Genomic DNA, 121893 nt, shown 5'->3' with positions numbered 1-121893 from the left:
CCTTCCAAACTTATTTATTTATTCTTATCAATCAAATGTGTACTGCTACCACTAACCAAACCGTCATACATACCAACCACCAATGCTTACCTATTTTGGTGTCAATTTCCGATTCTCTCTTTTTATTATGATTAAATAGTTTCTTTGTGTCCATTTTTATTTCTAATTTTTATAGGCATTAGCAAATTGAAATTGTTAAATGACAAGTTAAGTAATGATTTCATTATCAAATTAGATGGAGATGAAGGCAGTGACAATGAAAAAATTTTTTAAAAAAATTTAAGGATAGGAAGTAGAATATGGACTAAATAAATATTATACTGTTGTGGTTCTTATGAAAAAAAATGTTCTTGATAAATTTATAATTGCATTTTGTTTTTATTTTTATTTGTAATTATTAATGATGTTATTCCTATAGAGAGAATTTGATTGATTTTAAACTTTGTGCGGATGGAGTATATTGGAAGTTGATATTAGTAGTGATGACTTAAACTGTTTTGTATTTGAAAAGTGACAACCATGGATTGAATTTTAAGAATATTGAAAAATATTGTTGTGTATTAAACAAATTTTGATATTGTAGGTAAACTTTTGAATATCTGGTGTGGCGTTTGTAGTTTATACAATGGTATGCATAGAAAATTTTTAGATAAAAAAGGAACATTAGAACAAAAGTAAGTATTGAGTATTGACTTAATGGTGATTTGGATGTTGATGGGGGATAGGCAATGGTGATAACAAATAAGGATAAATGAAATAGAGACAATGAACTATTGTTTTCCCTTTTAACTTTGTTGTGAATTATAACCCAAGGCATTAGAGGATTTTTGAGAAAATTCTAGCCTTTTGGGCCTAGAATGTTACCTAAACAATGAAAATAGGGGAGGTAGCTGTAAGTTTTATAACTTGAGGGAAATTTTCTGCAATTATCAAAAACCTCAGGGGGGTATGTGAATTTATCCCGACTAAACCCCTCACTCGTATAGTCGTATACCCTTCTCCAAGTTCTCTCCATAAACCCTCTTCTATTAAGTATTCCTTCTTTTCCCTCAGCCTTCGTCTTCTCCAAAAACCCTTCTTTTCTGCACCGTCTACAGCAGGTAATTCCACCATTTATTTACTCCGTTTCTAACATTTACCTCGATTGTTGGGTATAATATACTGCTTCTATTAGGAACTATCGGAGACTTAAATGATTTTCTATGTTGGGGTTCTTGCAAAAATGAGAAAAGGGTGAAAAGTTTTGATTTTTCTGTTGTTTTCTGCGGCTGTATGCTTTTATTCTGTTATCGTGATTTGAGGTTGTTCTCCTGTCAATTTTTATGATTTTTACTGAATAATGGCTATAGTGTATTTGCAGATGGGCTCATTTTCTTGTGATTTTGCTTTAGAAAAAAATCATAAGTTGTGGGCTCATGTTCTTTTATCTTGTTAAAGTTATTTTTGGTGAATTTTTGGAGGCTCATTGTAATTCCTAGTTTGTATGAACTCCTTTTTATGCTGAAGCAGAGGTGCTGGTTCTCCTGGGAGTTAGATAAATTTTTTTGTTCATGGGTTGTGCTCGAATAATTCTGTAACATGAGAAACATAGTCGACAAAATTGGTATAGTACATTTGTGCCGGAGTTAATTAAGCTATTCTGTGTGTTCGGCTTATTTAATCTTTTACTGACTAAGAGTTGTGAGCATGGTTTAGGGAAAATGCAATCTTCTCATCTTTGTTGTCAATTAGATTTGGGTTTTAGGGCGGCCTTGTCACAGTCCTTGGGCTATATGAGCTGTGGTTTTATGATTCTCTACTTCTCTATGTAGTTTATTGCCACTGCTCTGTTATTGGATGCTGGTAAGCTAATTGTCATTTCCTGATTTGATGTAAAAAGATACTGCTTTATGAGTTGTGAATCGGTTCTTGATCATGAAAATGGTAGTAGATAAGTTTAGTATCATTTGTACAGCTGAAATCCATCCGAGAATGATCAATTTGTAATGCTTTAATAATCATTTTCCATGGTTCTGCTCGGTCTGGATATCATTGATGATTTCTTAAATTGCTTGTTGTCAGAATTTGCAAAGATGAATTTCAACAACATGAAGGTCCCCAAGGTTCCTGGTGGTGGTGCGGCTTCTGCCTTGATTAAGTTGGGACTTGTTGCTGGGCTTGGCGTGTATGGAGTTGCTAACAGTCTCTACAATGTTGAGGGAGGGCATAGGGCCATTGTCTTCAATCGTGTAGTTGGTGTTAAGGATAAGGTTGGGCTGATGTGATGTTTTTTATTCCATTTCAATGCTTTAGTGCATTTTGTGTAGTTACTTATTCACTATTCATATCAATCTCATTTGGATGGAGTCTGGCTTATCTTGTAAATGTTGTATAGATCTAGTGTAATATATAATCCTCCTTATTACTGTACAAATTTTCTCCTCCTCCTATATATAATCCATTAATTCCTTCCCCTACCCCCCACTCCCCCCAATGCTGGGTTATCTGCTTATTACACAATGGTAGGAGGATGAGTTTGCTGTATCATTAATTTGCAATATAACTGAAGCAGTTTAGAACTGCACATGGCATACTTTTGTATCCTGTTCTGGAAATGATAAGGAATTCTATTCCTAGGTATAGCTATTGGTAATTACTCTGCAAAGCTAGGTACTTGGTATGTTTGTGCAACATTCATGTAGCAGCCTTTTCAGATATTTCTGAAAAGAATGTTATTGTCATTGACAGTTCTCATTGATTAAATGTGTGATCTTTTGTATGCTGAATCAAGCATCGCTGAAGGGTAGCTTAGACTTGTTCTTGAACATTGAATTTCTTTTTGCCACATGTTTGTGTGAAATTCACAGTTGAAGACTATGATATCCTTTGTAACATATGGGTGTAGTATTGCTATATGTAATGCTACTATTTCCTTTATGAATAATGTATGTTGTATGGTATTGCCATCAGTGTCTTGATCAAATGGTTTTTAGACTGCAGTCTCTCTTGAGTGGCAGTAAAACTTGCCAATTCTGTATATTTCTGCCTATCTGGATTATGGTTTCATGGGATTCAAAGGAGTTAAAGCTTGTTGTGGTTCCTTATGAGCTTATTGCTTTACCCTTGAAGTGATACGTTAACTTGGGCTCATGTTTGTCTGTGAATGTTCCGGACAATGAAGAACAAAATTCTTCTCGTACTAAGTGTTTCAGTAAATGGATGTGTCCATGTTGATGAAAACATAAAGTTGGGTACTGTAGCCTGTCAATTTGTTCTTCAGAGCTTTTATTAATGTTATAACAGGCGAGAATTTTTGGGTGATCCAAATGCTGTTATTAATCTTCCGCAATAATGTGGTGTATATGCTAGGATACTGTATAAGTTCATTTAAACATCTGTTTTGAGAAGAGGATCAGTGATGGTTTATTGTATAAAAAGGTGTGGAGCAATTGGCTTAAGTTATTGAGAGAAATTCATATTATGGGTGCTCTTTGCTTCGATAAGTGTATGTTCAAAATGCGTAAAGGATTCGGTGATGAGCTTTTGTTGATAATAACTCTATTATACATTAAATTGCCCTAATTTGACTACTGAGATCCTCAACCGGTTCTGTGTTGTACAGATTGAAAATTGATTTGAGAGTGGCAGCTGGGCGGTCTAATGGCAGATACTTTGGTGCCTTTGAGTATGGTTTAGTAGGTTTTCTCGATCCTTGTAGCACTAATCACTAATTTGAAGTGCTAAAGGACAAAAATGGGGGGCGCTTTGTAGGTGTCAGGCTAACATACATAGCCTCTTGGGTTTTTTGTTATATGATATAGCACTATGGCATATGCTGACTTCTCTAAACATCTGCTCATGCTATGTCAATAAGGGGGCATTAAATTTACCAGTGGGGAGCATAATATTTATTGTGTGCAGCAATGGATCTCTTTAGCTCCATTTTATGTCTGTGCTATTTCTGGTGTGGTTTGAATGGTCTATTGTAGCTTTTCATTTGTGTCTCAAGCTTCATCTGTACCTTCTAGGTATGAATTCATGTTTATATGTGCTGATATGCTGCTTTTTTACTTTTTATGTGCAGGTCTATCCTGAAGGCACACATTTGATGATCCCATGGTTTGAGAGGCCAACCATCTATGATGTTCGTGCGCGACCTAATTTAGTTGAGAGTACATCAGGTAGCCGTGACCTGCAAATGGTAAGTCCTCACCTACTACATGTATGTGCATGTTTCTCAAGCAAAAGAAGAGCATAATGTGGTTGTAAACTGCCCGATTGTATAACTTGTAACATTTTGGTGAATACTTGGATCAACTGTCCATGGCTTTTGAGACCAAGCTGTGATGCTATATTGCTTCTATCCCTATCTTGAATGGGCAGTATAGAGATCCTTGTTTTTTCCTTCAAGCTCTTGGAAAGATTTGGGTATTATTAGAAGATACATTTATATTGAATACAAGTGCAGTACATAGAACTTGATTTTGTCAATGCCAAATGCTGCAATTTGAGATCATTTTGGATAGCTGAATGCTGTTGGATGGATCAGATCATGTATTAGGACTTTTGATTTGTATTCAGTTTCTTTTCTATGTTTATTTGTTCATTGCCTAAATTTGAGTTTGTTGTGAGTTAAGTCAGCATTGGTGGATAGTTTTTTCCAGTACCTTTTTTTTGGCGTGGAAAACCAAGTCCAACCAGTTGAGAACAGTATTGGCCAAAACCAAATGGTTGAAATAATTCTTTGGGAGTTTCACATACAGTTAGCACCTAAAGTTGGAGTTTTTGCAGTCTATGCTGTCTGTTCTCGGGCTCTTTATTGAATTTCGTTGGAGCATATTGTGGTTTTGCTGAAAAATCTTGGATTTTGTTGTACAGGTGAAAATTGGTCTTCGAGTGCTCACTCGTCCAGAGGCAGATCAGTTGCCTACTATTTATCGAACCCTTGGTGAGAATTTTAACGAAAGAGTCCTACCTTCTATAATTCATGAAACATTGAAAGCTGTGGTTGCCCAATACAATGCTAGCCAGCTCATCACCCAGAGAGAGGTACATAGTTGGGTCTCATCTGTTTAAATGCGTGACATTTGCCAGATTTGGTGTCTGGCTAGTTACAGAACAACTTTAAAGCTTCCATAGATCCAAATGTTTCCTTCTGAGTTTTTGCTCTAGTTTAGCACACTGATTTATCATGTCAATGTGTATTATTTGATAAGCATTTTTTTTTTCGGGTACCACCGCACTTGCATGCAAGGAGACTAGGAGTCATCTAAAATTTTGAGCTCAAATTTAGTTTCGTAAATTCCATAGGCTGTCAGTAGGGAGATACGGAAAGTTTTGACAGAAAGAGCAGCCCAGTTCAACATTGCTCTGGATGATGTGTCGATCACAAGCCTGACTTTTGGGAAAGAATTCACAGCTGCAATTGAAGCTAAACAGGTTGCTGCACAAGAAGCCGAGAGGGCCAAGTTTGTTGTGGAAAAGGCTGAGCAAGACAAGCGAAGCGCAATTATCAGAGCACAGGTAAGCGGTGCTTTGGCTTCTTTTTCTTGTTTCTCTCTTTTGGGAGGTGGGTGTTGGGGAGATTGTTTAGTATCAATATACACATTCATTGGCCTTATGTTAGTATCAATATACACATTTATTGGCCTTGTGTTAAAACAAATACATGCCCATTGTTAAAGTTGCTGAAGAACATTATCATTCTTTTGACTTCCAGGGTGAGGCTAAGAGTGCTCAGCTGATCGGTGAAGCAATCTCAAACAATCCAGCCTTCATCTCACTGAGGAGAATTGAAGCAGCAAGAGAAATTGCAAGCATCCTCTCTCATTCTAACAACAAGGTCTATCTGAGCTCAGACGATCTCTTGCTAAATCTGCACGACATGAAGTTGAGCACAGGGAAGAAGTAACCCTTAAAATTTAACGTGTTTTGGGATCCAATTTAGATCGAAGCACCCATTCTGAAATTATGTGAAAGACAGCAGGGTTTTCACTGTGACATATGAGTGGTACCTACTCTTCTTGAAACCTTCAGAATTGGTAAATCATTTAAAGTTTGAGTAGTTACTTGCGGTGGTAGAGACAAAAGGGAACTCTTTTGAGATGATGTGAAGTGAGCAAGTCAATTTCAGTAGTTTGCTATACATTTTGCAAATCTTCCTTCCCTTTTTTTTTGGCTTGAATTGCTTCTGTCAAAAGCATTTGACCAAAATAAAAGAAAACTATGTCCATTTCTCCCCTGAGAGTTGATGCAAGTTGTCTCTTGAATCGTTCTTTCTTGCGAGCCAAGTCACTTGGTCCCTGCTAAACTGAGAAAGATCCATTTCTCCTGTTGGTCCTCCGCACTTTTCTCTTGAGCAAGTGTTTGTTTACGTGTGTGTGTGTGTGTGTTTGGGCGGTGGCTGGCTGGGGTAGGATGCCCGAGTATACGTGTTTGGACGGTGGCTGGCTGGGACAGGAAGCCCGAGTATGTGGCGGAATTTGCATGCCTTTCATCATACGGTGCTGATGATCAATCAGAACTTTTTCCGACCTTACAACGAACGCTGTCTCCATGAAGGATAAACATGCGCGCATGTTAAATGTTTTCCAATCTCGGGAGCGTGGACCGCCCAAGTCCACATTTTTCTTTTCATTTTTGCCTTCTGAGGAAACAGCGCATGGCCTTTGACTGTGTACTTGCGGTGTCTAGGAATATCATTGGGTCGGATTTTATTCAGTACATTTACAAAAATAACTTAGATCGATTGAATGTGGATGCCGATGAAGTTTGGAAAATAAATAAAAGTAGTTGATAATAGTTTTTTCTTTGAATCCATCATATTATAAATTCAACTTCTTGGATGTTAATTTTATTATTTGAAAATAAAAATTAGATGATATTTATATTATTTTTGAATTCTATATATTTTTAAAATATTTTACTTTAGTTCTTCACTATATGTTAAAAAAGAATACTCATTAGATATTTAAATTCATCAGAGTTCGAGTCTGGATTTACTTATTCAGACTCATAAAGGTTTGGGTCTAATAAAATTTGATGGATTTGAATTTGAATCAAATGAATCAAATTTAAACTTTAAAGCATCAAATTCAAATCCTACCCACTGACATGTCAACAAATGTCGTCTGGTCCAAGGGATAGGAACTAGATATTTTATTTCATTTAGCTGTTTCAAGCTTTGAATTGAACTGAAGGCAAAAGTAAAGAGATGGACAGACCCCTTTCCAACAATTATTCTGGTTTTACTTTTGATTATTTTTCAAGAAAAATGAAAATCGTAAGTTTAGGGATAAAAATGCGTATGTTTTTCTGTGAATTGCTACTGATGCAAAGGCAAAGATTGGACCAGAGGCCTGAATGATTGCTCCCTTGACCTCATGTGAATGAGACAAATGCCAATAATTTGAACTGCTCAATTATAGAATTTGCATAACATTTACCTTTTCGAGCCATCCCTAGGAGAAAATTATTTTTTCTTTTTATCCTGTTCTCAAGGGTGATGTTAATTCGACTGTTTGAATTTTACTTCTACAGCCATTATTGAATTAAATGCCAAAATTGTCCTTCCACATATAAATGCAATTTGGATTCTAAAAGGGATAATTTCATCATCATTTTAACAAGAATTGTCATCAAAATAAAAATTTAAATATCGTTTGCCTTTTCTCGAGTACATCATTTCACTACTCAAAAGAAAAGGCAGAAAAAAGAGAATATTATCCACCAATACACAATTTTAAGTGCAAATAACTTGTTTGCATTTTTCTGGATTTTTTGTAGAAAAATTACTATAACAATTTGATACATGTGAGGTAAAAAGGTAATTAAAAAATGTGTTCACGGAAACGTAGCAATTTCTCTTTACTGTCCAAACAAGGAAAGTTTTTGGGACGAATGTACAACCACATTCAACATCTGCACTAAGATCATTAAGCCTCTAATGAAAAAGATGATAATAGGCAGAAACGTGGTTAAGGTTATTAATTACGTGGTTAATCATACACCATAAATATGTCTTGAGGAAGCTCCCTCAGTTTTAAAGAAAAGGAAAATAATTTAAGGAAAAAAAATCTCCTCGAGCGATCGACGAGGGATAATAATAGGTTATTACCCAAAAAAAAAAGGAGGTCCGTCGGTGGTGGTTTTAGCGTGTAGCGAGCAAATATCCAAAGTCAAAGTCACTATTGGAATCTGTGGTTGAAGGCCTGGACCCTTGAGGTCCATGATTAGTTATGGTCCTCCATTGCATTGTAGGTCAAGCCTGTCGTGGATTTTTTTTTTAATTTTCTCTTTGTCTTTTTGAAAGGTGTCCTGGATTTATTTTCCTCCTGTTTTTCCTCGGCCGCACTTTCTACAGGATGTGACACAAATCAAAATTAATTTTCCAACAAAAAAGCCATTTTTAGTTTTCTTTAGAGGCTCTCCTCTTCCCCCACTCCTCTTAATATTTTATTTGTGTATTTGTAGGTAATAAAGACTCTTCTAAAATTTTCAGTGAGAATATTGTCTTCTCCAAAAAAAAAAAAAAGAAATTTCAATTTCCTAATGAGAAATTTCTTTTCTTGTAGAGTTTTTCTAGCGAGAGTTTTTTTCTCCCTTAATGAGAATTTGTATCACGCATCACCATCCTTTTCCACAGAGAGTCACCTTGGGAAAGGAAAAATTTTCAAAGCAATTGTTTATAGTATGAGATGAGAAATTTTTGAGAAAAGATAATTGAAGGGATTTGTATTTTATTTTTTGTTAATTAAATACTCGTCGAGAATCGTATGTTCCAACTTTTTATCTTGATTTGATGGTAACCCTAAACATTTTGGTTTTCAATAATTCACTCTTTTCGAAGACCGAAACAAAATTAAGCATGAAAATCGTGAATCAAACATCAATTACTAATTTTGTCTATATCTACTCCCCAAAAATCAACATTCCAGAAATATTCATCAAATCACAGTTACATAGGTTCAGACATTTTCCACTGATTTCCACTAAACAACAAAACAAATAGATTGAACATCACTAACATATTTTGTGGTACACAAATCTCAGCTGACTGAGGCTGCTAAAGTTAGCACGAGAAACACGATGGGAAGTTAATGATTGTGGCTGCTTTCGTTTGATACACCGGTCATAAATTTCTAGTCTTCTAGCAATTATGCTTAATAAAATTAAAACCCCTTTAATTTTGCAAGGGCCAACAAGGAGATTTCATGTCTATGTTCGTTTGCAGGTATAAATGATTAACCACTCAAGTTTCCCTCATAACATTTTTCTTGTCTACAAGTAATTTTTTTCATGTGTCACCGAATGGGACATTTGAGACAGATTACTCAAGAAGATGAAGAAATTGTAATCCCCTATCTTTTTTTTTATTCTATTCATTTAAAAAAATTATTGTTGGTTAAGCATGAAGATTGAATAAGATTTTTTTATTATATTGCATGAAGATTCAATAAGATTTTTTTTTTAAGCATGAAGATTTTTTTTATTCTATTGTATTTTCTTGAATTTTTTGTAAAAAAATTACTGTAGCGATTTGATGTATATGAGAAAAAAAATAATAGAAAAATGTGATCGCGGAAACGATACAAATTTTCAATGAAAAATGGCCGTCCAAACCGGGTAGCTCTAAACAAGCACCTATGACCTAACAAGCTAGTTTGTTAAAGGTTCTAGAAACATTGCATTATTATTTACCAACAAACGATTACAGGCTATTAAAACATTTTTGTTAGAAAAATGTAGCACTAAGAACAGGAAAAATCTGCTAAGGACTTTACGATCCACTTTAATCAATTGGTATCGCAGACTCCGTGAGAAAGTTGAAGCTTTCATTAGATGTGATTGACAAGAAAGATTTGCCATTATTAACATTATGGATTTCTCTATTCCATGGATTAACCCTCAAATCTTCCACGCAATTGTGTATTTGACATGACATAAAATAGATTTTACATTGAGCATGATGCAAAAAAAAAAAAAAAAAAAAAACCATCGAGATAAGAACAAATAATCAATAAGATAAAAAAAAATCCCACTTAAAAAAAAACCAATAAGAAAAATTAGATGAAAGAAAAGATTTCAGCTACTTTTGGTTTACCCTTATCATTCAGCATGAATTTAGCATCTGGACATCCCCTTTTCAGCAGTTTTTGGAGAAAATGTACAATTTTATATAACAAGTCGTGTTTAGTTTTAAACATGCTTACAACAAATTAATTCCATATGGCATGGCTTTGAAAAATTTTGAATGAACCCTAATCAATATACTTAAGCAAAAATTAGTGGAAAAATAAATTTTTTTAGTGTTGAAAATAGTAGTGAGTTTGTTTGGATAGAGAGAATTTGGTTTGCAAAATTTATTCTCACAAATCCCAATCACCTTTTTATCTCACATACATCACATCATAAAAAGTGCTACAGTAACTGGATCAAATGAATCATCCAAATAAATTCTTATCCAAACAAACTCAGTGTGTTTTCAGAATTGTTAAATAGTACTAAAAATTAAAAAAATAAAAACTTCAAAAAATGAAAATTCGTTACACTGTAATGATAAAGTTGATATTGTTCATAGTAAATTATCAATGGGTAAAGTTGGAAAATTTGGACATGCATTTCAATACTATCAAAAGAAACCTCAAGAAGGGGTATAATAGAAATGGAGTGGTGGGTTTGGCCGTTTGCGGAAAATGCCAAGTTAGCTATGAAAGAAACGAGACAACGCCGAATCTAATCTTAAATACTTTCACATCTAATAGACGGAGACATGAGCAAATTGACCTCAAACAAACGCGTCCTCCGGCAATCCTGTGGCTCAAAGCTCTTTGTTTTTTGTCACGCAGACGTCATTCTCCACGTGGAAGCGGAAAACACGCACACTATTACTTCTTCGGAATGACGTCATCACCAATGCCCGCCCCCGAAACTCTGCTGGGACCCGCCTTTACACTTATCGTGACGTCAGTTGTAGGGGTTGGTGACGTCTTCTTGATTCCAACGTTGTCCTTTAGCTGACGTCGTCATTGCGCACCGTCCGCGAGCGGCTCTTTTGTCTGCTCTCGTCCGTTTACATTACATCACCGCATGTGTCGTTTTCTTAATTTAATCAAAATTTTTGGGCCTTTTTGAAAAAAATTTTTGCTTAGTTCATATGGAAACAAACAGAGACTTGATGTGAGAGTTGCTCATGTGGAATGGAATTTTTTAATATTATGCGTGATTCTTGCTTGACTGTTATTTTATTGTTACACCATCAGATCAGAAGGAAAGAAAATGGTGAAGATGGTTGTTTATTTCCATAAGTAAGGTGAAAAAAATAATAATCTTACTTTATCATCTAATTTGCTCGGTTCAAAATCAGGTAAAATTTTAGTTACAATTTCAGTACTTTATTTACATTCAAAAAAATTAGATATGAAAATCAAATTAATCTCATTCAATATACAGCCAACGAGACTTACATAATAGTCTGCGGGGAAGATTTCAGTCTAATGGTTAATATTGAAATTTCAAAAATTAAAAATTATAAGTGATTCGATTCAATTCTCTTATTTCTCTTCTCTGCTTCTTAAACCTCATTCCCTAGTTTTTTTATAAAAAAAAAAAATTAAACAAGAGTATGCTAAGTTAAGCAGTTATATCGTGTTTGTACGCATGAATTGAATCGTTATTCTTGCTTTCACCTTATAGAAGTCACTTTATTTAAAATTTGTGGTTCACTTCTTTTCACTCCCTCTTTGTTTTTTAGTTTTCTTACAGGCAAATCATTGATATTTTTGCTTTTGAATGCAATTTGAAGAACAAATAAGAAACTTTGATATATATACAAGCATTGGACCACCAAAGGAACACAGTTGAGTGGAACCCTTGGACAATTGACCGCGGAACTTCTTATTACGTTATATTAGTAAAGATATATGAGAGCTGGAGACAGAGCATGGGTCAATTCTTAATCTACAGACAAGCATTGTAATTAACGTAGAAAGAAAGGAATAATTGCCAATAAAAATATCTGGTTGATGGGGTGGCTTTCTGAAATTGAGGAGATAATCTTTTGCCCACTTAAGCATGATGATTCATGCCTACTTATTAGGCTTCGTTTTCTTGTATTTGGTGACGAATGTGTGTCTGAAATCACGACTGCTTTAAGATTTTTCTATACCCAAGCAGTTCGGCCTTGGCCCGACTCCATTGCAATGTACAAATAAAGTCTACATTTAATACAAAATCCCATTTTAGATGAGGTGGTGAGGCTGAAATATCCTAATCAGTGGGACGTTGCTCATGGGATAACCAATGATGGATTGATACGCTAGACAAGGAAACATGTAAATTATACTAACCTTCCTATGCTTTCCTACAATTGCAATCACCTCCTATTTAACTTCTTAAAGTCGCAATCTTAATGCTTCTTACCAATTCCAGTTTCTCCATTTGGTAATACCTGCATACCTTTCAAACTGATGGTTTGAAAGTCGAAACAAGAAACACTTACAAAAAATTGACGAAAGTAGTCAGTTTAAGAGACTGATAATTTGACCGTATTATTGATAGAATTACACAATGTTTCAGCTAACCATAACTTTTGCAAGTACTAAGTACAATTTTCAATGAATCTCATAGAGTTCGAAATGGGATTTCACAGTTTTTTCTAAACGAAGTCATTACGCTGTATAATCTTCCATTATTTTGGATGTCAACATAAAATGTTTGCTAATATACTAATTAATGCCCTTCTTGTACCTTAATGGAAAGTGTAGCCCATGATCACTCGGAGTTAAAGTGATATGTAATGATAAACAAAAACGAGTCGATGAATGTTTACACGGTAAGACCTTAATAGTTCTTAGAACCTTAGGGATTCTTTCATAATTTCGGAAACCTTCAAGACCGTTTGTATAATTTACACAATAAAAGAAAAAAAAAAAAGAAAAAAAATTGCTTGTGAGATAATGAAACGTAAGCCACAACCTATGTAACGCGTAAGAAAGCGTAACTGCCGTTGACGTTGGACTCTTTCAAGTCACCTCCCCCCACCTCAGCACTCACATACCCCACCCCAGCCGAACCAACCACAAAGAAAGCACCCGTCCCCACTCCAGACACCCACCCAAGAGAAACTAAAAAACCAAACCCGATCCGATTCCGGGCATCTCCGTTTCCTGATGTATATATAAAGCAAGAACTTCCATGTATTCCTTGAACACAAGCATTCTCACAATCCTATACAGTACTGTCATAGATTTCTTCCAAAACACACACCACCGCACGCTCAGGTACACACACTACCGGGAAAAAGCCATGCAAGAAGCACTTCCATACAAAACATGGCTACCAATGCCAAGAAAAGAAAGCCCTTTAAGCCTTTCAATCGGTAAAGCCACCAGCAATGGAAATTCTGCTTCATCAGTTCATTATCTCAAGAGGTCGAAGGCGGAGTTGAAGGATACGATCAAAGAAAACGCTGTGATCGTGTTTGGGAAGCGCGGCTGTTGCATGAGCCATGTCGTTAAACGTTTGCTACAAGGCCTAGGTGTGAATCCTCCGGTGTACGAGGTTGATGACGAGGACGAGAATGAGGTGATCAGTGAGCTGGAGAGGATCAACGGCGGCGGCGGAGATAATAGAGATCGTGGCCGGGTGCAGTTTCCGGCGGTGTTTATCGGTGGTCAGTTGTTCGGAGGATTGGATCGGATTATGGCTACTCATATTACTGGGGAGCTGACCCCTATTTTGAAAAAGGCTGGGGCTTTGTGGCTTTAATTCGTGATGTTTTGATTGCTTGTAATTGATGTTTATTCATACTTTTAACAATTGTCCTCTCTCTTTCTTTTTCTTCAAATTCTGGCAAATTCCCACCTTTCTTCATCAATTGAATGGAGGAGATGGAAAGTTTAGATCAGCTTGACTTGGACCATATAGTTTGGAGATTTGATTACAGAAAATAGAAATTTTAATGGATTTTCTCTATCTTCATACTTTTGGGATATTGAGCAATACCAGTAATACAAAGCCTACCGAACTGGATTTGATTTGCTTTGAATATTCCGTAATTAAAAGGACTAATTTATAATACTAAATTTGCTTTGGGGATGCTTCATTAATTACTTGCAAATTGCTAACTTAGTGTGTGTTTTTGGTTTGGACATTTGACAAAGTGACAAGAGCACGGCGGCTTTCAATGTTGCCTAGTTACAACAAATCTCACTTGGAAAAGCTAATATTTGTGACTCGCCCGGAAAAACGTTGCGTGGACTGCAGCGTTCCCTCCAGTTTGGTGTGCCGGCTCGGTCCAAAGGGTTCGTGTAGGATATGTTTCGAGTTACCAAAAAAAAAGCTAATATTTGTTGATTATCAATTGATAAGTTTAATGCCTATATTTTGTTTTGATAGTGACTACATATGCTATTACCACTGCAATTGTGAAGGTTATTAATCCGTATTTAAGCATTGTTAATGACACTTTTATCTCTTTTGTAGTTTTTTGCAAAATCACATAAAAAAAATAGATTGATATTAAAAAAAAAAATACCGCGCCAATAACATTAACCTATTTATTTTCGTTTACTAATATTGTATTATGATATAAAAGTATAGGTAGGACAATCTTTGTTGATTTGATTGTAGCAAAAAGGAAATAATTTTCAATATAGAAAAATATAAAGCGCATCCACTCCACTAACCTTGTTCAATTAAATAATTTGTAGAAAAAAGAAGTAAACCGGCAACTCACAGGGCTGGTGGCCACTGGCCACGACCACCAGGAGAGCCATGTGGTTTTGCCGGTTTCTATTCTGCCGTATTATTTGCTGACATATTCACAAGATCATTTCATATCTATTGAGTTTTCTTGTCTGCATTATTTAGAGTCACGACTGCATTGTAGAACAGGCAATTGCCCTTTCAAGCCTATCACCTTCGAGTTCTAGAACCAGCCATGGTTCCTTCTCACAAAGCACCAAAATAACCAAGTAGATAATTTCAAAAAACGAAGGAGTCAAATCAAGCAATTTAACACATGTAAGGAACAACAAATTTAGTTTATCGTGACCCCGTCATCAAGAGAGGACTATTAGATTTCTCCTTGCTATCAAATTCAGGGTTTGAATTCTAGATGGAACGGTTGGAGGTAGGAAATGTATGAAATGAGATGGGAGAATTGGGAAAAACAAAAAAGAATAAGAAGAAGATTAGTTTCTCCTCTAAATGTTGATCTTAGAGCGGTAAAACTATGTAAAAAAACTATCATCATAATCTAGAACAGATGAAGGATCGCAATTCACCAATCATCTCCTCCCTAGTCCTTTTGGATAGGAGGTTATTGATTTATTTATTTTTCATTTGAAATATTGTCTACAGACACTTTTTTTCAATTATCTTTTCATTTTCTTAAATATATTTTTATCTTTATATATATTGCATCTCGATAAGTGCTAAATATTGAAATGATTTTTTTATTTTTGTTAAGTTGATAGACTTTTACAACGATAAGAAATCAGGCTTGACACCACTCAGCATCCAGAATTGGATGGATAACTAGTCTTAGGCTCAAAGAACTCCAATTTTCTTTCTACTTCAGGATTAAATTAGCATCCAAAATTGGATAGATAACTAGTCTTAGACTCAAAGAGCTCCAAATTTCTTTCTACTTCAGGATGATTGCGGGTGGAGGAATCAACTTTCAAGTCCACTAACAACAACACATTAAAAAGTTTCGGCTATCCGTTATTGTCTTTAATACGTATTTACAATCAATCTGGGGATAAAATGCCAATTGGACCCCCATTCCCTGGTGGAAAGAGAGAGATCAAAATGGGATGGGATAGGAGTTTCATATCCTATCTAGTTGTCCACGAAAAAAGACAGAGAGGAAAGAGAAAGCAAGAACAGATTATGATGCAATCTGACAAAACATCTGGGCTGAGGTAGGTCAAACATGTTATCCAAATAAATGCTAACTACTATGATGGCCTCAACTTATGAGTTGTGGGATGTATTTATTTGTTCACCATTGGCATCCATATCTCATCCAGATCCTGTGTCTATTGGCCAACTTGAAGACACCAAATCTTCAAAATCAAGCACATCATATTACTCAAACTTTCTTTGTGGACATATATTGACATCAAACAAATAGCAAACTGCTGTTGTTAAGTATCAATGACATGAAAGGTGTAATCAGCGCACAGAAAATTCACATATGAGATCGATCAAGAACCTCTTGATCTGCAAACAGCAAGCAAGCATTAGAGCTGGGGGAAAAAAAACAAAGAACCAATTTCATTTCTGGTTGTCAGCAGATGATATTCTACCAGGCAGAAAAAATTTCTGCACAAATACTATTGACCATGAGCCCAAAAGCAATGGGATATGAGGTGAGGAATTAGATGAAGTCATAAAATTGTCCTTTTCCTATTGGAGAGGTGCTATTATGTAGTCCCTCTACAAAAATAGTTGACACTGGTAACCATGAGCTATTGACACTGTTTATCAAGCAAATTTTGAATTGAATACCACACTAGACACACAGTTTTTACATCATTCTACAAACTAAATGCAACAAAGAAGTTTACAGGAAGCCAACTTTCTTTCCAAAAATGACTAGATTGTATCTAACCAGGAATCAAAGTCATCCAAAATTTTAGACTTGGAATGAGGTTGAGAGGCAGTGGGGGCTTCATTGGAAGCAGCCTTTACCTCATTTAATGGTGATACTGCTTTCGTATTTATGAGATGTGATGTATCTTTTAGTATGTCATCAAGACTATCATCAAGGGCGGCATCCATCCTTCCAGAGTAGGTCGCATCAGGCCCTTCCCTCACATGTTGCGCAGCCACTGAGACTGACTGAAAGGTTGAACCTTCTTCTTGACCCGATCTCTGACTGGACTCCCCCGCCATCCAACTGGAGTCGAAGAACTTTGTTTCGCCAAACGAGTCAAGAAGCATATCAAGCTCTGCTTCTGCTTTTGCAGCCTCAAATCTTGATGGTTTTTCAGAGCTGGAATCTATAGAAACACCTGAAGTCAACTTTACTGACGTGCTTCTACTGATTTCTTTGAGGTCATCTGCTCGGTGGTCTATAGAAGTTGGCACAGAAAACTGACTGACTCTGCTGGAGTTAGATGACATGTATTCTTGAGACAAAAGGATGTTCCTATTTTCTTTAGAGATAATACTGGAAGGTTGTCCAGCAAATTCGCTTTCTGTAGCTTCAGTACTACCTGTAGCCTGAAGCTCATCAGGATTTTTCTCATTGTTGGCATATAACTCGGTGCACTGCCACATATGATTTTTTGTAAGCAACAGAATGTACACTTTAAGTTAAAAAGATTTTGAAAAAAAAAAAACAGATAGAGGAAAGATCTCATGCTCATAGCAGCTGTACATTGAGTCAATAGTCAATTTTATCGTAGCATATATTTCAGAATTGCTTTTCTTCGGATAAATTTGATTGAGATGGGAATATTAACTTGTTTGTTACATGGAAACTGAAAACACTAAACACCAAAGCAATGTAAACCAAGATAATCAACCACAATAGCAAAAGCAGCAGATCTGCTAAGAAGTTAATAGTGGAAAGGTGCTTCTTAAAATATCCGAGGACCAAAGAATTTCCTCCAATACTTGAAGATAACTACCTTGTGCAGAAACAGAAAAAGAAAAGTTATTCCAATTAAGTTGGGATCAAATTGCTTTTCCAACAATCATCTTCATCTTGTTACTTAAATTGGGGGAAAAAAAGGCCATTTTTTCCTGTTCATTTCTACCAACCATTCTCTACTTTGTTATTTGACCTGAAACAAAAGCAATTTTTAACAATTTGCTGTGGTTTTAAGAAAAAAACACTTCAAGTTTAAGGGATGACCAGTAATAATATCTTCAATCAAATAAGTGAGAACGTTTTTTATGGAAGAATATGGTTAAAATGTAAATTACAACCAAAGATACACAAAGCATTGGCATTAATCTGTTATAAATGTAATGCACAAATAAGCTAATTCAACTAATATATCAGGGAAGTAAACAAGCCAACAACTTTTGGACACATAAAAGAACAATGTAGAAGCTTTTAAGAGCCCAGAAAGAAATGTGGAGGGAACCCTGGAAAGTGAGTTAAGAAGGAAGCAGAATCGAAAGTCCAGCAAACATGACCTAAATGGACAATAAGGAAATAACTGCACAAAGCAAATTACTGTCTCTGGCTATTAAATCTTTGCTATTAACTGATTTACTTCTTCATATGTTGAATTTCACCTTGGATGCTTTACATGATTTTCTTTGTGCTCAGTTTAACTGAGAAAGTGGATCAAAGTAGCAATACACGTACTATAATACTTACACCCCCTGCCTCTTCATGATGTTAAAGCATTTTCTTGTCCTCTTAGACATACCTGCAGACGTGTTAGTTTATGTGCACATGAGTCACTTACAGATTCTAAGCTTTTCCATTGATAGACCCTCCCTCACCAAGAAAAGAAGAAGAAGAAGAAAAGCACTCGTCATTTGTCCAACCCATTTATTTCCAGTTCCACTGATGAGACAGGATATAGCAACAAGAAGTAAACAAGCAGAAGAAAAGACTGTTGGATTGTATGCAAAATGCACTGAACTCATCTTTTCAAACTTTTATATTTACATATTAATCTGTTACCAAGGCTACCAACAAGAATATTCTTGGCAAATAAACTGACGAAGGAAGCAAAAAGAATTAAGTATACCATTTCCGGAGGCAATAGATCTGGTTCTATGAAAAGCCTTTCAGCTAAGTTTGCTTTTGAAAGTTGTTCTGCAAGAGAGTGCAGATTGAGCGAGAGAAATGATGCCTGCAAGCATGAGAAGGTAAAAGAACATAGAAATTAGGCATTATCTTTTAGCCCATGCAAATAATGAAATGAGTACTCTCAAAGGCAATCTTGTTCCAAATTCCTCTTTCCAAGAGCAACTTTGACCTCATTCCTCATTCCCCTCTCCCCTTATAAGTGCAATCTGGATCTTCTTTAAATAAGTAGCTTATGCAACCCCATGTTTTTCTATTAGCCAATTTGTCTATATAAGCCACTTTCATATGAAAAATTGATGCAATGACCATCTACTAAGATTAATGTAAATTAGTACCAAAAACGAAATAGTTAATAGAAGATAGATTTGGTGAAACTTAAAAACAATATGTGCTGATCAACTATACAAAAACTGATTAACCGGTGCTTGGAAACAGTCAGTATAACTGGAGGCAACTAGTTTCCATCTTCATTATATATGATTATTATGAAGCACGTGCTATCACCTGGTCAGCATAATACAACCATCCCATAACCTGGTTTACTTTCCATGACGATCCTTTGTCCTCGACCACAATTTATGATTCTATTTGAATTTCAAACGCTATCACCAGAATTAGTCCTGTGATTACTTAAGTACTGACTGAAGTATCTCCCCACCATGGCTAACACAACTTCAGAACTAACGTTGTACTTTTCCAAAGTTAAACAGGGGGAAAAAGGAACGAGTTTATTTAGAAATGACACCCAAAAGAGAATTTGCACATGATTGCCCTATAAGTGGGAGAGCAAACTTTCATATGCACAAGGTCTTTAGACATCAAATAAATATACAATGAGAACAAAGAAAAAAAATGCAACCAAAAAAAAAAAAGTTGCAATGGACTGGAACTAATACAGATAAAAAATTACCTCATGGCTACTAGTTCCCTTATCATCAAATGGGAAAACGTCATTTGATATCCTTGACAGTAGGTGTTCCCCTCTGACAGAAAGCAATGGACCTAATCCTTGATTGAATCCTAAGAAAGTTCAAAGTCAACACCACTCCTCTTAACCATGAAAACTATAATAGCTTGGAAATAGCTAAATAATCAAGTTAAAAAGTCATACAAATGAAATAAGCATATGCAGCTATACATACAAGCAGGCATATGCATACCTATACCTCATAGATACTATAAATCTGATGCCAAACTACCAACATTCATTATTGACAGGCATAGATAAACACCAAAATGCACCGTGGGCTGAAGATTGAACTAATGAATAAATTTTTCCCACATAATAAGTTTTATAAATGGACAAGTAAGTGGTGCAGGTGGTAAACTTATCAGCTCTATCTTTTCACACATACAAAATTCAGTTCTCCCAAAAATCTTTGTATAAACATCAATGACTACATGTTATGAGGTCACTTAATACTTATTCATGGGGCATGTCACTTGCTTCCAAGGAGATTAGATACGACTAGTAGCAGATTTGAGACAATTAGATAGTGGGCTCTGGGAAAATAATGCACAAAAGGCACTATTTACTGCAAGAAGAAAAAAAGACAAAACTTGAACTAAAGGAAATGTTGTTCCTAATTATGCCCCATGAAACACAGGTTGAAAAGGGAATTAAAAATTTTAACGTCCTGAAGTATAGAGATTTATCAACAACAAAGCTGCTACAGATCCTAAAGCTTCTACATTGCTGAAAGTTCAAGAGTGGTAAAATATAAGGCATTAAGCCTAAAAATACCAAAAAAAAAGAATCTTTATTATGAAACACAAAATTAGAGATATACGAGCATCACTATTAAAAAACAATGGGTAACAGAGTAATGATAAAAGAAGGGGAACATAAATAGTCCTCCAGCACCCCTCATGTCACTAAAACTTCAATTACATCATCAAACTGCCAAGTCATATACAAAACTGAAGATTCAGTTTGGTTTAAATGCGAGAGTTATTCAGTTGAAACAGTCAAATAAACCATATATGCCCTATATTCATTAGATGTCCTCAATGACCCTGATATAGAGCTCAAACAAAAAGGCTTAAATACCACCTTACATCCTACCTTCAGCATGCAAAATACGATTATGACAGTTTTGAGTACAAAGAAGTTCATGAAAAATCATACCCCCATAGCAACTAACCTTCTGAATGTTATGGATGTTAAATTAGTCAATAGCCCTTTAATGTTGAAATGCGCCAAAAAAAAAGGGAAAGGTAAGGAACATACCATCCAGAAAATCATCAAACAAGCTAAAGCTTTTGGAAGAAGAATTTGCTTGGGATTGAGCCTTGGCCTCAGAAATTAAGTAAGCATAGTCCGCGCCTTTACTTTTTGGGACAACGACATCAGATGCCTGACTGGTACTAACTTGCGGTGAGTCTTCAGAGCCGGAACCATATTCTTCTTCATACCGATCCCAATTTGTGGGGAGTGCTTTAGAGCTCTGAGACTGATAGGGTTTATCTCTTGCTTGTTTGTTGGTTGGCTTCTTACCACTGGAGGATGTAGCTGAGCTAGGAGTTGCTTTGGATGTAGGACTTGAGTGATGCTTCTTACTGTGATGTAATGAATGAGCCCTTTTAGATTTTGCCAAAGCTTTTGCATCCATGATTGAACTGAAATTTTAGTCAGTTGCCAACAATTCCTGCAGTACTAAATTGAAAAATCTGACTGAATCAGACTGCAAATTCAATGCACAAACCACAGAGACCAAAAGTCTCTTCTCTACCACTTTTTGAGAATCAGAATAGATGTCACTTGGTGACAAGACTATAGCAAGTATATATGCAGACAGAGTGAAGACATAATAATCATCATATAGTAAAAAATAAAAAGATAGGATAGAATTCCATGTCATTATCTTGTATCCAAATTGACAGTTCCAAGTGGACTAAAGCCACAGAAGCTACTATCTCAGTGTTCTTTTATGGTTCAGCTTACTCATCAGCCATCATCCTATCTCTTTTACTGATAAAAGTTCCGAAGTATGTATTTCGTATTTCTTCAAGGAAAGCTTTTCTGTTCAGTTGGACATCAATTTTTATGCCAGCACTAGTTCAAAAGGTCACAAGAAGCAATCCAAAGTATGCAAAAACAAATCATATCTCAAAAGCTCCATGAAGATAAACCCAAATATTGTTCGTTCGGAACACCAAAGTAACAGCATAAAAGTACTCGGACAGCAGTCATAATGCACATAATCACAGTTGCAAACAAATTATGTCTAATTTTCTCAACTACCTTGTGCATATCTTTGCTGGCCAACAAATGCATCCACATTTTCAAAAAAAATAAAAAAATAAAAAAAGTCTTGAAAGTAATCATACAAGGAAAACACAGACACGTCTCAGCCGTCCTCCAGTCGTGTAGTAGTCCAAGTACCAAACTTTCTCGGATTTCTTTCCCATCCATTTTATCCCACCATCAACTTAAATTCCCCAAATATGAAATAAAACTACGAAAATCAAGAGTCACGCTTCTCCAAACTACCCAAAACAGGTTTAAAAAATTTCCTAATGGCCCTCAAATCAGCGAACAAGGGGCTCGTTATTGGCTGCCCAGACATGCATTAATCCTAACTCCAACTAAAAAAGGGACAAACTACAATATATTTTCATCTGGGTTCAGCCCCATTTAATCCTATCACAAGATATAAACCATCAACAACTGTCAAAACTATCTTTTTCATCCAAGTACAATCGAAATTAGCACCAGAGTTAATATCTTCACTCGATATACAAAGTATTCGAGAAACAAATAGAAGGGGTAAAGAGATTAAGGTTTATACCTGGAATAAGCTTCAATAATCAATCAAAGGAACAAGTGTAATACATAAATCAAGAATCAGTTTTGTTCTCAAATCTTTCCCTGTTCTTCCTCAAGTTCTGTACTGCATAGTTCCTGACTGGAACAAGATTGGGCTGTGAGTTTGGATTTGGTGTTGGGTGTTTGGACTGGACCCTAACAGCGGTTTTGCCAAAAATAGATATCTGTATGGGCTTTCTCAAGGCCCAAACAGTGTGGTTTGTGCCAATGGAGGATTCGGTTGTCTAGCCTCATTTGTGTTCAATCCAAAAGGGCGTCTTCTGATCTATTCTAGGCTTGCAGCCTACTTCAAGGTAAATTCTGCATTTTAAAGTCAGTCGATTTTGTGAAAAATTGACGCTTTTCTACCATTTTCGAGACAAAATTAGCATGATTTTAGATCATATATGAGAGTATGCGTAAAAGCCTTACTTAAAGTACATTGTAAAAATTGTACCCATTTTTTGGATTTATATTCATTTTCGGAGAGTTAAAGATATGTATTACTAGCTTAGGGGGTAAACTGTGACGGAGCCAGGATTTTTTTCTTGTGGGGTCAAAATTTTTTCTCACCAAATTACCTGAATAGGTTACGTTCAAACATTTTCTTTTATTTAAATATATGACATCTTAAAATATCAAATATTAAATTTAATTATAAAGGTATGTCTATTTCATAAATATGTAACATAATCATAACTAAAATTAAGACAAGAAATAACCTTTGATTAAATAACTTCTAATATCACAACCATCTAAGTTGCACATTATGAGAAGATACTCTAATATGTCACTTGTGCAAAAACAAAATATAACTATACAATATAAATATGACTATTTTTAATTAAAAAAAGATAAAAGTTATGTTAGCATACCATGAAATTGCATCCTCTTTTATTAAAAGTAAATTGAGATTTACATTCTTTTATAGAACTAAATTCATATATAATTGAATCAATGCTAAATTTTTGAACAGCTTCCTTTTTTTATGTGCATTGTTAGACAATCATTCAAGAAATTATCTTTTATCTTGTTTTGGAGTTTTGTTTTGATTATCTTCATAATTGACAATGTTCATTCTATAGACTATAGAACGGAGCCAAGATTTTTTCCTTGGGAGGGGGGCCAAAATTTTTCTGAACAAAATTATCTTAATATGTTATATTCAAAATAATTTTCATCTATTTAAATATATGACATCTTAAAATATCAAATATTAATTTTAATTATAAATGTATGTCTATTTCATAAATATGCAGCATAGTCATAACAAAAATTAGGATAAGAAATAGCTTTTGATTAAATATCTTCTAGCATCACAAACTACCCAAATTGTACATTATGAGAAGATACTCCAATATGCCACTTGTGCAAAAACAAAAATATAACTATGCAATATAAATATAACTGTTTTTAATTAATAAAAGATAAAAGTTATGTTAGCATATCTTGAAATTTCAACCTCTTTTCTTAAAAGTAAACTGAGTTTTACGTTCTTTCATAGAACTAAATTCATATATAATTGAATCAGTGTTAAATTTTTGAACAACCTCCTTTTTTTTATGTACATTGTTAGATAATCATTCAAGAAATTATCGTTTATCTTGTTTTGGATCTTTATTTTGATTATATGCATAATTGAAAATGCCCGTTCTATAGTTGCAGTTGACATAGAAGGAGTGAGAACAAATATAATCAATCTGTCAACAATAGGATAAATCACTCAATTTCTTGTTTTCACCGAGCCTTTAAGTAATTATTTGTATATTTGCATATGGGTCAACAAGAGTATAGATCATTAATTTTAAATTTTTTATCAATTAGTCTAAGTTGTATATTTGCATATGGACCAATAAAGTAAATATTTTTGTTTTAGCCCATTGATAATTATGAATTGAGTCTTTTATTATAATATATCAAATTGGGTCAATTTACTATGGATTATCAAATTATATGTTTAATTTTTTGAATGTTAAATAATTAGCACAATAAAAAATAAAGAACTTTTTTTGAAGAAAAAATTAAATCAAAGGTGGCTAATTCATATACACACACAAATATATATATATATATATATATATATATATATATATATATGTATGTATATATAAACTCTCATAATATAAACTAAAATTATAAAAAATTAGGGGGGCCAACTTTGTCGTATACATATATTTACATATTATGAATTAAAATTTTCAAAACTTAGGGGGCCATGGCCCCCCTCAGTCCCCCCTTGGCTCTATCATTGGGGGTAAATGAGCTACTTTTACATTCAAGAAACTAATTATAGTTTGCAATAGTTGATGCGGCGGTGGCAAAGATAGGAGTTTTGTTCAAGCGGTGCAATAATTCTAATTTCAATTTACAATGCATGGTTTGTGAAATTTTGTGACAATTAGGTATTTGTTACAACTTTAATAGGCATGAACCAATATCTTCAATATTATAAAAATTATAAAAATAAAAAGTTGATACAACTTGTGATTTATAATGTGTGGCCGTTATCATGCCATGCAATAGAATAAAATCACGCAGCACTCAAAAGAATACATAAGGTTACAAGATGTACATTCTTTTATATATATATATATGTATATATACACACACAAGATTCACATAGTGATTACATGGCCAAATTTTCACAAGAATATTTGGTTCACTTCCAATTTTGTGGTTGGACGCATCAAAAAAGTTTAACATTAAGAAAACAGAATTTAGTAGAAGTAGTATAACACTCAAGGCTCTATCGTAGAAATGATGGAGAAAACTATAAATAATTTTAGCACTTTTGGGGTGCAATTGTGGATTTAAATGGCGGATTTTCAAAATTCAGGTGAACAAAAATGAAGTAATATTGAAAATTTAAAATTTCTTGAGTTATCAAAAAATTGAGGAGGTGCAATTGCAACCCCCTCAAACCCTCAAATAAAAGATGGCTCTGTCCCTCTCATGCGATGCCTGGCTACGATTAACGTCAGGGAAATTAAGTTAAAAAAGTACAGCAAAATTTCTGCTCTTTCCATTGAGCAAACATGTCGAGCAAATATCTTCGCCTAATTGTTTAATGTCACTAGTAACACAAACCTATTTGCACTTTAGGCCACCATCGAATAGTGCTGGCCATATATGGCTTAAAAAAATTCCAAAAAGCTCATATCTCAATCTTTGTTTTAATAGCTATTTCAGTGGCAAACCAAAGTGGGGAGTGTAAAGTGGACCTTACTTAATATTTGAACGTTGAAAACTCCCATCAGGGTTCCAAACTAATCTCAATTCCATTTTTCTTCCATCCATTTCCTCAATCAATCATTCGAATGACTAATGCCTATCATCTATTTTGAACCTAACTACCAATTAGATGTTTGGCAAGTGGAATTGATCCTGTATACTCGAATGCAATGATACGTTACTTTTAGGTTAGCAATTTCCATTGTTAATTTTCTCTGCATTTCTTAATCAATCACTATCTCTCTTTCACTCTCTCACGTATAAAGGTGATTCATAGACTACTAGGGAATCAATAGGGACCATCCAATCTATCTGGGAAGAGGCAAGTTAGGGAGGCGGTGTTTTTTTATTGACTTTGTTTTCTAAAGCCAAAAGGGAATCTTAATCTTCTTGTATATGGCATTACATTGCATGGGGGCATTGCTGAATAAGCTCATGGCATTATCATCTTCCTCCTAAATGTTCAAGAAAGATTTTGCTTCTTGCTTGGTTGCCGCACCCATGCGCACTGCCATTAGCACATCAAGAAAGAGTGCGGTCCAATTTCTTTCTTTCTTTCCTTTCTTTTTTTTTCCTGTTTTATAAAATATACTACTTCACAATCTTGATAAAGAAAGTGGTGAACTAGTGCCAAATTAATGAATTTGTGCATATTTGGTCATAGTAACCAATATTGATGTGCTCCATAATCGAAGGTCTTTCGAGGGCACGTACACAAGTTTTCATCTGAATAGTTAGTTAGTTTCCAGCACTCAAATTTGATCAAAAGATCTGCCTTTTTTGTTGAAATTATTTTACTTTACAGTCATGCTCAACCAATGACAGTGACACCATCATTCTAAACTAATTTTCAAACCAAATAATGTTTGGCCATTTTGACCAAGCTAACGAGGGAGGGAGGTCGAGAGCCTGGTTTACTATAGTGGTCAAGGTGAGAAAACTAGGAATCCATTATCGTCCCACTAGAGGACATGACCACGTACCTATTCACATCTCACCTCTATCAAACCTTTAATTCCAATAAAAGGTTTCAACTGATTCTTGAATCTGCCTTTTCTACTTTATTATAATGATCATACCACACTTTCAAGAGTTTAAAAAAGTCTTAAACCATTTCTAGCACTCCTTTCTACTGCAGCGGACGCGTATTGATTTAGCTGATAACAACTGATCATTTATTTACATAAAGTCGCGTGTTTGAATTTTATTGTCAATATAAGAGCTGTACTGATGTATAATATATATATTTATAAGTACTTCCACAAGTGTTTTGTGGTTCCAAAAAACTGTCTTGTCCAATGGTGATAAATGAAATCGAAATTGAACAAACTTTTTATTAAAAAAAGATAAAAAAAACCCCATAGGACTATGTGGCCAAGGTGACTAAAGCTGATCCTAACATTATTGAAATATTCAGCATGTAAGGAGCAAAAAAAATGAAAGAACGTGTACTGATCAGAATTATGACCCCGTTTGGAAGGTGAGTTTTTTGGGTGTTTGTCTAAAACTTTACTTTAGAAGTTGTAAGAAAAATTTTTAGGTTGAAAAACTTTTTTCTTTCTTTCTTTTTTCTTTCTTTCTTTTTTCTTTTCTTTCTTTTTCTTCTCCCTTCCCCTTCCCCCGGCACCTCTGCCCCTTCCTCCATCTCCCTCTCTGCCCCTCTTTTTCTCTCCCTTGGCACCTCTCCCTTCCCCCTCCCCCGGCACCTCTGCCCTCTTTCTCTCCCTCTCCCTCTCCTCTCCTCTCCCCCTCGCCCTCCAACGCCAGAGTTGTTGGAGCCATGGATTTTTTTTTTTTAGCTTTGTCTCTCCCCCTCTCCTCCCCTCCCCTAGCTACAATCTGGTCTCGCGACCAGATCGCAGCTAGCGGGAGGGGGAAGGTGGCAGGGGAGGGGGGAGGGAGGAAGAAAAAAAAGGAAAAAAAGAGACATATACCAATAGATCGGTCAAACGGGGAGGGGAGAGGAGGAGAGGGGGTGAGGGTGAGGGAGAGGGAGAGAAAAAAAAAAGAGGAAGGCCGGCAATAACAACCGAAATAGTGACCGGCGCCGGAAGTGGTGGTGGAGGTGGTGGCCGATGACGGAGGACGTGGTGGGGTGGGTGGGGGAGGAAAAAGAAGAAAAGTTGAAGTGAAAGTTTTTTGTGTATTATTTTAAAGTGTGTAGGTTAAAAACTTTGATAAGTTTTTTGGGGTTCCCATAGCAAAAGTTGTTAAAAAACTATTATACAAACTTGTTAAAAACTTGAGGTTCCAAACAGGCCGTACGTAGAATTATACAAAAACAGCCTTTATAAAATCATGTATAGAGACTCCTTTTTATAAAGTTAAGATAGCAAATTTCTTGTAGCAGCAATTAAGGGGCCAAACATTGAATCCTAGTCCGGGCAAGAAAAGAGGTTAGGCACTAGGTGGTGATAAATTTTGAGAAAGGAACTTCATCTTCTTAATTGATTTGACTAACAACAGCCTCTGCCTCCGAAAGGAGAAGAGGGGGGGGGGGTTGGAATAAAAAACTCTCTCCTTTACTTTTTTTTTTTTTTTTGAGGATTATCCTAGAAAAAGTGAGCACCATGAATGCTTTGATGTATTGTATAAAAATGAAACATGAAAACATGGCAGCCCCACATGCTTACAGAGCCATATGGACATGGAAGAAGAGTCTAATTATTGGAGTGTGGATTGATAATTTTCATGTTAACAGATGCAATTGCCTTATATGGTGATAATCCTGAAACCGGAAACGATTTGATTTCAACTACAGAGGAATACTATAGCAAAGTGCTAAAGTGCAGTTGATAGGGACGATGGTGGAACATAAGCAAGGCGTTTTAATAGATGCTACCAAATCTCTTCCGGTACCAAAGGGACTAGTACTAGATTTCTAGAACCAACCCATTCCTACTTCTCTGATAATTTGAGAATTAATCTTTTATACACTGACAGTGTATATATTTTTACCATAGATTTATGACATATAATCCGAATTTGAATTTGAAACTCAAATTTTGCATATGTGTCGTATATTTAACTGTGATAGTGTATACACCGTCAATATATATAAGATTTACTTTAATTTAAGAATGAGTTAATCATGTCTAAAATAAAAATTTTTTTAAGCAAAACTTCTTCTTGAGTAAATTAGCATTGAAGTCTTGTAATTGTTAAAAGGGTATCATTTAGTCGACAATTTATTGATCAGTTTAGTATGTACAAATGTTGCATGAAAATTATATTCAAGTAATAGTGGTTTAGCTTGAAGCTTATAAGTGGTTGAATCTTTTGCATCCTAGGCTCTTGCTTTGAAGTGTAGTTAAATTTTTTTTTCTAAAGGGAGTCATGTAATACGATGAAGGATAGGGAGTTAGACAAGATAACGGATCATATTGATTTGTTTAATAACACATTTGAGGGCCTAATACATGACTTTTTAAATGCTTTGTGGAGATTAAAGAACCTTTAGAAAAGGTTCAAGTGGCTTTAGAGTAATTTATCATCTTTTTTTAATTTGAGGAAAAAGAAGTTCAGAAATTAGACACTTATAATGCATCCTTAAAATGAAAATATTTCTTGGTCGTCGGTTCTAAAGGAGATCCCAGGAAAGCTAGTACTAGAACAAGCAGAGAAATTATACAGTAGAACAAATTTGTGTGTTTTTTTTTTCCTTCTTTTGTGGCAATATGAAAAGTGAAGATATAAGAACTAATACTCTTTAGGGTTTCCAAAAAGAAAGATACTCTACACTGTTCTACAGCTTTTCATGAACAGTTGCAAGTGGGCTCATTTAGGATTCCCAGATCCAAATCTAGAACTAACCATGGATCTCAAGCCTTGACTAAAGGTAAGACTATCCAATTCTACAAACTTTGCCAAATTCCCAGCCTCTGATAAAGGGCAAAAGAAGAAAAGAAAAGCAAAAATTGACAAGGATACAAGGAATTCAATTCCCTCAGCCGCAACTCAATCAAAACCATGTCCCATGCATGCAATAATTTGGCAAGTTTGATTCTTTGTCTTTGGAAGAGTTCCACATAATAAGTCAATAACATATCTCTACATTTTTTTTTACCATGGTTATGCTATAAGACATATATTCCATTCCAAATTCTTGGCTATAAAACCTATGGATCATGAGAATTAGCAAGTGCAACAAAATCCCACAAGAAATTTGGCTTGGTTTTCGAGGAATCAATCAGTTAATTAAAAACGTTTAGTTCTTGGAATGAGGAAATGCTCTTAAAACATCACTAGGATTAAGATTAGGAATAGGAATACACCCTTTTAAGTATAGAACTAATAAAAGAATTACTACCAGTTTCCACCAGCAACAAAGTAGAAGACAAAGAAAGAAACAAACATACCCTTGGTGACAACATTATACTTTTCCCAAACCCCTCTTCAAAATTTCAAATGCCCCGTATGTGCTACTTTCTAACTTTAGTCAAGTATGCTACAATATATTACTATATACTTAGTTAGCATGAAACCAAGAGATCCACACCCACACAAACACACACTGAGAGAGAGAGATTTGTAAGAGACAGGAATCTAATACTAATAGTAGTTGGAGGGGTAAGAAGAGCTGGACCTTGAAAGTTGAAGCCTTTGGGGAAGTGTTGGGGAGGGGAAGAATATTCTGGGGCCACCAAAGTGCAACAGCAAAACTCCAAAGTTTTTATGCTAAACAAAGTTAGAAAGCAAAAACATCATTAGATTATGATTAATGCTTTCCAGGAAAAGTCAGCCCACAAGGAGACGACCGCTCACATTACTAAAAATTCACTGCCTTTGTCAGTTTTCTGTCTGTAAATTAATTCCTTAAATATTACTCCTGATTGTGAGTACTATTTCTAGTATTACTGCTATTACAAAATACGTGGTGCTACGTACTGCTAAGAAGAAATGTTTGCCTTTCAATTTTACAATTCTTCTTAATCAGCATCCCAACTCAGCTACTTATTCGAGGCATAATACCTTGAACAGCATGTCACGTGCTGTTAAATCTTTGTTCACGATCCTAGAGATTTCGAAATTTAAATTATAGCTTTGGCCAAAAAAAAAAAAAAAAAAAAGCACTAGGATAAATGCATGGGTATCAATATCATACAGAAAATGAGCAACAATCATGGGATGATTGAGTTTTTCCCTTGAAAGACTTATGAAATCGTTATTGATGTAAAAAAAAAAAAAAAATAAAGAACTTTACATTTTCGTGAAATAGGTTACGTAAAACATCTTGTTACGTCTGTTTCAGTATTTGAGTTCGTATTTGCCATATTTCATAATCAAGTATTTAAGACCTTCTTCTATTAATCCACTTTTTGTAAGTCGATGTGAAAGATACATTGATAGATATTGATTTGGGAAAGATTTGAATCACCAAATTTTTTTGCTCTGCAACATTTGCAAAGTTTAGAAAGAAAGTACTAACTCCATACAATACTCTCGAAAATTATCACTAACTGTTGATGTTCTTTCAGTTACTTTACTTTCTTCATTTCATTTTCCCATGTAACTTTCTTCTGATCAAATAAAAGCCGATATGTTTTACTAACTCAAAAGAAAAAAAAAAAAAAAAGCAAATTTCAATACTGTAGTAACTCTAAACACGCATCCCTAGATTGCTTTAAGGAAAGGAAGAAAAGCAATAAAGTGGTACCGGAAGAATAAGTCTGAAAGATCATTATCTACCATTCAAGAAATCATCCAACAATCAAAGTCCTTCGTGTCCTACGTTACCATTGCATCTAACACGTATGCTCTTCCTTATGCCTTTGTAAAAAAGTTTTACTTTCCCTCTCGTTGAGAATATGTAATTAATAGTCAAGCGAATGTATAACATAAACAGATTATTTGAGATAATTTTTGATAAAAAAAATATTATAATACTTTTTTTGATGTGACGTATATATGAAATTTTACTAAAAGATTGAAAAGCGTATTTATAATAATACAATCAAATAAAGTTGTGAAAATAACAAGCTATCTATATAAACGTCTTCAAAGATCTACATTAGAATGTGCACATTTTGCAGTGTTCGGACGATATGTGGGACTGCAATGGTTTTAGTATCCTATGGACGATTATTCCCTTTTGTGAGAGATTTCTCGTCGTTTTCTTTGGATTTTTCTTGCAATTTGACAGTTGGGCACATGCATGGCTTTTATATGTCGCAAAGAATACAAAGAGAGACAGAGGGGTAATATATTTCTTTATGCCTTTGTAAAAAACAGTTTTACTATTCCATCTGGTTGAGAATATATCATATAGTCAAGTGAATATATAACAGAAAGGGAGAGAGAGAGAGAGAGAGAGGAAAAATGGGTAATTTATATGTTATTAAAGTGAAAAAAAAGGGTAGAATTTGTGAGGTCTTTCACTTTTCCTCAACTCTTATATTGAAATGATATAGGCCTTGTTTTTTTATTGTTTTAGATTTTACAAAATTAGATTATAAAAATGATTATAGAGAGTACGTAATTAGGATAAGTAAAAGCTGCTTTTTTATTGATTATAGATTTTAACTTTTTTTTATCATTAAAAAAATATATAATGAGAATACAAAAACAACTGAAAAACATCACAACAACTGATTATCCAAAATCAGAATTTATAATCAATTAACATAATCAACCGAAAAGTGACGTGCCCATATTATTGGACCAAGCCTTTTTCCTATCAATTGTATTAATAGGAGATCGAGCGTGTTGGTTGGTTGGTTGGTTATCTCACATCTTGAACTTATAATTACGAGCCAGCCAGTCCTGTGTTATTGCCATCTTGGATATCTAGTAAATTGATGTTCCGTCAGCTTATGAAATTGCTAGTAACAGAATAATATAGTGAAGTAGTTTTGCATTACTTTTTCCAATTCAATTATAAAATTTATTCACTAGAGGGCCAAAGAGTACATTGAATACATCAAAATGCAGGAAACAAATTTAAGACTTGGTACTCGTGCAAGTTAAAGATGGCAGGTTACAGTAACAAATATGTTCCCTCATTTTATTATATTAGCCAAAAATAAAATGCCAGCCCTTTTGAATTTAAGGGGAAAATTATATGCCAATGTAAATACAAGGTAAATTTAATGCTCCTCTAAAAAATCTATACCAATGCGGTGACAAAGAAAATTACAGATGTAGTGGTAAATATATATGTATATATTGACTATCACATAAAACTGGTTTAAATCATTAAGACAACAATAGGTATATGTGTTTCACAAATTAAAAAAAAAAAAAAAAAGAAGAAGAAGAAAACCAAAAACAATGGTTGTGTTTTATATTGATATGTGTGGTTTTTTGCAAATTATTATGCTCTTGCTTTATGGTGAAACAAGTATATCCAAGTGTTCTCATTGGAAGGAGAATAGTTAGATAATATTATTGTAAGAAACAAAAAGCAAACAATTATGGCATAATCATTCCAAGGAGAAAGGCTCCCAGTCTGCCTTTCTCCAGACCTCATCATATGTGTCATGATGTACCTATATATGAGTGCTGGATGTTATGTCAATTCTGATAAACCAACTCCCCTCCCTCAGAAAACAAGAAAAGAAAAGAGCAAAGAGAAACTCTCTTGCAGGCTCCAACTTTCACTTTTCACCGCCTCCCATGAAAGAATTGCGTTCTATTTGGACAGAAAGCAGTTAATAAAAGACTGCAACAACAAACCAGCCAGAGAAAGAAATCTTATCCCCCCCCCCCCCCCCACCACGCCCTAACCCCCGCCGCCCCCCTTCCTTTCTCCCTAATATAAGATTGCAAACTTAGGTACTACTTTTGTAGTACTCTCAATTCTCACCTCTTTCACACTTCTACTTATTCCCATCACTGGATGTCACAAACACATAAAAACACAGAGAATTCTTCATTTTTCAGCTTCTTTGGTTAAGGTTGACATCATAGCAAAAAGGTATGTGTCGTTCTGCTTCTTTTCACCGTGGCTGTGCCCATCTCTTCATCTCTTGCATATACATGAGCTTACTCACTTTGCTTAATTCTTGTGTAGATTGAATCAAGCTCTGCAAAAAGCAAAAGATTCTTCAGAAGATGACAGAGGAAGTAATCTCAAGTGGTTTCATCCAAACTCCAATCGGCGAAGCGAATCCTCCTCCTCTAAAGAAGAAGAGAAACCTTCCAGGAACACCAGGCAAAGAATTCTGCCTTTTTATATTCCTTTCCTTTTTACCTTCTTTTTCGGTGTCTAGCTAGCTTTCGTAACATAAAGGAATATTCATGGATATTCATTACTGATCTGATAATTTCTTGACCAAATTGATATATTTTCTGATTATCAACTTCTTCTTTTATGCAGATCCTGAAGCTGAAGTTATTGCCTTGTCTCCAAAGACTCTGATGGCCACCAACAGATTTTTATGTGAGATATGTGGAAAAGGTTTTCAGAGGGATCAAAACCTGCAACTTCATCGAAGAGGGCATAATTTGCCATGGAAACTTAAGCAAAGAACTAGTAAGGAAGTTCGAAAGCGAGTTTACGTATGCCCTGAAAAGTCCTGCGTCCACCACCACCCTTCTAGGGCACTTGGGGACTTAACCGGTATAAAGAAGCACTTTTGTAGAAAGCATGGGGAGAAGAAGTGGAAGTGTGAGAAATGCTCTAAACGGTATGCTGTGCAGTCAGATTGGAAAGCCCACTCAAAGACTTGTGGCACTAGGGAATACAAATGTGACTGCGGGACTATTTTTTCAAGGTAGTAGGAAAATTATTACTCAGACTATGCACTTTGAATATCATATATTGACTTTAATAGAGTCGAGACTCTAGAGTAGTAGTGCTTCATTAAAATGTTTCATGCAAAAGATGAACTATCAAATTCGAGAACCCCTAATAAAGAAGAAACTATGAGTTAGAATTTTTTTTGTTGATTAGTTAGAATGTTTATCTACAGATGGTGATGTGTTTGTCTTGGTGTTAGTTTGTAATTAGCAGTGTATGCATTTTCTCCCTTTCCACAACTCCTTTTCTCCTCTTGTATTTGGATATGTGGCCTTAGGACAAAATGAATGAGCCATGGGGTTGCATAGAAGACAAATAGTTGTTTTTTTAAGAAGGAAAAGGAAAGGGGAAACGAACGAACAATAAGGACAGGCATAATGCAACTCTAGTTCTAAAACAAGAAATAAATCCTTAAAAATTTTGTTCTTCTCATATATTCAAAAATTGAGGGTCATTTGAAGCTTTTTATTTCTTCTTTACTTTATGATCCAGTTCTAAAATGAGACTAGTATCTTCTTCTACTCTTTCACAGAATAATGTTGTATTTGAAGGTTCATAGCCTTGTCAATTATTGCATTTACCATGCCTATCACCATAGACCATATCCTAGCTACTTGTTAAGGAATTCCTTATTCTAACTTGTACTGTTGCACACCGATCTTCTTCCATTTGTTCATGCAAACTTTTTGTGCTAAGGTCTTCTGCTATCCTCAATCTCTGCTAATTTAGTTTTTATTCTCTTTGAACTAATGGATTGTTTTTGCACATATATGTTCAGGCGAGATAGCTTTATCACCCATAGGGCCTTCTGTGATGCCTTAGCGGAAGAAACAGCAAGGGTGACTGCAGCATCCAACGTTGTAGCAGCCAATAGCATCAATTATCATTTTGTGGGAGCATCACTAGGGCCTGGCATGGGGCAACATTTTGCTTCCATGTTCAAACCGATCTCAACCAACAACGAGACACCGGCGAATCCAATAAGACAAGGTCTTTCACTGTGGATGGGGGGCCATGGATTATCCCAAACTCAAGAATCAATCGGCAATAACAATCTTCAAGAAATCCATCATCAGCTTAATCCAGCTGTGAGTACATCAGGGCTAGTTTTCACCACTGATCCATTTGTTAGTGTTCCATGCTCTAATTCTCCACCAATAAATTATCCACTCAACTGGGATTTTGGAAATAAACCCTCCTCCAACAGTTCAGAAGAATTAACAAATAATATTTCATCTCTTCCTTTAAGCAATGTTGCTAAAGATGGTGGAAGTCAGGTCATTAGTGTACCATCTTTGTTCAGTACCCAACATCAATCTCATCAAACACATTCTACAGCAAACATGTCTGCCACAGCTTTACTGCAGAAAGCTGCCCAAATGGGAGCTACCACAACTGACCCTTCATTCCTTGGAAGCTTTGGATTGAAGTGCAATGATAGCCAAATTCAAGATGGGAACAGATATTGTAGTCCGTATGGTGGTACTGCAACTTCAGTAGCTACAGCTCTGCAGAGTTCAGTAACTGATCACCTCTCAACTTTAAATGAGTTGCAAATGTACCCCTCAAAGCGCCGCCACATACAGGTTGATCAAGATTCAACACCAACTACAGGAGGAGGTCAAACTAGGGATTTTCTTGGAGTTGGGATACAGTCCATTTGCCATCCATCATCCATCAATGGATGGATATGATGATGATCCTAATGATATGGGATTTTCGTAGAAATTAGTATCCGAAAAAGGGTTGTGAAAAGATGGTAATAAAGTGGGGTCCAAGTTTTCTTGGGGGGAGGGCCGGGGTTGTGAAGGGAAAGGATTTTAGAATTTGCAAAGCTTTGCAGAGGGGAAAAGGTTGCATTGAGTGGTTGATGAGAACCAAAAGGCGGTGAAAAGAAAAATATGTATATCCTTGAGGGGAGCTGGCTAGCTAGCCATGCACATTCTGTTGGATCCTCAAAGCTATTCTCTTTAAAATGGTGCCTATTATTTTCATAAAAGGGAGTTTGATTAGTGGGGACAAAGCAAAGCGGGCCTTTTCAGCTCCATTATTGCTATATGTTTAAAATCTGTTTCTTCTGGTTATTATCTTGTCAAGCTTAAATTGAAAAGATAACTATAGTGGCAAAAAAAGGTCTAATCAAGTTCTTGTAGGCCTAGCCTAACCGGGTTAAGATAAAATTTATGCAAATTTGTACATAATGACTATGGCTATGGACCTAGCATCAGTCATAGAGCTATTTACTTCTCTGACTTCGTCCTTAGTGGGTTGAGTATTCTTGATAAAAGATTATAAAACCTTTTCTTGCTATCCTTTTGGCTCATTACAACTTAAATTATTGGTGGATGAGATTTTAGCCATCTAAAAATTCTTTGACGACCCACAAGCCTTTTGTGTGTCTGTGAGTTTTATTATTATTATTATTATTTTATAAAAGTGACTTCTATTACTTGAAGTGCATAAAAAGTTTTACTTGCCACTTTTGTGGTACCAAATTAGTTACTGAGGTCCAGAAGAGAAAGACTAAAAGGCACAAATGAAAGGTAAAACTATTATCTAAAACAAATAAACTTGCAAGGTGAGAGTCATTTAACTTTTCAAATCTGTTCGTACGAACATCATGTGCTTGCACTAGATAGTCAAGGAATTCTCAAAATATTGAACTTAAAAATATTTTGTGTTCTTAAAAGTTTAAAGTACTTCATATTCTAGCTAGGATTTAGTTATATAGTTGAGTGGTTTCACTTTTTTAAAAATAAAGTTAGGACATTTTGCATGTCGTTCATGTGTATACTATCAACAAAAGAACATTTAGCAATTTACTAACGTCCAAGTGACCGAGTGAAACAAAGTTTGCTACTGAATACTGATGACTATGAAATAACCTTCTACCTTGCTCCGTTTGGATTGCATATTCCATGATTTTTCATGGAAAAATTACTGTAGCGATTTGATGTACGTGAGGGAAAGAGGTAATAGGAAAATATAATAACGGAAAATGACGCAATTTTTCGGCAGAAAATGACAATCCAAACTTTTTTTAAAAATTTTCCCTTAAACTAAAGCTTTGTATTACGTTCTTATATCAATTAAATTTCTTAATTCAATCTCATAAATTTACACTAATAGCAAAAGATACGTCAAACTAACATGCAATAGAAATAACAAAATGATCTCACATTTCTTTTCTCACAAAACTTTCCCAAAAGGAGGGGGCAATATTCTTCTCTGTCAATGTCTTTTCCCTCTTTAGTAAAAGTTATCACTTTTTCAAGACTTTTAACACAAAATTCTTCAACGTGCCAGCATGTAATTTTCACATTTGGAAGTATTTCTCAGTTACTATAGATCTACATAATTTTAGGAAAGTTCAACTCTTGGCAACATGCATTTATGACTTTTAAAAAATTGAAAAAAGAAAATCACAAACGACATTGGTGAATGTCTGTTATTATTGAAAATTTCGTAGGTAGATCTAAGCTATGATTTCACCAATGCCGAGGCTATAAATCTAAGGTATGATTTCACCAATGCCGATGCTATAAATCAAAAAAAGTGACGTGAGAAAATTTGTGCCTATTTTCATTCACAAGTAGGACTTTAGACCAGGTTTATGATAAGGGGTGCAATTGAGTCGAGTTGAGATCGAATAGTATATTATTCAAGTTTCACGCCACTTAGAAAACTTGGAATTTAACTTGAATTTGAGTTCGTCAAGTTCAATATTTTGTTTTGCATTAATTTGAGCTCAATCGAACTTAATCGAATCTAATCGAGTTTAGAAGATATAAAATGTATATTTTGTATAATTTTAAACAAGGAATAAAATAAATATTTCATACTAATAAATTAATACATATATATATATATATATTATAAAGTTTGATTGAACTTGATGAACTTTCGAGTTTCACATATTAAACTCAAACTCGATTTGTTAGGTAGTTCGAGTTGCTCAAACTCGAGCTTGAAGTCGATTAATGTGAGTTCGAACTCGAATTTTGACATAATAAGCTCACAAGGTACTCTATTAACTTTGTATTAAAAATTTCCGTTCTTGTGCAAGGTAGGGATAGAAATGAGTTAACAAAAAAATATATATATGTTGAGGTGTTTACTGAGAAACCATTCGATATATCGTGGCCCAACAGCATTCCAGTCCAACTAACCATATAATCTCCATGTTTCTCGACTAACCATCTTTCTCAACCCTGGCACGTTCAGGTCCAACCCATGAGTCCATTTGGTCCAATGCATAATATGAACGACAGCAACCCATCTGCTAACATATTAAAGCCACTCTTCTCTTCTCTTCGCCCAAAAAAAATCAACAGAAAATTCTAGAAAAATCGGAAAAAAAAAAGGATGAAGTTCACAGATTCCCCTGTTATCGATCTCCCGGTCCTCAATTCCCACCTCTCTTTCCACCAAGACAACGGCTCCATGCACGTCGGAACCTCCGTCTGGCCTTGCTCTTTAGTCCTCGTCAAATTCGCCGAGCGCTGGCACCCTTCAACGGCGGCGGCGGGGAACAACAACCCCTACGCCGACCTCCTAAACTTCACGGGCAAACGCGGCATAGAGCTCGGAGCTGGATGCGGGGTCGGTTCAATGGGTTTATATCTGCTCGGTTTAAACGACATCGTTGTTACTGATATAGCTCCGGTAATGCCGGCTTTAAAACACAACTTGAAACGGAACAAGCCAGTTTTGAAAAAGGCTTTGAAAACGGCCCAGTTGTATTGGGCGAACGAGGCCCAGGTAAAGGCCTTAGGCCCACAGTCTTTCGATGTTGTCGTGGCTGCTGACGTGGTTTACATCGAGGAGTCGGTTGGGCCGTTGGTGGAGACGATGGTGAAGCTGGTTGCGGAGGACGGCGTCGTTTTGCTGGGGTACCAGGTGAGGTCCCCCGAAGCCCACTTGTTGTTTTGGGAAAAATGTGGGGAGGTTTTTGAGATTGAGAAAATCCCACACGAGCATCTGCATCCCGAGTATGCGTACGAGGAAACTGATGTTTATGTTTTGAGGAAGAAGAAGCAGAATTCCGTGGAAAATAAGAAGGTTTTGTAGTGGGACCCCGTGTATTTTTTTTTTAATTTCTATTTTTATTTTTGTCCTTTTTTGGTAGTTTTTGGTAAGTGAATTATGTTTCTGGTGAGAATTTGAATTTGAAATTTGTATTGAGTAATACAGTAAATGTAGTAATATCAATTTAATAATGTACTATTTGGGGAAAAAATGTACAAGAAAAACATACTTTGTTTATGAACAGTAGAGTTCAGATATGTTGAATTCATGTATGAAGTTGCGGTGAATTTTAAGTTGGAAGTGTGAATTCAGCTATGCAGTGATGTGTTTTTGGTTTGGGTTAAGCTATTACTGAAAATTGAAATATATTGTTTAGGCAAAAAGCTTCTTTTTTTGGTCTATAATTGGATGTAACTAATGGTAATGCAAAATGTGTCGTGCACAGAAGGAAGGTACAAAGGATAGTTGCTATAACAATTGAATTGCTCTTAATCATAAGATAAAGTTAGAGGTGGCAAAATGGGTGGAATTTGCTTTGGGTTTAAAATGGAACCGAGTCATATGGGTTTGGACCCAACCTTACCCATATATGTTTTGGAACTAACTTGGGCGGGATCACTTTGGGATGAATTTAGATTGATCCGTCCAATACCCAAATCTATTTTCTACATATTTTTTTCTTTTAATTTATTTTTTATTTTTTATATAATTTTAATATTTTTGATTTATTAAATTTCTTTTAGTTTTATTAAATAAACATGCAAGTGCTTTATATTCAAGATTATCACTAAAAATTGGATTAACAAATAAAGGAAAAGATAGATATACAATCATGACTATAAAAATTGTTAAAGATAATTTTTGAATCTAAGACTCCGTTTGGATTGGCTATTTTTTCAAAAAATAAGTTTTTCAAATACAATATTACAGTAATATACAATAATTCAAAAAACATCCCATCCATATTAGTATATCAAATATTTCAAAAAAAATTTATAGTAAAAATCTTTCATATACACTACTACAATAAAATATTTCAAAAACACCCCCCAAAAATAGTTAATCCAAACGGAGCCCTTGCTAATTGAGTTCAATGGATACCCAAGTATTTCCCAAAATTTCCCATCAATTAATGGATACAATTGGGATTTGTCCCATTTTAAACCCAATATCAAATTCCAATACCCATCCTGCCCAATGGGACTTGGGACAAATTGCCACCTCTAGATAAAGTTTTACTTGTAGATGTATATTGAGAGTGATGAACCTATGAAGCATGGAAGGGATTCAATGGATTTGAGTATGGTTTCTGTCATTTTTGTTATGTTTGCAATTTAAGTTGAACCGCAGAGCAGAGGTTGCTAGGTGACTGTAGTATGGTTTTCTCAATGTTCCGACATCTAGGGACGCATGTAACTGTGAATTTGTTTATTGAAATGAAACAGGTAGATCTTAGGCATACTTGATGATGGAGCAAAGTAAGGCCGCAAGAGATTCAAAGCTCCTCCGGCGGACAATTTGGTCAACAATTCGACTCAAACTTGGTCAAAATTGAAGTCGAGTTGAGCTCGAACAGCTCGTTTGTGAATTCAAGTCGAGCACGAGTTTTAAAGAAGGAAGCTCGAGTGCTTGACGGGTTTATTGGAGTAATTAGGTTGTCTTAATTAAAAATAATATATATGTAAAATTACATTTGTAAGCATGGAAATTGTGAAATTTGTCACTAAAAATCTGAACCCTACACAAACTCGATATGGCTCACAAGGATCCTCAAGCTCATTCAAGGCGAGCTTGAACTCATATACTACTTGCTTGAGGCTAGTTCAAGGTAAGTTCGAGTAGTACTATCAATGAACGAGTTCGTTTTCGAGTATAGTACGACTCAATTTGAATGCACCCCTAGAGCAAAGGTTCTTGGAGTTTATGCACTCCTCGAGCAAAGGCTCTTGGAGTTTTTCGCACTGTCTACTTTGGAGTTCAAATCATAAACTTGATAATTGGAGGTGGAAAGGGTGCGGAGAGGAAAGGAATGATATTTTCAAAATGAAAAAATAAAAAAAATCTGTTTTATTCAGAAATGCGATCAATGATAAATGGAAATCTTTTCATAGGTCTGGTTCTTCTTTGCTCCGTTTTGTCCAATTTTCTCAAATTTCATTTGGAGACGTGCTTTGATGATAACAATTTCCAATTTGTTGTCCAATTTTCTTAAGTTTCATTTGAAGAATTCTTAGTGATGGGGACATGAGCACAGACCTGTTGTATGTACCAGGGTCCATTATACTTCTTTGGGTATTAATAACCCTACAACACTTATCAAAGACTTCATCATTTTTTCTTTTTTGGATAAACAAAGCAATTTCATTGTCATCAATCTGCACTAATGATAGAAAATACATCAAATATGCAATATATATATATAGATATATAGATAAATCAGATCTAAAATATCATAAAAAATATAACTATGAAGCTCCAAAAATCCTCCATTAATACATGAATCAATGCAACCATAATTGTTGCAGTAAGAGTTTTCTCCTAGATCTTTTCTAGTGAAAATTTTCTCCTCTTTTAGGACTTTCTCCTCGTAGGATTTCTTGGTACGAGTTTTTCTTTACTTTTTGTTATACTTCTTGCTATATGTGAGATTTCTTAGATCTAGAAAATTCTCAAAATAAATTTTGTCAAAATCTAAACTTGCTCTTTGGTTCTGAAATAGTTTTCACATTAGATAGTTGTCGAAGACAACAACTTTATCAATTTAATTTGAGAATATAAATTTTTTTTTTTGAGTGAAGTATGAGATCTAAACTTTAGATTAGTTTCATTTGGTACCCCAAATTTGTACCTAATTCACATTTTGCACCTTAAATTTTAATTTTAAATATTTTACATTTTTGCTTTTCAGATTGGTCCTATTTAGCTCTATTTGATAACGTTTTTAGCAAAACTATATAAAAAATCGAATTGTCTGCATGGTCTTTTATTCTGTCAATTTTGATAATGGTGTTATTGATTGGACTTACGTGAGACAAGTAATAGAGATTAGAGTGCAATTTGTCCAAAATTAAGTGAAAATAGGATATAGGCTTGGGGAAGCAAAGTGATGTTAATCCTATAAAAAAAAAAAAAAAAAAAAAGCAATCCGACTTATTATAATTAGACTTGGAAGAACAAAATTTGTATAATGCTAGACAAAAAGCAATAACCTTATTTATGTAATATGAAGCAAACATTTTCGCAGGATTAACAACATAACTTGATTCCATTTTCAACATTGAATTCTAAATGAAAATTTTATCTTTGTACAGTTGAACTTTTATTTCTGATCATTCCGAGAATGTTAAAAGGATGATGAATCAAGAAGTTACGTTAGCCTCTCCTGTACAAAGTAATCGAAAATTTCAGAAATTATAAATACTCCAGTTTCCTGTTAAAAACTTAAGCATGAGCTCTATATCCTCCATATTAAAGAGTTTGTATGATGTGTCCCTTGGCCTTCAGCTATGGAACTTGTCTTATTTTCCAGCTTCTCCTAAATCAGCATATAATTTATTCCCCCTCTGGTAGAATTAGATTACTCCAACTGGATCCTGCGCATAAACATTAAAGAATGTTAGCCCAGAAAAAAAGCTTAGAAGTTAATCTATTTTTTCCTTCACATCGACAATAGACCAGAAAAAAAAAAAAAAAGGGAGCCATCTTTATCTCTAATTCCAATTAGGTGTTGAGCTAGACTTCCTCACATTGATCAAAGGAAATGAGAGCTGAATTGTAGTATTCGACAAAGGTAGAGTTGTTGAGATGAGAACCCTCATGTCCAATTCGCCCATTTCCTTTCACAGGAGAGTCTTTGATCAAGGAACCACATTGCCTAGGTTGAGTTTGGTAGAAAACCTTGGAAACCACTAATTCACCTTCCTTTTCATCTTCATTATTGCCTAGGTGATACTGATGCATCACCCAATTTGTTTTCTCAGGTTTTCTTTGCCTCCCATAGTTAGTGTAGAGCACAAGTATCTTCTTGAACCCTTTCACTTTTCCTTTAACAGCAACTGGCCTAGTCTTGCCCGTTTTGTGCCACCGGGTTTCGCAGCCATCTATGTCCGTGTGTACTTTTCTTCTTTTCCTAGTCCCAGTGGTGTATGCTTTTGAAGGGCGATGAAAGAAATGCCTGACTAAACCATCTTTGCTTACTCCTGCAGTATGAAGAAAAAGGGAGGTTTGTTCAGCCATTTTCCGGTCCCAATAAAATATTGGCTATTGTCATTGGCCAATATATAATATCAAAGTAAATACGTTTTTACATGAATTTAAACCTTGAAAAATAAAAGGTGGCTCCTAGATAGCGAGGGAAAAGAGTTCATAATCGATAGCAACCTGCAACCTCCACCGAATAACATGAATTTCTTATAAGCAAATATTTCTTCCCATGTTAAAATCTATATTTCATGCAACTGTGCCGCCCAGACAATGCAAAGAAGTTTTAGAAACGTGTATCAATCTATCATTAAAACAAAGATGTTCTTAATTTCATATATAACATAACCATAATTAATATGAGTATAGAAAGGGGGAGAAAACAGGGGTGCTACCAATCCATTCATGATAATGAAAGACCTATTGCGTAGTTAGTCACAAACTTTGCATTGAGTAACAGATGCACCACCTTTACCATATTTTAGTATTGTGATCAGAAGAAGCCAATGAACTCTGATAATAGATTTTCTCCCTGCTGCATTTTTATGTCATAACTACATGGTAGATGCTAAGTTGGAAAGCCAAAACTTTAGGATTTGGGCAATATGGCTTTATTATTACCTGGTAATTTCTCTGGATGCGTACAGCAAATTCCATTTTCTCCCTCAAGTGTGTGGATGAACTCATCGATCAGAGGATGAAGCTTATGAACATCTGATCTCACCTTTGCCTCCAAATGTTCAAGAATTTCCTGATCACTAGGATCAAATTTCACCCCAGCAGGTAATCCTGGAAGGTCATGAATTCCAGCCTAAAGATATAAGGAGCCAAAGCAAAAATGAAGCAAGTGATTAAACAAACCAAGAGAAGAAAAAAGAAGAACAAGACCACCTATCTAAACCTGGATACGGTAAAAAAATCAATTTTCTAAACCTTTTCTGGGGACTGGAGTGTAAGACCACAGGAGGGACAAGCCATCGTTTGTTTACTTTTAGGGCTTTCATGATTGTTAGCATTGTCATGATGATCCGGAGAAGTTGGCAGCCTTCTTGAAGCCGTTCGCTCGTTACTACAGTCACTACAACAAGTCATGATGATTTATTTCCTTGATTCCTCTTATGAAGATCATTCCAATGTCTACTTTAAGAATTCTTCTCAGACAATTCTAACATAAGCAAAATTCCTAGAAGAAAGACAGAGATGAATAAAGGGTTAAAAGGAAAAAGAAAAAGTAACTTGTCTCTTGGATTGCATGTGCATCATGCCTATGTTCTTCAGGGTAGGGAAAGTATTGAATTCTCCTGGAACGTTCTACTTTTTAGGCCATTGTACAATTATAGAGAGTAACCCTTTCCACTCTCTTATATCTAACTACAAATTATTGTGCCCGTGTGTGAATATGATGTTTTTGGTGGGGTGTGTGTGTGTGTGTGTTATTTTGGTAGGAATTCTTTAGGGATTTCATTGGTTCCAAACAGAGAAAAAGAGATTGCTTGGAGCTCACGTTTAGGTAAACTCATTGTTTTAGGAAAGCCTCGTCAGCAAGAAATGTACTTAAGGGTTCTTTAAACGATACCTAAAGGGAAGTTTGAATAGATATTAAGATACTTACTGCTCGATAAGAGAAATTAAAAATCATAACCAAGAAAGGAAAGACAAAATAGAAGTATTGAGTGTAGATCGGACAACCGACTGTGAGAGACAGATTTCTTTTCTTGCATTGCATGAGGAGTATAAGCAAAGGAATAAAAATATAGTTCGTTGTCAATTTCTACTTATACTTCTCTTTACTGTTTCTCTCATATTTCATGGCTTCATTTGCACTCTAGGGCGACATTGGAACTGAAACTATTTTCTTCCCTCCCTCCCCCTCCCCCCCTCCCATCCCGTATGGACATACTCACCAAGAACAGTAATTGTGAAGCCATAAACTTTCTATATATGTTTGTATAAGTAAATATCAGTCTTTTTTTTAAATTAATTTCCATTTTTTTTGGTGTTACAAGTAAGATATTTAGTTCTAACTTCAAAGGGATTCATAGCAAAGTAGTTGAGTGTATTTATCATGGCCATGTCTGTTGCCTAGTGATTAAAGTATTCTTAGCTTAAGCAAAAAATTAGTGTTACTGTATTTCTACGTCTGTATATATGTACACACCCTATTTCTTGATTGCTGGTGGCCTGGAAAACATCAGTGATCATCCTCACCAGAAGGCCTGTTACATCCAACATTTTCATGGGAGAAAGGATGAGAAATTGCTTTCCAAATTTGTGCAATAAGAAAAAAAATTAAAAAATAAAAAGAATAATGTTCTTCTAACATATTAGTGATTATTTGTGAATTCAGGAGCTGAAATCGAAAAAGATACATAAAGTAAGCTGCCCCAGGATGAAAGTTCTAATTCTGTTGAGTTGGTGATTGGGAAGCTTATACGTTACATATTTGTCTTATGTGCTTGGGGTGTGTACCTATGGAGATGCCTAAACAAATGATGGCTAATGTACAAAAAGCAACATCAGGAAAGTAAACAAGAAATCTAAAAGGGAATAGCAGCAATTGGTGAATTTGTGTAACACAAATCTGCTATAGAATGAGAAGGACAATTCTAGTTTGTGTAAGACATCCCGGGCATCCAATCACCAAATTCTACTAATATGACAAATGCAATGGAGTTTTGGAAGATCACATGGATGACTCTTCAGAGAAAAATCATAGCAAATTATTGAATCAATTATGTCCTTAAGGGCATGTCATCACACCTACAAATATGCAATTAGACGCACAACAACCAAACTTTTTTGTTCACAAATTTGGAGGAGTACTTCTGCAAGCTTATTTCAAAGATTCTTGAGAGGCATTTGATCGCATATGTGCGGCTAAGAAGGTTTTTTATTAGGTGATTTCGACAATGATCCGTGAAATGGATTTCTACAGTTCGACAAGGATTGTCAAAAAGCCTAGCCGGATCCTGGTCGAGAAGAACTTTTCGATACATTAGCATAATATATAATTGAAGTTAGGCCCTATGGAAGAAGAAAAAACAAGGCATGAATGGAAAGTGTAAATGCTTGAAGCGTTTGTGTGATTTATTCATTTGTTTATCTTTGTCTAGTTTTCGTTTCACAGAACAATCATGGCTAAAAAACTCCGTGTAATTTTCCAACTTAAGTGTGCTTCAGCAATTATTCTAGCTGCTATTGTTCGAGAGGCTCAACACATTGTTCTTAGTTGGGGAAAAATTCCTCGAACTCATGAAAATTGGATTCTAACTGTTGAGTGGGGCATAGATTTTAAGCAATTTTGTTAGTTTATAATGCTTAGTGTTATAATTGTTATAGCCAGTGTTTTGAAAACCGGACCGGACCGGCCGGTTCGACCGGTTGAACCGCGAACCGGCCATGGCTCCGGTCCGGTTCAATGCCAGGTTTGACTTTGTCAAGAAACCGGTCAAAAATCGGTCGGACCGCGAAACCGTTGAACCGGATTTGAACCGGTTATTTCCGGTTTTTGAGTTTTCCTTTTTTTTTTTTTTTTTTTTGCAAAATGTAGTTATCAAGATTCGAACTCAAGACCTCTGTAATAGAAGACCAATGTAGTAACCGTTGCACTATCACATCTTATTAGTTTTTTTTGATAACTTATTTATATAAAACAAACACTCATAATTCTTTTGTTCCATTTTTTTTTACAAAATATCATTCGTTCATGACTCTTTCTTTTTAATCTTCAACACACACACACACACACACACTCTCTCTCTCTCTCTCTCTCTATCATCTTTTCTTTTACCACTCATTTTTTAATCAAACCTCTTTATTTTTAATTTATTGATGTTTTCTTCCATATTTTAATTTTGTTTTTGTCCATTAAATTTAAAAAAGTTAAAAAAGAATTAATTTTCTTTAACCCAATTTATTTAATACCACAACCACTCACTTTTATCTCATTTTTTGTTTCTTATCAAATTTGCATTTCTATTTTCAATTCTCTTGATTTTCTTCGAACTCCAAACTTCCTTTTTTAAATTGTAAATTTAAATTCCAAAATGTAAATTAAAATTTAAGTTCACAATGTCTAAATTCTCATAGACGTGAATTTTGTATAATTTCAAATATTGTGATATTTTTGGATTATATTTAAGATTTTTTTGATAGATATAATTGAAATTGAGATGAAATTTATTTGTTTTAACTTATAATTTAAAAAATTTATTTTCAAAAATCCAAGTTATTCAAAAATAGTAAACTTTTCATTATATAAAGTATTAAATTATCCATTACATGTCTTATTTTGTGCACATATATATTTATATAAATTATTTTTTAAAAAATTCATTGAACCGAGATTGAACCGGTCCGATCGGTTGAACCTCGACCCTTTCACTTCACCGGTTCGATTAACGGTCCGGTTTTTAAAACATTGGTGTTATTTTGCTGATGTAGTTTGAGGATTTCCTCGTGCATGTGTCACTTTGCAAATCATTAATGAAGTTCTGCTCAAAAAAGAGGGTAGATTACATGTAACCCCTTACGGTTTCATCTGTTGTCACATGAGTCTCCTAACATTTCAAAATGTCCACTTCACCCCATATAGTTTTATATAAAGAGGAAACTTGACGGAAAATAACTAATATTGTTAGTTGAAATACCAATAGTGTTGTTACTTAAATGCTAAATTAATCGACGATTTAACCACCTTGTATAAAAATATAGAGAGATGACGTGAATAAAAGCAAAAATCACAAGGGTGTAAAGTAAATACTTATACAACTAATAAGGGGATTATATGGATATTAAGATTTTATCACACGTGTTTTTTAAAGAATGTTTGATATAAATGCCGTAACTAATTGTGCATTCCATCCACTTTTCACTTTACATAAAACCACATAGAGGTTATATGAATATTTTAAAATTTTAGAGAGGTCATCTGGAATTTTGTAAAATTACAGCAAGACAATAAGTAATTTACCCTTATGCTATGTATGAATTATTCACATATTCTTTGTAATTATATGTATCTGCATTAGATCTATCAACGGGTCTAGTTCGGATCGAAATTAAAAATTTTGGACCTGAACTCGTCATAGTGTACCAATTCCGGACCCGACTCGTATCCTTGATGGTCTTGTGCTTAAGGTCCTGGAATTGGTCCTGGAATTGGATCCAATGGGTCCTGAGTCGGGTCCAGGTGTACCCGAAAAAAATAAAGCCCAACATAAATAATGTATTTAGAAATATTTATATTATTGTACTTAGAAATAAGTATTTAGAAATATTATTGTATTTAGAAATAAAGCCCCAACAAGATTAGGGTTTGGTAATTTGATAAAAGAATTATTATTGTATTTTGAAATCTTTATATTTTATAATTATTAATGTATTATTTGGTTCCGGATTAGATACGGGTCAGAATCCTATATCTGTATCTAACCCGCTTTTTGTGAGAGTAAATGAGTACGGATCCAGGTCCGGGTCCAAATAACAAAATTATTTCTTAACCCATACCCGAAAAAAACTATCAAGTGCGGGTCGGATCTGGGTTCAAACCCAAACCATTGACCGTCCTAATCCGTACTCGATAGTTTTTGTTGGCAACATTCCTAAACCGGCAGAGATATGCAAGGATAAACAATTTTTATTGGCAACATTCCTCTAATGAATTTCATAGGAACTTTTATAGTGAATGGAGTATATAGAATTTTGATCAATCAACTATTGCAAAGTCCTGGTATTATTACAGGTTGGAATTGGACCATAACGGTACCATAATATCATATTGGGGAGTAAGATCGAAATTAGAGATTGATAGAAAAGCAAGGATATGGGCTCATGTGAGTAGGAAACAAAAAATATCTATTCTAATTTATCATCAACTATGGGTTTGAATCTAAGAGAAATTCTAGAGAATATTTGCTATCCTGAAATTTTTTTGTTTTTTCTGAATGAAAAGGAGAGAAAAAAATTAGGTCAAAAGAAAATGCCAGTTTAGAGTTTATCAACAATTCGCTTGTGTAGGCAGAGATTCGGTATTTTCTGAATCCTTATGTAAGAAATTACCAAAAAAAAAAATCCTTTCTACAAATATGTGAATTAGGACGGATTGGTCGACAAAATATGAACGAAAGATTGAACCTTGATATCCCTCAGAACAATCCATTTTTGTTACCACAAGATATATGTACAGTATTAGATATCTTTATCTTAAGTCGTGGTTTTGCATAGGTTGAAGATCTCACGCCTTTGAGGGCAGGGGCTCCGAGATGTGAGCTTCATGAAATACAATTTCTTTTCCCGGAAAAGCAAATACGAGAACTTTTGAAATTCTTTTCCTGGGCAAAGCAACCAACTCGCCAAAAATTGTGTGGTAGGTATATGATTTTGCTCTATGGCTTTGAGAATAGTAAATTCACTATGATCATAGAAAAGATCTCGATATATGTATTAGATGGTACACCAAAATTCAATCTAAACTTGATTTCATTCTCAGCTCCCTGTTTTTGTATGTACAGTATCACATTCTATAGGAAGCACAGCAAAAGAAGTTTTGTTTGATAATCCAGTTCAACACTTAAATTTAATAGATTTAGAGTTTAATATGTTTAGACGTGTTTAATAACGAAAAATTGAACATCTCAATTAATTAAGCGGCACTCAATTTCCTAGGCAAAACTTGCTCTAAAAAAATAAGTGATAAGCTATTTACTTATCATGTTTGCGATATACGCTCAAATGTATTTGATTTAATACTTAACAATTCAATAATTTAATAGATTTAGACTTCAGATTTCAATTTTTAGACTTTAATTTTATCAAATGCACCAGTAAAATCAGTACTGCCAGTGCTGGAGACAGGCACCTTTCTTGTTCTTGGCAACAAGCCTATTACAAAACTTACCAACACCGATTACAAGCAGCAGCCAATACAAAAACTACCAAAAGCAGAAAGGTTTAAAGAAATATTCTAGCACAAAGGAAAATCCAGTGCAAAAGCTGCAGGCCAAGATGCTGTGAGACTCGTATACTATGAAGAGGTAAAACAAAAGCAACCGCTCTTCACTCCCCAAGCACTGCATTTTGCCAACCACAACTTGATTGCATCTCTTAGCATTTGTTTAATAGAAACTCTTTTTTGAAACAGTTCAATTTTGCATACTACATTATCTCAACTGGGATTGACTCGTGGCTGCATGAGGATCTAACTTTCATTGTGGACAGGAAGGATTGCATGTAGCCACTGGCACCGATTATTGAGTCCTCAACTAGAGTGGTCAATTGAATTGGGGTCCATATGTATGTGCTCTGGTCATTTTCTTGAGAAAAACTGATTTCTGGACTCATTTACAGCTTAGGACCCCAGTTCACTAAATATTGGCCGGCAGAGGAAGACAAATACTTATATCACATAAAGCAACAGCCTAAATTAGGCCAGAGTGAGCAGAAATGTTTGTTGTGATCTCTGCTGAATTGGCCTAAGTGCCTTTTTTGTATAGCCATGGATGAGCAGATGGCCAATAGAAAGGTGCATTGAGACTAACATATACATATCATGGCATATTCACAACTACTGGAGAAGTAACACTTCCCAATTCCAACTGCACTAATCAATACTCTAACCTATAATGTTCGAAATTCTGATTTCTAATATAAGAAGGGAAATACTCCTGCCCTTTCCTTTTTCAAAACTAAGGGCCATTTGTCCCATGCTCCAAGAGGCACTGAAACTATAATAATACTACTACAATTTGTTCTTCATGTTGATAGGCCCTAACTTAAGATCATCTCTCTACTTCTCTCAAACAATGCTACTTTCTTTGGAACTATCTTGATAAGAATTAGTTGATAGCTTACACTCTTTTTCTGCAATCTTAGTCTTGCAATGTGTACTCGACTCTTGCAGCATTTTCACCACTCTGCGCATCGAGGGTCGATTGACTGGAAGAGGGCTAGTACAAAGTAAACTAATGTTAAGAACCTTGCAAATTTCTTCTTTGTAAGTGGAAGCAAGATTGGGATCAATCACATGATCAATTCCTTTCTGGTTCAACTTTGTGCAGACCCATGTAGCCAAATCTTTGTCCCCAAGATCTGGATCAACAGGTCTTCTGCCAGTCAATAATTCCAGGAGGACAATACCAAAGCTATATATGTCACTCTTTTCATTCACCCTCAGAGTATATGCATATTCTGCAGTAAGGCAAGATGAAACCTTTATTAGCTTAATTCATCAGAAAAACAGCATGCAAATTCGAATTCTAAAATGTAGATTTAATTGACTATTTGAAGTACAAAAATTAGAAGAAGTTCTACAAGTTGAGGACAAAAGTTGCATTTGCATCAACCTGAATTTACGGATTGATAAAACAAGATAAAGCAAGCTAAAGCAGAAAGTTTTCTGTAACTGATGACTGTGTATTAAGCAAATCCAAAGGATTGGAAAGTAAAATAGACAGAAAGCAACAAAGTTGCACGTCATTGAAGTAACAACCTGGAGTAGAAGACAAGGTGATAGCTAGCATTATAAACAGCTGTAAAGCCCAAGAATGTTAAGATAACGTATTTGAAGGAGCTCTTTGTGAATGGCAATAATGTTGTCAAGAAAAATTGAAAACAAACAGAGAAATGAATGGTTATGTAATCAGATGCCGTACCTGGTGCAATATAACCACAAGAACCAGCAATCGCAGACATGCACTCAACACCCTTGTTAGCTACTTCGACAATTTTGGCGACCCCAAAATCCGATATTTTTGCTCCAAAATGTTCATCCAACAATATGTTATTTGACTTGACATCCCTGTGCACAATTGGAGGAACACAATCGTGATGTAGATAAGAAAGCCCCTCTGCAGCATCCAACGCTATTCTGAGCCTAGTCGGCCAATCTAGCAATCCACCCTTACTACTGTGCAACAGGTCACCTAAGCTCCCATTTGGCATGTATTCATACACCAAAAGCTTACAACTCCCGCTACTGCAACAACACAATAATCTCACAATGTTCTTATGCCTGATATTTCCCAATGTCTGAACTTCCACTTCAAACTCGTCTTTCTCAGAATCGACACTCGAAAAACTGGAGTCGTCTTTGTTTGATCTTTCCCAGAGCTTCTTCACTGCAACCACCTCACCATCACTGAGAACAGCCTTGTATACTTTTCCTGAGGCTCCACTTCCAATGACATTATTTTCATCAATGCAAGTGATGATTTCAGTTTCAGAGAATCCCAACTTTTGAAACGATGTCCACTTGTTCATGATGACTCCTTTCTTAACTTTCTTGATATTCTTGTGCTTCCAGATGAGGAAAACGAGTCCAACAATCAAAAGACATGCACCAATCACAGAAACTGATCTTAGGACCAACCCATAAATTGTATCCCTGCCTCTTCTTTTTCTGGGACATAAGCCGGCAAAACCACCACATAAACCTGGATTCTCCAAAAAGCTGTCCTTGTAAACATCCTTGTCAAAAAGTGGAGGTATCGTCCCTGAAAGATGATTACATGATAAATTTAACTCATTTAGCTTCAAATTCTCCAATGCAAGTGGGATTTCTCCTGAGAAATTATTCCAGGAAAGATCAAGGTAATTAAGCCCCGGCAAATAACCAATTTCATCAGGGATTTCACCAGACAACTTATTTCTAGCCAAATTGAGTTCGCTCAGCTGCTTCAGAGCCCGAATTCCCTCTGGAATTTCCCCAGAAAGAACATTGTCATAGAGATCAAGCCTACTTAATTGCTCCAATTTAACCAATGAACTTGGAATTTTCCCACTAAATTTGTTATGCCTAGCTTCAAGGTCAATCAAATTGTCTAGCATTCCAATTTCATCCGGCAAATTCCCCGAAAATTTATTATTCGAAATTACAAGGGTTGACAAATTTTTTGCACCTTGTATCATGTGTGATATGTGGCCTGATAGCACATTATTACCAAGGTCTAGCAAATACACATGCGGCAAACCCCAAAACTCAGCCGGGACCTCTCCAGTTAGCCGGTTGAACCGTAACCGGACCCGACCTAAACTCTGGCATTTTGCCAAACTTGCCGGAATATTCCCCGAAAATAAATTAAATATCAAAAGAAGCTCCTCCAATTTCCCCTTGGCACACAAACTTTCCGGGATTTTGCCCGAAAATTGATTCCCCGAAACATCTAGAGTTTGTAAAGGCGAGTTCTTCCCGAGTTCACTCGGTAATGACCCGTTGAGTCGGTTTGAAAATAATCTCAGCCCGTTTAAATTTGGAGACTTGGCTATACTCTCTGGAAGTGCACCCATTAGCTTGTTTTCATACAAATGGAGTGACTCGAGTGGCAACTGACACAACTCGTCCGGAATCCTCCCGGTTAAGCTGTTCATCGACGCGTCAAACCGTCTTAACTCTGTTAAATTAGCCCATCCCGAAGGTAACTTTCCGGTGAACGAGTTGTTGTACATTTCTAATTGTACAATATTTTTCAGCTGGAAAAACAATGCAGGTATCGGCCCAGTGAGTCCATTTTCCGCCACGTCGAAATTAGCGAGTCGACTCAGTTTAGCAAAACTTTCGGGAATTGAACCAATTAAGCCACAGTTAGAAAGCCAGAAGTCCTCCAGGTTCGTCAAGTTACCGAGTTCCGGAGCGAGTTGACTCGGCCTGAACGGGTTGTACGCCAGTTGAAGACGTTTGAGACTCGTTATATTACCCAAAGAAGCAGGGATTGTTCCATTCAGGAGATTGCTAGTGAGAATAAGACTTTCAAGAAGCCTGAATTCGCCAAAACTCGCCGGAATATCTCCAGATAAGTAGTTAGCATCAAGATTAAGACACCTGCAGTCAAAAAACCATCAAAAAATTAGCAAAAGTCAAAATCAAAATGGGGTTTTCGCTGAAATTTTTTTTTTTTTGTTGAATCCTTGCACATTGTTCCAAAAGAAAAAAGGGGGGGGGGGGTGGACACTATACAAAATTAGTTTTACCTGAGGTGAGGAAGCTGAGAGAGGGTGTCAGGAATGGGGCCTTCTAGTAAGTTCTCGGAGAGATCAAGGTAGGTGAGACTTTTGCACAGGGAAATAGAGAGAGGAAGGGAGGAGTTAATGGAGTTGTTAGACATAGAAACAACGGAAAGATAACGGAGGCGGCAAAGGAAGATCGGAAATGGCCCAGCAAGAGCTGCACCAGCAAGATTGACAGAGACGACGGCGGGAGAAGGCGAACGTCCATTACCACGACGAGCACATGTGATCCCGGTCCAGTTGCATGGGGTGGCATCACGGTCGAACCAGGATGACAATGAACCCGCCGGGTCGAATAAAGATTGCTTAACTTGTTGGAGGAAGAGTCCTTCTTGATTAAGAGCATGGATGGACCACAAAGAATGGAGAGATAAGAGGGAAAGAATGGAGAGCATTAGAGGCATACTGCTGATGATGGAGGGCTGCTCCATTTGCATGGACTCCTGGTTTTTGCAGTCTTTATTTGTTTTTTTTATGGTGTTCTGAGTTGGGAGGGAAAGGTGAGGGGGATATATGGTGCTTTTTCATTTTTTTTTTGGGAGTTGTGGGGTGTTGGGGGTGGGGGGGGGGTGTGAAAACATGTGTACTTGTGTGACAGTGTAAGTGTGTGTTTTTTTGTAAGTTTATTGGGAGGCAAGGGATGAAAAATGTGTGGGGTTTATGGGGAAGTGGAAGGATTTTGAAGGAGGGAGGGATGATTAATGTGATTCTTTTCCAATGGGATGGGTCCTGGTAGTGGTGGTTTTAAGGTGGGTAGAGGGTCCACTAGAGCGTGGTTTGAGTAGGATTAAGGCTTGATTAACTCAAAGGCAAACTCTTAAACCTAAAGTGTTCTGGCTTGAATTGCTATTTTTATGAGTTTTTATTAAAAAATGTATGGTAGTAATTTAATATATATGAGATAAAAAAATAATTAAAAAATATTTACACGAAATATGTAAAAAAAATTTTTTATAAAAGATCACAATCCAAACAAAGTATATATTTGCCAAATGCCAAGTTCAGTAATTTGTCATGGACGTAACAGGTCTTTTTGAAGGAATGATATTAGGCTGTGAAAAAAATAAAAATAAAAAAATTAGCTCGTAATCGACAATTTGTCATAATTTTGTTTTTGGAATAGAGAATTTTGTTTTTGGAATAGAGCACTTTTGCCTCAAAATATGCCCTTTCATCGGTTTCCTTTTTTATTTATTGCATAAGTAAAATTTAGGATTAATTTGTTGCGTCTGCAACTTATGACTTTCAAGAGTGGCTGAATCTATATCCGTCCATCCTAAATTGGCGCATAAGTTTTAATGGGCTAATTCCTTAGATTATAACTGGAAAAAAAAAAAAAAAAAAAAGTCGGTGAATTGTTGCTCCGACAAAATTGTGTTTTTATATTGTACCTGCCATATTGCTGACGAAACACAATAGGGGAATCCTTTTCTTTTTTAAAACAGCAAAGGCTGCTGTGCTAACGAAGCACGGCACGGGAACCATTTTTTTTTTAGTTAGCATGCCAGCCGATGATTTGATAGCAAAGGGCTGACGTGCTAATATTCTTTTTTTTTTTTTGTTTAATCGATTGATAGGGTTTAGGGTTTAAGTAATTAAAATTATTAACATAATTAATTATATTGTTTGTATTTAGAAAGATATAAAATTGTTTTAATTGAGATCAAAAAATAAAAATGAAAAAAATAGAAAAGAAGAAAAAAAAAAAAAGGTGGAAGATGTCTTTTATTTAGAAAAGAAGAAAAATTTTAGTCTCCTAAATGTGAACTTTTAAAATGTACCAAATCTTGTATTTTTTATTGTTAAATTAGTGGAATTTATTTTGATAGTGCTTAGCAATACTTATATGGAACTTTAAATGTTTTCCCGCAATTTTTGCTTCCTTTTGATGAACTTAAACACTGTTCGGATATTGGTAAAAATGTTTATTTACCTTATTTTGGCAAAAAGAATAGATAAAAAGACAATCTTTTGATCAGGGATGAGTTGTTTACGGAATTATTTGACATTTTCATAGTAAATATTGAAAAATAAATAAATATTCATAGAATTTGATTTCCTGGAAATCTAGTCGATCTAAGGTTGGCTTTTATCAAAGACTGTAAAGCTGTTTTCGGTTTACGTTTCTTCTTCTTTCTTCACTAATCTATGTTTCTTCTTCTTCTTCTTCTTCTTCTACATGTGACTATATCAGTCTGATGATTGGATTGTTATCAATCATGTGCTATTGTTTAGTGCAGCATCAGGTGCTGCAAAACTTTGTCCGAGTAACAACAATTCATCGATTTTTTTCAGCTATAATCTAAGGAATTAGCCGTTTTAATGTTAGTAGTAGTATAAATTACGAAAATCTTATGTCCGTCCAATGCGGGAAGGCTTCCCAACTTGATCTTTAGAGGGATCATCGATCGGAAAACAAGACAAACCGAGCACTACGATGAGACAATATTCTGGTATCTTAACGTCCTTAATTCTCTCTGTAAAGTGTAAATGCTGCCAGATTGTAGATTGACCTTGAATCTAAACAGTTTGAAGAGATCTTAGCGGACATCATTTCGACGCAAAAGATAATACTAATAGTCAGTAGGAATACATATGTACACATATGCCATTCTTTTTAATTTCTTTGTTGTCGTAATGGTAACATTTTTATATTCTAATCTATCCTAATCTAGGGGAAGAGAGAGCCGATGGATGGGAGTAGAAACTCCATCGAAAAAAGCCACTGAAGGCAGCCAGCCACATATAGTGGCAATTTGGCAGGAGAACGTTTAAGAATTTTCTGCTATCAAGTTTAGTGTTTGAATTTTATGGCTAACATTTGAGGATAGGACGGCAAAAAGAAAAAAAAAGGCAATAGTGTGAAGAGTAAATAAAAGGTCTCATATATATATATATATATATATATATATATATATATATATATATATATATATATATATATATATATATATATATATATATATATATATATATATATATATATATATGCGTAAATCTTATATACGCTGACGGTATATATACTATTATGGTTGGATATAGACACATATGCAAAATTTGAGTTTCAAATTCAAATTTGGATTATGTGTCATGTATCTAATGGTGAAAATGTATACACTATCAATGTATCGAAGATTAATTTTATATATATAAATCAAAGCTTCACATTGAGAGACCACTTCTATTAATTTTGCACGGTAAAGCAATTCCTTATGGAACAAGTGATGCTAAATAAATGCTTATCAAGAAATCGTATGCTTATAAAAGAAAAAATAAAAGTAAAGTTCGATTGTGATTTGACCTTTGTTTTCTAGTCAAAAGCGTGTTACAATTTGCATTTATAATTAACTGTTCTTGGTATGGTGCGCAAACTTTTAGTTCTATGCTGCAGATAGAGAAGGAGAAGATAAAAGTCAAGAAAATAATTTTAGTCCTTTTTGACCCACACAATAACTTAATCTATAAACGGACAGAGAGAATTTTTCAACGAGTGGGTAGCTTAAATGATGAAACCAAGTTGGGATCCAAGTATCCAACCCAGCGCCTGATTTGCATATGTCTAGCTTTATATAACAAGAGAAAAATTTAAAATTTTGAGGGGCATCACAAGTCAACAACATGAAAATTGTGGCAGAGTCTTGGAATCGATTTAGTTAGTTTGCTAGGGCATCATATGATGATCCTCAAATGCGCAAACATTGACTTATTGGCCTATGTTTGGGAGATTTTTATTTTTGCTTAGTTGGTTGTCACTTGCAATGATTGAAGAAGAGAAAAATAAAAGTTTTTTTTATTTAAATTACTATTTTCTGAAATTTCTGTAAAAAAAAAATATATATATATATAATAATATACTGTAACAACTTAATATACAAAAAATGCAAAAAAAAAAAAAATTTCTTTGAAAAACTTTAATCCAAATTCTTGCTATTGATCAGGTCATGGAGCAAGATAAAAGAGGGATTTTGACTAGCTGCTGAAAATACAAAAAAGAACAATTTGCTCCATGTCAATAGTTTAAGGTAGATCTGATCATTTGTATCAAGTGTAGAACTTGTCTATCAACTTGGAGTTACGTCATTGTGCAATAAATCTCATGTAGGCCATTAGTTAGGAATGAACACGACTTTAGAAGAAGAAGATTGGCCCCATACCACCGTCAATGAAGATAATAGAGGCCTTTGTTGGACCCTCATCCAAAGAAAGCACCACCGCCATGTCCATCATCAAATCATATCAAGCAATTCAGCAAAAATTTTGAATCTTGAATTCTATCTCATGGACTAACAAACATTAAAAAAATTTTTTTTTTGAATCCTGAGTTTCTACTCTTTTTTTTTTTCCAACACTGGTTTGAGATAAAATCATTCAATCATGCATATTGCGAATGTTATGTTTTTTCGTCCTCGTCCCCATCACGTTTGAGGCCGAAGGAAGTCCCAACATCTTATTTTTCCTCCTAAAAATATTCGTATATGATGATGGAATATAAATGCATTCACATCTGCAAAAAGGACCACAAGTTTTGGAAATATTTCCCTTTAGAGAAGATTGAAAATTTTTTAAAAACAACATTTTAGAAATTGAAACTTCCAACAAACTATATTAGTATGTTATATATTTAGATATGTTGATATCTACCTCTTCAACGTAAATTTTCTGGTTCTGTGTGACATCTGCATCCCTATAGTCTCTATGGAGTTCAACATCATATAAGTATGGTAATGAATCATTCATCTTTGCTCTTAGTGATAGAATACAAATATCTACAAACTACATTTTTTTTAATGATCCGGAATATGTCTCGACTCGAGTCGCTTTGGACTCGAGCCGACACACCAAATCAGAGAAATACGCCGTGATTCCACACGACGCATTCCAGGTGAGTCACAAGAGTTCAAATTCAGGAGAAGATTCGAATCTAAAACAAACTGAATCCTAACAGTTTGCTTGCCATTGGACTATCCACTACATTTTACTATAGCAAAACTTGCAAAAGACAACAATCCATTAGAGAATCTCCAATTTTAGAGTGTTTTTTGTTTGTTAATTATTCAATAAGAACAAATAGTAGTAGGGTACAACATGAATTCCCTCTCGTACTTTCATATCAAGGGGACTTGTTTGGTCATGCATTTAATCCTCTCGGCAACACAAGCATCAATCCCGGAAGAAACAACAACGCAGCCGAAAGTGACAGAACATCTTGGAGAATTAATTGGGTGGCATTTATGGCTGTTTCACATTGCCAAAGACGCTTTGCCGGCTAAGAAATGCAAAATTGACTCTGTTGTTGGCTACTTCACTGTATATGGGAAAGGTACAAAATGCATAGCCTGACACAAAAATTTAAATCTTTTCACCTTTTCCAAAATGGATGCCAAATTTGTGTACTAACTGATAAAAATATCACAGTAAACTGGATCTGGTTCAGTATCTTTATTTTGATCTTCCAGGTAATTAACAAAATGAAAGAATTTAAACTAAGTTTTTTCCATTTGTTCCTTTGGCAAGCTTACTTGCTCAACATTCAAATAAGAGCGGTCAAATTGATAATGTAGAAAGAAGAGAAGAAAATATAAACTGTGGACTACATTTTTCTTTATTTTTTTGCCAAGAGTCAAAATCCAAGATCTTATTAATTCGGCTCTAGATCCCATAATTGGTATGGACTTGAGGTACAGATAAATAGAAGTGTAAATTAACCAAGTTAATCGACTCAAACTTACGAGTAAGTCGATCAAAAGGTTCAGTTCAAACTTGACATTAATCGAATTTAAGTAGAGTTCAAATCGAGTTCGATTTACTTGATAAGGTTATCGAATCAAGGTTATCGAGTCAAATTTGAGTAAGAAAAATCAAAACTTGAATACTTGTTAAGCCTTATCGAGAAGTGCACTTATAATAAAAATTTTAATTTTTTTGTGAAATTACATTTATAGATAAGATAATTGTAGAATTTATCAAAAAAAAAAAAATCAAACTTGAGAATTTAATACGGTGAAAGTATAAATTGAGTTGGGAAATTAATGATAAAGTATTCTCTTGATCGGTTAATAGGCACCTAATTTACAAATGTTTCTCTCTATTATTTTTCCTGGATAGGTAATTTTTTAGTAAATATTATAAAGGCATATTCCCCTTTCTTTCATCCATGTCAAATAATTAAATACGACGGACGGGATTATCAAGAAAACATTGTTAAGAAAAAAGAAAACATATTATTAGATATTTTGAAATAAACATAATGCTAGTTTCAAAAGCACATATGGGCCCGGGCCGCAGGGGATTAGTCGAACCCCGTAAGGATTGATCCGGATACCCCTATGTCGAAAAAAAAAAAAAAAAAAAAAAGCACATATGTTCTTGCTTACCATACATTTTAATTCAAATCCAAACAATGGATCTGAAAAGCGATTGTTTGCTTAAGCAAAACCGTAATCATCCAACTTCACGCAAGTGATAACTGGGGCTCGAGTCCATTTTGTAGGTCTAAATATCGGGTCCTGTTATCCAGGCTCCAGGCCCTTATTAAAGGAACGACCTCTAAGAGTCTGGCCTATAATATCAAAACCCATATCTTCACCAAGCATTGGTCCAAATTCAGTAGGCATTTGTGATGTGTTTATTAAAAAAATTTTAAGTTCTAAAAGTACTGTTTGGTTTGTTTGGAAAGGGATTTTCTATCAAAAAATCTCTCTATATTTTTCGTGAACATATTTTTCAATCACCGTTTTACCTTACATACATCAAATCGCTACAGTATATTTTCTACAAAAACTCTAGAAAATTGCAATCCAAACACAACCTCGTAACTAAAGGAAACCAATTTTTGATAATTTAAAAGCACTTTTGTTAAAATTATTTGTGTCAGAAGTGTTCTTTATAAACTATTGCAGGTTCAAACGGGGCTAAACATGTTAGTAGATTTGATGTCAATGTAGATCTTGAACTAATATATGTATATTAGAATAATATGCTTCTGACCTTAATCAAATACTATTTTTTTCCCTTTTCATTGTACAATGCAATTACGTAAAGTGTTACTCAATTACTTCAATAATATTCATATCTCTGTGAATCCACAGGAAAGGTGTTCCTAAGAGGTTTTTTTGGGCCTTGGTTCAATGGTCAAGAAGACCCTTCTAAAATTCTTTTATACACTAGATCGGGGTTAAACCTCGCGGTCCTCGCCTAGTACATTACACAAAAAATATGGTATTTTTTGTTTTTAAACAATTCAAAAAATGCAGAAAATGTACTTGTCTATTTTGATGGTTCACCTCCTAATCTCAGTACAAGCTTCCTTAGATTTTCCCCTTCCCTATAAAGTAGGAGTAGGAGTAGGAGTAAGAGTAGGTTAGGTAGTTGGCATTGTTGATAAAAAAAAAAAAAAAAAAAAAAAAGAGAGAGAGGGAAAGGCTCCATCCATGTGAGAGTGAGTTTGATCTTGAATTGGCGTGTCTTATTATTTCTAAGGCTTGTTATTAGTAGAATCTTTAAACAGTGCTACAAATGTATGGATGTAACCTGCAAGTGCCTTTTTTTTTTTTTTTTTTTTTTTTGTCAATCGTCAATCATACTTCTACTCCTACTCTATACTAATTTAACTACGGGAGAGATCCAACTGGGCCTATGAGGGATCTATGGGAATAGAACCACCACCGGACCAGATGGGTACACCATGCACCCGTTTGAATTTTTTGTGAAGAACCACAATTGTGGCAAATTGGTGGGAGGCAAGGTTCGAACCTGCAAGTGATTTGAGTCTTGAAAAAGTTGAGATGCCTTATTTTACCCCAAAAAAGATTTTTCTCTTCTATATATTTTTTGGGCGCCGGGGAGGGGGGGTGGGGAGGGTTAATTGCACTCCAGTCCTTGACTTTTAAGAAATATTATGTGTTTTTTTTTCTTTTTTTTGAGGAAGTAATATGTGTTTTGCTCTAATGTTCTAAAATGTATTCCTTGGTGTTGGTGCATCAAAATTGGTTTTAATTGATTCTTCCTTTCTGTTCATCATCAATTATGCATAAGTTAACTACTGTGTCAGAATCTCTAAGCTCCTAATTGGAGGCCATTGTAACCAATATCTGATACTTCATAAAAAGTTACAAAGACGAACCAAGAAGTTCATGGAACCAAATCTGTTTTCTTTCACAAGTACCTCTCCTATGTCTGCCATCGATGCTTTTGTGAGAAATTATTTGGAGATCTCCAAAATTGTACTTAAAAGTAATTAATGCTACTTAAAGCCGTGCATCTATGAGTATGACCAAGGTAAAAATGAATTTTCTGATTGTGGTGATTGTATTTTATAAGAAGGCTACGTGGATGTAAAATTTATGAGCAATTTTGAGATGTTTACTTCAACTTATAAAAGTATAAGAAAGTTATACAAGCAAGTCATTAAACTAATGGTCCGTTTAACGAGTGGCACTCGTTAAGAAGTGTTTATGCGTTAAATTTGGGATTAGTCTTTTTTATACTGATGGTGTATATAATGACAACTATGCAAAATTTGAATTTGAAATTCAACTTTTACACACATGTCACGAATTCAATGGTGATAGTGTATACACTGTCAGCGTATATAAGATTTGCTCTTAAATTTTTAGAAAAGTAAAATTGTTTAGAGGCATTACCTCATACTCTTGTATAGTCAAAACATGATGAGGCACAATGTTGGTATATTTTACAACCATAACTGAAAATTAGATAACAAACATAGCCCTGCAATTGTGCTTAAGATTGAATAGACTTCCAGCCTTCCAAGGAAGAAAATACAAATTAAAGCACTCAAATGAAACCTCCACCCTATTTACACCATGGCAAAAATAAATTTTATTTAACAGTTCATGATGGCTTTACAGCCTATAAATGTTACCACTTTTTAACATGGAAATTAGCCTGCCCTGAAAAACCCTCATTCATTTGAAGGATTTTCAACATATAGATGTTGAGAGTTTCTTGAGCCATGAAACCTCTCCTCATCAAACTTTCTTGGAAACCTTCATCTGATCATAATTCCATATTGATCTGATAATTCAATCAGAACATAAACTTCAGCCAATTCAATCTTTCTCCTGTGTTTTCTGAATAGACCCCTAGAACAAATATAATTTGTTCAAAACATCCTGGGAATAAAGATTGAAAGGGATTAAAAAAAGAAACGGAGATCAAGAATTTGAACCAAGAAAATTAAACATGAGTGCACAAAATATTACAGCCAACCAAGCATTTGCCACGCTAGAAGAACAATTGCAAGCACCCCTCCTTGGAGATCAACCTGGTTTAAAACCTCAAAAACCACCTGGACAAAAGGCAATCAGGAAAACCTTCAAGGGAACAGCCCATTTGGCCAATCTTCTCCCCACAGGTTCAGTTCTTGCATTCCGGATTTTGTCACCAGCTTTGACTCATGAAGGAAGATGTCAATCCATCATCAGCAAATCCTTGACTTTAGGCCTTCTTGGCCTTTGTGGGATCTCCTGTTTCGTGCTTTGCTTCACAGATAGCATCAGGGATGAGCGAGGAAAAGTTCGGTATGGCATGGCAACATTTCGTGGATTGTGGATTATTGATGGTTCAATCACGGTTTCTCCCGAGGATGCTCCAAAATACAGGATAAAGTTCATTGATTTTTTTCATGCATTCATGTCAGTACTGGTTTTTGGTGCCGTGGCAATGTTTGATCAAAATGTGATTAACTGTTTCTATCCATCAAGATCAGAAGAAGCTCAGGAGTTTCTGACTGCACTGCCTGTTTTCGTTGGTATTGTTTGTAGCATAATATTCGTTGTATTCCCATCCAAGAGACATGGAATTGGCTTTCCCCTCTCTCGCGCTTGATGCAAACTTCATCCACCTTTTTCTTGAAATCCATTGCCAATGTTCAAAATTCATTCTTGTGGGTTTAATGCATTGCTAAAGTTGGTCATTGAATCTATAGTTATTTCCCACTTTGCAGGATCTGCTAGTTCGCAGTTGGTGCAAATTTGGCTCGTTAGATTCTTGTTAGTTCCATAGCAATTTTCAGGTAATTGCAAGCCATGAACGTTCTTTTCACTTCTGGGGCCATACACAGACCTCTTTCTTGGAAACTTCCATTCCTGTGCACAAAATAATTGACTTGTTTTTTGACCTCTAAATATCAAAGACATACTCCCTAAGAATAAATTATTGTGATTTTATCTTCACTTGAAGAATTATGACAAGTTGACAAGATTGAAGAAGCCTTCTGGTGAAACGTAACATCTTTGAATTTCATTAATGTACCTACGTTTAAGCTTAAGCTTTAAGGATCATTCAAGGACTGGAATTTAAAATGCTCCAAAATTAACCCCAAAATTTTTTTACCCCAGAATAGAATCCTAAATCGATCAACTTGACCTGTTATTAATCAGGTAATCATAAAATGTTTCTTCTCAATTTCTCCCTTTTCCTCCATCTTATAAGATTTTAAATCTCTTTTGGATCAAAAGATATAGAGGTGGATTTGGAGTAACTAATGGTTGTTTACCCAACCAAATGATCTTTAATTACAAGTTGGAGAATCGCTCTATTGGGGTTGCCTCTGATGAGTCTGATGGGTAAGAAATCGTAGTAGGGACTGATGCATAAACTATCCTATTAGCTTCACGGGGGTGGTATTTGATTCTATACTTGAACAAATTGCCTTCTTGTTTGGATTGTCATTTTCTGTCGAAAAATTGCGTCGTTTTTCGTGATCACATTTTCCTATTATTTTTTTTTCTCACATACATCAAATTGCTACAGTAAATTTTTCATGAAAAATCATGAAAAATGCAATCCAAACAGGGCAAGTAGATAAAAAACCAAACTTTGTTTCTCTATTTCACTGCAAAAATTTCAGCCAAAAGTAAGGAAAGCCCTCATTTTCTCTCCGTTACTTTTCTATTTCTTTTCCATTCACAGCTCCCAAAAACGACCCTTCTGAACATCAACAATCTTTAATCAGGGTGAGAAACAACGAGATTAACAAAAATTAGTTTCACTTGGATTTTGGACACTAGCAGTGCATCATTAGCAAAAAGAAAATGTATGTTATTTGCACTCTAATTTTTTTATTTTAATTATATAATTTTTATTTATTAAACTATACGATAAAATAAACAGGCGGAAGGAAGTGCAAATAATAAAATATATAGTGCAAATAAACATTTCTGAGAAAAGAGCAAAATGTGATAAATTGCTGCAGCCATGTTTTAATATGGGGCCCATAATTTTCTTCCAACAGAAGACAGGAAAAAAGTCGCGCAGTCCTTGTAGGAGAGCAAGTACTAATAACGTATCTTGCTCCTAGACGCTCCACCAAGCGCGTTTCAATCACTGCTCCCAACCAGAAACCAAAGGAGACTGCAAACACGCGCTACAGATCCGCCTAGGCAATGTTTTACTCTGCTAAAACCCCTCAGAATCCTCAAACCGATCATCGTACTAAAATTAGACAAGAAGTAAGCAAGAAAGAATTCCAAGGACAGAGAGAGGGAGTCAAGTCTAATTTTAGAGAGAGAAACTTGGAGTCTTTAGAGAGAGAAGGAAACAATTTAAAAAAAGTCCACCAAAAAAGAAAAAGAAAAGGAAAGAAACTCTGAAAAAAAAACACAATAAAGCATCCTTCAGTTGATGAATGAATCAATCAAAGCCTTCCCATTTCTGACAATTCTCAATCCTCTCCCTCCCTTTGTTTAATAAATCTTTTCGAAATAATCCGCTCATTCTCTCTCACACGCAACATCACACCCTCAATACACACACTGCACGAAAATTTTCTTTTCTTTTTACACCACAACCGCAACAACAACAACCATATCACAGTATATTTTTTTCCACACAAAACAAAACCCATTAAACAAAATCCAAAAACAGAAAAAGGGGTTGCAAACGAAGTTTGAAAAAAGTCATCATGAGTGGAGATTTTGGTGAAGAATTAGTAGTACTTGTACTATTTTCTGCTGCTGCTGTTATTGGTTCTTGTGAAGCTCAAAATTTGTCTTCTCTATTGATTTTGCTAGTAATTAATGAACAACATAGATTCCCTCAATATTATCTTTTACTTGTGATGGTTTCAATTACTTTTGAGCAAGTGATAGTAAGGAGAATAGATAAAGTTAAAATCTTGTGGGCATTGAAGAGTAGAAGTAGAAGACCAAAAGAAATAGCAGTATTAGTAGGAGTACTTTATTTATTGATTGGTGGGTATTCTTCAAATCTCACCGCACATCTCCATCATCATCATTCACATTTTTGGGGTTTGCTATCACTATTAGTCTTATTATTAACTTCTGGGATAAGAAGAAGAGCAAGTCTTTAGTCTTTCTTTCTTTCTTTCTTTTTCTTCAATCTCAAAAAAGCCCCAATTTCTCAAGCCCCAGTCTTAATCTTTTTAAAAGATTAAAGAAAGAGGGATGCTTAGAATCTTGTTGGAAATGGTGGGTTGGTGCTGATTTTTTTGATCTTTGGAGGTATTGGGTTTTTTATGTTTTTTCGGAAAGATTTGATTTTGATGGAAAAAGTGGAGGTTGATGGTGGTGGAAGTGGTGGTTCTGCTGCTGCTGCTGCGGCGGATGCTGGAGCAGAAGGTGGTGGTTATGATGTGGTGAAGAAGAACAGTACTCCAGAAGGGGAGCCTAGAGTTAAGAGGAAAATGAAGACTCCTTCTCAGTTGGAGGTTCTAGAAAAAGCTTATTCTGGTTAGTTCATTTCTCATTAAATATTGTGTTTGTCTGAGTTCTGTTGGCTAATTTACTTGCTTAATTTTGATTGTGAGGTTTTGTGCTTCAATATTACTCGCTTATGGCTGGAATAAAATGGAGTTTTTTTTTTGGGTTGCATTTGTATAGTGGACACGTATCCATCTGAGGCAATGAGAGCAGAGTTGGCAATGAAGTTGGGGCTCACTGATAGGCAGTTACAAATGTGGTTCTGCCACAGGAGGTTGAAGGACCGGAAACCACCAGGAGAGAAGCGGGTGAAGAAGGAGGCGTCTCCCGGAATGGTTGGAGCGTTGTCTAATGGAGTAGGGAAGGAGCTGGTGGGGGGTTATGGTGGGGGCATGAAGAATGACCAGAGTCTTGGTTTGGTTCGAACTGCATTGGGGCCTACAGAGATTTTACAGCAGCATAGAGTTGTTCATCGCAGTGGAACAGCTCTAGCAAGGATTGGAACTGAAATGCCTGCTGTAAAGAGGTATTATGAGCCTCCCCAGGCATTGTCTGAGTTGCGAGCGATTGCCTTTGTGGAAGCACAATTAGGGGAGCGATTAAGGGAGGATGGGCCTGTCCTTGGAATGGAGTTTGATCCGCTGCCACCTGGTGCATTTGGTTCTCCAATTGGTAAAGCATTGCCTAAATATTTAAGTTTGGTGTGAACCTTGCAATTTGGTTTGTTTCTTTTTTCTGTTGATTGTAGTATGGTTATATTGCGTGAATTTCATAGGAACTAATAATGCTAAATTTTCTTCATTGTTGCAGTAACGTATGGTTGAGATAAGTCTTGTATTGCATAAATTTTTTTGGCTATAAAAGAAGTAAGTTAAAGCACTAATTTCAGTTTGAAAAGTGACTTCAAAACTTTGCACAACCAGTCTCGAGCAAAATCGCTGGCCAACCTTTGCCAGCGGACATTAATGTTCTATATGCTGACAGCCTAAAATAACTTGCTGGTCGATTAGAAGAAAGATTAACGGACACATTTTCTCATAGAAAGATGAAATTTAGGAGAATCTGTCTCTAAAGTATCTTGAAATCATGCTGGACTATATGCTGGTTTCCTGCAAGGATGATCTTGACACAGTGTTTACTTTGACATATCCAGGAAAAGGTGGACATAGGACATTTTTATTTCACAGATGAGGCATACTCAATTACTTAAGTGATTTTATGGACAAACCACTAACCAGTTTGGCTTCATTTTGAACAGAATCAGTCATTTAGTAAAGCTATCTGGGAAATTGAGTAAAAAGAAGGACAAGCAAAGCATTCTTTTTTTATGCGATTAATCAAAGTGAGAAATTCCTGTTATTGTTTGGCAAATTGAAAGTATTGAACGGATAACTGTGAGAGGATATGGGTACTCAGAGTTTGCTGCAGGTTTACAGCAGCGTGTCAGATAATGTGAGCAAGCAGTTTTACTATGAACAATCACTTTTACTATGAGGTTGTTGGAGACCATGGGTATCCTGTGAAGTGTGAACTAATTAGACTAGGAACGTTCATTTTGTTGCACTTTTCTTTCACTTCGCAGCATTAACAAGGACTTTTTTTTCCCTTTTGCTTTCTATCTAAATTTACTAGGTACTTTGTGGACTAGAATATTTGCACTTTTAAGGATTCATGAATAGAAAATCCATGTGGATGCTATTATATGTGATATTTTTTGAAAATCATTATGCATCTGACCTCATATCTTTAATATTTGCTTGAATGGTTTGTGATTTATATTCATACATATCTCTCTAGTTAACCATCAAATCATTGTATTGTTTTTCATCCTTGTAACTTAGTCATTTGGGTCTGCATTGAAATATAAATGCACTAGGAGTTCTTAGTCACAAGGGAAGATATTGTGTACACATGTTTTTCTCTTGCTACGTGCATATTTTCCTTTTGGATATCTAAGCTTTTTCATGAATTGTCTGCACTTCCTTTTCACCTTTGTATCTGGGGTGGTAAAATCATTTAGACTCTTAGCACATAAATGCACACAGTTTTTTTCTTTTTTTTAAAAAAAATATTTTTTATTATTTTTTAAAGTTTCATAGTCATGCCTTTCTATTTCATGCAATTGCTTTGATTGGAGGAGACTGACTGATTTTGCACCAAGCTTATTGCTTTGAGTGGAGGAGTCTGATTGGTTTTGCACTAAGCTTATTGCTTCAACTGAAGGAGACTGATTGGTTTTGCACTAACCTTGGCTCAGGCCTGCAGAAACCAGGTGTGGGGCTTTACGAGGCACAAGTATATGAGACTCCAGATGCTAAAGTAATCCAGGTTAGCTAGGCCTTTTTGCTCTAAGGAAATCCATAGCTAATGCACATTGCCGTTGATTACCTGAAATGTGATTTTCTGGTTCTTGTGACTTCTCACATATGGCTGTCATAATAGTAGTGCATTTTGGGTTTAATATGAAACTGCAGAATTTCTGGTTACATGATGCAATCTGTTCATTTACTGGTGCAAATTTACATTTTTGAGGTGAGGTAATGTATCAACTTGATATATGTGAATATGAGATTATGGACTTAGTATTTCTCTGTGATTTGACACCAGTGGCTGATCTGATATTCTGATGTTCCAAACTTCTGGAGCATGGCAATTTTTAGAAGCTTCTTTTTATCTTATCTTTGTAGGTTTGTTACTGTAGCATTTGCATTTTGGACTTTCATTTAAGAAAGAAAGTCAACAGCTAAAGGATATGTGTTTCTGGCAATATTTAATCCTGTAGATTACTCCGTAAGTGATTGCTTCATCCATCAAATATCCTTTAAGTTGATGGGAATCTCTTTGCAGAATAAGGGAAAAAAAAAGAAATCATACATAAATTTTAAGAGCCAGATTCGGTCCATACTTTTATGTTGAGAAGCAAAACAATAAAGAAGAGCTTGATGCTCTATCAAATATGTCAAAATTGGAACTATTTATACTCTACTAACAAAGAAATTTGATTTTCTTCTGGTTTCTTTTTGAGCACCTTTTGAATGGAATGTGATCATAATCAGCATCTTCTTTATTTTTTTCCTAGCTTTTTAAATAACTTTGCAAAACTTCACACAAAGCTGTGTTGTGCATATTGAGCGGCTTCTATTCAAGTAGGGCAACAGTGGTAATGCATCTCAATCAGCATGTTAGGATCCTGTTTGGCGCCTGGTAAATGAAGAAGATAAAAGAAAAGATCATAAAAATAGCGCTTCTGGACTTTTATTGCTTATCATGGTAGTTTACTGGCACGATTGCTCAATGAGAAAGGGCCCTGAGTTTTTTTGCGGGGGGGGGGGGGGGGAGGGGTAACTAATGATGGTGGATATGATCAGTTTATGTTTTGCCCAGTTAACATCAGGATGGGGGAAAAAAACTAATATTTACCAGCTGAGTTTTCTAAATTCTATGCCTTTTTTTTCCCTCTCCTGCCTTTATCTGTAACGTGATCTTTTATGGGTGGCTTTGCAGTGTAATTGCTATGTATTGATGTCTTTGGTCATTTGGCTATATTCTCAGTTTCTAAGGGCCTCCTGTTTACATCATGCTATTGATTTAAAGATGCACTTTTAGGGTACACTTTATGTTGGATGACTTGTGTCAGAATGTGCTAAGAACTGATCGGAGAAATGTACTTAAGTGATCAGTATCTCATACTAAGAAGGCTCTTGTGAAAGTTGTCTCTCTTATTCATATTTAGCTGTTTAAATGTGCAATTTAAATAAGCAGTTCTACTACTAGTTTAAGGATTTTTTGTGGACGGGATACTTATTTGCTTGTTTAAGTGTTTCTTTTTGGCTTTCTTGCCATTTCATATTAAGTTCTGTTTAAGTTGATACATAAAAATAGAAAGGTTACTCTGTACTTGTCAGGGTGCCAAGAGGACTATACATGAATACCAATTTCTTCCCGAGCAGCCATCTATTCGAGATGATATACGTGAAAGAGCTCTGCCATTTCAATATTATGGTTCCTCCACTGATGCTCAAAGTTCCAGGACAACATTATCTGCTGGGAGGTCTTTTATGCATGGCACTGAGCAGCTGACACCAGGATATAGTTTTCAAGGTAAATTATCAGGTGGCCCATGCCTAAGTTTACTGCCTCAGCTTGGAAATCAGGGCCATCACTTGTCTCCACCTTCAGGAGAGGTGGATATTTTCCCCCAAAGGAACAGTGTGTTGAACATCGATATTGATAGACCTGGTGCTCATTTGACAAGAGGGCTCGAAACCCCATTGATACCAACTGAAAAACGGGTCATTCATGATGAGGAGCGGTTGGAGAGGAAACGCAAGGTTTGTAGTTTATGATTTTGCTTCTTTTCATGTTTGCTAATTTTTTCCCTAATTCTTTAGACTATCACAAATATCATGTTTTGTGGATGAGACAAGATGTTTTTATTGTTTTTGTTTATTTTTCTCCTGTATCAAGTTTTCAACACGTCCATTTCTATGAGAGACATGACGTTGCTGAGAATGTTTTGTGATGTTTTAATGTTGCTTCTTCTTGTTTTTGCATGTTACACTAAATATGCCTTTAATGCACTTGGACATCACCCTGCCTAAGAAATGGTCTTTGTTACATGCAAATAAGTCATTCTTACTTACCTCTTGCAGAGTGAAGAGGCAAGAATTGCGAGAGAAGTTGAAGCTCATGAGAAGAGAATTAGGAAAGAACTTGAGAAGCAAGATTTATTAAGGCGAAAGGTTGAATTATAATATTAGTTATAATTTTGATTTTTGATTTTTGTTTATCATTGTTTTTCCAAGTGTTTTTGGCGGTGGGATGCAATGTGGATTTAACAGGTGTAGTCTATCCTTTTCTATATAGAGAGATGAACAATTGAGGAAAGAGATGGAGAGGCAAGACAAGGAAAGGAGGAAGGAAGAAGAAAGGCTATTGCGTGAAAAACAGCGTGAGGAAGAAAGATACCAGAGGGAGCAAAGACGTGAAATGGAAAGGCGGGAGAAATTTCTACAGAAAGAATCTATAAGAGTAATTCCTGAAAACTGTCAACTTAGCTTGATGTTTTTTGCTCCACGATCCTAATCAGAGATTTCTCATATGAACACACCAGGCAGAGAAAATGAGGCTTAAACTAGAAATGCGAAGAGAGAGAGAGGCTGCAAGACTGAAAGCTGCTACTGAAAGGGCTACTGCTCGCCGGATTGCTAAGGAGTCGGTGGAACTAATTGATGATGAACGTTTGGAACTTCTGGAGTTAGCCGCCTCTAGTCAGGGTTTGCCATCAACGTTGGCTCTTGACAATGAAGCTCTACAGAATCTTGAGTCACATAGAGGTAACTGCATTTAAGACACATGACATGCACATTAATTTGTTGGTCAAACTTTTAAGGACATCTATTGGTTTTCTGTCTGAATGGCTGAATAACCTTTCTTAGTTTTTAACCATGCCTGCTTGTGGTTACCTTTCTTAGTAATGCTCCTAACAATGTCAAAGAACTTACCAGGTTATTGATGTGCCATGGTTAACTTTTTGATTGAGCTAATGGTCTTCCTTCATTTGGGATTAAATCTTTCAAGTAATGTTTATAAATGTACAGGTACAGAGTAATGTTTATAAATGTATATATACATAGAAAATTTGGTTTGCTTTGGTCAATGTTTCCTCATTGTTATGTTTTGAGCAGTTTCTTTTCATGTGTGATGAGAGTATCAGGTTCATGTGTTACACCATTTACTGTTCTTCATAATGCATCTTTTCTTTTTTCCATTTCTCTTTAGATATATTTAGTTATGGAAGAAAATGGTTTACTTATTGAGCTGACACTTTACCTGTGTTGTGCTCCATACTGGTTTGCAGTTAATTTCCTTTGTGGCTTTGTATGATATTGTGTAACAGCTACTAACAGATTCCGCCTGGATTTTTTGTTGTTTGGGTATTTCTGAATTTCTGAACTGATGGATGAATTTGATGCTTCAGATAGCCTCACCGAATTCCCTCCCAAGACTGTTTGCTTGAAAAGGCCATTTGGAATGCAGCCATGGGTCGAGTCTGAGGAGAGTGTGGGCAGCATTCTAATGGTGACGAGACTTGTCTTTTCCTTTAAATTGTGTATTTTTTGTGCTACTCACTGTGGTTGGATGGAAGGTTTTATGAGACTTTCTGTCTTTAGTATCACTGGGAAATGTTAGAAAAGGAGAGGATCAAAGGAACGCCTTTTGATTTTTGTTCCTTGACTCATGTAGACAATATTGGCTTTTGCATCCTTTTCTAGATGATATAGCTTGCGAGGAACACTAAATCCTGACGTAAAAAGATTGATGTAGTTTGCATTTTGGTTTTGTTCAAAGTCATCGATGATACTGAATATCCTTTTTATTTAAGTTTATTGGCTTTTGGACTTAAATGAATATTTTATTTGCTTTTTTGGCTAAATCTTAGTGCCAGTTATTGTTACAATTACATCCATGTATTGCTGCACAATAGTGTCTACAATTTACATTCATGTTTTGTCAGCATAACCTTGTTCAAACGATTTACATACTTCTATGCTTTAATTCCTCTTTCATTCTTTTTTTTTTGTGGAAAATTTTTCCTCGGGGTGAAATAATCTATCATTCTAAAGGGTTTTTTTTCCCCTGTGATTGATTAGATTTGGAGATTCTTAATTACTTTTGCTGATGTGCTCGGTCTCTGGCCTTTCACTTTGGACGAAATTGTTCAAGCATTCCATGATTATGTAAGTGCTTGGTGTTATTTTCTCTTATATGAATCTGCAGTTAACATTACCTTTTTTCTTCCCCCATTCATGTTAAAATACTGTCCTCGAACCAACTTTTAGGATTCAAGGTTACTGGGAGAGATACATATAGCTCTTCTGAGAATTATAATAAGAGATATTGAAGATATTGCCAGAACTCCTGCTACTGCAGTTGGAGCCAATCAAAATGCTGCTATCCCTGGAGGTGGCCATCCACAGATTGTTGAAGGGGTACGCTCTGTCAAAGTTGTATTCTTTAACATGGATGATTGTGTAGTAATGACTTGCTTTTTATCACGTATGACAAGCATTTCCATTTTGTTGTTTTAACAGGCTTATTCTTGGGGTTTTGATATACTAAGTTGGCATCAGCACTTGAATCCATTGACATGGCCTGAAATTCTGAGGCAATTTGCTTTAGCTGCAGGTTTTGGTCCGAAATTGAAAAGGAGAAATGTTGAACAGTCACATCCCCATGATGAAAATGAGGCAAGATTCATTTTCTTGCTAAAGAATGACATTTCTTGTATGTTTCGTTTCTCTCCCAAAGAACCCAGGGCCCCAAAAAAATATGATCGAGTGCAGATGATTTTGAAGCATGCATCACACATTAGACAGTACTCAAGAAACATTGTGGTTCCCTTTCCCCAGCACTATTGTGGTAGAAATATTAGTTGGGAAAGTAGCAAATACAGTATGTATTAGCAAATGGTTAATGGGACTGCTGTCTTTGTTACAGAGCCTTAAGTTTTTTGTTCTCAATTGGTGCTAACAACATTCGTATACAAAAATACGGTTAACATTTACTTTGTATCCTGAATTTAGGACTTTCAAACGCACAAGTAGTTACATGATGTGCTGTTGATTTTGCATTTGGAAAATTGCAGTGGATTCTTGTAAGTTCTGTGTTAGGCACATATCTTTGGAGAAGTCTTTTTTTTTAGCTAATTGTAACTGGGTAGAGAAACCATGAGTTCGTGATATGGATTTTTACTTTCATCTTTCTGGTCCAGTGATGCTTAGACTTTGTAGTTTTGATATCTCTTCAGTCTGAGCACTTCAATGTCCTCATCAATGGACAATAGTAAGACGATGTTAGAACTATCGTGTCACTAACATTTTGCAGATTTTCTATCTCTGTCTTGATTTTGATAACATATGCAGGGTAAGGATGGTATAGATATCATTGCTGGCTTACGAAATGGAGCTGCCGCTGAAAATGCTGTTGCCAAAATGCGACAAAGGGGCATATCAAATCTCGGGAGATCTAGGCATCGATTGACTCCTGGAACGGTTAAATATGCAGCATTTCATGTTCTTTCACTTGAGGGAAGCAAGGGCCTTACTATACTGGAAGCCGTAGACAAGATTCAGGTTAATCTAGGTTCATGACTGTACAAATCTTGCTTCCCTTTGTTTCAACTGACTAATTTTTATCTTTATCTCTCTCTCTCTCTCTCTCTCTAATGAAGAATTCCGGTCTTCGGGACCTAACAACAAGCAAGACTCCAGAAGCATCAGTTGCTGCTGCATTATCAAGGGACACAAAGCTTTTTGAGAGAACTGCTCCTTCAACTTATTGTGTACGTGCCCCTTACAGAAAGGACCCTGCTGATGCTGACGCTATACTTGCTACAGCTCGGGAAAGAATATTTGCATACAAAAATGAATTTTTGGATGCAGAAGAACCAGACGAAGCTGAAAAGGAGGATGCTGAAAGAGATGAAGACTCTGAAAGTGATATGGCTGATGATCCTGATATTAATGATTTAGATACTGAAAGAAATCTAAACAAGGAATCTCTTCATTCTTTTGAACCAAGCACTTCTGGTGTCAAACATCACTCTGGTAACATAAAAGAAAAATCGCACGTTCAGTTTACAGAAAGTTCAGGAAGTAGCATTGCAAATACAAATGGAAGTTTTGATATTGTTCAACCTGAAGGCATGGAGGGAGCGTCTGGTAGTCAGTCTGCTGCTACTGTTGGAATTCATATAGAGGCAGCTAACAAAGAAGATAATGTGATTGATGAGAGCAGCACTGTTGAATTATGGGTTCAAGGTCTAACAGAGGGTGATTATTCCGATCTAAGTGTTGAAGAGCGCCTTGATGCCCTTGTTGCTTTAATTGGCGTTGCAAATGAAGGAAATTCTATTCGTGTTGTATTGGAGGTACTCGTTTTGTCTTATATATATGCACATACACGTGTATGCACATGCATGTGTGTGAATAGCATTTTAATCCCTTTGGATTCACCATCTGGGAATGATCTAAATGAGGTTACTTTTCAGGAGCGCTTGGAAGCTGCAAATGCATTGAAGAAGCAGATGTGGGCAGAGGCACAGCTTGATAAGCGTCGTGTTAAAGAGGAGTACGCACTGAAGGTCCAGAGTTCATCATTTGCAGGGAGCAGATCTGAGCAAAACTCTTCAATTACTTCTTCAGATGGTAGGCAAAGTACTTTTCTTAATATTGATGGGAGAAATGAATCGCTCTCGACAAACCCCAAAAATCACCAGATGGATTTGGGTGATTCATCTAGAATCCCAAATTCTTCTGCCAGTACTACAGCTGAAAGAAACATGATGTTGCAAGAATTTTCTGGCCCTGATGTCCTGCTTCAGCAATCTGCATATGCTGCTGAGAAATCTCGGTTGGAGATGAAAGCTTATATTGGCCAAAAGGCAGAGGAAATATATGTGTACAAGTCGGTGCCCCTAGGACAAGATCGAAGACGCAATAGATATTGGCAGTTCATTGCATCTCCTTCTCAAAATGACCCTGGCTCTGGCAGGATCTTTGTTGAGTTACATGATGGTCGATGGAGGCTCATTGATTCTGCAGAGGTTGATATCTCTCTTCCGTATGTTTGTCTTATTTGCTAGATAATTCTTCAGCGATAATTGGCATGGCTTGTTCTTCGAGTGTCAAAAATATGATTTTTCTTCTCTAACCACCTTCTACATGTCCCTTTTCTTTTACTGTTAGAAGTATTAAATGGATAATGGGCAGAAATTTGAATCTGATAGATTGCCATTTGATAGCTGTCCTTTGTTTTATCTTGAAGGAACATTTTTCATTTTGTACTATGAATAATCACTTGCTAAGTCATCGAATGACTTGTTAAAAGATTTGGCTCATGCATGCAATGTTTGCCTGAACAAGTTCCTTTTTTATAGCTTTTCAGTATTTGTTGGCTATCATATCATTCATCTTTCCTCTAAATGTAGGGTTTTGATGGTCTTCTTGCATCTTTGGATGTGCGTGGAACAAGAGAATCTCATTTGCATTCAATGCTGCAAAGAATTGAAGTTTCTTTCAGGGAAACGGCTAAGAAGAACTTGTGTTCACGCTCTACAAGCCAAGATGCTGATGATGTGAAAGAGGAAGTTTATGAAGAGAGCCCTAATAGCATGGTACCTGATATGATGGAACCATTGGCATCTATTCGTATCAAATGTGAGAGCTATGGATTGGACAAAAATGTGACCTTGGAGAGATATCGAGATTTTGAGAAATGGATGTGGGATGAGTGCTTTAGTATCATGAAATTGCGTGCTTTGAAGTATGGGAAGACACTAAGGACTCGGCTGCTGAGCATTTGTAGCCACTGCCATGATCTGTACTTTTTTGAGAACCAGCACTGTCCCTTTTGCCATAAGAACTGCAGCATTTTAGTCGGAACATTCAACTTCGGAGAACACGTTTCTTATTGCAAAGAGAAGCAAGAGGAAGTGCAGAACAGGACATTGGTGAAATTGGAGCCTTCATCTCCCTTGAGGATTAGATTGTTAAAAGCACAATTAGCTTCTCTGGAGGTAATACATTTAATGCGTCCTCCTTTAAGAACTAATGGTATATCTCCAAACTCAGTTAAGGTGATAATCGTAATGAACTTAATTGATTTGTTTCTTTGCTTACTTTCAAGGCCTCTCTTCTACCGGAAGCTGTCAAAGCATTTTGGTCAGAAGACTATCGAAGATCCTGGGGTATGAAGCTGGAAATTGCATCATCTGCTGAAGACCTTCTTCAGGTTCTCTTTCTCTCTCTCTTCCCCCTTCAGGTTCCTGAATAATGCAATTTGATCTGCATGTGCATGTCGTAGTCCGTTGCCCTTTTCAGTTTGTGGTTTCAATCAGAGAAAGTTGGGTGCTACTTGGGATGATTCCAGTCGCCTGATTATTACCTGTGGTTTTGTTTCCTAATACTGTGACTAGGGTGTTTTTCTAATGGCAAGTTGTACTACCTGATCAAATTCCTATTCTTCATCCTGAATGATAATGTGGCTATGCCCAGATACATATTTGTGGTTCAGAGAACCCGTCTTAATTGGTTCTGAAATATGGGTTAAGCAGCTTGTCTCACAGGACATATTCATGACTGAGACACTCTAACTGGCAGAAAAGGTGAGAGAAGATTTTTTTTTATCTGTGACATCATCAACAGCCACTCACTCAAAGTTTATACTTAAAAAATCTGATATATGCAAAAAGACATGAATGCCCTTATTATATTAGCATTCCCAGAGCCTTAAGCTGGAGCACATAGGTCGTACGTACGGTCATTTACAGAGACCTTAGCCAGCAGATCTGCTCACTTGTCCCTTTTTCGGATGAGAGGTATCTATATTCAATGTAATTTTTTGAATTGTGATGCAGTCTCTCAGTTTAGTCCTAATGGAATGCCACATGGAATGCATTATGAACGATAGCTACAATACAAATCCATGAACTCTTTTTACCAAACCCCTTTCTTAATGACGAGGAGTTACGTGGATGTATATTTCTTTTCAAAGCATTCCCTGTGCTCATTAGAGAACATTTTTTTATAGATTCCTTGTATCATCTTCGTCGTCTTTCTATTTTGTATTTTCTTTACTTGTTCCCCTCATAATCTGGTTCTGAAAATTCAGATCCTGTCTTTATTGGAGAATGCCGTAAAGAGAGATTTCCTGGGGCCAGATTATGAGACCGCCAATGAATTGTTGGGTTTCGAAAATCTAAAAGGAGGCATGGTTGATAACACCCCCACCCTTGAGATGACTGCAGTACCTCCTTGGATACCTCAAACAACGTCTGCCGTGGCTCTTAGGCTTATGGATCTTGATACATCAATTTGCTACACCCTGCAGCAGAAGGATGATTCCGAAAAGGTTAAGGGAGCCAGACATATCATTGTAAGCATTTCTTGTCCCATACTATAATGTAAGTTGTTTTTCTGAAGCCAAATTTTTGTTCGGATTACTTCTTAAATAATAGCGTGTTTCGTTTGCTCAGAGAATTCCAACAAGAAATACTGGTGCAACCAATGCTGCAGAGAATGTAAGAACGGAACGTCCACAGGAAGCTGGGACTGTGCCTGAAGATACATGGGATGGTCCAGGCGCTAAGCTCAATAGCTCGCGACGAGCCCACCGACAAGTCGCGAGACCTCAGAGAAGGGTAAGTGAATCAAGAAACGGATCTCGTCAAGGAACAAGTGCCGCAAAGAGGGACAAATTTGGGCCTTTGCTTGGGTGGAAAGGTCGACCAAATGGACGTGGTGGACGTAAGCGAGGTCGACGAACAGTTAGAAGTAGGCAAAACCCAACCAAAAAGAGAACAGATATTGCCAGTAAAAGAGCGAGTGCGGGGGCGGACATTTATGATAAAACACCTAGCTCGTATCAGCATGAATGGGACGAGGAAGGGACAACGCAAATCCAAGCTGAAGTAGCTGGAAATGAGAGCAGTTCCGAAAGGTCGGGATTCGATGATGATAATGACCTAATGGTGGAGGACTATTCAGGTTGTTTCGGCACGAAATCTGAGAACTTAGCGAAGGTTATTGATTATGGTATGGGTGTGGAAAATGGAAATGATGAGCTTGATGATGATGATGAAGAGGATGATGAGGAGGAGGCTGATGAGAGACCGGGAGAGCAGGTTGTGGAAGAATATTTTGATAGTGATTCTGAAGAGGATGCAAACATAACTGTTAGCGGAGAGAAGATGGGAAATCTGAATAAAGGCTCAGAATTTTCTTCTTCTGACTATAGTGATTAGGATACTTAGCTGCTTAACATAGTACCAAGATTAGAGATGAATACAGGGAAAAGCTTCCACCAAAAGTGGTTACTGTTCTGAGGAACCATAATAGCCTCATGAGTAACTATGTCAGACTTCTTTATCTAATTTTAAAGAATTTTAGAAATGAAACTTATCCTTTCTACTGCGTCCTTTCCATCTTACTATTATTTTTCTTTCTTTTTTTTTTGTGGTTAAAAACTAAGGGTGCATTTGATAAAAGATGTCTGAAAACTAAAGTCTAAAATCTAAAATTTGAAGTCTGAATTTATTACATTATTAAATTGTTAAATATTAAATCTAATATATTTGAGTACATATCACATTCAGTGATGAGTGAATAACTGATAACTTAATTTTGGGTGCAAGTTTTGCTTAGAAAATTCAGTGTTATTTAATTAATTCAGATTTTCAATTTTTTGTTATCAAACGGTCTGAGTATATTAAGATTTGAATCCATTAAATTTAAGTAATGAATTGGATTATCAAACAGGACCTAAAATTTGGCAAGTCCAATCAAATGATAGTGTGTTTGGATTGTAAGTTATTTGTCCAAATATATTTGCTTACATCACCATTACAATTTCTAATACATCTTTTTATCTTCCCAATTACCTTTTTATCTCACATACATCATATCACAAAAAGTGTTACAGTAAAAATATCTCAAATAACTTACAATCCAATAATTTACAATCCAAAAAATATCTCAAATAACTTAATTTCAATCGATTATAAGAATATCACGTTCCATATGTAATTTATTAAAGTAATTAATGACGAACAAAGTCATTAGATAACTTAACATGGGTTCCTTTGTCAACAAATCAAATCAAACTTGGACAAAATGAACAAAGTTGGATATGAGTTTTTCTTTCAAGAAAAGAGTTCAAGTTTTTCTATGGAAAAAAAAGGGGTCTAAGTTAACTTGTTTTCAATTCAAGGAGAGGTTTGACCCGATGGTACTAAAAATTTTTAACATCAGACTAGTCTTGACCCCTAGAGTACTTACTGGCTCGATTAGGCTCATAACTCGGTAATATCTCATATGAAGTCTCAACGCTCGCAAGGGCAAGGCTGCGTCATTTAGTTCCCATCTTTTCATTTGAAGCCAAAGCCAACTAGCGACACTATGAAAGAACCACTTTGACCATTTACTGCAGGGTATGCTGGTCGTACCTATACCTTAGACAAAGGTAGAAAATTGGTTGCCCACGCAGTCCACATGTTTGATCATTTGCCGCAGAAAGCAATTGCCATAACTTTAGCAACTCTTGATTTCTAGGTTGGTCTTGAATAAAGAATTGATTGTGGCTAGTGGGTTCCCATGAAACTCTCCCGTTTTAACCATATCACATGCCTATTAAGAAATTTAGCTCTGCAAGTTTGCCATTTTTCAAGTAGCCCAAATGTGGATAAGGTCAGCTTGTACCTCCAAAGGGCCAGGCTCATTGATTCGATAAGGCTTAGTCTTCGGTCAAGTTCACCAGAATCGTCCCTTGTTTCCATTTTGCATAGTCCTGCTCTAGACTCTTTTGTAGTCAACAATGCACTAAGATCAGCTCCTTCCCCTGAATCTGCTCTTTCCTTGGTTGAAGTACTTAAGACTGTTTCAAATTTCTCGCATAATCAGCAAACACTTCATACATTAGCCAAAATACTTGCAAAATCTGGCCAAACTGGTAAACTCAGAACCCTGATCAATGCCATCAATGCTGGCAAGTTTACAAATGTTGCGCGTGTCAGCTTTATGGACCGGATGCGTTGGTTTGCTCTTGCTGGAGATCTTGACGAGGTTGCTAGCGTGTGGGATGAGTGGCGGACCTCACAGAAGCGTCCTTGTTCTGAGTCTTACAACATTGTGATGGGCCTTTTTGCTAAGAATGGCAGTGATACTGAAGCGGTGACAGTATTCCGTAGGATGATTGATGAAGGGGCGCTTCCTAATTGTAGAACGTACACAGTCATCATTGAGCATCTTCTCGGTTCAGGGCACTTGGGTTCAGCATTTCAGGTTTTCCAAATGTTGCCACAGATGAGAATTAAACGCAGTTTGAAGCAGTATTCCGTTTTGGTTGCAGCATTATGTCAAAATGATCAAATAGACTTGGTGAAGACTTTGCTTGATGAGATGCGAATTGATGGTATATTGCCTGGTCGAGCTATGCAGAACTCGTTGCAGCGACTGCAGGAAGCAGGCTACGTCGAGGAGACAAAAGAATTATTGAGGGAAATGTTACCGGACGAGAGGATTAAAACTGTAGCTTATGCTTTGGATGGCAGTGAGGATGACATGGAAGATGAGGATGAAGATGCTAACCATGTTGATGGTCGTGCTGTTGATCAAATGCAGTTGAAACCATGGTTAGATCCTGCAGCTTTGGCTAGTGCCTTGCAGCAGTGGAGACCTGAAGAGGTGTCAACTTTAGAGGATGCAAACATTATATGGACAACACGGTTAGTTTGCAAAATGATCAGAAATTTCAAGTCAGCTGAAACAGCATGGCAGTTCTTCTGCTGGGTAGCTTATCAACCAGGATTTAGACATGATATTTATACAACATCAAGGATGGTTGCCAAATTAGCCCGCCAAGGATGTGTCAAATTGGTTGATCAGCTGTTGTCTAAATTAGAAAGGGAGGGCATGAGGTTGTCATTCAGCACAGTCAAATTGATTATAAATTTTTATGGAATTTCTGGAAAAGGTGATGCTGCTCTTAAGATTCTTCAAGGTGTTAAAACAATTTGTGGTCCCATATCCAAGAGCAGCATGTTAATTTTGTATACATCTACGTTAAGGACCTTGACCAAGTGTAAGATGAATAACGAAGCCTTGGACATACTTGAAGAGATGATTTTAGTTGGGATATTTCCAGAAATCCAGACATTTTCTGGATTGATGCATCATTTTGCACTCCATGGAGATGTTAAAACAGTGCAGAGACTTTTTGGGATGGTGAGGCAAAGTGGCCTGGAGCCAGATGCTCATATGTACACAGTCCTTATTCGCGCATATTGCAAATGTGAAAGAGCTGCGCTCGCAATGAGGATATTTGAGGATATGATGAACTCAAGCTTAATTCCTGATGCTATCACAAAGGAGTTACTTGTCAGGAGTCTGTGGAAGGAGGGAAAGCTCAGAGAAGCTGCTGCTGTGGAAGAAAGAAGTGAGGAGATAAGGAACGTCCTTCCAAGTGCTTTACCAGGAAATTTATACACTTTGAGCTCTGTGGATCTTATGAGAATTTATGAAATATATTCCGGTAAATTCACTGCAACTACTGATAAGGAATAAAGTGGATGTCTAATGTTTGTCAATGCTTACATGGATTTTGTAATTAATCAGCCTTCTTCATAGGAAAAGCTGAAGGATCGATGTTGAAGTTCCATTGTGAAAGAACCAGCAAAGACCAAACGTTATATAGATTCTTTTGTCAAGACCAGGAGACCTTTTAAAAAAGAAAGAAAAAACAACAGATACTGCAATAGGGTGACATTATTGACATACCCTTTTTACTTTGTAGCAACTCCATATAACTTTTCAAGCAGGCAAGACAGTGAGAGTACCCTTCAACACGGGATGCTGATTGGTAGGCCATAGTAAATGTTGGTCCTCAACTTTTAGTTTAGCAATTTAGATAACAGGAGAGTCAACTGAAAAGGGCAAAGAATGAAAAACCAAAACAAATAGCAAAGCTGAACGACTTTCGTCTACAAGCACAAGCTATGAGTAACGCTAAATAATTCCAATTTCCAAGCCGGCGAGGCGATCAATGAATCTCGGTCATTATTAAGTGCCTACTCTCACTCACGTTTTCATCTTTGTTCCTTGTCCATGCAAAGAATCCCTTAGCTTGTAGCCCGCCTGTTTGATCCAAGGGCAAGTTTTAAGCTCCAAGAAGACAGGGATCAAGGTGATTACACAGATTTTTTTTTTTATGCAAAATGAGTCCTGCACTTTGTTCAGTGTTATTTATTCCATAGCTGTACACATTCAGAACAGCATATTCAAGAAGATTATACTCTACCCATTGCAATATTCAATCAGCAAACAGAAGTAAATCGCAAGCACCAAAATCTTGAACTGCCCCTTCAGACACTGCAAAAACCTTGTGTTTTCATCTTTTGCATATATTACCTATAACACTTTCAAACAACCAGTAGAGATGTATAAATTAAAGCTTTGTGCCGAGCAGTATTATTCTCTAGAGAACACAAATGCACTAAATGAAAATAAATGTTCTTGCTACCCCGATCTTCACCAAAGATGTGAAGGCTCTGAAAAATATACACAAAGTACTACTCCAAACAACAGCAAAAAAACCCAGGTTACAATCTCAAGAACCCAAAAGTTCCTTTATACCAGCCTTCTGACTCGCAGTCAGCCTAGCAGGAAACTTGATGTCAAACTTAATTCTCAAGTTTCCCTTCTTTGATGGATCTTTTGGAAGCGGCATGCCTTCACCTCGAACTACTTCTTCATAAGTTGGGTGAATCACACTGGTGACGGGAATTGTTAGATTCCTACCATCCAGAGTAGTAAGATGGGCTGTATAACCTGTCAATGCTTCAGTGAGAGAGACCTTTTGGGTAACAATCAAGTCATTCCCCTCACGCGTAAACACCCTGTGAGGTTTCTCATCTATGATGAACACAAGATCTGCAGGTGCTACACCTGGCAGCTCATTTCCTTTGTCTGGGAAGGTGATCTTCGTTCCTTTCTTCCAGCCAGGTTTGATGTTAATGGTAAGAATCTCTTCTACAGGCATTATCTTGCTGTATCAAAGCAAGCAAACTGAATCAGCATAATATAAATGATTGATATAAACCCAAAACCCCAGGATGCTTGCAAGTCTTTTCCAAAAGCTTTTGATTACTTTGAATAATAATATTAATGTAATGCAGAAACAATGCATGTAGAAATACTAAAACCCATCAGTGAGCAAGACACTTTTCTGCAACTACATATTCTACTCCATGCATATAACTCGCAAACAGTAATATAAACTCTGAAAGTCCCTACTGAGATATAGGACCCCGTTCCCACAACAATAAAACTTCAAAACATACAAGTGCTAAAACAAACACAAATTGCATACTCATCTCATAACTTCTAACAAGAGTTTCACATTCATAACAAAAGTCACAGAAAAGATCACAAACAATCAAATAGACCTAAGTAAAAGATTCCTACTTTCCTATTTTACAGGGATAAAAATGACCAGTAGTTAATCCCAAAAAGAGGACTTTTTATGAAATTGGTTAAATTGGAAAAAAAAAAATCAGGTCCCGGCGTAAGTCAAACATTTACTCCTCAAAACCAAGGAGAGGTCTTGTACCCCACTTATTCTATGCATAAGTCAAACAAGATTCATAGTAGGAGGGCAACTAGCAGCCACATTAAACTTCACACCAGAAGCTTCAAATGTATTGCTAGTTCAATCAGAGAAAGTAGAGAGAAACTCAGCAGATCATAGCATTTGCGGAAAGTAAATTTTTTAAAATGTGCCATTTCTTTAGATCTTTGAAAAACAACTGCAAGGGAATAGTAGACATTAATATTAATGACTGGCGGGGTTTGTGATTTGAAATATACTAATAATTAATAATCCCCCCCCCCCTCAGATTACTACTTTGAGATCTACGTGTTCATTACACACAGTGACTCTCATTCATTACACCCCTAATTTCACAAAGCTCATCCAAACAGCTGGAAGGCTCGCAATTAGCTGCTGACTATATTCTCAAACTACTATCATGCTACAATTACTGCAAGTGAATCACAAGGGAATACAGCAGTGATCCGCTACACGGTCTCCTATTGCATCTAAAAACTGCAAACAAAATGCTTTCCAAACATGAAAGAACACTTAGACATGTCAATTTGCATGCAGGATATCTTTATATCATTTTCCGCATTTTGATAGTTGTAATCTCACAACTCCACCATAAAAGCATTCCATTGGATAAATCAATCACCAACCAGAAAAATGACAAACCAGCCAATACATAAAATCACCAGAGTACTTATTTAACACCAAATAACTGTTAAATTCGCATGTGTACAATGTAGATGATAGTTTAAGTCGTACAACTTCCTAACACTTTATGTACACTGCCAAAAGAGAAGAAAATGCTTCATCCTTATATCCCAATTCCTCTGTCTCCTACTGAGCACAAGTGAAAACAAGAGGAAGGTAGAGGACGATGTACAAGTTTTCATACATGATCTGGGTCCAATGGTTCTAAAACTACTGCTCAAATGACTAAATTACCGAGGACAGAAACTATGAAATGGTTGTTCAAAATTACTGGCTTAGATAGGTTCAATTTAATATCTTATCACAGTTGCACACAAGTATGAAAGGGAAGAAAAGTTATATTTTGACAGGTGAAGATTGTCAACAAACACAACCAGAATGAATAAACACAAGAATTATGTCACATCTCGTCAACACACATTAGCAAAATACTAAGGTCTAATACTCACCCACTATTGGTATCAAGAACTTCTCTGGAGATCTTCATTTTCTTGGTAGTCCCCTTATATAGCTCTTCTAGTGTGCAAGGCAAGTTTTGCTCAATTGCAGGTGCTTTTCTAATTGTTTGTTGATGCATTGATCCACCAGGCCCACTACCGCCTCCTTCAAATGAAGAAAACATGCTATCATCAAACATACCACCAAACCTTGAACCCCTCATGCCACTGCCACCCCCCATTCCTCCAAAGCCAGAAAACCCAAAGATCTCAGAAAAAATATCATCTGGACTCCTAGGATTAAACCTAAATGAAGTTGGCCCTCCACCAGTGGAGAAGAAAGTAGCGCTACCAGGGCCACCAGCAGTATCTGGCGGCGGCACCCCACCTTTTAACCCCTCCTCACCATACTGATCATACACTGCTCTTTTCTGAGGATCACTTAGAACCTGAAAGATAAAGAAAAACAGCAAAAAGATCAACTTTAATATAAACTTTTGAAGCTGGTTGAATGTAACTAATTCACATGCAAAGCATTACAGATATATGGAAAAACACAAGATTCAAACTTTTTGACCAAAAAAAAAGGTCAGAACTTCTCAAACTAAGCATCATCTACATACAGGAAGATTAAGCTAGACAAATAAGCAGAAACCCTCTGAAAATCTTTTCAATTGAATTCCGCTAATAAACTCCGAACTTCTTAAAGTAGATAATCATCTTCAGACAAAAAGATCGAATCTTTACTCGTAAGGAGAAAAACCCAGAAAATCTCATGATCAAATTCCTCAAAAAAATTCAAAACTTACTAAACTAAACATTCACCTGTTATAAAGATTGGAGCTTTACAGATAAAAAGAAAAACCCAGACGCTTTCTAATAAAATTCCAGAAAACATTATTTCGAAAACCCATCTCAATTTTGCAAATTTAAATGCCTCCCAGACTTTAAAAAAAAAAAAAAAAAAAAAAGCTATCCACGACATCATAGATAAAAAAACACATGCAGGATAATCGGGATAAAGAAAAATATACATACATCATAAGCTTCAGAGATCTGCTTGAACTTGGCCTCAGCATCCTTTTTATTATTGGGATTTTTATCCGGATGCCACTTCATCGCAAGCTTTCGATAAGCCTTCTTCATATCATCATCGGTGGCTTTTTTATCAACTCCCAATATTTTGTAGTAATCCAGCCCCATCTTCCCCTCCTCCCCTCTCTTTCTCTTGTTATTCACCTTACCAATTTTTGCTTGTTTTCTAGAACCAGCAATACAACTTTCGGCAAGAAACCAAGTAAGAAAACGAATGAAAAAAAAACTTTTTCTTGTCTTGATGATAATAAAGAAGAATGTGGTAGGTAAAGTGAGTTCTTTTGGGGCTGGTGATGATGGTTTATTAAGCAGAAATAGTTGGTTGGAGGATTCTAAATTGGAAAGAAAATCCTCAGGATATGCAGAAAAGGAATTGGGAAACGTCGAAGCGGGGAGAGTCGTCTGGAAGCCCAGAACCCTGTGGAAAGTTCCAGAAGCTGCAGCTTTGGTTTCAGCCTCCTACGTCACAGGGTTAAATAGTGGTAATTTCCGTTCGTTCCCCGACCAGAATAATTAGGGTGCGGCTTGAACAACCAATTAAGGTTGTGTTATAAATATTCTTTTCAAGGGAAAAAAAGAAAAAGAAAAAAAAAAGAAGGCTGTAATTTACTTTAGGCAACTTGTGAGATGCATAAATAGTTAAATTCAAATTTTATTAACTCTTCCATCCTTCCATCTTACTCTCAATGGTGAAATTCATATTTTCGATTCGAATTCATATTTGAGTCAATTTTTTTTTGTTTCACTCTTTCATCTTTTCCCCTGCCCTTTTTACTCTTCACTATCCAGCGTACTATTATGATTTGAATCCTGAATTTAATAACGAGTTAGTTTATGGATTTCTTTTGTAAAATGGTGGTATCAGCAGGTTGGCACACATGATTTATTATATAAAAAATGTACATAGTGAAGTCCTTTTATATGATAGAAAAATTTCACAAATATCTTTAGAGCTGTATCATTCTTTCAATATGTATATCTCAATTAGGATAGTAATTTAAACTTTAAAAAAAATTAAGATTCTTACAATATAATGATAAAAAAAAAACAAATATGATTTTACCGTGCAACGATGGATTTAAATTAAAATTATGATATGTAAAAAGCCATATGATATTGTACTAGATTACGGACTTCTCTTAAGAGATGTTAATTGAGAACAATAGACAAGCCCTCGTTTTGTTCTTCTTTTATTTATTTCTATTTGTTAGTAGTCGTATTATGTTTTGAATACCTTAGAATGACTAAATCTAGGAGATTAATGTTTGAGTATGAATATTATCTCGAAGGTTTTCCTAATTATTACCCAACGTCCTCTTTTAATTACTATCTAAATTTACAGAGTCATATCTATTGTGCTAATTAATCCCAAAGAACTTTATTCATTGTCATTTATTTCAAAAACTAAACCCTTTGTACACTATACTATATATCTTAGCATGAATAAATCTAGGAGATTAATGTTCGAGTATATGAACATTATCTCTAAGATTGTCCTAATTATTATCCAATGTTCTCTTTTAATTGCTATCTAAACTTGCACACTCATATTTATTGTGCTAATCAATCTTTAAGAACTTTCCTCACTATCTTTTATTTCAAAAACTAAACCCTTAAGTAGCTTTTAGTCCATACTCATCGAATACAGGTTAGAGGAACCCTTCCTTTTATACGCACTCCTTACCAAAGTTTATAAAAGACATGAAATATTCTTTAAATTCTTAAAATTTAACTCATAAAACACCCAATATTTGTTTCCTTTTTTATTTTCGGAGACGACAACAGTTGTATAATCTAATCTATTCTACACTAAGGGGGAGAGGGCGGACCTAAGGAGGCTCAGGAATAATCCGGAGAGGACTGAACCACCACTGAACCAAACGAGTACACAACACATCCGCCTGAATTTTGGGCAATATTTGGTTTCCAGGTTACCAGTGTAAAACACCCAATATTGGTTTCCAGGTTACCAAGTGTTGTTAGATGGGCAACAGAAACCTAGCAGCAAGACTACAAGCGCAGTGGAACACAGCAGCTCTTTCTGAAAGGGCTTACATTTGGGTCAAGCAACGCAGGCGCTGCATTTGCTCCGACTCAAGCCTTATAATAATTAGTGGCCAGCAGCAATATTGACCATCTGCGGGAACATTCATTCATCGTTACAAAGTCAGATACCAATGGCCCAAAAAGTGTGCCTGTAACAATGGTTGGAGGACTAGTACAAAAGTCGTGTGTAATTGAAGTACTCGGCCCATAGCCGAATGCATGTAGGTCGTTAATGAAGTTGTTGAGTTATGCAACTTCCATGGGGAGGATTTTGGAGGATAAAAACGGAGGGGTTATAAACGAAAGATATTGAATTCAAAATTTTTTATTTATAAAAAAGTCAATTGCTTATTTTAACAATTGAGAGTAATTCTAAATTTTTTGTGTTTTTGATTAGTTCAAATTGTCTTTGATTTTTTTGTTAATACAGTTGAGATTTTGTCGTCAACAATATCATCTTTTTTATGCATGTTCTACTATGATTGGTGATCCATTAATGAAGAAAGAAAACAGTTTTAGACTTTAGTCTCCTCAATGAATGTCTCGTTTTTTTGAGTTTTTTCTTGACTAATAAAAGGACACCAAAAAAAAAAAAAAGAGTACCTTTAATATAGACTTATTTCAACCCGAATCAAAGGGAAGGTAAGATAGAGGCACTTAAACTCATACTTGGATCTCATCCCATGTTCATGTAGGAATTCAAGTCTCTTTTTAATTGGCCTAAGCTAAACTTTAATCACTCCCAAGTGTAAAGTCATTTGTACCTTCAATCAGCCTTTGAAACAACCTTGGATTAGATTCCAAGCTCAAAATTCCAGCATACGTATTACTCCACGTACAAGTTGAAGTTGCCTTCAATTTTAGCAAACCGTGTTAGAACCGCATCCACAACAGTGTTCCATGCATGTAACCTCTAAAACTTTTACCTAATATGCATTTAGAATTTTTATTTTCTGATCTAAGCATCTGTTCTTTACATCTAAGTATCTAGTATTGAATTTTATTTCCATCTATGTATGATTGATGTAGTTTCTGCCATTAGTGTAGATTTATTGAAATGAAGATGTTTCATGAAAAATAATAATTTTATTTGCAAAAAGTTGAGCTAACAAGAAAAAAAGAAATTTCAAAAAAAAAAAGAGAAAAAGAAATTTCACCATCAAATTAGTTAATGGGCCTATCTAACGAGTACCCAATAGACATTCGTTAAGATGGGATTCAGGAGTTCGTATTTCGAATAAGTAATGTTAATTAGAGAAAATATATAAATATAAGATAGGATAATAATTGTTAATGTATGAATTCATATGATAATGAGAGAAATCTAATTTATAGAGAAGTTTATATTGCAAAATCCAATTATAAACTTGAGATCTTTATTAAAAAAAAAAAAAAAAAAAAACCTCAAAGACTAGCAAGTGCCTCTTTTCATTTTCATGGGTGACGCGGCGAATCACCATGTCCGCCATGGCTACGAGGTGGCTAGGGCAACTTTTCTTTCCGAGGACCCTTTCTTTGCCCAAGTCTGTGAAGAAGGAAAAATCCCATCAACTTTTATAATGAAGACAAAATAACTGCCTCATGATGTTGTTGAAAGGGATTAGTCATAGCTCCTGTCTTTGTGGGCACATTTCAAATTATTCGACCTTATTCTTGGTCCATGTATTAAGCTAGAGAGTGGTGGCAAAAGAGTTTGCAAAATATTGTATGGATATAATATGCTGGTCCTTGTTTGGATCAAGGACGACTGGAAATATTGCACTGAAATTTTTTGGCATTACATATGCATTTCCATGGTTAGATGTATCGTGCTTAAACAACCCTATTCGTTATTTGCTTTGCTTGGCTCTGTTTGAGCACTAATTAATCAGAACAAAAGTATCATCAAATCAGAAGGAAAAACGCACTTGCTAATTATTGAGATTGAAGTAGGTTGAGACTTAATTATCACAAATTTATAGCAACTTGCTAATTTTTTTTTTCTTGGTACAATCTACGAAGGTTACTCAAGTAACCCTACTTTATATACCTTTAAAATTTTGTATCTTTTGTATACCTGTTATAGTTAGATTTATGAATGCATGGGCCAGCAGCAGACAGCACATCTTCCTAGCTCTTGTAGCATACCTCGAAACAAAAATGGTTAAAACTAGCATTAATCTCCCCAGGAAAGGAAAAATAGGGACCAAATTACAAAAGGAGGACAGGGACTAGAAGTAGTAATTTCTTGAACCTATGGACCAGCTATGAGGGCAAAACTTCAATCTCATATTGTGCACTTTCAGTAATTCTAATGTAAAACTTAGCATATGTTGGGTACGAAAATATTAGGGACCAATCTGAAAAGGACCCTTAAGCTAGGGGGAGAAAACTAGAACTTCCTTGATTGTTTGGATCACCTCAGCTGCACTTTTCCTTTTAGAATATGCCACTAAATGAAATTGAAACGAATAGATCATAATTTTCTTTCCAGTTAAGAATATTGGTTGGGGGTTGAAATGACAAGTAACTATAAGATATGGGGCTAGAAGTGGAAATTGGAAGGCAAAGAACATATAATTAACGGTCCTTTGAACCTTTCTATGCCGTATGTCTTCCACTTTTCATGGACATCATTTCATGTTGTACTGCACCGGAAGAGAAGCCCTTCCCAGTACGTAGTTAACTGCCACGAAGGGAGACCACCTCAAACGTTAAATCCTAAACCCTCGTGCACGGAAATCATTAGCTGTCCTCCTAGTTAATTGGATTTGATATCCTCTGGAATCTCCCATGTGCCTTAGTCCTTGAAGAATTTCCCATCAACTGAAACAGTAACTTGCTTTCATCTGCATCACATGTCACTGATCAGAGGGCTTGGTAAGAAAAATTGTAATGCTACTATTACACATAATGCATAGGTAAAATTAGAGAGTGGCACACAATTTTCGCATATGAATCACTTTTGTCCCTATATAAGGTCATATCTGGGTAACTTGATGTATATGTCTTAACATTTTGCTGAAAACTTAAAGACACTTAGTAAAGCTTCCTTGTCACTAGAAAGAGAAAAAAGGAAAAACCTAGGCCCTCGGACAATTTTGAAGACACTAATTTGATAAAAGTGAAACTAACCTTAGAAAGTGTCTAAATATGGGAGGTACATTAAATATGAGTGTCTGCATTCATGTGGTAAATTAAGTGTAATTTAGGTGTATTAGTAACACTTTTGATGCATTTATAACTTGTATCGTTAGAATTCAAGTGAATTTAAGATCAAGGGTATGAATTTAACATTTATACCTCCGTCTATACAAGGTCAAGAAGATCAATGAGATGCAATTAAGCGGTAATATATGCTCTAATGGATAACTTGGACTAGCCTCAATATTGCGGTCTCTCACAAATTGATTCTCCTGTGCCTCCAACCAATGTGTTAAATTCGGACCGGATAGCAACTCGGTTAAATTACTGGATCAGGAGTCAATTGGTTAGATCGGTAGGACCGTTCTCAAAAATCCCCTGACGTCAGCTTGATGTTATAATTATTTTATATTTTTATAAGTTTCAAAAATATTGAAATTAAGTTCTTGGTTATATTTGGCCAATCATGAAAAATGTTCCAAAAATATAAGATTTGCAATCAAATGCACACCTACTAATTATATCTAAGAATGTAAATTCATGGATAAAATATGTCCATTCTCCAAAATTACTTGAAAAACTAAATTAAAACAAATTAATGCAAGTTGAAATTGGTGATGCTAAATTAATGAGATTATAGGAATGAAAACATCTTGATTTAGAGATCATTTAGGAAAGCGAGTGATTTTGATATTTACACTAAATGGGTGACGTTTTTTTATTTCTAATAATAAATGAAAGTGTTACAATTTAGGTAAATCAAATTATGTTTGGGGAAATAAAGAAAAAAAATTTGAGAACTAAGTCAATTAGTCGAATCAGGTCATTGGTTTAGCCAGTTTTTAATGATTTTAATTGATTTTTGACTAAAGCGATTTTATCCTACAAACCATTTTAAAAAGAAAGTCATTCATGATCGGACCGGTCAAATTGGCCGATCCGGTCTGAGTCTAATAACACTGCTGACAACACGAGTACCTGGCCTGATAAGGAAAAGCAAAAGTTAAAAAAGACCGCACAGCAGAACTCGTAGGAGGTATCTAGACCATACCTAGCCAACTCCATTCTAGATAGAAGAGTCGAGTTCTGAGTCTATTCTGCAGCTTGTATCTCTACCGGCAGTCGATACATGAATGTAGCGAATAGATGTTGCAAAACACTTTTAAATACAAAAACTGATAAGTACTTGTGCTTGATACAAACAAGAATAAGCTAGCAAAGGATCTTGACCACACAAATTGAATTTCGGTTTACAGTTTGTATTGGAAAAATTGAACTTGGGATCTTGCCAAGGGGTTTGAATTATTGAGCTGGTAAGTGGGGTCAAAACTAGCATTTTGGATTTTGGTGGGTAGAAGAGGGGACCTTCTTGACAGAATAATCAAATGAAAGGGAAATTTAGAATCCTATACGAAACAACATACAATCAGCCTCACCAACAATTATTGCTAGTTTGAGGCCCCATTCCGTAACACGCATTTCATTGTCCATGGTGACCAACAATAAAGACATCATGTCTTTTTTTAGAAGTACTAACAAATGAGTCAGCTAAACGCAGCTCCTGTTTGCAAATTGTTTCCTCCATGGTCCCAAGATCCATATGACATAAAAGACCCACCATTTTCTTGGATAAATTTTTTGCCCCGTCAAATTTCTTCCATGTAAAATGGTGACTTGACATCAAATGAGCTTTGCATAACTGGAATATTAAGAAGAACTAAACTCGAACTGTACCAATGTTAAGTTATGAAAGTAGCTGATATTCCATATGTCTCCACGATTACGGGTTCTAAAATAGAGGTTGACCTTTATCCATCCCGTTCCATCCTAGCTTCTTCCTTTTGAATTCCTCCCCTGCAAATATAAATACAAGGGGGAAAACTAAAAAAAAAAAAAAAAAAGCATGTTTATATTATATATTTCAATTGTTTGAATTGATTGTGGTTCGACCGTAATTACAACGGTTTCTTTTACATTAAAGACATAAACCTCATTAATATTTTGCTGAAATTTTACCTACCTGCTAATTTGTCAGTTTTACTTTGTTTTTCTGACGTATAGTTGTAATACTCAGCTGTATTATATATATATATATATATCGATGGATTAGCTTTTTTTTTGGCTCTTCCCTGATGGATTTGTAGTCTGAGTACTCAAGTACAGGCATGGAATAATAAAAAAAATATTAATAATTTGCCTTTAAAACTAAAAATGATATCTTCATAAATTGTTTATCCGGGGGTGTGACTAATTATTGACTTGGTAGGTACATTCTGAACAGGGACTAATTAATAGAAATTCTGGATCTTGATCATTATTGCTTAGCTTCTTACAGTTTGGCAACTAACCTAAGCTGAAGGTTGAAGGTGAATGAACATGTATTTAGTTAAGAAAAAAGCTTTGAAAACGATATTCAGCATATGATGTAGACAATCTCGAGGAATATCTCAATTCATAGGCTAATCCCTGCAGCATCTGACTAGATAATTGCAAAAATGAAAATACAAAAGCCAAAAGGTTCCTGTGCATTGATATATATATATATATATATATATGTCGGTTAAAGTGTCAGACAAATTATTGAATAAAATCTAATATATGTGTGGGTGAGAAATTATTTCAATTCCGTGGTTTCCACACTCCACAGTTTTTTCTAGTCTTCATTTTGGACTGAATGCACCGTCTAAATTTAGAGTTAGATGCCATAGAGGATAGAGCGTTTAACAGTTGAAGATGGAAAAAGGTGAAAACCTTTTCATTCATTCAATCTGGTTTGTCAATTCCTGGAGAAGAATTTTGGTTGCCTTTTTGCACTTCTTTTTTTTTTTTTTTTCTAAGTAACTCTTTTCTGCATTTCTTTTTTTCGGAAATACAACCCTTTTTCCTTTTTATTTACTTAAAATTGCTTGGCTTAGGTAGGAACTAGGAGATACTTCTCTGTATGCATGCGTTTTCGAAATTTTTTATAAAAACATGTTTTCAAAAAACACATCTTAACAAAAAGAATTTCACTTCGAATCCAATCACAATAAACTGGATATAGTACCTAGCCTATGCAACACTGGGTATATTTTCTTCTTCTTCTCTTTTTTTTTCCCTTTTTCTCTTTAAATAACGTGGTTTCAGACATTTGACAAATTAAGAGCTATTTATTTCTGTTGCCTTGTTTTTTTGGTCTTATGAGAGAACATGGAAAAGACTGATCTTAAACCCCCTTTTTTTCCTCATTTTGGTTTGCCTTGACAATAAACATGTTTATCCTTGAGAGTTTATTGTTAAGCAGAATTTTACGTTGGCCCGTGTGGTTTCTTTCTTTCTCAATATCGGGGTCTGTATAGAGGCCGACAGCTACAATTTTACGTTGGTCTGTGGATATCTATTTCTTGGCAATGAAAGTTCGTAGCCAAGATTTGGTTAAAAAAAAAAAAAAAGAAGTAAGGTTTAGATTTCGTCTTGTACATAGCTTTTCACATTATATATGAAACCTATAGTTACACGTTATTGAAAACGAATAACGCCATGTGTATTTTGTACAGAACTGTCCCGAACGATTTTTCGGGCCCTTGTCCCTATTTCTTATAGTTGAATAGTTAACCTGTACTTTTATCCAATTAATGCATCTTGTCCCTATTTTCATAGTTGAATAGTTAACCTGTACTTTCATCCAATGCGTCTTAATCGTGCTTGCTATCAATAATTAAGGTGAAAATGTGAAAATAGAGAGTGAGCATGAGATAATAAGTCACTTGTGGGCTATTTCCTTGCAGATTTGTGCTAAATTTCAAACTTGGCAATTCTGCCAAGATCTCTCCATTCAATTTTTAGTTTTAATTTTTTTTTATTTTTTCCCTCTCTGTTGTCTAAATATTCAGGAGCTAAGACCTTCTAATTATTTGGGAGGTAAGAAGCCCTTTGACATCTCTTCACTGGCAAATAATTCTCCATCTGAAAACATAGAGATTAGGGATTGGTTTTTGAATAGGAAAAGGAGCAGATCAGACTTTTTAGGGTGGAAACTGAAGTTCCCGAAACAAGTCCATCAATTGATTAGTCAAGTGTAACAGAGTTTTTTTTTTTTTTTTTTTTTTAAAAAGAAGCATAATTAAGCAACAGAAAATATGTTAAAATACTCAATTTGTATGTTCTCTTAGTAACAATCACAATTGAGTAGGAAGAGTGGAAGAGACTAGCATTAGTGTTTTTTCTTTTTTGTTTGACAACGAAAAGCCGTCTTAGGTTTTTGCTCAACAAGGAAAGCTAGCTTAAGGTCTTCTTGTTCTTGTGCATTTCTCAAAAATTTCACTTATCTTCTTCTGATATTTGACCTTTCGTTCAAGTTGAACCGTTTGGTAACCATAGAGAGGTATAATCTATAGCTAAGTATTTTTTTTTTTTTTTGTGGCCCTAAACAGAGATTACGTGCAATACTTATAAAGAGCAACATAGTAAAATTGAAATTCAAAATCACAATAAATCTCCAAAAATTCAAAGTGGAGCTTGCCAAAGGAGATAGAGGGTTGAGCAAAGGGTCGGTTTTACTAGATGGGAAATGTTTCTCTTAAAAAAGAAAACAATGATTTTAGAGCCCAACATATGTTGTTTGCTTGTACGGAGGGTAAGAACATCAAAATGGCTTGATGTTTAAGGGTTATGTGATGCAAATGGGTTGAGTTTCTTGGTGGTTGCAGAAGCAATCTTTCCTGCAACTGCATGAGATAATCTTAGCTCGAGAGATAGTTTGAATTCAGTACTTTGAATCTATTGTCAAAAACCAATTCACATCAAACATAAGTCAAATTCAATGCAAATTGCCTAGAGCAATCACAAATCACACTAAACTAAGACAAGGCTAGTTTAATCACACCAAGGTTCAATTAAACTAGATGATACATGGTTAAAAGCTAGTTCCTATTTGAAAATGGTATCACGTAAGTCAAAAGTTGAGAAAATTTTGAACATATAATAAGACGTTTTGATAAACAGCAAAAACGTACGTCAGTGTCTGCATGTATTATTTTAATTATGTTCAATCTTGAATTACTAGAATGGCAATGGCTGAGGCTTGGATTTGCCCAGCCACAATCTGATGTATTTATTGAAAGAGAAAAAAGAAAAAGATCATGCCCGTGTTCTTGCAATAGTAAGCCATGGAATATAACCATAGGAGACAAGAACGGTTGACTTGAGTCCATGGGAAAATGCCAAGGAATTAGTACACAAGACCTTTTAACTTTGTTCGAGCATCTTTGTTCGAGCTTCAGTAACATATTCCACCGTGTAAGATCATGCAATGCAGAAAGAAGCAAGCATATACAGATAGCATGGTTTGAGCCATAAATTTGATGAAGCATTGAACTGTTTCACCTGTAACTGAGAGATTACGGATTTGAGTCATCAACGGAGTGAGCGGAAGACTACTATTAATATAAAGAAACAAAAGGTTTAGAGGTTGAAGACCATTCTTTTTGCACATAGAAGATGAATTTTCCTAGTCTGTTTGTAAAACAGGATAGTCAATTTTCAACGTTATGAGATGCAAACAGATTGGAATTTTCTGTGACTACGTAATAAGATAAGATTGAGGTCAATATATGTATATATACTTGAGCCCTTTTTTTCAAAACAAGCTGCGGAAGAAGCTGACTTAGAATTAGGACAGGAAATGATTTAGTGCGATTATGTTCTGGTAATGGAACTATGGTCTAAAAGGACCACTTTTCAAGTAAAACCCATAAATACTTTGCCAGCAAAAATTACAATTTATAGCCGTTAATGATCTTCATTTACCCAAACATTGTAAAATATATGGCACAAGCTAATGAATTATGAGCATTAAAGATTGCTAATGTGCATAATCTTTTATTCAGGTTTACTTTTTAATGATCAGTAAAGCATAAACTAATTAGTCTTGTCAATGGTTAATATTCGTTTACTTTAATTTTCATGTTTTTTTTAAGTAATATTGAATGTTTCATCATTGAACTTACACATTCCTTTTTTATTTTAGCTACATATTCCAAATTTCAAGGAAATTCATTAATCTATAGATCTGTGGTTTTATATTATGTCTAGATTTTTTTTCTCAGTTAATACAGTTGAGTTTCGCATTTTCTTAATTAGTACGTTCTTGGAGATCATGCATGGAGCTAATTAATGCATATTTAAATCCCATTCCAATTTTCTACTTTGATACGCCACTTAACTTTTCATTCTTTCGCTGCATGACAAAAACAATTACCTTTCATCTTAAATACCTAATGAAACTTAATTTATGGTAGAACAATGTTTTCAACAAGTTCTATATTTGGTTTAATAAGTATCTTGGAAACCGAAATTCCTATTCCGAAAGAACTATTAAGTTCAAAAAAATCCTTGGATAAACACACAGATAGCAGTAACATTTATATACTCCTACTCCTACTCTAATTTATTCTAGAGGAGCATCCGCGAAAGTTAGAGGGAGATAATTAAACTCACCACTATTAAATCAAAGGGGTATATCATTGCGCATCCTTTGAATTTAAAGGTAACTGCAAGGATTTAAACCCTTGACCCGTCTGGAGCTAGACTGCAATGTTTTATATAGCCTAATAAGAGTCAACCAAATTCTGAATATTTGGTAAATAAAATTGAATAAGCCTCACGTTCAAGATGCAACTGGGAAGAAGTAGGCAGGAAACAGAGAATTAATGGAAGTAGTGCAATTATAGGTGAAGGAAAGGACTGCATCTCCACAGGTACATGTACCGCAGGTTACATGTTCAGTTGATCTGACAAACTAAGTCAAGTTCATAAAAGCATTTTTGTAATACTAGAGATACAGTCCAAGTATTGCAGAAAATTGAACTAAATCATATCGAATGGCTAAACAACGGCTTGACTAGTTGACCATGACTCAAGCCTGTACAAGTTTTGGGTCGATAAAATGACCTGTCTAATGGTCAAGATCATCACACTACACGTCTACTTGTACATTGTCATGTCATGTACAAACTTCTACATGCTCTTATGCATACTCCATGCTACTTGCACAGACGCCTGCAACTTGAAAAGTGATAATGCAAGATGGAAAAAGTCTTTTAATTAATATATGTTGAATTTGTAAATTTTAGTTGTTGCTCAAATTTTTTTGAAGAAAACTTTCTTACTTTCCAACAATAATTGCATAATATGAGCAGAGGGATATAATAGCCTGTCAATGTAATGCATAGTTTTAATTACGATTTGAAACCTTTTTCTTGTTAGTTTTACAGTCATTTTATAGTATTTTCTTTATTGTTGTTCTAACACAAAGTCCCTCCACAAAGTTCTTCTCTACTATGGATAATTAAGAAGCCTTTAAGTCTCTCTTCTAATGGATGTTATTTCCTCCTAATACAATTTTTCTCTCTTCTCGTTCTTAATTAGACTTTTCTTTTTTTAACGAGAGTTTATCCTCTTCTAGGGTTTCAAGATTTTCTAGTGTTCTCTCTTAACATTTTCTCGTGCAAGTTATAACATGTCCCTCTTAGCAAATTTTGTTCTTTCTTCTCCATTCTTTTATAACTTGCCGAATCTCTTTTGCTTGAACTTCCCTAATCTCGCTTAGCAATATCTTATATTATTTGCATATGTCATATTTAAACTCTTCTTTTTTTGGGTCCAGAGATTTATATTAGATATGGCAGTTGAAAGCATGCAAAGATTATCGGGGCTATAAAGATCATCTCAAAACTGAAGATTTGGATATTGGGTCCAGAGATTTTTTTTTTTTTTTTTGAGGAAGAAAATTTCTTCCATATAATTACATCCTTAAAAAGTTACTCCAAAATGAGTAGTTGTTATGCGTCAAAATAAAAACATCTCCCCTTAAATTTATATTGTAGAATCGATATCAAGCCCAGACGTACTTAAGGTAAATCGGCCTTATATCATATTTAGAGCCAAAATCTTCATAATTAAGGTAAATTAAGATGATTGTCACCCTATCCAAAAGGAAGTCTCAGCTTTTCCTGAGCTCCTTGTCTTTTTCTTCGTAAATCAAACTCACTAACATTTCCAATGATTTCTACTGCAACATTTTCTGTCAACTTTTACGAGTCATTTTGGAGTAATTTTCGAGGTTTTAGAAGTGGGAGACAAGTACGAGAGTAGTACCATTTTCTTGTTAGGCTAATATTTTGGAGTATTTCAATGAGCATAGAGGAAGGTGGATGCAATTTTAGAAACTTTAGGGAAGGCCTTGTCATTTATGAAACACAGGCTAAGTTAAATAAAAGATACAGCATTAAAAAAGGGTTTTCAATAAGCAAATGACACTTACATTCCAAATAATTCTCTGACACTTGCATTTCAATTTTTAAAAGAATAGATTAGAGTGCTAGAAATTATTCTTAAAGTACAAATATCACTTTCGTATAAAAAAAAAAAAAAAAAGACACTTTGGCTACCCGCCTATACGCGTATAGCTCGCCCATGCCAATTGAAATTCAACTGGTTCTTCATTGCCATGACTTAGTTTCTTGCGCAAAATGTGTTTAGATCGGAGATTATTTGAAATAATTACTATGACAATTTTTGCGATGTGATGCATATGAATTATAAAAAATGATTGGAAAATTAAAAAAAATGTTAGAAATTATGTTTGTATCTTGTTCTTTGGGTGCTGGATGGTAAAAGTTACATCCGGGTGATGGTCATTAAACTCTCTATGAGCAATTAAATACTCATTTTTAATTTTAAAAAAGTAGAATAAAAAAAAAAGGAAATCTGTGCACCTCTTTGTACATTAATCAACCACTTGCTCGAAAAACTAGCCAAAAAGTGGTAAACATTTAATGGGTCTTGGCGCTTTCCCTAGGCTGTTGTCATTAAATATACTTCATATGGATATGTATGTATGTAGATATATGAAACTGGAAATGTATCTATATGTTATCTTAACTTGTGAAAAGGAAACAAAAATAATGGTGTAATCTTTTTCAATCCAACAAAATGATTAAATACGTCATTATTAAATTCCTTGAAGCCTATGATATCAACTTGGACCTTTCTCTCACCCCTAAAGTCTGTAGGCAAATTAATTTAAAACAGCTCACGGGGCACTTCAATAGATTTTTTGAAACTTCAAAAAAAGGACATCCACAAAACACATAAACTTTGCACAATATATATTACATACATCTACATATATTACGAAATATAAAACAAACGCATAAATACAAATCTGAGAACCCTCCATACAAGTTGTGGTGGAGATCTAAGCTTTACACACTCCCACTTACACTGCCAAATACAACAAAAAATTAGACCACCGTACCCCATTTGCACTGGTTGTCCCTCCTTCCTGCCCCGGGAAAAGACTTGCCGGAAAATCAAGAACTCACCTTATACTAGCATTCACCCCTTCAGCGGTGGTGGTTGCGTGAAATATCGAAAAACTTTAGAATTGCACCACCTAGTGCATATACTTAGAGATTAACCTACATAGGAGGGAACCTTTTTTTTTTTAGCAAAGAGCTTGATTATAGTGTTTGGAATGCTTGCTGTGTCTCCTTTGAGGACTACCAAAGATGAAAGACAGGACGAAATGGAGAGTTTTGAGAATGGAGGAGGAGACGACTTTCCGGACTTTTCATGCGGGAATTTGCTTGATAGTATTGATTTCGATGACCTATTTGTTGGTATCAATGATGAAGATGTATTACCAGATTTGGAGATGGACCCTGAGATTCTTGCTGAATTTTCACTCAGTGGAGGTGAGGAATCAGAGATTACAACCACATCAACATCCAATGAGAAAATGGAGGAAAATTCAGCAAAAGAAGAGGTGGATAAGGCTAATTATTCAGGCCCGGATGCTAGCTCGGGGTCTACCTTGACTCAGACTGACGATATGGTCACGAGTAAAAGAGATGAATCTGTAGCCGCGAACCCTTCTGCTAAAGAAGCTGATAAAGCAAGAAAATCATCTACACAGTCAAAAGCTAATCCCCAAGGGAAGAGGAAAGTTAAGGTAATTAAGATAATTAGGTTTTAAGCTAATCTTAGTTTCTAGGGTTTAGTCTGCAAGCTTGTTTTATATGCACTACTATTATAACTAAAACTTATATACTAAATTTTTTAAACATATTTATATAATAGGCTAATGGCTACTCAGTTAGTTGTTCACAAACTTATTGAGAAGCAAACTTCACGAGAATCTTGATAGGGTTTTAAAGCTTCATATGAAAGCGATTGTCTGAACATGTTTTCTTGCGCGCTTGTGTGTGAGAGAAAGAGAAAATCTTTTGAATATTTATTTTTAGTTAGTACTTAGTTGTAATATGTATTTAAAGATGGGAAATGATTTCTTGAGTTGTGTGAAGGTGGACTGGACGCCAGAGCTGCACAGGCGGTTTGTACAAGCAGTGGAGCAGCTGGGTGTGGACAAGGCAGTCCCTTCAAGAATTCTTGAGATTATGGGAATTGATTGTCTCACTCGGCACAATATAGCCAGCCATCTTCAAGTATGCAATTTTTTTCTTCATTTTCCTCTCTTTTTCTTTCCTTTTCTTCTATCTAGTTCTCCTAAGTTCCTCAGATTTGTTTGGAATCAGCCTTTGTTTTCTTTTTTTAGCCTGAAGTAAAATTATTTCTTGTCCTTAGGTTCAGCTTATCTTGTTCTTTTTCACTTCTTTTCTTGTCCCCAAAACAATAATAAACTTCATCCTCTCAACTAGATGCATACAGGTGCAAGGCTGTTGTTTTCTCTCATATATCCTCCTATTTTCCAAACCCTTGTTTAAATCAAGGTCACCATGCAGTATGAGTATTTTTCTTTTCCTTTTTATTCCTCCTTATGTGCAAGAAAAAGAGTGGAAGAACAATCTAAAAACAGTTCAAACTTTTCTTAAGTTGCATAAAATTGCAGTAGGATGGTAGAAAAATTGCAGTAGTACCAGTCCATATATATGGTTTTTGTCATTCATTTTAATGTATGCACATTACATGCGTTCAGGGTCTTCAGTCTGAGACAGAAGACAGATCGAAAGCTTGACATTTCAACTTTTGTTTCTTTTCCTTAGCCTTTTGTCTCTTACTTTATGGAGCATACTGACTTTCGAACCAAGCCAATAGCACTTTAAAAGAAAGTTATTTTTCCCCTTCCTTCAAGGCCCGGCATTTTCTTTCTCCGTTACAATCACCAAGTCGGTAAATTCTTAACTTAGAAAAGAAAATTCCGCCATGAAGTTGGTACAATTTTTGTTGCGCTCATTTTGGAGACTTTTCCCTGACATTTATTCTTAGTGATTCTGTCAAGAATAATTCAAGCACTAAACCTTATCTTTCGTCCTCATGTTTGTACATATATAATTAACTGAACATTTGGACCAAAAAGAATCATTTTTTATGGCTTGAACTTGATACTCAAGTTTTATACAAGTGCAAACGTTTGATACCAAAGTTTGATATATGTGCAGAAGTACAGATCCCACAGGAAGCATCTGCTAGCTCGAGAAGCTGAGGCAGCAAACTGGACCCAAAGACGGCAAATGTATGGCGGCGCCGCCGCGCCCGCTGCTGCAGGAGGAAAGAGAGAAATGAACCATTGGATTGCCCCTACTATGGGATTTCCTCCCATGGCACCTATGCCTCATTTTAGACCCTTACATGTCTGGGGTCATCCATCCGTCGACCAATCTCTAATGCCCGTTTGGCCTAAACATTTAGGACCATCACCTCCACCTCCACCAGTTACTTGGGCACCTGCCGCACCGGCTCACCCTCCAACACCACCGCCAGACCCTTGCTTTTGGCATTCACACCATGCTCGTGTAAGAAAATCCCTTCTCATTTTGATGTTTTATTTTCCTCAGAAAAAAATAATTCTATTGAAATTGTGAACTATTAAGGATAAATTACCTTTTATACTCGTGTAGTTTGGTGCTTTATCACAAAATCCCCTTATGATTTAAAAATATAAACATAATCCCCCCCCCTCGGATTTAAAATTCTATACACAACATACTCATGTTTTGAATTAAAGTGTCACTATTAGTTTTTCATTAACATTAACTGTCAATATTTGTTTTTCTCTTTTCTTTCTCTTTTCCTTTTTCCTTTGGGAAGAGAAGAGGTGACTTAAAAACAACTAAAATTTGACCTAATAGATCTTAATTAAATTTCATTTTTCCTTATATTAAAAAAGAAGAGAGGGAAATAAAAAAATAGATAAATAAGAAATGGAAATACCATTAAAGATTTAGTTTAAAGACTTTGGTATTTTCCATTACTTATTATCTTTTTTATTTTCCTTTCTTCTATTTTGTATTTGAAAAAAAAAAAAAAAAAAGAAGCAATCAAAGGGTAAATTTATCAATTTATTAATTTAACTTTGACTTTTTAATATTGATCGTTAATTTTAATGAAAAAAAACTAATGGTGATATTTTAACCCAAATTATGAGAGGACTATGTATAAATTTTTAAATCATAGAGAGTTATGTAATAATGAAGCGCCAAATCAGGAGGGTAAAAGGTAATTTTCTCAATTATTAAATATGTGACTTTTCTTTGATATGCAGGTTCCAAACTCTCTAACTCCAGGCACACCTTGCTTTCCACCACATCTTGCACCAACAGTAAGCGAGGAATTTTCGCTCTTTTTGTAGCTGTAAATGCACCAAATTAATTAGTTGTGTAAATTTATTGATTGAATTTTAAATTTAAAGGCGCATGAACATAAGTTGGACTACCCTAGTGCACGAGCCTTGATTGAACTAGTAATAGGCCATAGTGTCTTTTAGGCAGAATTCTGATTTCTGAGGAATATCCCATCTGAAAAAGAAAAACCCCAATCATTTCCAACTGTGGTGACAAATATATCTTTTCAGTCCTAAAGAACTTTACAGTACATACGTATTCACGTTTTCATGCAGAGATTTCCGACTCCACCTGTCCCTGGCATCCCACCACCAGCGCTGTACAAAGTAGACCCCGGCATTGCTGTCCCAACAGCCCCTGCTGGACAGCCCGTACCTCAACCTCCCATTGATTTTCACCCGGTAAGGAATTCTCTTCTTTTCGCACCCATCTCTGGTAATAGTTGCCCGTGTCTACTAGTCGTACCATATCTTGTCTAATCTGAAACTCTCACGAGGATCAGATGAAAGGAAGACAAGGAACAATTTGTTTTTTACGTCTTCTTAAAGGATAATAAATTAGAATACAACGTACGATTGCCTAATTGATAAGATATTTCACCCGTTGCCGATAGGCTATAGGTTGAAATCATCGTGAGTCGGTGGGAAACCATGGTTGATTTTCTAGAAAAAAAAAATTATAAATTAGAATTACTAAGGACCCTAATTTTCAAGGAGAAGTTGTTGAAATATTATTTTTTTTATTTTACATATATCGCATTGCTACGATGTATTTTTTTTTTTATTCTACATAAACTCCCAAAAGCTTCCATTCAAATGAGCACTAAGATTTGTGATTTCAAGGGTCATTTGTACAATTTAAGGCTATGAGTTGTGATCAATAATCAACTCTTAATTAAACAGATTATGGTGAGGCAACTTTAAAAAAAAAAAATTTCAACATTAAATTTTTAGGGAAGAATTGAAGATTCACTTCGGTAACACGTAAAGTCTAGCCTTAATTTAGAATTTTAAGAGGGAGCATGAAAGCTTTCATACCGCCACTGTTTAGGATCTAGGGCAGGCAATTTTACTGAGTTCAGATGCTACACTGTGTATTGTGGATCCCTTTAGTTGTACAATGCATTCAAGAATGTGTACAAAGCAGTTTGACCAATCAAATTCCAAATTCACTATCCAATCTGGACCGGAACCCCAGTCAATTAATCTGCATGAAGCTCCCAGATCTTTCAAGGACAGCCGGTTTTATTTCGTACGGTTGTCCGTGTATTTTGTTTGACCAACACACATAATTGTGATGATGTAAAGAAAATCCATGGATGAGAAATTTCGTACTAAAATACAACATTTCATCTGGCTATTGCTTGTAGCAACTAACCTTGGATTATCTTTGACATTTTCGATCCTTGGTTTTATGTGAAAAATGAAGTCCAAGGAGAGCATAGATGCAGCTATAGGAGACGTTTTATCGAAGCCGTGGCAGCCGCTTCCACTTGGGCTGAAACCACCGTCTGTTGACAGTGTGCTGGTGGAGCTGCATCGCCAAGGAATATCAAGAATACCGCCGACGGCTTGTGTTTAAAAGGATCCCCAAAAATTCGACGACATTTCCTGCTATTATAATTAGATCAGAATATCTAATAAGCAAAAGTTTCTCGCCTTTTTTTTTCTTTCAAAAAATGTTTTTGCATTGTCTTGCTTATGCAAGATCAATGTTTAACACTGGACAGTGACAACTAGTTTCTGTAACGGTCTTAATGTGAACTAATATCAAGAGCTTTTGTGTCCGTCTTCGGGGCTTAACTACAATTTCTTCTTTATTTCTTCCTCTCTTTTTTTTTTTTTTTGTCCCTTTTTCGTCTGCAGTTTGAGGATGCTCACCTCGACCACAGTCACGGCCGAGGTCTTCCCCGCCTCGTTCGTCATACAAGCCGAGACGATGTCCCTTGGACATCATCCTTGGGTCCGGCCAGATCTCTGGTCTACGGCATGGATGACCTCTGCACCTTAGCCCTTCCACTTCGGCTGCACGTTGATGAGGTCAACTTATCTAACACAATACGGAACCAGTGTTTTATCTGAAAAACACCTGAAGCTCTTAAATGACTATTGTACGGAACCCCTCGTCAACATGTCCAGACTGCTACAGTGTCAGAGTCAAGCCCCCTGCTATGGGACAGAGTCGTAATGGCCAGGACGTGGGTCCTACTAACATCAGCCCACTGTCCTGTCCTCCATTCTTGCCCTATAAATACCCCCATTCACTCTCAATAAGTAAGCGCACTATTGCATTTTTACTGTTCATTACTCTTTATTCCTTCAATATACTAACTTGATCGTCAGAGAATCCCAGGGAAGAAGCCCTGCCATTCACTTCAGATAAGCCGATTCATCACACCTCATTTGAGAGAGGACTGATTTAGGTCGGTTCTACTACCCACCAGAAATCACCTCTTCACAGTTCTTGCTTCATATATCAAATTCAAGATGTCTTGATTTATGTTGTGGTTTATATATTCAGATTTTCCACGAGATAGACTACTTTTAAGCGGATTTCTTTTTCTCCTTTGCACCTAAATTTCAATTTTAACGGCTTAAATATTAGTACATCCATCTAGTGTCTTTTCTCGTCACTTTTCCACTGACTTAACTAACATTTTCATATTTAATTTGCACTCTAAAGTAAAATTTCTGAAGTGTGAACAAGTAGAAATAATATTACTACAATCAATTTGCATTTCTTTAACAAAATTAGTCACGTCTGATCATTGCATGTCAAGGATGTTGAATAAGGAATATGGGATAATTGCAAAAACCTCCCTTAAGACTTCTAGTAGTTGCACTCACCTTACCTAAGGTTTTAAAAATAGTACTAACCTCCCTTGAACTTAAGGTTTTGATAGTAGATTCAGCCGATGTCAGAGAAAATGTCATTAAAAAAATCTTTTGAGAAATGAGATAATAATTTTGTTCCATTCGCACCCTTTTTGTTTCTTGTGAAATTGTATTTAGAACCAATTAAAGAAACTAAAGAGGATATAAGGATAAAGAAAACAAGTACAGTAGCAACAACTAGAAGAAGCAACAAATATACGTCCAAGAATCTGAGGTTCTAAAACGTATAAAGTGTACAGTCAATTCCAAAAACTCTCCTTCACTAAAGAGAACTTTTTGTATTAAGTTGAGATAATAAATTATTGCTTACCTATTATCTTTTGATCGCCGCAAGTTTTTAGCCAAAAAATCCTTAAATTTTGCCTTGATTTCTGCTTTCTTTCTCCTTCCGTTTCACAAATGCTTTAGATAAAGTGAGATCAACCAAAACCACTAGAACTTATTCTCTTATGGAGTCTTGTTTGGAGGCTTCTTTCCCTTACATTTTTCTTGTTTCTACTTATCTTCTATGTAGATAATATACAATTTGGATTGCTCTTTCAAATGTTATCAATCACAAAATAATGTCATATTAGAGTATCAATTGGCGTCATTTTGTGGTAACATTTTGTAAGTGCACTTCCAGTGTTTAATCAGGTAAGAAATAACTATTAATTTTGTTTAATTAGTTATCCTGAACTTATTTATTGCCCTTTTTTTACCCAAATTTGTTTACTAACAACCTTAAACTCTAAGCGTATATAAGTAAATTCACCCTATCTTACGTCAGCTGTGTGCCCCAAATTCATGCTAGGAGAGGTTAGTGGTATTTTTAAAATCTCAAAAGAGGTGAGTGCAACTGTAAGAAACCTTAGAGAAGGTTTCTGCAATTATCCCCAATAATATACCAAGTACTGTGATTATTTTTATTGTTTTCACGTGCTATTTTAACGGTCAGGTAAGTACTTCAGTTGTCTTGGATCGAAATATGCTCCCACAGCTCAATAATGACTTACCAATTGTTAAAAGTGACAAAATAAACTAAATGACAAGTAAAAATTGAGTCTCGAGCAATACTTTTCTAGGTGAAAAATGACGTTATTTTTTTTTGGCATTCTCTGTTTCTCTTTCTCTGTTAGTCACCAATTTGTTTAGCTTTCTCTACTTCTCCTTTGAACTTTTGCTTGCTCTCCTCTTGATTATTCAAGATGCTAGCACCTAACATTTAACAACATTGACAAGCATTTTATGGGGTTAAGGTAAGGAATATGACTGACAACTAGTTTTATCGTTTCGAAAACATAGCAATTATTGTCCATCGTAGAGTAAAATTTTCGTTGATAAGTAATTGCATGAAATGGATTAGAAAATGGAATATGCTTCAATGTGAACCTGCTGCTTTGCTATTATAGAAAAGTTTGTGCAATGGGTAGCGATGGAAATGTTAAAAATCCAGTTGCTAGTCGGAGGGTTTTCCTGGAAGTAAAGAGAACAAGGATTTAGCTATAAATTAACTTCGTTTTTGCTAATTTCTAGTACTGAATTAGTGACCATCCGTTTGTACTAATGGGATGATATATGCCAAACTATGAACAGTCATATATATATATGTTCATAATAAACCGTACTACTTACCTCTAAATAAAAGGAAAATTAAAAGGAAAAACTAGAGCAGTAAGCACCTTATTTCTGTAAGCATAAAAGGAAATAAAAAAATTTGCTTCTGAAAGATTTCTGCATCCTAAATTGAGGTGCAGATAAGTCAGCTTAGCAACTATATATATATATATATATACATTGTAGAAAATTTTATGGCTCCTCTAGAGAACCATTCCTTGAATTTATATCGAACGACTAATTGATACATCATTCAACGATGGGTTATATGTGTAAATAATTATAATTGTGACAATTTAAGGGTCAAGTAACATTTATTCTAGTATCTCACGGCGAGATTAATCTTAAGAATAAGATACCTAAAAAGTGTTCCTTTTTTTTTTATTGAATAGCCAAAAATGTCACTAAATTATTCAATGTGGCACAGGTTAGTCACCAAACTTTTTTTGTGACCACAAAGGTCACTAAACTAGCAAACATAGGCTTGTGTGGTTATTTTGTCAAATTTTACCGGTAAAACAATTAGTTGCCAAAGGTCATTTTACTAAAAAGATCGTTGAATTTCAATAATTTACTGGTTGTTTTAATGATAGAATTTGATAAAATGACCTCCGTGACCCATTTTTGCCAGTTTAGTAACCTTTGTAGCTGCGAAAAAGTTTAATGACTGACCCATGCCATATTTAATAGTTTGATAACATTTTTGACCATTCACTCTTTTTTTTTTTCTGTTATCTAACGGCGAAATTGACCTTAAGAATAAGACACCTAGAAAGGGACTATAGCATCTCCAAGTTTTGTTTCTAGTTGTTTTTTTTTGGTTTACGAAAAGTTTAGGACATTAAACAAAAGTCAATTTATCGGCAAACAACTAACTTGGTCTCAAGTTAAAACAAAGCATGTGGCGAGTTAATTTTACCAGTGTTACATTTAACAAGGAAATAATCGGGAGGAGAGATAGGTTGGATAATAAGGGAGAGAGAATATAAACGAGAGGTTTCAAATTCAAAACTTTTCGACTACACTAAAATCTATAAAAAAAAAAAAAAAAAGTATGAGAATGATTTTAAAGTATGTCCGCTACTGAGAATGATTTCACCATATTGCATTTTTGAATAGCATATTTACATAAAATATATGCAATTATGTGCAAAATATTTATGTTTTTCCTATTCCATTTATTGGAGCGTGGAGAATATATGCGTAAGGTAACCCAGCTGGTCTACGTAGCAAGAAAGTGTAGAACTCTACAAGCAGCAGCCAAACTGGCACCGAATCTAAAGCTACCACGATGCGGACCTCCGTAGCGGACGCCTCACTTGGGATCCTCGGTGACATGAATCCAATGCCAAACCAGTGCCACCTATAATATTGCGCCACTTGGCCTATTATTATTTGTATTTTAATTTTTTAATAATTCAACTTGATTTGGTTTAACCCAAATTTTGTGTTAACTCTAAAACTTTGAACCAAAGTAACCAACCGGTCTAATTCCATTACCGGTGCTTTCATACAGCAACCACTCATTACCGGTGCTCTTGCATTGAACGGCGGCAATGGTGGATTCCGGCTCTTTCTCAGCCGCACGCCTCTTCGTCCACCGCCATCCTTTCTTTCTCTGTTTCTTTCTGCCGTCATCCCCTCTTCCCTTTCTTGTTTTTTTTTCAGACGAAGTCCTCAGTTCCCCTCTTTTGCTTGCTCCTTTCCATCCGTTTTACCCTGCCCGGAATTCCTCCTCCAAATTCCAGATTTTCCCCCTTTCCTCTGTTCTTTCAACTCTCCATCCGCCGCCCCTATTTCCTTCTCTGTTTTTTTTCGCTCAGCCCCAAAATCTCTCCCCCGTCGCTTGTTTCCTTTTTCTTTTGCTCTCCCCAAAGCTCCTCCGTTCGCCGCCCTCCTTTTGCTGTCACCTCTCCCTCAATCTTTCTTTTGCCCTCAACTCTCTCGGTCTCTTCTCCTTTAGGCTCTCCGTCCGCCGCCCGTTTCTTTTATTTTCTTTCCCTTGGCTCCCAGACGAAGTTCCCCTCTGCTTTTTCCCTTAGCTTTTTCCAACCCCTCTTTCACCTTCCCTTCTAACCGAAGTCCTCTTGCTCTCTTTTTCTCTCCTTTTTCTTGTTCCCCCCTTTTCTTCCCTTCTACAAACTCAGCCATGAAGTACATGGTATCCCTGCCAGTGGAGAGCTCGAAAGAGAAGGGCTTGTTAAGGACGTCCTTGGTGCCTTTGACGGTGAGGCAATCGGCAGTGAAGGTGATGCCATGTGGAATGGCGGAGCCAGTGGTGGAAATAAAGGACGACGACTCTGAAGATGTGGACCTCATCAGAGTGGATTGGAGATGTTGAAGGTAATCAATGATGAAAGCACCGGTAATGGAATTAGACCGGTTGATTACTTTGGTTCAAAGTTTTAGAGTTAACACAAAATTTGTGTTAAATCAAACCAAATTGAATTATTAAAAAATTAAAATGCAAATAATAATAGGCCAAGTGGCGCGATATTATAGGTGGCACTGGTTTGGCATTGGATTCATGTCACCGAGGATCCCAAGTGCGGACGCCTGGCCTTGTACGGCGGAGAAGCGGAATCTGCGGGGCCCTTAGATGTACACCTCGACATTACATGAAGGCAATGTTTTGAAAACCGGACCGGACCGGCCGGTTCGACCGGTTGAACCGCGAACCGGCCATGGCACCGGTCCGGTTCAATGACATTGTTGATTTTGCTAGAAACCCGGTCAAAGACCGGTTGAACCGTGAAAACCGCCGAACTGGATTGAACCGACGGTTTTCCGGTTTTCAGCTTTCCCTTTCTTTTTTTTTTTCTTTTTTTTTTTTTAAGTTTTGCAAAATGCAACAATCAAGATTCGAACCAACACCTTTGTAATAAAAGACCAATGTATTAACCGTTGCACCATCACATCATATTAGTTTTTTTTGATAACTTATTTATATAAAGCAAATACTCATATTTCTTTTTTCCATTTTTCTTACAAAATCTCATCCCCTCATGGCTCTTTCTTTTTAATTTTCAACTCTTTCTATCCTCTTTTCTTTTGTCACTCCCTTTTTAATCAAACCTCTTTATTTTTAATTTATTAATGTTTTCTTCCATCTTTTAATTTTATTTTTGTCCATTAAATTGAAAAAAGTTAAAAAAGAATTTTTTTTAACCCAAATTATTTAATGCCACAACCACTCACTTTTATCTTATTTTTTGTTTCTTATCAAGTTTACATTTCTATTTTAGATTTTCTTGATTTCCTTCGAACTCCAAATTTTCTTTTTTAAATTGCAATCTCTAAATCTCAAAACGTAAATTAAAATTTAAATTCATAATATCTAAATTCTTAGAGACATGAATTTTGTATAATTTCAAAATATTGTGACATTTGGGGTTGGATTTAGATATAATTGAAATTGAGATGAAATTTATTTGTTTTAACTTATAATTTAAAAAATTTATTTTTAAAAATCCAAGTTATTAAAAAATAGTAAACTTTTCATCATATAAAATATTAAATTAGTCCATTACATGTCTTATTTTGTACATATATATATTTATATAAATTATTTTTTAAAAAATTCATTGAACCGAGGTTGAACCGGTCCGACCGGTTGAATCTCGACCCTTTCACTTCACCGGTTCAATTAACGGTCCGATTTTTAAAACATTGCATGAAGGGTTTCCAAATACAGAAATCCATCACAGCCACATGATCTTTTGACTTTTTCTGACAGTGGACCACCGACACACTTGGATGTATCGAAAATTCCAACGTTAAAGGCTATCGAAAATGACGTGGCGGGCTGCTGCAGTATCTAGGAACGTGGGTGATGGGGTCAGCCCAACTAAAACAGTAGTGTAGCAGTACAGACACTAGGTACGAGTAAATTCCCAAATAGTGGGAGTATTTAAGTATTTAAACTAACTTCCCAAAGATGGCAATTTTTAAATCTCCTTTCACAGGATGAAAAATGCATCTATCGAATGTGTTCTTTTAAACTAAAATGCAATTTGCAAATAAGTTGTTTGAATTTTTGCAAAATTTTTGAAATAGGAAAAAATTGGCTAAAAAATGCATTAGACGAATGCACTTTTTTATGTCACCAAAAATCCATTTCCAAAATGTGCTATTTTGTCCAAAAAAAAAAAACTCATTTAGCAAATGTGTTTTTTGTTTATCAATCCGTACTACTTTTTTTCATTTATTTGATCTTGACTTCGGTTATGTGAGGTTTTTCTTAAAACAATATTATCTTATTATTTTATCAGAGTTATTATTAATTTAGCTCACTAACACAAGTCAAGATAAAAAAAATGTCATTTCATAGTTGTTATTAATTTATTGGTATAGATTTCATTTCAAGTTTGCAAAAAGCTTAAAGGTTTTTGAATTTTCAATTTGACATATGCACATACATATTTAGTATCTCGAATGTTGGTAATTTATGTCTTAAAAAATCGTAACACTTTTTATAAAGAAAATTTTATAGTTTCATAAGAAATTAATCCTAAATGTTTAAAGTAAAAATATGATGGCCTAAAATAAAGCTAGAATAATCACATATCCTGAAAACTTTAAACAAAATATTTAGGTGAATATACACTAAAATGTAGATATTGGATGAAGGTACAAAGTGATATAATAAGTTAAAACATAATTATGTGAAAACTCTATATGTCAATAGAAAGGCATCATATTTATGCAAAAGTGTTACCTATTGTATTATGAAAAGGTAATTTGATTTGTTTTAGTAATAAAATTATTTGTGTATTAAATCACATTTACTAAAAAAAATAAATGGACAAAATTTTCCCTCATTTTCAACTATTTATATCACCTGTTAAGCATACACTTGCATATTCAAATATGTCATAAGGGGATATAATCTCACATCTAATTTCATATACTAACTTTACTTAGTTTTCAATCCAAATTCTTACATACAATAAGAATTCTTATAACAAGACAAGTACAATAAATCATTTGAGAATGTCCTAAGAGTAGCACAATTTTTGCTTCATGAATCTTTTAGATAGTGACTGCAAGGGTAGATGTTGATTTTTACCTCGACCTCTACAAGTGTCACGTTTATCTCAATCTACATGTTTATGTGTTTGATGTTGCAAATCAAGCTTCACATGTGCCTGATCATGCTTATCAGTTATCACCTTGTGCATAGTCAGGTCATGTTCATCAGCTTATGCATGTGTGGTATCACCTTCTGCATGTTCATCCCCTTGACCTTGATCAAGATTGATTTCAAAAGTTTGGTCATATGTCTGATTGAACTCATTAGCTGTTTGCTCATTTTTCATGCCTCTAGTCTCGTGATGCACCGTATGATCTCCTATAAACTTATCCTGACTTAAAATCTGATTTCATACCATGTTTTGATTAATTTTGGCATGTCTTCATCTTCTTCCCCTTCTATGGACTCTTTGTGAACCTTCTTGTGTGGCTCTTCAAACACATGCCCGTGGAACTACATGTTGCAACTCTTCATCCATTGAGAGTGACATTATTGGATTCAATGGTGGGAGTTTCAATCTCATCTCACATATAATGGCTCACATAATTGACTGGCACATATCCTGAATATCAGTGATAACGAGAATAGAGATGGCCTCAGCATGTGGTAATGCTTTAAGTGCTCTATAATAGACACGATGCAATGTATCTACCTGAAATTTTATCAATATAAATTCTAATGTTGCTAATATAAAACTTTAAACATAGTAGTCAATTTAAAATATCTAAATAGTTGTTACCATCATCTTATTAGCTGGTGCAATACCCTAATAACTAGCTGGTAGTAGTGGTCTCAATGATGGGTTGCCAATAAGCCATCTTGTGCTTTGCTTATACCAAGTTATATACTCTAAGCTAGCCTAATCAAGAACCTCCTCAAGTTCACCTTCTTGTATATTTGAAGTTCAATCCATTCACATTTGGACGTGACATTGGTGCTTAAGGGTCCAATCTATATTTCACCTGTCTCGACGATTCACTTGATACAAACCCTAATCCGAGTCACATGGTTTCAGAATACGATGAACAAACCCAAATTTTCATGCTGTGCTTCGGCTCTCTTGAACTTGAAACTCGCGGCATTGCTCCATAGACCAAAGTTGGACTGCCATCATTAATTGCTCTTTGTCACTGAATCACATATGCTTGCAAATTGCAGCACTATTTTCACTTCAAAAGTCTATCCTTGTTGGAGATTCTCTACCAGTGACAACAAATTTGTCAAGATCTCCAATATCTAAATAAAAAGGCATTTTCGATGGATCGTAAGGAGGTAATTCATCAGGATTAAAAGTAACATTGTCACCAATACGACCATTATCAATACCATTATCATTCTCAAAAGTGCATTGTCCATTTTCAACCTCTACATTGCAATCACTATCTTCATCAGACCGCCCTTGTTCAGCGTCAATAAAAGCATCATCTCTAGACGACAAAGATGCTTTATTCCAGACCAAGTTATGAATCACATTAGTTATTCCAAGTACATTTCCAGTTTCAGCCCCAACAATAGGTTCTTTAGGTGCTAAAATGGTTCTCATATTTTCAATTTCTTATAGATTATGTTTCAGTTAAAATGAACTAGGACAGCCAACAACATCTTCTAGCAAATGCACCTATCTTTATTGGTTAGCACATGCACTTTCATCATGTTTTGTATATTCGATTGGATTGTGTGACACTATAGGAGTAGAAAATGATGGTTGGATGGGCTTCAATGACGGTGACATGCTACTCATAGTAGGAAAAATAATATCATTATTTGAAGATGGAAACCATTGTACATCATGCTTATCTTTAAGAAAAGATTGAGTGCATGAAATTGTAGGTGTAAGTAATACTGGGAGATTGAACATTTATGTATAGAGCCATTTTCTTATTGGTGAAGATGTTATTGCCATCCCGACAATTGAGAACTGGTTCTGGGACAACGTATATATGAACCATAGTATTTGGGTGCTAAGCTGCTAAACAAAATATCATATCCATTTCCTCTTCATCCTTTATTGGCAATAGACAAAACTTGAAACCCCATGGTCCATGATCAAGATATTTGTAGATGAGGTTCAAATCTACAGTTAATTTATCCACTCTAATATATGAGTATATATTAGTAAGTCTCCAAATCTTATCCTTGGTTGATTGTAACTACCTTGCCAATTGGGCCTATGAATCCCAATTCAAGATAATATTGGATATGACCATCCCAATATAAAGTAAGCTTCAATGGATGTTAAAAATTCATTAAAAGATATGCTAACAAGCCTTCAAATGCAATGTAAATTGCAATCAACTCATCTGGAATGATGAAAAATACCATAAATAATAAGTATATTTTAAAACCAATCATATCTTGTAAATATAGGTAACTCCTACACTTCTAGGCCGCCTACAGTTATTACGTTCTATGCTGTGAAAGAATCTTTCTAAAATAAAAGTCTATAGCGGTCTCTAATTTCTTTTAATTTTGACATGACCATACAGGAATTTAGATTAGTATCTATAAATCCAACATTCATATTTGCCAACAACCAGTAAAGAATAAGAAAAAAATTTCAAGAACTACCTAGCAATGACTGAAAAAGAGTAGACATGCATGTATCTAAAGTCTTGAATGTCATACGCTGCTACATTTTGCACCACAACATATTACTAATATTCGTGAAACTATTTTTAGCATATATGAACAAATAACATAAACAAAATTTGGGCACTTAAGCATCAATCCTTACCAGCCAAGTATAAAATTTAGCACCAAAGACAACAAAAATAAAAAGAAAAATGAAGATACACTTCAGTACACATACCAAGTATTTGTTCCAACTTTCAATTGAGGCAAGAGAAACCTTCTTCATCATCCAATACTCTAGACAAAAATGCCATTTGTGGGGTATCTTCCTCTGTCAATAAACACCCAAGAATCATCTCAAGTTTGCTTTTTGCTCTTTAAAGTAATTAAATGCATTTATTTCATAAACCCTAAATTCAAAATTTTAAGTATTACCTAACAATATGCCTTAATTTGAACCTTAGCAGTCTCCTAATCAAAATCGCTCTTACGTTGGCTGCGAATAATAATATATTATCTATGAGATGAAGATGGTTGTGGGATAAGATATACGAAAAATTTGAATGGGTGGTTTGTTTCGTTTGGCCTCTGAAGAAGTTAAAAGGGTAGAAAGAGATTAAGAGTGATTGAGAGGAAATACATTCTTTTAGTACTTATGTCTGTTCTAAAAAGCTCATTTGTTAGATGAGTTTTTTTTTAATTAATGAACGCATTTTGGAAATGTGTTTTTAGGCCAAAAAATGCATTCATTATATGAGACTTTTTATAAAATAAATTTACAAAAATTAAAACAATGTATTTACAAATTGCATTTTTATTTGAAACAACGCATTCCATGGATGCGTTTTTCATCCTTTGTGAAGAGGTTCAAAAATCACCACCTTTTGGGAAGTTAGATTAAAAACTCCCACTTTTTGGGAATTTAGTCCATTAGGTACATTTGTACTCTGTATTTTATGCTCTATACGGTATACATACCAAAATAACATGATAAATACAAGCATCATGATCTCCCCAATAAATGAGAATTGAGAAGTCATGGATGGTGCTATTTGGGAAATATCTACCAATAATACTTTTTCAATTCTTGAATGCTTTTAATGGTTATCTGGAATGTACTGGTGTATTCTTCTTTTTCTTTTGTTTTTTTTTAAATGATTAAGCTGGAATTTGTTGTTTGATTTGTTAATTGAGGAGGAAATCAAGGATTTTTTTTCTCTAATCACTTGGTTGTGTGGTTACTTAGTTGGTGTTGGAGCCAAAAGGTTACGAATTAGAAACAAAGTTCAATTATTCATAGGTAAAATTTTATTTTGCAGGAATTTAATGAGAACTAAATTTCTGGGTAATTTTCAACATTCATGTTTTTTCAAATGAGACATCTTTTTTAGGGAAACAAATGTTCTTTTGTTGAAATTTGAGGTACGATCATTTAGTATGCAAATGTAGGCAGTATACATTTTTTCAAAAAATAATAATTCAGTTACTATATATTGGAGAGAAAGACCTGAGAGTGCTCGCAAAGAGGCTCAATTTTAACTCAAATATTTAAATGAAGGGAAAATCATCCAAAACGTCCCTCATATTTTATAAAATAACTTTTTCGTCCCTCACTTTTAAAAGTGTAATTTTATGTCCCTTACATATTTATATAGGTCAAATTTAGTCCCTAACTAGGTTTTCGATCATTTTTTGGCCGGAATCCATCACGTGCAAGGCACATGATCATTTTTGAAGGGTAAATTTATAAAATTACATTTTACATAATCTAATCTATAGTCCTCCACAATTTATAAAATAAATTTTTTCGTCCCTCACATTTTATAAAATAATTTTTTCATCCCTCACATTTCACAAAATGAATTTTTCCATCTCTCACATTTCAAAAATGAATATTTCCATCCCTCACTAATTATGTGTGTGAGGGAAATCCTAAACAAAAATATGTGTGTGAATACATTTTGTTTAAACATATGTATATGTCTATTTGATTTTGCTTAATAATACGAATAGCATAAATATATGTATATGTCTATTTGATTTCACTTAACAATACGAATACCATATATTATACGTGATCATTTGATTTCATCTGGTTTTAGCTAGTAAAAAATCTTGCATTCATTGTCAAGTTGCCCAATAAAGCTATTTTCGGTCAAAATACAATAAGAATATGCAAATTAAGGTTCTATTGGTAAATATTAGTCATAATCATACAAAAAGAGAAGATAGCCCACAAGTTGGGCCCAATTACATACATGTGTTTATGCTATTATTATTAAGCAAAATCAAATAAACATATACGTGTGTTTAAAAAAATTGTATTCAAACACATAATTAGTGAGAAATGAAAAATTCATTTTTTGAAATGTGTGGGATGGAGAAATTTATTTTGTGAAATGTGAGAGATGAAAAAATTATTTTATAAAATGTGAAAGACGAAAAAATTTATTTTATAAAATGTGGAGGACTATAGATCAGATTATGTAAAATATAATTTAACAAATTTACCCTTCAAAAATGATCACGTGCCTTGCACATGATGGATTTCGGCCAAATAATGATCGGAAACCTAGTTAGGGACTAAATTTGACCGATGTGAATATGTAAGGGACATAAAATTACACTTTTAAAAATGAGGGACGAAAAAAGTTATTTTACAAATTGTGAAGGACGTTTTGGATGATTTTTCCTTAAATGAATAAGTCTTTCGATCCCATACATATGGACTAAGCATTTTGTGTTACTCTTTCAAAACAATGTGAGACAAATTATCCTTATCACGAAGCTAACAATTTCTCTCTTCATGAATAGTCCATTACCTTGAACCAAAATTCACAAACTCTTCCTTGACATTCAAGATTACTTCTTAAACTCATAGTCATAAAGCCCCTCCTTTTTAACATCCAAATTGGATATCATACTCTTATCAAGCCCCTAATTTCTTAGTCTAACATCAACAAGCCCCTAACTTGTTAGTCTAATATCAATAGGATCCCCTACCAAAACATTTGTCGTCTTAGTCCAATACCAATAAGAGAACAATTCACCTCATCAAGAAGAAACCATGTATCAATGTGTGGTCTAGACTCCTAACTAGAAGTACTCCAATAAATAAATACCAAGAAGAGAACAATTCATTGAACTAATGCCAAGAAGATAAAGTAATCTAGATTCGTAACTAAAAAACTCTGATGGCACTAGTGAAGAGAAAAATGTGAGAGAGCTCATCAAACAAGTCCAACATAAGTTAAAAGAGTGTAATTTTGACTTAAAATTTTAAACTAGCAGTTTTCGAGTCTTATTTGTATATTAAGCACTCATTCTTTCTCTTTCAAATCTTCAAATCAATATAGAATAAACAACTCTTAGTATTTATAAACCTAATATCACGTGCGAATTTTACTTTCTAATTGGTGTTACTATTAGGTTCTTGAGTGAGAGTAGATGAAGTCAGATGTTCTTCACTCATGGAGACAGAGACTTGGGCTTTCCCTCGGAGGCCGTCTGAAAGAGACGTGAAACTGTAAAAGTGTATTACACGACAAAAACACCGTCGCATGATGGCGGCCCATTCCAGGAAGGAAGCCCATTACACGATAATTAAATTGCGCACACATTTCAAAAATCAACTCCGCTCATCGTGGGCAGCCCCTGAAGCGTGTTAAACAGCGCAATTTCCCTTCTTTTGGTTCGTTGAAAACGAGATGGACTAGTTTGAACTTTGGGTACGAACTTTAAGAATTGGTCTTCCTGATTTTGTGTCGTCTTGGGCCCAGCAATTACCCCAAAAACATGGGACTTGATTGTCTTTTCACACACTTTCGCCTAAGGTTGTAAAACCTTTCTTGGTCGAAAACTTGATGGGAGTAACTCATTGTAGGAATTTGATTAAAAAAAAAATAATAATAATCATTGTAGGAATTTAGCAATGTAATTGGCTCTAAAAGTCTCCTTTCTCGCCAAAAAAAAAAAAAAAGAAGGACAAAAAACAAAAACAGAATATGCGTTTTACTATAATATTTACAAAAAAAAAGTCTTCAATTATTGCATAATAATGGGCTACTAGATGTGCTGTCTAAATCACTCCAGAAAGAATTAAAAAAGCTATTTGGGGTCTAGAAAGAATTAAAAAGCATCTCCTCTTACCTT

At 35.3% G+C, this 121893-nt stretch overlaps 12 protein-coding genes and 1 long non-coding RNA gene across 16 annotated transcripts; 9 read left to right on the top strand and 4 right to left on the bottom strand.

The window, feature by feature from the left end:
- The first annotated feature begins 1002 nt into the window (after positions 1 to 1002).
- Positions 1003 to 6135, top strand: LOC113690980 (prohibitin-1, mitochondrial). Its single transcript, XM_027209144.2, has 6 exons — positions 1003 to 1100; positions 2062 to 2249; positions 4064 to 4180; positions 4858 to 5028; positions 5290 to 5502; positions 5699 to 6135. Exons 2-6 carry the CDS (start codon positions 2073 to 2075, stop codon positions 5888 to 5890), a joined length of 870 nt encoding a protein of 289 aa, XP_027064945.1. The 5' UTR covers positions 1003 to 1100; positions 2062 to 2072; the 3' UTR covers positions 5891 to 6135.
- A 6904-nt stretch (positions 6136 to 13039) lies between these two features.
- LOC113689803 (glutaredoxin-C9-like) lies at positions 13040 to 13953 on the top strand. Its single transcript, XM_027207588.2, has one exon. It carries the CDS (start codon positions 13174 to 13176, stop codon positions 13744 to 13746), a length of 573 nt encoding a protein of 190 aa, XP_027063389.1. The 5' UTR covers positions 13040 to 13173; the 3' UTR covers positions 13747 to 13953.
- A 1510-nt stretch (positions 13954 to 15463) lies between these two features.
- Positions 15464 to 17432, top strand: LOC140007771 (uncharacterized). Its single transcript, XR_011815179.1, has 2 exons — positions 15464 to 15908; positions 16017 to 17432. It is a non-coding gene; the product is annotated as an uncharacterized lncRNA (long non-coding RNA).
- Positions 16468 to 22728, bottom strand: LOC113689888 (uncharacterized). 3 transcript variants are annotated; one of them, XM_072051024.1, is made up of 5 exons: positions 22558 to 22728; positions 20997 to 21414; positions 19677 to 19786; positions 18705 to 18809; positions 16468 to 17262 (listed from the first exon to the last, which is right to left on the bottom strand). In XM_072051024.1, exons 2-5 carry the CDS (start codon positions 21376 to 21378, stop codon positions 16585 to 16587), a joined length of 1275 nt encoding a protein of 424 aa, XP_071907125.1. In that variant the 5' UTR covers positions 21379 to 21414; positions 22558 to 22728; the 3' UTR covers positions 16468 to 16584. The 3 variants fall into 3 exon arrangements, with proteins under 3 accessions (XP_071907125.1, XP_071907126.1, XP_027063488.1); XM_072051025.1 differs by having other exon boundaries at positions 20997 to 21385; XM_027207687.2 differs by having other exon boundaries at positions 20997 to 21422; positions 22558 to 22727.
- Positions 22729 to 33520: 10792 nt separating this feature from the next.
- LOC113688997 (zinc finger protein MAGPIE) lies at positions 33521 to 36629 on the top strand. Its single transcript, XM_027206823.2, has 4 exons — positions 33521 to 33720; positions 33817 to 33957; positions 34123 to 34519; positions 35324 to 36629. Exons 2-4 carry the CDS (start codon positions 33858 to 33860, stop codon positions 36237 to 36239), a joined length of 1413 nt encoding a protein of 470 aa, XP_027062624.1. The 5' UTR covers positions 33521 to 33720; positions 33817 to 33857; the 3' UTR covers positions 36240 to 36629.
- A 2092-nt stretch (positions 36630 to 38721) lies between these two features.
- Positions 38722 to 39873, top strand: LOC113689894 (uncharacterized). Its single transcript, XM_027207698.2, has one exon. The coding sequence runs from the start codon at positions 38911 to 38913 to the stop codon at positions 39613 to 39615; it is 705 nt and encodes a 234-aa protein (XP_027063499.1). The 5' UTR covers positions 38722 to 38910; the 3' UTR covers positions 39616 to 39873.
- Positions 39874 to 42850: 2977 nt separating this feature from the next.
- On the bottom strand, positions 42851 to 45116 carry LOC113689893 (NAC domain-containing protein 73). Its single transcript, XM_027207696.2, has 4 exons — positions 44707 to 45116; positions 44395 to 44584; positions 43320 to 43772; positions 42851 to 43166 (listed from the first exon to the last, which is right to left on the bottom strand). Coding segments are annotated over exons 1-4 (804 nt in total). The 5' UTR covers positions 44866 to 45116; the 3' UTR covers positions 42851 to 43164.
- A 6042-nt stretch (positions 45117 to 51158) lies between these two features.
- LOC113689829 (uncharacterized) lies at positions 51159 to 55293 on the bottom strand. Its single transcript, XM_027207621.2, has 3 exons — positions 54739 to 55293; positions 52425 to 54589; positions 51159 to 51960 (listed from the first exon to the last, which is right to left on the bottom strand). The coding sequence occupies exons 1-3, from the start codon at positions 55209 to 55211 to the stop codon at positions 51569 to 51571; spliced, it is 3030 nt and encodes a 1009-aa protein (XP_027063422.1). The 5' UTR covers positions 55212 to 55293; the 3' UTR covers positions 51159 to 51568.
- An 8685-nt stretch (positions 55294 to 63978) lies between these two features.
- On the top strand, positions 63979 to 64623 carry LOC113689515 (protein DMP7-like). Its single transcript, XM_072050117.1, has one exon. It carries the CDS (start codon positions 63979 to 63981, stop codon positions 64621 to 64623), a length of 645 nt encoding a protein of 214 aa, XP_071906218.1.
- A 1808-nt stretch (positions 64624 to 66431) lies between these two features.
- Positions 66432 to 80435, top strand: LOC113690313 (homeobox-DDT domain protein RLT2). 2 transcript variants are annotated; one of them, XM_027208159.2, is made up of 19 exons: positions 66750 to 67487; positions 67638 to 68129; positions 69715 to 69785; positions 71363 to 71558; positions 71637 to 71788; positions 72110 to 72199; positions 72324 to 72488; positions 72571 to 72793; positions 73438 to 73538; positions 74111 to 74197; positions 74300 to 74449; positions 74552 to 74707; positions 75383 to 75592; positions 75691 to 76389; positions 76510 to 77064; positions 77449 to 78036; positions 78147 to 78251; positions 79131 to 79394; positions 79495 to 80435. In XM_027208159.2, exons 1-19 carry the CDS (start codon positions 67274 to 67276, stop codon positions 80260 to 80262), a joined length of 5286 nt encoding a protein of 1761 aa, XP_027063960.1. In that variant the 5' UTR covers positions 66750 to 67273; the 3' UTR covers positions 80263 to 80435. The 2 variants fall into 2 exon arrangements, with proteins under 2 accessions (XP_027063959.1, XP_027063960.1); XM_027208158.2 differs by having other exon boundaries at positions 66432 to 67487; positions 71363 to 71788.
- A 1032-nt stretch (positions 80436 to 81467) lies between these two features.
- On the top strand, positions 81468 to 83601 carry LOC113690137 (pentatricopeptide repeat-containing protein At5g66631). The gene has a single exon (XM_027207960.2). The coding sequence runs from the start codon at positions 81611 to 81613 to the stop codon at positions 83576 to 83578; it is 1968 nt and encodes a 655-aa protein (XP_027063761.1). The 5' UTR covers positions 81468 to 81610; the 3' UTR covers positions 83579 to 83601.
- A 779-nt stretch (positions 83602 to 84380) lies between these two features.
- Positions 84381 to 88312, bottom strand: LOC113691042 (uncharacterized). The gene is made up of 3 exons (XM_027209218.2): positions 87800 to 88312; positions 86774 to 87210; positions 84381 to 85059 (listed from the first exon to the last, which is right to left on the bottom strand). Exons 1-3 carry the CDS (start codon positions 87962 to 87964, stop codon positions 84621 to 84623), a joined length of 1041 nt encoding a protein of 346 aa, XP_027065019.1. The 5' UTR covers positions 87965 to 88312; the 3' UTR covers positions 84381 to 84620.
- Positions 88313 to 102210: 13898 nt separating this feature from the next.
- On the top strand, positions 102211 to 107434 carry LOC113690847 (transcription activator GLK1). The gene is made up of 6 exons (XM_027208927.2): positions 102211 to 103019; positions 103372 to 103512; positions 104467 to 104820; positions 105570 to 105626; positions 105924 to 106049; positions 107077 to 107434. The coding sequence occupies exons 1-6, from the start codon at positions 102543 to 102545 to the stop codon at positions 107227 to 107229; spliced, it is 1308 nt and encodes a 435-aa protein (XP_027064728.1). The 5' UTR covers positions 102211 to 102542; the 3' UTR covers positions 107230 to 107434.
- Positions 107435 to 121893: the final 14459 nt, after the last annotated feature.

Source organism: Coffea arabica, chromosome 5c (genome assembly GCF_036785885.1).
Source record: "Coffea arabica cultivar ET-39 chromosome 5c, Coffea Arabica ET-39 HiFi, whole genome shotgun sequence".
Classification (NCBI taxonomy): domain Eukaryota; kingdom Viridiplantae; phylum Streptophyta; class Magnoliopsida; order Gentianales; family Rubiaceae; genus Coffea; species Coffea arabica.
This window is presented reverse-complemented; position numbering and strand designations above follow the sequence as displayed.

Excerpts from the sequence above, each read along its gene's own strand:
- LOC113689515 (XM_072050117.1), top strand. The coding sequence starts at position 63,979 with ATGAGTGCACAAAATATTACAGCCAACCAAGCATTTGCCACGCTAGAA.
- LOC113689888 (XM_072051024.1), bottom strand. The coding sequence starts at position 21,378 with ATGGATGCAAAAGCTTTGGCAAAATCTAAAAGGGCTCATTCATTACAT. Across the intron at positions 18,810-19,676 it reads AGGGAACTAGTAGCCATGAG|GCATCATTTCTCTCGCTCAA; the intron begins GTAATTTTTTAT and ends TCATGCTTGCAG. Across the intron at positions 17,263-18,704 it reads ATCTATTGCCTCCGGAAATG|TGCACCGAGTTATATGCCAA; the intron begins GTATACTTAATT and ends CATATGTGGCAG.
- LOC113689829 (XM_027207621.2), bottom strand. The coding sequence starts at position 55,211 with ATGCAAATGGAGCAGCCCTCCATCATCAGCAGTATGCCTCTAATGCTC. Across the intron at positions 54,590-54,738 it reads TCTCAGCTTCCTCACCTCAG|GTGTCTTAATCTTGATGCTA; the intron begins GTAAAACTAATT and ends TTTTGACTGCAG. Across the intron at positions 51,961-52,424 it reads TTGTGGTTATATTGCACCAG|AATATGCATATACTCTGAGG; the intron begins GTACGGCATCTG and ends GCCTTACTGCAG.
- LOC113688997 (XM_027206823.2), top strand. The coding sequence starts at position 33,858 with ATGACAGAGGAAGTAATCTCAAGTGGTTTCATCCAAACTCCAATCGGC. Across the intron at positions 33,958-34,122 it reads AAACCTTCCAGGAACACCAG|ATCCTGAAGCTGAAGTTATT; the intron begins GCAAAGAATTCT and ends TCTTTTATGCAG. Across the intron at positions 34,520-35,323 it reads TGCGGGACTATTTTTTCAAG|GCGAGATAGCTTTATCACCC; the intron begins GTAGTAGGAAAA and ends ATATATGTTCAG.
- LOC113690847 (XM_027208927.2), top strand. The coding sequence starts at position 102,543 with ATGCTTGCTGTGTCTCCTTTGAGGACTACCAAAGATGAAAGACAGGAC. Across the intron at positions 105,627-105,923 it reads CACCACATCTTGCACCAACA|AGATTTCCGACTCCACCTGT; the intron begins GTAAGCGAGGAA and ends GTTTTCATGCAG. Across the intron at positions 106,050-107,076 it reads CTCCCATTGATTTTCACCCG|TCCAAGGAGAGCATAGATGC; the intron begins GTAAGGAATTCT and ends TGAAAAATGAAG.
- LOC113690137 (XM_027207960.2), top strand. The coding sequence starts at position 81,611 with ATGAAACTCTCCCGTTTTAACCATATCACATGCCTATTAAGAAATTTA.
- LOC113690980 (XM_027209144.2), top strand. The coding sequence starts at position 2,073 with ATGAATTTCAACAACATGAAGGTCCCCAAGGTTCCTGGTGGTGGTGCG. Across the intron at positions 4,181-4,857 it reads GTAGCCGTGACCTGCAAATG|GTGAAAATTGGTCTTCGAGT; the intron begins GTAAGTCCTCAC and ends TTTGTTGTACAG. Across the intron at positions 5,029-5,289 it reads AGCTCATCACCCAGAGAGAG|GCTGTCAGTAGGGAGATACG; the intron begins GTACATAGTTGG and ends TAAATTCCATAG.
- LOC113691042 (XM_027209218.2), bottom strand. The coding sequence starts at position 87,964 with ATGGGGCTGGATTACTACAAAATATTGGGAGTTGATAAAAAAGCCACC. Across the intron at positions 87,211-87,799 it reads AGATCTCTGAAGCTTATGAT|GTTCTAAGTGATCCTCAGAA; the intron begins GTATGTATATTT and ends TTTATCTTTCAG. Across the intron at positions 85,060-86,773 it reads GTTCTTGATACCAATAGTGG|CAAGATAATGCCTGTAGAAG; the intron begins GTGAGTATTAGA and ends GCTTTGATACAG.
- LOC113689803 (XM_027207588.2), top strand. The coding sequence starts at position 13,174 with ATGTATTCCTTGAACACAAGCATTCTCACAATCCTATACAGTACTGTC.
- LOC113689893 (XM_027207696.2), bottom strand. The coding sequence starts at position 44,865 with ATGACTTGTTGTAGTGACTGTAGTAACGAGCGAACGGCTTCAAGAAGG. Across the intron at positions 44,585-44,706 it reads CACTCCAGTCCCCAGAAAAG|GCTGGAATTCATGACCTTCC; the intron begins GTTTAGAAAATT and ends TTATATCTTTAG. Across the intron at positions 43,773-44,394 it reads GCATCCAGAGAAATTACCAG|GAGTAAGCAAAGATGGTTTA; the intron begins GTAATAATAAAG and ends TTCATACTGCAG.
- LOC113690313 (XM_027208158.2), top strand. The coding sequence starts at position 67,274 with ATGTTTTTTCGGAAAGATTTGATTTTGATGGAAAAAGTGGAGGTTGAT. Across the intron at positions 71,789-72,109 it reads GGTTGGAGAGGAAACGCAAG|AGTGAAGAGGCAAGAATTGC; the intron begins GTTTGTAGTTTA and ends TACCTCTTGCAG. Across the intron at positions 72,794-73,437 it reads GAATCTTGAGTCACATAGAG|ATAGCCTCACCGAATTCCCT; the intron begins GTAACTGCATTT and ends TTGATGCTTCAG.
- LOC113689894 (XM_027207698.2), top strand. The coding sequence starts at position 38,911 with ATGAAGTTCACAGATTCCCCTGTTATCGATCTCCCGGTCCTCAATTCC.